This window comes from Pezoporus occidentalis, unplaced genomic scaffold (assembly GCF_034315485.1).
Source record: "Pezoporus occidentalis ecotype Australia unplaced genomic scaffold, CSIRO_AGI_Poc_V1 ctg226, whole genome shotgun sequence".
Lineage (NCBI taxonomy): Eukaryota > Metazoa > Chordata > Aves > Psittaciformes > Psittacidae > Pezoporus > Pezoporus occidentalis.
The window spans coordinates 1166494-1310672 of record NW_026914138.1 but is presented as its reverse complement, the minus strand read 5'-3'; the positions used below and the strand labels follow the sequence as shown (position 1 = coordinate 1310672).

Below are 144179 nucleotides of genomic sequence, written 5' to 3'. Positions count from 1 at the left end.
GCTGGGTTTTCCAGCTCTTTCCAAGGAGCTCTGCAGGGATTTGGTGGTGGAGCAGGCAGGGTGGGAGGATGCTGATGGTGGGAACTGGGAAGAGCCTGGGCTGCCGGATGCCGCTGAGGTTCCTCTGGTTTGGGGAAGAAACGCTGCTTTTAGCAAGGCTCCTCTGGAGAGGAAAAAGGTCAGGTTTGGGGCAGGGGGTTGAGTGATGGCCTGTGAGCAGGGACAGGGGGCACAGGGAAGGTGGTTTGTCCCACTGCCAGAGTCAACCTGCATTGGTGACTGAAGCCCTGCAGCGCTGCCATCAATCACAGCCCGCACTGACAGCCCGTGTGGCAACCGGCCCCGCTTCAAACCAAGTTCAAAAGCAAAGGGCAGCTCCCTGGGACACTGACCCCCAACTGAGCACCCCGGGGCAAGGGGACACCCGTCCCTCCAGCCAGTGAGGGTCCCTCCGTGGGGATAAGCCCTGGGGTGAGCAGGATCTGCCATGGGAATGATTGATTTCCCAACTGCGAGCGGCTGCTCAGTGAAACGCTGTGATTTCTTTTTGCCTTTCTTTTATGCTCCCCCCCCCCCCCGTGTGAGTGAAATAATGCACACATTCAAGGGGAAAAGGAAAAACCTAAAACTTCTTCTCCATGTGACGTGTCTAAAATGTGCATTTCACACACACACACACACACAGTTTTTGGTTACAGAAACTGTTTGATTCTCCCCTGGCCTTGCTTTTATGCAACCCTGAAACACATCAAAGCCAAGCGTTGCTGGAGAGCAGCACTTCCTTTGCCTTCTCATCAAAATGCCACTATTGATGTCACTGCAAGAGGAGAACCTCGGGAAGGGGGACTGAGAAGGGCCTTTAGGACCAGGGGGTTCCTCTGCCTCCCACCACTGCTGTGAGCCCAACACTTGTGCACATACTCGCGATGCTTTTTAGCCCATTCTCCTTGCTCAGGAGGAGCAAAAAGGAACGGGAAGCTGCAGGAGTGGAACAAACGCACCCCAAACCCCACGGAAGGCAAATCCCTCGGGAAAGGCTCCCCTGCCAGGCTGCGGCTTTGCGGCAGCTCGAGAAGAAAGGGAGGGCAAAGCATGGCCGGGGCCAAGCAGCTCCGGCTGCCCCGAGCTGCTCACTGCAGCCTTTGTTTTAAGGAGTGAAAGGGGCGGTCATGGGACAGCAGTCAGCCGGGGGAGGCGAGGGGAAAGCTGTAATTAGGGTAACTTGAAGGCAGGCTTTAACCAACAGCCGCGGGAGGCCCGGTTTGATCTCCTTGTGGGATAGAGCCTGTGATTCATCGTGGTCCTGTCGAGGGGGACGGACACCTGCCCGTCACATGCTTTGATTCCCTGCTCGGGCTTTGATCTGGATGGGCTCTGTGGGAGGGTGCTGGAGCACAGGTCACTTTAATGCTGCCCACAGGGGGTCATGCAGGAAGGGGCTGAGAGGAGTTCGTCCGAAGGGGAAAAGTTCATCCCTGATGCAGGGGTTAAGGGGGGGCACCGGGGGGTTGCTGTGGTCCTGGGGGGAGAAGTGCCCATGAGAGCGGTGGGGATGCTCGGCACTGCCACTGCGGTGGAGGAGTGGGGCTGGCTCCAAAGGAGGTCACTTTGTCCCCCCTTAGACCTGCTCCAGTGCAGCCCAAAGGGCTGTTGGTGGGGTTGCACCTTGGGATGAGACAAGGGGGAGCCCTTGGGGGGGGGTGTGTGTGTCCCCACCTTTCCCTGCTCCCTGCATCCCACCATGAGCCTGCACTGGTGGCACAACCGGAGGAGAGCAGACACCCAGGGTGCAGCAGCATTGCAAAGCATCCTCCATGGGGACAAGGTCCCTGGTCACCAGCCCTTCCCAGCAGGGCTTCCAACCCAAAGCCACCATACAACAGGGAATCAGGCCCCAATGTGCCCCTGTTGGGAACCCTCGGGCATCACCCTGTGGACACCACAGGTTCTGGTTGTTCCCTGCCACACTGACTGGCACAGGGCCCCATCCCCGGTTTATTCTCAGCCCTGACATTTGTGCCAAGCAGGCAGGGCAGGAGGGGTTCCTGCACAGTGGGAAAGAGGATCCTGACATCTCCGCTTTCAGCCTGACCTTGAAACTGGAGCAGGGAGGTGACACTTCCCCCCCCCCCCCGGATCACACTGCTGGTGTGGGGGGGATGCAGTGGGAAAACCTGGCACATCCAGGGCAGGAAGAAGCAGTGTTGGGATCTGCAGTGAGAGCAGGGACAGTCAGGAGGATGCTGGGCACAGGGTACCAGCTGCAGGGCTGCCCATGGGATGGGGGGTAAAGGGGGATACACCCCTGGTGGCTTCAGGGGCTTTGGGCACCTCTCTAGGTGGTATTTCCTTGACTAGAAATACAGGGGTTTCTACCTCAGTAGATGGTTGGAGCCATAGAAGCAGGAGGTGGTTTTGGGGAGAGAAAAGGTCTAATGTGCTAAAGCCAAGTATGGGGAAGCCTTTCCCTTTACGGCACTGCTCTATAACACAAACCAACCTCCAAAAGCCCCCGGACCAGCGCAGTAAGTCTGTAATGGGGTGTCCTGTTTCCTAATCTCCTCAGTGAGGAAGCAACATGTTGAATTTAAAATCTCCCTCTGGTGAACGCTAACTATTTAAAGAGCGCGAGGGTCTTGGAAATGCAAAACAAAGATCTGTTGATTAAAAACACATGGTTTGCTCCGGAGGCACGAGTAGCCAGGCAAATCAGTTCTGACAGGATTTTGGCTTTTTCAATCCCACAAGACACGATGGTGATTTATTATAGTGATGTCAGCTGTGGTTGAAAAAAAGTTCCCTCTGTTGTCTTAATAAAAGAGCTTTACCTTGGAATCATTAAACTCACAGCCTGTTTATCTGAAGCGATGACTGGGAATGTGAATGGTCCCCTCTAAATCACCCGGCCCTGTGCTGGAACATATGCCCGCACATGAGGTGCGGTGACAGCCTGGAGCTTGCCTTGCTAATGCGAGGCGGGTGATGGATATGATTTAGTGGGGCTTTGAAACCTGGAGGGGAGATAAGCACAGAGGTGAGGAGGGGAGCCCCCACGTTACAAAGGGGATTAGAAAGACAACAGGGTCTATCTGTCTTCTTCTGCCATCCATGCAGATGTGCAGAGCTGGTCTCTGTAAGGATGTGCTCACTGCTCCCTGTGCAAAGATCACACATTACCCCCCTCTGCTCCCTGCGAAGATCACAGAACCCTAGGATGGTTTGGGTTGGAAGGGACCTTAAAGCTCATCTTAAGAATCAAGCTGTGGCTGCCCCATCCCTGGCAGTGCTCAAGGCCAGGTTGGATGGGGCTTGGAGCAAGCTGCTCTAGTGGAAGGTGTCCCTGGGTTGGAACTGGATGAGCTTTAAGCTCCCTTCAACCCAAAGCAGTGTGGGATTCCATGCTTAACGTGCTGGGCTTTGTCCTAAGGAGCAGGGTGCAGCAGCAGCAGCAGCAGCAGTGCTATGATCCCGGGGTGTTAAACTGCAGACACACCAGAATAAAAGGCCCGGCTGGGTATCAGCTCCAGTGTCAGCTGCAAGGTGTCAGTGGGAAAGAGGAAACCTTTCCCTTACCACGCTTAATTTCACTGTCAAGACACATAAGTGCCACATGAGGTGGACACGGTACAGAGCGATGGGAGTGTAACAGGAATAACGTGGAGGCTCAGCCTGCCATCCCTCATCCAGCTTATCGAGTTAGCTGAGCTCAGCAAATCACACCAGGCGACAGGGATGGGCGTCCCTGCTCTGCCAGGCTCTGCAGCCCTTCCTCCTGCAGAGAACCAGGATCATCCCTATGGCAAAGCACCATTCCCGGCGGAGCGGCGGGATCGCCTGCGGTCCAGCCCTGTTCCCTGGGATCTGGCAGCAGTTAAGCACTGAGCAATATTTACTTCTTGGGTAAACAGTCGTAATCTCCCTAACCAGAGTTTATCACAGAGCAGCGACTTGAATTCCTCTTGGATAAGCCCTGCGTGTTGTGGTTTTCCGAGCAAGAGGTTTTCCACTGCCATTCAATGCAAAGGGGAAGCTCCAGGCCTCAGAGGGATGAAGGCTGGAGCTGACCCGAGGGGGGCAGGTCCCCCTGCTCCAGAACCCCCTCGAACCGGGGCTGAGCCCCGGTGATGGAGGAAGCAGGATCAAAGCCCCTTTGTTCAGTCTTCATCACAACAGAGCCCTCAAAGCGGGAATTCCATCAGAAATAATAGACATTGAACAAAAAAAGACCCCATTTCTGTGGGATGTTTATGCTACAATCCCAGAACATGGAGGCTCAGACTGTGAGCCCAGTGAAGGACATGGGAATGCTACCAGAGACGAGATGCTTGGCAGGTACTCCCATCTCACCTATGATCCGCCTTAGCTTTCCCATCAGCGGGCCTGTTTTTATGTGGCTCCGAAGCTGAGCACGGCTCCCACCCTGCCTGTGGGACAGTTAACCAAGCTGCTGCATGGCTCGCTCCTGCAGCTCTGCAGCCACAAGAACACACGTTATTGAGCGGCTCTCCGTGGAAGCACATCTCTAAATACAACTTGTGGGATGTGAGGAATAGCCCAGGATGATCCCAATGTGGTTGTTAATGTGCTGGGAGAGGTGAGGTTTCAGACACCAACCAGAGATTCAGGTGGTCAGGGCGATGAGGTGAGGGTTTTACTGCTTCCACAGTGATTGCTTTATCCCATGGGAATGCCACTGTGGAGAACGGTGACTTCTCTAGGAGCAGGACGACGACAGGGGCTCATCCAAGTCCTCCCTGTGCTTGGAAGCCTCCACCTGGGTCTGCAGTCAGGGGTTTGGGCTTGGGGCTGATGGGCAGGAGCCGAATGGGAGAGCTCCAAGCCCCGAGCACCCCACGCTCCCGGCTCTCCTGCAGGATTTGATCCGGGAGCAGCGAGCGGCTGCTTTGGGAAGCGGCAGCTGTCCTCGCCTGCTCCACCGTGAGTTATGGGGCTGGGCCATCCCCACCGTGCCCTTTCCTCCCCGCAGCTGCTCCTGGTCTGCAAACAGTCCCTGCTCCAGGAATGGTCCTGAGGGATGGGCAGCGGGCGCTTGGCCAGGGCTGAGGCTGAGGCGTTCAGGGGCTGAGGTCAGCAGAGCATCATCATCATCCGTGGGGTCTCTGTGTTGGCAGCAGCCCTGGGGGAGAAGCACGGGTACGGGAGCGAGCCCTGGGTGATGTGACCTGCGTGCAATGACTCCACCAACCCTGCTGCCTTGACAACAAAGCCACCGTGCTCCTGCACATGGAAACTGGTGCTGCTCCATGTGCTCATCTCTGCTGCACCCTGCACAGCCTTAAGTCCACTGGTAGAAGCAATGTTTGGCTTTCATAGCATCCGTATGTGACTGATGGCCAGAAAGCGGGGGTCCATAAACACCCTGTCCCCATGTGGATCCCTCTGTGCCGGGACCCCAGTGCTGACTGGCCTTCAGGGCTGGCCCCAATCCATACCACTGCCTGTGCCATCAGGGCCCCCAGGACTCGGAGGTGCTGGTTGTGATTAAAGCTCACAAGATGAGGACCTGCAGGAGGCCTGGCCAGCACTCGAAGCAGGATCTAAACGTGCTTTGGCAGGCTACAGACCCACACATGGGTCTGCCCAGCGCTGTGCTGTGCTGAAGGGCAGCTCTGCTTTATGTGCAGAGCTCAGGAGTGAGCCCACATGGGGTCAAGGCACTGGCAGCCCTTCCCTCTGTCCTCTGTGCAGAGCCAGCACATCCTCACTGGTGAGGCAGCAATACTACAGGCTGGGGAGGATGCAGAGAGCCTCTCAGCAGATGGGATTGGAGTGGAAAGAGCTAAGACTCCACTCTCCTCTGTAATGAAAGGAGATGGGCAAGTCATAGCCAAACTGGCTGCCATAAATCAGCTCGGAGGTGTTGTTCAGTCCTTAGGTACACCTGAAGACACGCTCCGTGCTGCAGGCATGGCTATGGGAGCTCTGTGTGGCTTTCAAATCAATCTCCTTCCAACAGGCAGCCTGAACTGGCTGCTCCCGCCTGTGCCTCAGACAGGAGGGCCAATAAAGAGGAAAGTCAGCACCTCCTTCCCTTGGTGTGCTTGGATGCTTTTCCAACCTCCTCTTCAAGCCCCTTTTGGAACTGCTCAACCATGGGGTCAGAGTCCCTGGATCCGAGGCAGGGGAATGGGATGGGGTTTGTGCCTCCTTCCCTGCAGGGAACCCCACTCTCTGCTCCCAAAGCCATTCCCTGGCTGTGGGATTTTGCAGCCTCCTATGGAAACGACCCACAAACTGGGGAGGAAGTTGGGCAGAGCCCTTCGGAAGCTTTGGGTTTGCAGCTGGGAGACAAGGCTGGGGTGTCCCTGGGTCTTGGTGCATGCTGAGAACCAGCAGCAGAGAGAGAACACCAGCAAGGAAAGGAGGTTGGTGACGCACTGCTCTGGGCTCAGGCTGGGGAGGAGCTTTCATCCCCAGGGTTTCAGGGCTGGATCCAGCAGGTTGGCACCAAACCCATGGCCTCACGAGCATCCACAGCAGCACCTCCGCCGCTGCCACAACGAGGTACCCATCCGCGGGGCACAGGGGAGCAGGAGGGTCGCTGCCTCCCGTGCGTGTCTACGAGCAAATTAGGAATGAAATAAATAAATGTGCTAGTTTACAAATAGAACTGTTACTTGTTACTCACAGTATTAACAGGCGCCTTTTATATTCTCTCCACCCCCCCCCCCCCTTTTTTTTCTTTCCAAGGCTGTGAAAGACGTTTGTTTCAGTTGCCAACATCTCCACAGAACTAATGTGGGTGGATTGTGACAGATATAATTTCTCCATCCTACAGTTTCATCAACTTGAGCTCTGTTAAACTCTACCCGCTGGGCTCGGCTCCTTTTAAAGTTTCCGCTTTGACAGGTAGATTTATTAGTCTTGAAATTTGTACAAATCAGATGTCACTCGTGGCAACTTGTCAAGCCGTCAGTCTGCCGAGGGAGGCATGAAAGGCTTTGCTGGAGAGAGACGGCAGGCAGGCTTGAAAGAGCCTGAGCAGAGCACACGAAAGGAGCGGGGTGGGATCGCAGCCTCCTTGATCCAGGGGGGGGTTTGGACTTTATTGCCTATGGAGCGCCGTGATGCTGCTGGATCCTGCCCGCCGAGGCATCGAGGCTGTCAGCATGCACTGACGGCACTGAGAAGCTTGTTATGTGTATTTAGGGCACGGCTGAGGCATGGGGAGAGGGTTTGTAACGCCGGGCCGTTTGAGGTGTTCCATTCGTCCTCTAACTAAGCCAGGAGTGGTACCGCCGACGTGATGCCTTCCAAAGGCTCCAGCCAGGGAGAGGAGCAGGGACCCCACCGCCGGTTACGCCTTGGTCCACATGAGCATCCCTCCCCTTGCCACAGCGTGCATCCTCTGGATAGAGCCCTTTATCCATCTGGAGGCAATGGAAGCGCAGCAGAGGAGTCCACAAGCTGCCTCAGAGCAAGCAACGCTGGTTATCCACTTCCATTTCCTTATGGCATCAGCACCAAGCTGCTGCTCCAGTGTCACTCTGGCCAAGGGGGGATCCTTACAGTTTGCCTTTGGATGTCCTCTATGGGAGGTCGTTGTGGTCAATCACAGCATTCAGCAGCAATCCCATGTGCATGGATACACGTGGATTAACCAGCCCTGGAAAGCTGCAACTGAAGGAACTCACCTTGCCAACCACTTGTGCTCTCACTGACGAAGGCAGGAGCGAACGTGACGCACGCCTGTAAAGGACCGTGTGCTGGAAGGGGTTAAAAGACGGCGCCCATCTCCTTGAACAGACCAACCCACCACGTTATCCCATGGAATAAATTTGGGGCTGGTGAAACGAAAGCTTCAAAGTCTTTCAATAAAAAAAGCCACTTAGAAAACATGATTTTGATTCCAGTTCCAAGGAGAGGGGGAAAAATCTCCACCAAAATCAACATTTTCTTTACATGAAAATTTACACTTTGTTTGAGGAATCTGTTTGGGCTGAGAAGGCTCCTGGGGAAGTTTGATGGGGGACGTTGCTCCCTGGTGATGTGGGCACCTGGCTACTGCCGGCAATGGAGAGGGCAATTCCCCAATGTGCCTGTCCAAAGCCATAACAAGGGGCAGAGGAAGCCAAGTCCTGTCCTGTCCCCCTGGCTCCTCTGGAGCTGATCTCTCAGCCTGGAAAGCTCCCAGTGGAGACAACCTTGCTGCAGGCTGGCAGTGCCTGTGTGGTACCTACACATCCCGGGATTATCCCGCACCTCTCCATCATATCCCATCCATCTCACACAAAGATGCTGCCCCAACCCAGGGCCTGGGGTAAGGAAAGGTTTCTCATCACCAGGATCCAAAAAAAACCTATTTTCCCTACTCGTATCAAGCAGAGCTCAAGCAGCACCATCCTCATGGAATCCCCTCCCTAGTCCAGAGCTGCTCCCAGAGCTTCGTTTCAATCCCAACCTTTACACCTCGCCTTAGTACACACTCCCAATGGAGCTGTGAAAGGAGAAATGATTTAGAACTGAAAATGGGGCCCTGGGTCCCAAAGGGTACCCATTGGTACCTAAATGCCCCCTTCCTCGAGCAGCTTGGAGTGATCTCCTCATAGGAGGAGAAGAAGAAAACCCACTTCACACAGGAGGATTTGCTTTGGAAGAGATCACTTTGTGTCACATCCAGCCTTGGTTTCCTTTTGTGTGGCAGCTTGCTTCCCACAGTAGGGAAGGGATAGGGCACTCAATGGTTCACCCCATGCTTTCGCCACTTCAAGTGGCAAAACCTTGTGCTGGGACAGAGCAGGGCAGGGGTGACCAGCTGGGTTTTTCCATGTGCTGTGGGTGTCTGCAAAGCGATTTCAACACAGGGAAAAGGAGAGGAGAGGGAAAGAAGGGAAGGAGGGGGGGGAAGAATTGCCTGGCATGAGTTCAGAAAGCTCTCCAGCTCACACATCTGGTTCTTATATTTCAAAGTTAATTAGTCATATTGAAGCTGTCTGAAGATAAATTTATCATCCAGAAAAAACACAAACAGTTTGAGAAATGAAAGGAAGGGAGGTGACACGGCCTGACGTTTAAATAAATCATTTTAACATGATTAAAAAACTTGTCCTCCCTGACACCCGGAGCCGGATACTTTGTAAAGACTTTCTGACAAAGACAAGTCCCTGTTTGGTACACAAAGCCCCTGCCGTTCAATTACACAGAGTAATCTTTGGCCAATTACTGCTCCGAGCGACTACCAGAGGATGCGATGCGCGGCACGGGGCTGAAGCAGCCCAAAGAGGGGGGGTCAGGCATGGTCCGTCCTGCGTGCCGGAGCTCGGCTGGGTGGGATGGGGATAGAAAGAGGGGAGAGGCAAAACCAAGGGCACAAGCAGCACCCCAGTGAGCCCCACTGGGCTTGGGATGCATCACTGCCTTTGCCGTGCCCATTCCCCCATCCCTCCGTGGTGACCTGCAAGTTTTCCCCTATGAGCATCCTGGATAATGGGATATCCTCATCTCAACTAATGATGTCCGCAGCTTTGCTGATGGGATAACAAGAGGCACTGGTTCTGCTGCAGAAGTCTCATCACCTCTGTAATTGCCACCCGAGCACGCTAGTGATCTGTCAGTGCGCGTTCCCATTAACACCACGCAAAAGTCTTATTAGATCAGTGGCTTGAGCTCGATGTCCATATTATCAAATTGCCTTCTCACTACCGTGAGTGATGGAAGGTTTGTGATTAAATGAAACACTCGCCCTGAACGTCAACAAGAAAAGCAGCCCCGCGTGTCTGCTTGACAATACGTCTATAAGCTAAACATCAATCAGTATTAGGGCAAATCAGCATATCAGATGACCCAGAGGAAGAGCTCAGATGGCTTTCATTCCAATTCACCTGTTTTGTCAGATGCTTTCAAGGGCTATTTAAGTCTCACCAATCCTGGCTGAATTACTGCTACTTTCCACTGCCGAGGTCCAGCCCCATTCCTAGGGAATCACTCAGGATTTCTTCCTGTGATCAGATCCAGCCCGTTGCCTTCCCGTCATGGCTTTGGGAGGGTTTGCAGAGGTCTCGGAGTTTCTTAGTCCGATAGGAAATGTGCAAAACGGGGATGAGGGCGTGCTCCCTACCCTACGCAGGAGCAGGGATGCGCTGGGGACAGAGCGGGAGACAGCACAGCACCGAAAGCCATCCCGCTGCTTGGAGCCGAGGGAGTTCAAGGAGGTGGGAAGAATCCCATCATGTCACAAGAAAAGAGCTCTCCTGCGCTTGAAGGAAGCCAAGTGACATGAGAAAGCTTGGAATAAAGATAAATAGATGAGAAAGTGATGCTTAATGGAGAAAAATGAATATTCAAGCTGTTCGCAGGGAAGAATCTCTGACTTTGGTGCTAGTTACACTTACAAGGTTTAGACGTTTTCTCCCTGTCAAAGCCTTCACCGTAATTGTCCAAAAGTTCCTTGATTATTTCCAGCAAAACTGTCAGCTGCCTTTGAAGTATCAGAACACTCTCATCACATCTTATTAAATAGTAAACATCATTTGCAAGCGTGCGGGAGATGCAGGCACCGCGGCAAGCGGCTCGTCAAAGTGGGTCGCTGGGGTTTGAACGCGGCTCCATCCTGCACCAGGCAGGGGGATGAGGGATCAGCACCAGTCCTGCGAGCTTGGCTCATCCCTCACAAGGAGCAGAGAGCACAGGCAGAGCCAGGTCCAGCTCCTGCTGCCCATCCAGCAGAGCCAGGGATGCCATGGGATGGGCTCATGCATCCCAAAAGCATGGTTCACACATCCTTCTCTCCAGCTTTCCCCTTTGGAAAGTACCAGAGAGACCATCCCTGTCAGCCCGGAGCATTTTCAAACATATTGGGAAAGAATTACTTAATTTGAAAAGAAAATCGTGCTCTGGATCCAGCCTAATGCTTTCATGCTATTTCTCCAAGCCAGATTTGGAGCGACTTATTTCTCCTGTTGAAGTGCCTTTTGAGAGCTGAATCTTTCATAGAAGAGTAATTGTGCAATTAGCTCGGAATTAGTAAAAATTCATTCTAATTACTTCCAGGTGTGACACATTCGATGCTGAAAACCAAGGATGGGAGCAGCAGCACCCTGTCCGTGTCTGCTGCCAGCGGGGATGGGAACAGAGCTTCAGCTCGCAGCCTGATGCGTGCCCTGCAATGATGCTGTTGAAACCAGAACTGCAGAGTGAGTGCAAACAGACCCCGAGCAAATGCTCTGCTCAAGCAGGGGGCCAGGAGTGGGTGCTCCTAACACCCACAGCGAGCAGCCTGCATCAATCTGCTAATCCATGAGCCCCCAGTAACACCCAGTGCCTTGGACCAGTGAAAGCTGCGGCTCAGACCGACCCGGGATGCATGAGTACGAGCAAGCCTTGGACAGGAACCATGCATGGGGGTGAGGGTCAGACCCTACTCAACGCCACTCACCCATGAGCAGTGGGGTTGGGCTGATTGCCCTCCCCTCAGCTCTCCAAAGGGGCTTCAGGGCCACGATGCTGCAGGGAGTTACAGCCCATCTCACCCTGCAAAGCCACAGCTAAAGCCATAGCCCAGCAGTTCACTGCTGGCTGGAGAGGAAAAGCCAGGTGGATCCCAGTGTGCCTGGTACATCATTAAAAACCCTGGGAATCGCACAATAAAGCCTGCAAGGTTTCTCGCTTTAATTCCAGATCAAAGGCGCTTTGGGAAGGAGCATCCCAGGTTTGAATGCTTATCTCAGCCAGACCCCATGAGCTTTTGAAGTTGCCCCATCAGTCACTAACCAAAGATCTCCTTTTAGATGGGGGAATCAACTCCCTTTCAGCAGAACCCAGTGGTTATCAGTTTCTAAACACCACTTGTCTTTCGAATGACCTTCTTTCTGTGAGCTGACCCTGGAGCCCTCAGCAGAGCAGGCAAACCTTGCAGGAACCGGCCCCTCCGTTTGCAGAGCATTGGCACACACATAGCCCTGCTTTCAGGATGTTCCAATCAGCAAAGAATGCGTGTTTGGAAGTAATAAACCCCTTTAGAGGTAAATAAATACATGCTGTAGTCCCCGTTTAGCACATAGCAATTGCCTCCAACTGCAAGTACTAACAAAGACCTGGCATTTCCAATCAAAAGAGGAATTCACAGAACTATTAGTCTGCTTTTCCTCATCGCATCCAGACAACGCTGGGAAGACAGTAACATTTCAGAGGATCAAGTCCTTAAATACAAAGCTTTTTTTTTTTGGCCAAAGAGCCCCTCTGGTAGCACAAGTAAAGGGTCTTGTCTCAAAGCTATTGGAAGTGATGCATCTGGAGCATAACTTAGGGGTAAACTCCCGACATCTTCCCCTTTTGCCATTGAAACTGGTATAAAACTTGCCTTAGGCTGTTCAAATCCCTGCAGGATCCCAGCACGCAGCAAAGAGCACTCCTTGCGGGTTCATTGTGCCGAGATCAGATGACAGCCTGCTCCTTTCAGCCGCTATCCCCACGGGCATTTACACCTTGAAACTCGATGTGGAACATGAGCGGGGCTGCTGCCCATCTGCAGGCTCTATTTGGAGCTCCCCTGCTTGCCTGCAGCACGGCTGGCACATCAACAGCCCGGGGTCCCCCTGCTGTGATGCCTTCGTGATTCCTGACCCACTATTCTGGTCTTGCTCTCTATTTCTGGAAGCCATCTCCTGGTTCCGTGTCATTCCTTGGAATTGGATTCTTCACATCCCCTGCCTCGATGGCTCAGCACTCACTGTTAACTCTACAGGCTCGCAAGACGGGTGCTTGCCTCCTTTTAGGAAGCACGAAGGGGATGAAAGGAGAATGAATGGACAGCGAGGTCTGTAGATAAGCAAGAACCTAAACAGCACTGATTTCACTGAGTTAGACCTCATTTCTTACACACTTGCAAGAGCAACACTGAATAACTAAAGAGAAACCTCTCTTCTAAACCCCAAACTGTCAGTGTCCCAGGCAGCAACAGCTCTGGCTGGCTGAAGTGCCCCCATGCTGCTGATCCCAACTCCCAAGATCCCATTGAAAGCCCGGAGCGCGAGCACAGGAGACTGGAAGGTGGAGCGCACGGGAATGCCGCTGCCAAGAACTGGGGTATTTTTTAATAAGGGCTCAAGCAAACCCATAAAAAGAACCCCGTCAGCAGGGCAAATTTCATTCCAGCTGGGAGCTGGATTCCCGTTAAAGGGAAAGTGCCAGCAAGCCCTTCAGCTCCAATGGCACCACCAGACATAGCTGTAATTACGAGCTTTCTCTTGCTGCGTGAAAGCTGTTATGAATTTCAGTGGGCAGAGGGGCACAGAGGAACAGTAAATCACCCAAACAAAAGGTATGGGCAGCAGGGAGCAGGCTCCGGTGTTAACCGAGCCCCACTGTAAAGAGCTTAAATGATGAACATGTGCCATAGTTAAAACCGAGGCTGCAAACTGGGAGCTAATTGTCCCCGAAGAGCCCAAGCATCTCTGCAAGCAGGGGATAAATCAGGCCCTGCTCACTGGGAATCCCAGTGCTCCCAGTTCATTTGTAGGAGTGGAAAGAGCTTTGCTGCAACGCCGCTGGGGAGAGCAATGCCCTGGCTCTGTGTGCCCTCGGATGCTTGGAGCCTCCTTCCCTGTTGGGGAAGGGTACAAGGTGCATGAAGAGCAGTTTGTGAGAGCAATGGACATGGGGACATAGAAAGTGTCTTTCTGGCCCAAGTTTCCATGTAGGAAACTCCTCCCTGGGCCACGTTCATTGCCTGGGGGCCCTTCGTTCATCCCCAGAGCTGGCTCCTGGTTTGAGCTTCACAGTTGGCCTCAGATCACAATTAGAGCTGAGCTTCCCTTCCAGCACCCAAGTGATGCCTTTCAGTGCTGCAGCATCCCTCCTCCAAGCCCGGCTGAACACGTCCCTGAAAGCCACTGCTCCAGGCTGGAATTCCTGGTTGTGCCAGCAGGAACAGGAGCGATGGGCACTGCTGGAGGGCTCCAGTACAGAGCTGGGAGCCTGGAAGTGACTCCAGAGGAGACGGACACCCAGACCTTCACCCAGCTCCATTCATCCTCGCCTCCATGCCGCAGCTTTCTGCAAGCAAACTCGGCGAGCACAGCTTCCCATGAGCAGTGCCTTTGGGCAGGACTGTCACCACCCCTCCAAGCACAGCCCCTGAATAATCTGTTGTTGATTTGTACACGGATTTGTACCGGAAAAGAGATTTTTCCCAAGACCCCCAGCTTTACACAGCCTCCTTTATTAGTCCTGGATGGAAGCTTGCAGGAGGCTGAGCCTGGGGCTAAGCTGTGAGTCACAGGACCATTGCTCAATGCCAGGGCCTCACCAGAGGAACCTAAATCAACCTCAGCTAGGACTTCTAAGGGAAACTTAGGCCCCCCTGGCCTGAGTTACAGCCAGCCAAGGAGGTTCTCCCAAGGCAAAGCAGCCTTTATTGGTCAGCTGGATGCCAAACGCAGCCTCTGAGCTGGAAACTTGACATTGGAAGTGGATGATCTTTAAGGTCCCTTCCAACCACCCTATGATTCTATGAACTTCTGGCCAAACACAGCAAAACAGACCAGTTTTGACCATTCCATCCCCTGCAGTGTGCTGTCAGAGATGCCCATCTCTCCTTCAGGCCTCTTACCTTGCTCCTCTCCACTTCACCCTGGGGGCATTCACTGCTTTAACATCCTCACATTGCCCTTTTGCTGGCCTCTGAAGCGTGCCTTCCTCCTCCAGGCACTCAAGAGCATCTGCCTATAGTTCCGGGCAGGATTCTGAGCCATTCCACCCCTTCCCAGCTCATGCATGGAAGGGAAGATGCAAGCAACCCCATGCCTTAGACAGGAATGGAGCCCTCCCAACGTTCCCCTTCCCTCCAGCCCATTCCCTAGGGATTACATTTATTTATCCAGCCACTTCCTCCTCCATTGTCCCCAGGTCACCATCACCCTGCCCAGGGAGACAGAGCAGCTGGAGCAAAAACACCAGCATTGCCTTAACACCACTGGAGGGGGAAGAATCCTGATGCTTGCCAGGGCAGCGTTTCCCCCGCTTCCCCTTGATGGATTTTCCTACTTGGAGAGCTCTGTCTGCAGCACCCAACTCCCCTGCCCCATGAGGAAGTCAGCGCTCGGGCCGAGACAGCCGCAGCATTAATATCCCAAAGTGGGGAGCGAGGAGGGAGAGCGCGGAAGCCAGCCCGCACCAAACCACATCAGTAAAATGAGAAAGCCCGAGATTGCGCCATCAATAAGGCCCAGCTGACACTTCCTAAATTCATAGCTTTAGCACACAGCAAAGTGTCTCCTTTTTATCAGGGATTTGTTGACAAGGGTTGCAAAAAGATCTACAAATAATACTGAGTGGGGCTATGAAAATGTATTTGTGGAACATTTCGGTAGCAGGGATCACCATTATATCGGAAGAATTCATCTTCCTGGAACATTTTATTAGAATCAAGATTTTATAGCTGCTCCCTTTTAATTTTTTTTTAAATTTATTCCTTTTTTCTTTTATCCAACCCCCCATTCCTCCACTAAACGTAGCATTGGCCGAGAAGATGCAGGACCAGCATCTCAGCTCCGCACCGCTTCCCTGCTCCCTGATTTATCCCAGGCTTTCCCAGCCTGGCAATGGCTATAAGAGGGTTGGTTTTCCAGTCTCTTTTCCCCTATGGGTCTCAGGGTCTTGGTGCTGGCCAGCATTCAGAGCACAAGAGGAACCCAGGAAGGTGCCTGCACTGAAGGCAAAGCATGGCCAGGCTCTGCTCGCGTTTCCCTGTGTCTTCCCCCAGTAAGTGCCCATCCTGCCCTCTGCCCTCCACATTCCCTTCCTTTCCCAGCCTCTCCACAGCTCTGCTCGGCAGAGGTGATAATAAATCCCCAGCCATGGCATTACAGACAGTCATAAATAAGGCTTTGCTCTTCGGAGCCGGCACTTTCCATTAGGGCTGTCTGGATGGGGCTGTTGATACCCCCCATCTGCATGGGGCCCGGCTGTAAAACTTATCAGTATGCTTTCCTCACCCCATAAATCATCCCAACGGGAAGCCATATGGCAGATAAGGCCTTAAAAACATAAGGCACAGGGAGAGAGGGGTCACTGGTGCTTTCTGGTGGCACCTTTTGAGCCTTGCAGACCCCAAACCATCACTCCTTAATCAAATCTCCGGTAGGAAAAGCCATGCGGATGGGGAAACCAAAGCCAGCGCGCCTCAGGTCACCCAGCTTTACCTGCTACAGGGCCAATATACACTGTTATATAAGCTAGATATAGTTTTCCACCCAGGCAACAGGTAGATGCACTGAGGAGAGCTCCCAGCACCAGAGAAGACCCCACTTTGTCCCTCCACTGCTCACTTGCAACCCTACTAACACCCCAGCCCTTAAGGAGTTCAAGTGTTGGGCAGTACATACCAGCAGCTCCCAACCAGCTATGAGCATGCTGAATACACCTATTTTGATACAACAAGCCCCAAGTCCACAATGCAAAGTGATTGTTGCATTAAAAGAGCCTCACAACAGAGGAACTCGCGTTTCCTTCTTCTCCCCACTGCTGCAGCAGAACAGGAAGCACAGCGCTCCCAGAGCCAGGTTTTTCCCACCCCTGCCCTGCCCATCCTTATTTATTTCACTGCAGAACGAGGTGTAAATTGATACCAAATCAGCCTGTTTGCATTTCACACCCGCACCGCACTCAAGGAAACGTGTAAGGGGATGAAGAATGAGGCCTATTGTTGTTGGGCTGCGATTAGAGCCTTACAAAGCACAACATCCTGCAGTGAGCTGTTACAGGAGCTGGGTGCTGCGGTACCCCGAGGCTCTGCACACCCGGAGCCGCCCCGGCAGCGCCTTCGCGCTGGCACAGGGATGCAGCAGCTCCCAAACAGGGATGGGCGATGCATGCAAGGGGAAATGCACCCTGAGTTTCTATAGTGCAGGGATTTACCACCCTCTTCCCCTGCTGTGAGTGTCTGGATATAATCAAACACTATAAATGGGGGAAAAAACAGCTGAATCTGTCAATTCAACCCCTTGGCACTGGATAAATGAAAACCAAGTGTTTGGGGCACTATAGGCATGTACCTGCTTGCTTCCTCCCCATTCACCTTCAGCTCCTGCTCTGCTTTACAGCATCTCTTTACCTCGTTCCCACTGCAATCCATTCAACAGCACATTGTGGGGCATCCTCGCCTTCCTGATGGCAGCTTCTATTGGTAGCCAAGAGCAAGGAGCTGCTTCCCCAGGGCGAAGGGGTTAAAACTGCATCTCAGTGAGCAAATGAAGCTTTGGAGACAAGGAGCAATTCCAGGCATTCCTGCTACCTCGATAGAGGCCTGTCTTGTGGAATCTGCCACAGTGAACTCTTGGGAACACATTAAATTAAGTGTCCTAAATTCGCCTAACTATGCATTTAATTTGGCAGTAATAGGACACTCTCTGTGTAATAGCGGAGTTGCTGTATAATAGAGGAGTAGCTGCATATTAATATTTTGATTATTAAGGACATGTGTATTGGAGGCTTGATAACTATGTAATATATTATTGCTTAATTGCTCAGGCTCTTAAGTATGTTTTCATAATTAGCTGCTATTTAGTTAACGTAAATATCCAGCTTATTAAATACAGAAATGCATTTCTGCTCCCAACAGCTTATTTGCATGAGGAGAAACACCATGAGCTGAGCAACCACCGGCATGGGAGGGCAGGGACCTCACGAGTGGCAGCACAAAAAGGGCATTTGGCACCCAAAAGCTCATCACAGGCACTCCAAACCCCACGGTCCTTATTGGATGTGATGGGAAGCCTTTCTGAGTTGAAGCCGTGGCTTGGTCTGGTTGCTCTCAAGCAGAGATAATCCCCTCTACCTGGACCAGATTGATGTGCTTCCTCCTTCCTTAATTTGGTAATAAATCTGCCAAGCTGGGAGGCTTCTGAATGAGGCTTTTGCTCTTGTTTCTGCATGGAGGACCCATAAAAAACACATGGAAACGAAAGGCAGAGATGCATATTTCATACTGTGCCTAAGCTGAGCCCACAGCTTGGGGATCATCAGCATTTAAGTGTTAGAAGCACTGCATTTCCCCAGCCCAGGCACCATCGCAAGTGTGACCAAAAGCAAATGCTTTTGGGACATCACCTTTGGTCTGAGTTTGCTCCCTGCAATGGGTGCCCCTGCTTAGGAGAAATGGGGTTTCAATGGAGAAGCCTACAGCCAAGCCTACAGGCAATGCCTCGTGTGCAGCCCTGCCCCAGGCTTGGACAACCACTGCTTTGGGGTGTTCCAGTTTGCGGGGATGCAGGGAACAGGCCCTGGACCATGGCAGTGGGGAGGCCTTGCCTTTAGACCCCAAAGATGCTCTCTGCCTGGCTCACAGCAGCAGCAAACGGCAAGTTCATCCCAACTGCTTGTGCTGACCTGATGGAGAGCATCGCTCCCACCTCAAGGTCGGAGCCACCATGAGCATCCCAGCCCATTCCTGCACCCAGAGAGGTGGCAGCGCTCAAAACCCCTCCAATCCTGGGACGAAACAGCCCAAAGAAGAGGGGTTGAGCTTGTTTTTTCAGCTCGCAGGTTTCTTGTTTTGGTTCCTAAAGGCTCCATTTCAACGCGTTTATTGTCCCACTCCCTAAGGGGGGAGGAAGGTTGAAGGAGCAAATAACTTCACCGCTGCCAGCATGTTGATTTGAGGGCTTTTTAAAGAGCGTTAGCAAACACAGTTATGTACAAGGGAAAGGGAAAAAAAAGCCCCTTCGTGCCAGCACGTGTAATTCCTCCAGGAGCAAGTGGGAGAGGAACACAAACCCGACGCGCGCTTCCAAACCGTAACCAATATTTGCACATGGCAGTGACTAATCCCCCGCTCTGCGCCGCGGAACAATAGGTGTCATAGCCAAGGAGCAGGAATGCGGCTCTCTGGTGCCTGCTCCTGTGCCACATAAACAGGGAGAGGAGGAGGGTTTTTATCCACCTGGAGAACCATTCGCGGAACAGCGGGTTACAAATGCGCTCGGAAAAATGCTGACCCAGGGCTGCTCCTGCACCTCCTGTGCTGGATTGGCACATGATTTGCAGCACTGCGGGAGTTCTGGAGCTGACCTCATTAGCAGTGCATTTCCTGGCTTGTTAGCATCATATTTGTATAATTTACGGCACCTTCGTTTTTATGGAATGTGTTCCTTGTAGGGTGTAATGGCAGCAATATATTTAACCTCTCCTCTTTAGGAATGCTGCTGCTGAAGGCAGCCTGGAGATATAAAAGGGATGGTTTTTTCACCTCTTCTTTCTCGCATCCTGATGGGTTGCTTTCTTTTTTTTTCCCCTACCCATTTGCTAGATACCCAAATATACGTGCAACCTGCAAAGTGTTCATAAAAGCAACGTGAAGCTGTGCTCGGGAAACCGCAGCTTTTCAGGAGCATCCCCAAGGTCGAGCCCCTAAATCAGCGCAGAGTCATCTTTCCAAAGCCATTACTCAGCTGCTGGAAGAGTAAAAGGCACACCAGCAAAAAGGAAGGACAGCTCAGCGGTGAAGGCACACGGACGGATGTGGGCTCCTGGCTCTCTTGGCCAACCTTGGGCATGTCTCTCTGTGATGGTTTTAAAGATGGGGATGCTCCTTTCCTGCAGGGCTGGTGTGGCCAGGAAGCTCTGCACCAGCATGGAGTAACCTCAAGTAAAGGAGTGAATGGGCTGGGAAGGGGCAGACAGGACACACTGCTCATGGACCGAGGTTTAAGAGGCGGGTTTGAACCCTTCTGCTTGTCTGAGCTGCTCGGAGCAGGCAGCGGGTGACACAGTGGGAGTCTGTGCCTCCCAAATCCCCCCAAAGGAGCATCGTGGTCTGCAGAAGGGAAGCTCTGGCACCATTCTGAGCGCAGAGCCTTTAGGAATATGACCCTATTTCTGTCCCAGTCATCGCAGTTGTTTTGTCGCACTCTGGTAAATTAAAGCATTGATTTTTGTGAGTGGAAGGAGGACAGGAGAAGGTGACGTGCAGAGAACCCCTCCGAGCAACACAGAGCTAAAGAGGACAGGGGCAGCTGTGCCTCCAGCCAGTCCCTTTCCAGAGGGAATGGGAACCAGCCACGTCTGTGCTGCACCCCAGCTGCAAGCACAGAGGACATTGCCCTGGCTTCACATCCCATCCTTACAGCCGTCTCCAAGAACAGGAGCAGACGTGGTCACCTACAGTGCCAACCTACCCTCAGTGCTCGAGGCTCGCTGTGTAACCCACGGAGAACAGCAACACTTGGAGGCTCTGAGCCAGCCCAGCCCCATCAGAGGTGTCTGAAACATGGCAGATAAATCCCTGCAAGCGCCTGCTTCCCTCCATCTCAATGCAGCCCGGGGTGACAGCGCAGATGGAGACGTCTTCTCTTGATGACTGAGGTCCCTACCTGCAGAGATGTTTACTACTGATGGGTGAAGCTGAGCGCAGCGTGGAGCAGGGTTCTCACTGGGGGTGCTGCTCCCGAGGCAGGCTCCGACACGACAACACGGGCGGAGGAATGCAGCACCCAAAACCGCTGGAACGCCCTTTGGGGCATGAGTTAATGCCAGCTTGCTCTCGGGGCTCACCCATCACACCACCAAGCTGGCAGCACTTGAAAGCGAGCGCCTATGACTAACCAGACCCTGTGCTAGATTAAAACTGTGCTTACTTCTGGCTTTGTCTGCTCATTTGAGCGGGCTGAGACGCACAGTCAGCAAAAACGGGGTGCTCCAGTCAGCGGGGACTCCAGGGTGATGTGGGTTGGGGCTGTCCTACATCCCCTGTCCCTCCCATGGAGGCTAATGTGTCCTCCTAAACCACTGGTTCCTCCAGCTTGGAGGAGACATCAGACTAAGACCATTTCTGCTCTTGCTTTGCCAGGCTTCCATCAATTCTGAGCTGGGAAGAGGTTTAAGGAGTCTGTGGATTCATGAAGCAGAACATTCCATCACATACACTGCAGTATCTCCTACAGCAAGCACCTCTCCCAGTGGGAAGTGGGCTGAGAACACACATAAAGCCAAGTCATGTCATGGCTTGTTTGAAGTGAATATGGACCCAGCTCAAGAGAGCTAAAGGTCTCCTCCCTGTTCCTAGTGTTTGAGTTCCTCTGCATCCCCTGGTGCTGTGCTTCCACATCAGTGTCATTCCAGCATCCCTGGGTAACTGCTAACGGGATGGGCACGGTGGCTGCTTCCCTGCTCTGTCCCTGCAGTTGTCAGCTCCACCTCCATTCCCTGGGCTAAACTGCTGCTCTGAAGAGGGTGAAGTGAAAATTAAGCAGCTTTTCCTTCGGAGACGGAGCCCTCCAAGCCGGAACCAACCCATCCCTCCTGGTACAGAAGCTATTCGCAAGGTTAAGAAGGGCCTGGGGCTCTCGCCGCGGCCAAGTGCATCCTCCATCTGCTCCTGCAGAGCCATTCCTGGCCTTTTGCTCGCCCTAAAGTCACAAATTCGCTCCTATCTCTTTATTATGGGATGAGACATCCTAAAGGCACACCATGGACCCTCCTGTGACCTCAGACCAAGGCTCTCCTCAGACAGGACCAAGCATCCAAGTGAGTCCCTCCACCTCACCTGCTGTTTCCTTGCTGAGTTTCCACCTGCTTTTCTCCAGTAAGGATCTAAACCACCAGGATCCCACCTTGGGGGTGAGAGGTGAGGAGCCTGCAGCGTGCAGAGCCTCCTGTCTGCACCTGCTTGCCTTTTGCCTGTGCCTTAAACTGAGATTCACATCCCTTCTAGCTTGATTTAAATGGAACCTGTCTCATTAAGCGGCTTATGTACCCGCTCCCTTGTCTAAACATCCCGTTTTCATGCTGCTCAGGTCGCCTCGCAGTGATGAATTCCATGGGTTAGCAAACAGTTGCACAAAAATACATCTTTTTGTGATGCTTTTCAGCCTGTTTGCACCTGACACGGCTCTCGGGCTGTGACAGCGGTTCCAGATTACTCACCTTCCCCCTTCCATTTCTATTTGCTCCAAGCCATCCTCATTCCATTCAGCCTCAAGCTGAAGAGCCGGTAGGATCAAAAGTGAGTTTCTGATACCAGGAGGGGAAATGTGGCTTTGTCTGCTCCCATTGCTGCTCACAGGCTCATGTGGGGAGGTACCTACAAGTGGTACCTTCATGCTGGGTTTAAAGGGAAGAGACGTCTGAGCTGGTTTCTAGCACCGTGCAGAGCCCCAGCTTGGGCAGGGATGTGCTCCGTGCTCCATGCTCCATGCGCTTGGATGTGGCCCTTGGGCCATGCGATCCCCTCCAGGGCTGCTTCCAGTGAGGAGGAAGCAAGGGGAAGGTGGCATTTCCAGTGTGTGTTACGAACCAGCCTCCTCTGCTGCTGTCTGGGGGGGCTCCCGTCCCTGTGGTTACCTGCTGCAGCACACGTGGATGGGCAGACACCCAAGGGGCTGGTCATGGTGACATTATCACCCCATCATCAGTTCCCACTGGGGGTCAACAAGCGTTCCCACCCAGCCCAAATACCTGCAGAGAGCAAAGGAGAGAGCATTGATCTGATCTGCGTGAGGCAACAGCCCCCAGCAGCACCCCAGAGAGCCACCTCCCTTCCTGCACCCTGGTGCTGCAGTGGGGAGCACCCATCCCCGGGTCTGGAAGCACACAGGGATGGGGTGAGCATCACTCCTGCTGCGGTGCAAGGCTCTGGCTTTGCAGCAGCCCTGGGAATGAGCGGCAGCAGCAGTAATGTCTCCATGGCTTCTTGTTAGCTGCACTCGAAGCAGGGAAGTGACTGGCCCTGACAATATAATTTACATTGCTGTATAAAACTATCTGTGGAAGCCAAGCTAATTTGTGCCAGATTAGGCTATTTGTCTCAGCCACTGTCTAACGGCACAATCTATCAGAGGGCTGTTTTCAAATATCGCTTTTCAAGCGTGCCCTTGAGAGGCGGGAATTGATTGGGATCTTAGAAAGCAAAATTACAGCAATAACTTAAAAGAAACAATAATTACTGAATCATACCAGTGTCAGCACTCTGCAAAACATGAAATAGCCATCAAACCCCAATCCAATATATTCTGCAGCAAATTTATTGAATGGAAAAAGCAGTTGAGTGAGGCTTTTTTCTTCCCCCCCTCCCCTCTCCCTTCGCCCCCTCTCCCTCTCCCCTGTACATATGGTTATCTCAAAACCGCAAGTGAATGAGTCGATAATTCTTGTCATTGACTGCTCCATTTTCAGAGAGTCAAGCAAAGATCCATTAGCTACCTCCCCACTCGGTGTCTTTCCCCTTCCCCTCCAGTCATTTGCTAGTCTGCACTCCTCAGGCAAACAAACATATATAACTAATCATCTGTTAAAACGCCGAGCCCCCTAATAAATCTCTGCAACCGAAATACTTTAATGGGTAATTAATTGATCCTGTTCCAGAGGAGTAATAAGATAATAAATTAGACAATATTTCACTCAGTTGTGTCAGTGTACTGCTAATGGTGCTGTAGGGCTAAGCCGAAGGATAATAAATTAGCCAGAAATTAACTGCTAAGAGCTTTCTGCAGAGAAATGGGCTGACAGGCAAGGCGCCGTGATTTAGCGCCCCGCTGCCACGGTGCTGCTCTCCATGCCACTGATTTATTCCCCGGTGCTTGCAGACGTGGGATGCTGGTTGGGAGCTGGAGGGGTGGGGGGACAGGCGAGGGGTGCAGCACCCTGTGCTGGATCCCGGGAAGCCCAGGCAGGGCCGCAGAGCCGCGGATTGATCGCAGTGTGGATGCGCTGCATGTAGGTAAATTACTTTTGTGCTGACTATAAAGGCTGTCTCTAAGGCGAGTTATTACCCATCCAGCAAACAAAAAGGGAGTATTTCCTAGTGCATCTGTCATACTTCATGGGAAGCTTTGGCAGAGACGTGGGGACGGTCGATGCTGAAGGATCCATCCTCGCCTGGTGCAAAGCAGCACAGCCCCGCTGAAGCCTGGCTGCTGGCTCCAGCTCTGGTAATGAGAACTCGAAGAGGTTTGGAAGCCTGGCCCACACACATGCAGATGTCTGCAGCAGGGGCTGTTGAGTGCTGAGGACTTTGATCGTGGCAGAAGCAGCCGGGCTCCAGCAATGCCAGAGCGAGGTGGGAGGCAAAGGTGGGCTTAGGGGGACCTAAAGGCCTGCTGCAGTGTGTTTGACCAGGGACTGGCAGGGTCGGGCCATCCCAGAGAGACAGAAGACAGAACAAAAGGTGGCTTTAACAAGCCAGAAAACCACTGGCCCTCTCAGAGGCCCTGGATTTATTTCCTACCTACATCTAAGTGGAAGAGGAAAACAACGATCAGCCTGTGGTGGAGGAATCTGGCTTCCTAGAAAGAAGGAAACATTTGAAGCTCTCTGTTTTGCAGAAGAAACAAATACGGCATCTGATTCAAACCTGCCATTCCAGAGGCTTCATGCTACCCTTCGTCCAAGCCTGGAGCGTGTTTGGAACTAAAGGAATTAAACATTCCTGATGAACTCTGAGCTTTGAGCACTGTAGGACACAGCTTTGGGTCCAGGGTGAAGGTCATGCTTCAGGAGTGCTGGGGGAGATGTGGGGATAGGTAAGGAACAGGCTGGTGAAATCCCATGGGAAGCTCTTCCCCAGTGTCCTGCATCCCAACCCAGCTCAGCCCCGCAGCATCCTGCAGCATCCCACCTAGAGCATCTCAGCAGACACCACGGCCAAGCACCACTCCTTGGGTCTGCCCTCTCCCGCTCCCCCTGGTCTCCTTCCTGCTGCCTTTGCTTCCTGAGAGGAGGTGAAGAGAGCGATAATCAGCCGGGGCACCAGGAGAGCTCCTGGATGAGATTAAAAGCAAATCAAAGAAGAAAAATTGTGGCATGGTTTATGTCTTCCTAATTAAAACCCCGGCAGTCTCCCTTCTCTTCCCCCCACCCTTTCCCAGCTAATGTTACACTAACGAGCTGAGTTTAGTGGCATTTATGTAGATAAAAGTCCTGATGATTGATCTCAATGGCTTGTTAAAATTAGTTTCAGTCCACCATATTGATTTAATTCCATTGCTTGAAAGTGCTAATTAATAATGATAATAAAAGTGTCTGGGCTCATTATTATCAGGAGGCAGGTTGGGAAGGGGATGAGGGGCACAGCGGCTTGTGCATCACTCGCTCCACCTAAAAATGGCCTTTGGAAAGCTGGTGGGGAGTGGAAAGCAAACAAGGCAGGAAATGAGGGCAAGGGAGGGGGGATAAGGGGTCTGGGGTTGCCCTTAGTCAGGGTCAGAGTAACTGCAGGGTGGTTTAGCAGAGTGACAGTGACTTGGCAACACTGCAGGAACCAAAGGCATGAGGCTGGGCGCTCCCTGATCCATAGGGATCTGCTCCCAGCACCTCTACCTTGGGGTCACAAGCCCTGGGGAGCTCAGGGGACCACCGGGTATTTTATATCCCCATCTGAACCATCCCCATAGGCTGGGGATTGTTTCAGGGCTGCACTGACCCCAGCGGTCCCATGCTGGGTGGGCACCCATTACTTAGGCTCCTGTTAGATCCCTTTGTGCTTCCTGAAGTGTTTTGCACTGGGATTCATCCCTGGTCCAGACCTCAGCTCTCATTAAGGAACTTGTCGATGATGCACTGCAGAAGGATGCTCCTCCTCTCCTTCACATACCTGCTGTCTCCAGCTACTGCAGGGTCTTTCCTGGGGAAATTAATTAGTGTAATTAATATATTTATGCAATCATCCCAAGTGCTGATTACCCACAACTGCAGAGCAAACTTCTCCCCGTGACAGCACCTCTTCCCTGGGCTCAGCGCTGCAACTGCTCTGCATTTGTTCAGCTCCTTTGGTACCATTCTCCAGCGCCACCCTCACTGCCTCCCAGGCCCCAGCAGCCCAACAGCCACCCCTTATCCTGGAGGCTCCCACTGGAGCCTCCCTGGCTGTAACTAAGCTGGTACCCACTGTGCAGTGAGGGGTAGGAGCAAAGGGAAAAGCAGGTTGGGGCAGGGCCCTTCTCTCCCCCTCCTCTTCCCTTCTTTCTCTCAGTTCTTTCCTTTTTAAAAACTCGCCGTGTCTTTCTCATCCATCATTTTCTCATTCCCTCTCTCCCATACACAGCGAGGCAGCTAATGGAGTCTGCAGTAATTCAGTCCTCGACAGGGGCTGTAATTTCAATAAATAATTACAGGACTTCACTTCATCTCCCTCCTTCCTGAAACGCCACGGCACAAACTCATCGCTGGGATGGTCATCAGAGAAGGGACTTCAGGGTGGGCTTGGGGACTGCAGGGAACAGACCCTGCTTTCCCTCTGGGGTCACTGACTCTGTGTTCTAAATGTGGGGAATCACTGACTCATAGAACGGGTTGGGTTGGGAAGGACCTTCAGATCACCCAGTTCCAACTCCCTGCCATGGGCAGGGACACCTCACACTAGACCATGTCACCCAAGGCTGTGTTCAACCTGGCCTTGAACACTGCCAGGGATGGAGCATTTACATCCTGTAACCAACCCAGCAACACTGACCATGGCAAAGGCAAACCCGAGGTGAATAATTCCCCCTGGGTGCTGCAGGCAGTGAGACCATCGATAGCCATTTCTAGTGCCTTTGGTCGTGGCTGAAAACAAAGTGAAGGTCCCTGAGTTCTCCTATAAATGGTAATGATAACACAATTATCATGCAAAACAAAAATTAAGTTTAATGGTGCAGAGCCAGGGTGTACTGTGGAGGTAATTCATATTAATTATGTTTGGATTAAAAGCTTATTTCTTTTGTTAGCATCTGCAAGTAGGAACTCAGCAGTAAAAAAAGCTGCATATAATTACTGCATCTTATGGAGGAGCAGTGTCGAACTTAATGGAGCATCCCCGTTCTCTCTGGGCACCCGACGAGTGGTAATATTTCACATTTTATGAAATACAGAAGAAATAAATTACAGGTTTAATGATAAGCATTACTTGGGCTCGTAATGCAGTGTGACTGGCTACTTAATGTGCTCAGACCTGCAGACCCGAGTGGCGTGGGGCTGAGGGCAGAGGGTGCCTCTGCTCACGGGTGCCCATGGGGACACTGCACCCCAGAACTCTGCCTCAGCCCCCACCTGAGCTTGTGGGATGGTTCTGCCTGTTGGGATGAGGTTGTGAGCTCAGGCAAGGGGCAGATGGATGCACTGGTCAGGTCTGCAAAGCGTTATTCTTTCCTGAAGTCACACCCTGAGTGCCTCTGTGCTGCAGTCAATGCCACCCATTGCAGTGATCCCCTCATGCCACAATCAGTGCCACCCATTGCAGTGATCCCCCTGTGCTGCAGTCAATGCCACCCATTGCAGTGATCCCCCTGTGCCGCAATCAGTGCCACCCACTGCAGTGATCCCCCTGTGCTGCAATCAATGCCACCCATTGCAGTGATCCCCCTGTGCTGCAGTCAAGGCCATCCATTGCAGTGATCCCCCTGTGCTGCAATCAGTGCCACCCATTGCAGTGATCCCCCTGTGCTGCAGTCAATGCCACCCATTGCAGTGATCCCCTTGTGCTGCAATCAATGCCACTCATTGCAGTGATCCCCTCATGCCACAATCAGTGCCACCCATTGCAGTGATCCCCCTGTGTTGCAGTCAATGCCACCCATTGCAGTGATCCCCCTGTGCCGCAATCAATGCCACCCATTGCAGTGATCCCCCTGTGCTGCAGTCAATGCCACCCATTGCAGTGATCCCCCTGTGCTGCAATCAATGCCACCCATTGCAGTGATCCCCCTGTGCTGCAATCAATGCCACCCATTGCAGTGATCCCCCTGTGCTGCAATCAATGCCACCCATTGCAGTGATCCCCCTGTGCTGCAGTCAATGCCACCCATTGCAGTGATCCCCCTGTGCTGCAGTCAATGCCACCCATTGCAGTGATCCCCCTGTGCTGCAGTCAATGCCACCCGTCGCTGTCCCCGAGTCCCTCCCGGGGAGAGCTGTAGGCACAGCTGAGGGTTTGGTTTCAACCAGGGTTCTGTTTCCATTCTACATCCCCTCCAACTGGGTGCTGGCGCCGCAGGGGCAGGCTGTGCTGACCCGCCTGCAGTAGGGGACGAGGTTAATCCCACTGTCATCACCACCCATAGTCCATTCACCCCCTAGACTCTCTGGGAGAGTCTCCCTGTTCCTTATTAGTCCAGAGCTTGACACAAGCTGTGGGTGCCAGCTGCTATTTTAATACATTTGTGCTGATTCGTGTCTTCCTTTTAAGCATAAACCAGTTTGGGACTGGTCTTGAAGTGCTGCAGGGGCTTCAGCTTTGATTTACAGAAGGGCCACTTTTGAAAGCATTTTATTATTATATTATTATTATTAATAACACTATTACTATTACCATTACTGTAACTACTATTCTTATTTATTCCTGTTAATATTATTATTTAAACCAGAAAAGCCTCCAGCTCTGCCCCCAAGTTCCAGACTCATTGACACAGGCGGCCTGAGCCTGGATACTGCAGACCATGGAGGGTGTTGAAAGAGGCTCAGGGCTTGGGGTGTGTTTCAACCAAAGGCTCAAGCTGGTTCAGTTTCCCCCATTTCCCACACCACAGTTTTTCTTCAGGGCTTTAAGCTGCATCGACACCATCATTAGTATTATCTGGTTATTGATCTAAGAATTAAAAGTGCTATAGCTGGGCCTTAAGGTCTTGCTCTAACAGACCATAATGACACAGAGCAGCTGCCTGCTCAGCAGCCTGGGCTGCGCAGAGCAGGGCAGAACCCTGAGGGATGTGACATGGTCTTTAGTTACCATCCAGGTGACTGAATGCTTCAGTCAATTCCTTCCGGTTGGAATCTGGCTGAGGAGGAAAGGAAGATGCACAGTAAATGGTCCCTGTACAGCCAGGAATTGGCTTTTAAATGATGGGAGCGAGGGATGTGGCAGCAGAGGGGAAAGCAGACTGACTTGTCTTCACAGCAGTCATTCAACAGAACACCTGGAATGAAACTGGGTGATCCCATCCCAGACTGGCAAGCACATGGCCCAGGCCAAACAGCCTGTAGTTCCTATAGCTGGGGATGCAGCTATTATTGGCCAGCACTAAGGTGTCTGCTCATACACAACGTGCCAAGTGTCTTTGAGAGGCAGCCGTAATCCCCAGCAAGCATGGAGTTACCCACACATGGTCAGTCCCCCAGATCTTTCCTGTATTAGGACATCCTTAGTTTGGGAGAAAGATGAGGTCTCTGGCTCCTGGAATAGCAGCAGGACCCTGGCTGCATCCTATGAGCTGGGCAGCAGCAGGATGGGGTGGACCCAGAGGGCTGGCTCCAGTACTTTAAATTTAGGGATATTTCTATCTTTACATCTCCATATGGAAGCACTGCCATATCTGACATGATGAATGCAACACGGACACTAGGGATTCCCCTGGGAAGGGCTTTCTCCGTCTTACACCTCCCATTGCCTATTTTCACCTCCACCTATTTTATCTCTGCCCACTGGGTTGACTGCAGGTACTTGTGGCTCTTGCTCTGTCTCACTAGAAGGAAATCGTTTCACTTCATTACTAACCTGGTCTAAAAGCTCATAGGAGCCTCCTGGGGTTCACTCTACAAAGGTCCCACCTGGAAAGCAGGAACACAGTCCCAATTGGAGCCCTGTTTGGAGCCTTGGGGGTGACATGGGAGGGACAACCTGCTCCAGGGGGGAGAACAAGAGCAGCCAGCAGATGAAGAACCCCAGCTCTTTGGAGAAGAGCCTCTGTCCATCAACCAGAGCAATGATGGGGAGCAGTGGGCAAGGGCACCCAGAACCCAAGGGATCCACGTGCCCATAAATCAAACCCCAGCCTTATCCCCCCACCCTGCTGCAAGAGGGGAAGCAGCGAATGGGCAACGCATACGTGTGCATGTACACACACAAGCATCTCTATACACACACCCACGGAGCAGATTCCATAAATCAGCACCATTCCTGGCTTTCCTTCCCCCCCCCTCCTTTCTTTTGACACAATAAATCTTTTTCTTCCCCTTTTTGTTGTGAAACCAGTGGTGGGGATTGCATCATCTCCCTTTCGCTTCCTTCCCCACCCGCCCCTAGAACAGCACAGATTAAGATAAAGTGATAGTGCTGTGTCAAAGAGTGCTTTACTGCCTCACTTGGGATAGAAGAGGAGAGGTTAATTTATCATCACTGGGGAGAACTGACAGAAGAGAGATATACTACCGAAGGGGGATTTAGCACAGGGCCAAGAAACTTCACACTATTTTTACCATCTGTCACATGCTCTAATAAAGCAGGACAAAATATGAAGAAAGGAAAAATGAACTATCAAACACTGATGTAATGCAGCCCATAAATCTAATTTAATTACTTTGCATGGAGACAGGTCCTCGAGTCCGTGTGAATATACTGGATTTTCTTGGCAACTTAACAACTAAGTGTTTTAATAACATCACACTATAATTTATTCCGCTCGAAACACAAAACCTCTTTTGTGCGAGTTTTTTCCCCTCCTCTTCCCTTTCTGTGTGTGAGAACTGTTAATTTTGCCTGCTAATGTCAAAACTGGCATAAATTCACATGTGAACTTGAAGCCTGACTGCGAAAGAAGGCGGAGGTTAGCGAAAGCCTTTTGATTGTTCCTTGCTGGCTGCGTGCGCTTGTGTGTGCGTGTGCGCGCACACGGGGCTGTGCACCGTGGAGGAGTAATGGGGCCTGGTGATGACTTGGGTGAAGAGAGCTGTCTGGGTAACTGGCTTTTAATCCCGTGGTAAGAAAAGGGCAGGGAGAAGTGGGGATTGACCAAAACCACCCCAAAAGTAGAGGGACCAAAAGGAGCCTGTTTTGGTTAAGAGGCAGGCGAGGAGGAGGAGGATGGAGCTGCCCGGGTGAAGGCTCTGCAGGGGCAGGGACCCAGGGGGACCAGGAGCAAATCAAACCCAGTAGAATTATTATTCAATATGTGTTCCTGTGAATCCGGATGCAGTTACAGAAATTATTGCTAATAATGAAAGCTATATATCAAAGGTTATAAAATCCCTGTGTGCTGGGACACAATTTTTCTAGGCTTTGTTCTGAACCATTAAAGATGACATATTGAGTTTGTGTGCCTCTGTGTTTAGTAAGAGACATTTAAATCTGATTTTAACCTAAACTGGCAATTCTGACATTTGTCTCTGGTCTTTAAAGTAGGAGCTATGATGCCACAGAGCGGGGGGCTGTGGGCTGCCCCCCCTCCACAAGCCTCCATGACCTCACGCAGCAGGGAAGAAGTGAGCAGGTAATTAATTTGTTAGATCATCAGTGATTCATGTAAAATGAAACCATCACTCTCTGCAGAACTCCCCCTGGGAGCAGGGAAAGAGGGAGGAAAAGGAATGTCTCGTGTGGAAGAGGCCAGCACTTAAAACAAGAAGGAGCATGGGATGGGGGTGCAAAGACCCTGCCCATGATCCGAGGATGCCAAGGGGTGAGGCCCCTGCTTGATGGGCACCCGCAGCCCCATTGGGAAGCTGGTGGCGCGCGTGGTCCTTATGGCAGCATCCTTATGGAAGCGGGATTGTTCCCTTGGGGAGGTTCAGCCACTTGTAGAGGATCAGGGAATGGAATCACTCCTGCCCCAGGGCTCTCTTTGCTGCCTCTGCAAAGTTTATTGAACACTAAAACTCTGGGGGCTGCTCAGAGCCAGGGCTTAGGGTCTGCAGAAGGCAGAGCCCAGCGCACGTCCCCTGCTTGCTGCCCTTCAGGCCCTTTCCTCTCCCATCTCCCTGCTGCACTGCCCTTTGGAGAAGAGGGAAAAGCCAAATCCAGGGTGCATTTTCAAGCGCAATTTGAATTTCTCCTTCTCCCCCTCCCCTTGCAAAAAGGCCATTTAAGGGGAGGGGAGGCAAAAGCAGGACGATGTCCCCAAGTGAGGACCCATCCTCATGGCTCCCAGGGGATGCTGCGGGGTTCACCAGCCCCATGTCGTGATGTAACAGCCAGAGCTGCTGCTCAGAGCTGTTTCATCACCCACACAGTCAAAATGTCAGATGATTTATGTGACCGAGGCTGGATTTAATAGGAGAGCGCAGCCTTGCCATGAACAGAGCTGCTGCTGTCCCGTCCCCATCCCTGTCCCCAGCCTGGGCTCACGTGCAGGAGCCAAGCGCACACAAAAGGTGATGGAGTTTGCAGAATTGGGGTTTTCACCCCAAAACCTCACCCAAAACTTGCTAGATCTCTTTCAACACTGGTTTCCCCATACAGAGCTCCTGCTGCAGCAAATCCATTTGACTTTGGGGTAGCACCTCAAGGGAGGGAAGTGATGGTTTCAAACGGGACGAGGGCAGCAGGAGATGCTGCCCTGGGTGGAATGGGAAGGTTCCACTTGTGCACTATTTGCTCAAGGATCAAAGTTTGGGAATCTGCAGGCACTGTGACCTCTGCACGAGGGAGCCAGCCCCGGCCACAGGCGCTGCATAAATGCACAGCAAACCACAAATCCTTTAAGCCCAAATAATCTTCTCCAAACCCAGCATCCCACCAGCTCTATGGAAAGGGAAAACTGTGGCTGAAAGCTCGATATGACTAACCCGGGGGGTTGCTGGGAAGTGTTTGCTTGGCACATGGGGTATTAAGCGGGTCCCTGGGGCCCCACTGCCCCATAGGAGCCCACTGAGGCTTTGCATGTGAGGGCTGGGGGGTGCTTAAACTGGCACAGGAGCAGGGGTAGGATGTGGGGTGTGTGTGGGGTTTGTGGGACACAGCTCCAGGCTGGGAAACCCGATGCTCCGGTGCCACTTGTGCTGGAGCAGATCCATTGCAGGTTATTTTTGCTGGGCATTGCTCCGCTGCTGGCACTTGCAAAGCAGATGACAGGCGGGAATGCTGGGGCTGCAGGGGGTGCGTGGCACCAAGGCACTGTTTTGGGGTACCCTTTTCAGTGGGAACCCCAACAGTGGGAACTGAAGCTCAGCTCAGCTCAGCCTGCAGACACTGAGCCGAAGCAGTGGCCTGATCCCATGGGAAGAGGGCTGAGCTGGGACAAGGCTTCCCCCTCACTGCCCAGAGCATCGCATCCCAGAGCTGTACCCGCAAGCACTGCACAGCAACTATGATTGATTGCACAAGGGCATTTGCACCCATGTACTGGGGGGGTCTGCTCTTACAGCACCAGAGGTCCAGATAACCCAACCCAGGAATCATTTCTTTCTTTTTCTAATTGAAATTTTAGGAGAGAATGTGGCCATTCCCAAATTCACTGCAATGGAGCTACAAGGTGCATTCCCAAATGCATTGGGTGCATTTGGTGCTGCTCCTTCCCCTCCCCTCTACTCCAGTCCCCACCCCTATGCTTCAGGTCTGTTTCCTGGTAGGGAGAGCTCTGTCTGTGTGTATATCTCCCCAGCAGAACAGGATCTAAGTCTCTTCAGGGGGTTTTTACAAGGCAATGCAGTGCAAATCTTATGAAGTAGTTCCAGACTACTCAAATGCATCACAAGACAGTGGGAAGGATCACGAAACTGCAGTCAAAGGGACTCTGCAACCTCCTGTGCACATATATTCCTACCGCAGAAGAAGATTTTGTGTAATACACTAGCATTATATGGTTGCAGAAATACACACCTTCAAATATATTGTTCAAGAGATGGGAATTTATGTCCCTCTATTTCCAGTGTCCCTCTCCCCCTCTTTCTTTTTCCTGTGTTGGAGATAATGAAAACCCTGGTATTTAAATTCAGTTGCAGCTCTGAGCTGCACAGATTGATTGCTTAGAAAAAAACCATATATATATAAAAAACCCCTCAGAGCATGTATGCATAAACTAGATGGTAGATTAGGTTACTGGGAGAGGAAACGTACAAACGTACCGGGAATGCACCTTTTGCAGGAAGATTAACTGATGGAGGCGGCAACTTGCTGATGAAGGCAGTTTGTGTAAGAGCAGACCCTGACTACAGAGACTCATCAGTCACCGCTGTCAGCATCCGCTGCCTTCCCCGGTGCACGGAGCAGCTCGTGCTGCAGTGGGCACGGGGGGGATGCTCCCGTTGGACGGCTCCATCGGAGGGGTTTGGCTTTCAGGCTGGCGAGGGTGAAGCCCAGGGATGTGCTGAAGGCTGCTGTGATGCCAACCTGGCATAGGAAAGATCCAGACTAAGGAAGGAATACATCCCAGCTTCCCATCACATTTTGCAGTGACCAGGACCCACGGTGTGAATTTCCCCCCCAGCTGCTGTTTGGGAATATGGGAAGAGCTACAAATGGAGCCCTTAAAACGTGGCTTTGAAAACTCTCCTCCTTCTCTTGGGGCTCCAGAGCCTGGCCAGCACTGGGGAAGCTGCCTTGGAACCAGCTGCTTCTCCTCTGGCACTGGGAATGCCGGCACTGCCACTGGGAACAGGAGGTGTCGGGTCAAAGAGGTGCACAAGGACAATGCAGGCTGTCCCCCTCTGAACTTTGGATTGCGCTCATCCTCGCATCCTTCCCTCATACCTGCGACTGCTGTTTCTTGAGACCTGCAACATGGGATGGGTCCAGGTGCTCTAGGAGCCAGAGGAAAGAAAATCAATGGAGAGAGATGGAAAATGCCCCCGGGCAGGGATGGAAAATGCCTCTTAGCTCACGCTTGAGCTGAGGCTGACTTGTTGCTGCTGTAACAGCACTGGCACCCTGAGCTGCAGCCTCTGAAGCAAAGGCACCCCAAGCCGTTGACAGAAAAGAGGAGGGATTTCCACCGGGAGCTCCTGCAGCCGATGGGATAAAGCAGGGAGAGCCCGAGGCATGGGCCAAACCAGAGCTGACACCTCTGGCAGGGACAAGGCAAACGCGGCCAAGGTGATGCAAGAGGGAGCAAACCACAAGCGGGACGGAGCTAGGAGCTGTTTAGAAAGGGGCTGGCAGCAGGAAACTGGTTGTGGAGATCCATGGGGAAAGATCCCTCCTCCAGCAGCTCCCCGGTGCCGGGGACACGCATGGAGCTGGAAACCCATGGAGCTGCCCGGACGTTCCTGTGCCTGGGATTCCCTGTACATGGTTTATTACAGGGTCCAGCTGCTCCCAAAGCACCGGCTGCGAGGCCAGGCTGGCCAGTGAGAGCAGGACGGGTCCTCATGCCCCTCCTTCCCCTCCAGGCCTGCTCCAGTGCAAACCAGCAGCAAGGACTCACTGCAGCCTGGTTGGGGCCAGTTTGCGCTTGTGCTTTCACTACCGCCTGTTCCTGAAACAGGTTTTGCTACACACACACACACACACACAAGTTTTTCCATGAGTTTCCTGAGTTCATGGATAAAGTCCAGAGCTGCCAAGCTCCCAGTACTTTGCCATGTCACACTAATAGCTTCCAGATCCCATCACATATTAAATTCATGCGGTTTCAGCGAAGCCATCTATTTAATGCAATTCGCTAAATGCCTGCGTAGCTCCAGTGACAGTGACATATTAGGTTTGCAGTCTTTTGCAATCTGATATCTCTGAATTTGCCACTGTACTAAAGATTTGATTAATGTGGTTCCATTTCAGTGCAGTAATTGGCTGCGACTGTTGTAGAAAATAATCAGGCTTTCATTCCTTACAACTGCATGGACATGCTAATGAGAGAGTGGGTTAATTAAGCCCCAGGCAGAAAGCGACAGTTACTGATGACTGTTATGACAAACCACCGACTCGGCATTTGGGAGCAGGACAGCAAATTTGCACTTTATGAAATTACAGGAAAACTGGGACATAAGGAATAAATAGTTACATCTGTTTGGTGAAAGGCAAAGAGGAAGGGAAGAGCGAGCAAGATGGTGTCGCCTGCTCAAATCAGGGCACGAACACGCGGGAGAAAAAGTTGGGAGCCCAGAAGTGTGGGGAAGGGAACAAACTTTTACTGCTCTTCGCAGCTTCCCAGTGGGTTGAATCCATTGGCAGGGTGTGAAACACGGGACAGCCAGCGAAAGGATCTGCATGGCTGCGAGACGGCTCCGGGGGCAGGCGGAGGCTGCGGGATGGCCTGGAATAAAGCACATTGGGAGAGACATCAACCAGGGCCCACCCTTCCCTGCAGCTCCAGTGCTCCTTGGGGGGCAGTTTGGCCCCCCAGCTCCACTGCAAGCGATTGGGGTGGGTTTGCAGCAGGGACGAGCTGAGACTTTGGGCTTCCTTAAAATGTCTGGGAGGAGGAGGAGGCTCCCGGAGGAGCAGGAGGGATAGAGCCAGAGCTGTGCCATGACATCAGCGCTGATGCAAGGCCTTGGAAGAACATCAATGCCTTCAAAGAGCTCAACAAATCAAAGCCAACCCCCAAGAGCTCCTCACTGAGCTGGGCATGAAGTGACCAAAGAGCCAGGCCTTTACCTGGAGGCTCCCCCAACCCCAGCTTTGCTGTAGGAATAAGTCATTTATAAGGAGTAACTGGCAATCTTTTCAACCTTCCTTTTCGTGCCAGGGCTATTTTGCAACATAAGCACTGCCACCATATAACCAATGATTTAGCTGAGGGGTTTTATAGTCTGAAATGGCTTTAAAATTTGTTTGGAATTACCTTGAGTACATTTTAAACACTTAAATTGTCATCTTTGCATGTTGGACTATTCACGGTGTGCTACAGGGTAGGGGTTTTTTAACTCCATTAGATTGCAGAGCAATTCTGCCATTGTTTTACCAAGCTCTCCTGAAAACAAGCTGACAGCGTATCCACTGCATCCTGCACTGCATGAGACAAGGAAAGGCTGCATTGGGCACTGTGGGAAACCCCAGTGCACCCTCCCCGTGGCTGCTGGGGTGTGCGCATCCTCCATGCGCATCCTCCATCCCACTGCCACTGTCAGCAACAGAGATATAGGAGTGAGTATCCTCCATCCCATTGCCATGGTCAGTAACACAGATACAGGACTGAGCATCCTCCATCCCATTGCCATGGTCAGTAACACAGATACAGGACTGAGCATCCTCCATCCCACTGCCATGATCAGCAACACAGATACAGGACTGAGCATCCTCCATCCCACTGCCATGGTCAGTAACAGATACAGGACTGAGCATTCTCCATCCCACTGCCATGGTCAGCAACGGAGATACAGGACTGAGCATCCTCCATCCCATTGCCATGGTCAGTAACACAGATACAGGACTGAGCATCCTCCATCCCACTGCCATGGTCAGTAACACAGATACAGGACTGAGCATCCTCCATCCCATTGCCATGGTCAGTAACAGAGATACAGGACTGAGCATCCTCCATCCCATTGCCATGGTCAGTAACACAGATACAGGACTGAGCATCCTCCATCCCATTGCCATGGTCAGTAACGGAGATACAGGACTGAGCATCCTCCATCCCCCTGCCATGGTCAGCAACAGAGATACAGGACTGAGCATCCTCCATCCCACTGCCATGATCAGTAACACAGATACAGGACTGAGCATCCTCCATCCCACTGCCATGGTCAGCAACAGAGATACAGGACTGAGCATCCTCCATCCCATTGTCATGGTCAGTAACAGAGACAGGCTGAGCATCTCCCATCCCAGTGCAACCTTATGAGTGTCTTTAGATGTCCAAACAAACGGGGCTTTTACAAACACATTCACAGGTGGGATTTCGGACCCATCCCAGGAAGGCAAACACAACCAGGGTTTATTAATGGATCCCATGAAGGTTTGAGGACTGTTCTGTGTTCCCTGCTGCCTTCCAAAGCTGTGAGGTTTTCCTGGGGGATCTGACTCCTATCTTTGCACCTCACCTGAGCCTTCCTCCCTCTGCCTCCTGCCTGTTCTGGGGAGGGGATCTTGAGGGTTTCCACATTGCCCAGGCAGCTGTCGGGGGTCCTGGGTGCTTTTATACAGGTCCTGGCAAAGGAGCCCCTGGAGGAGAAGCCATAAAAATGTTTTATGTTGGAATTGGTTGGTTTCTGTGCAATAAAACCCGGAGCCATTGAAAAGCAAGCTCCTGTGTAATTACAAAGACAGAGGAGATCGCTTCCATATGTCTGAGTGGGTGTGAGGGGCCCCGAGCCCGCATCTGCTCTCTTTGTTCTGGTGGGGTTGGGGCAGGGGGGGAAAGGGAGAGAAAGAAGGAGAAAACAGAAGACAGCAAAGGGAACTTGGGGGTCTGCTGGAGAAAATGACCTCGTCCTAAACCCTGGCCAGGCCTTTGAGGATGGAGGCACAGCAACATCTGGCCCGTCCGAAAGCACACTTGATCAATAAATTGTGCTACCAGGCACAGACCCAGGGAGATGGGAGCGCCATTCATTAAGCAGCTCGTGAAGTGATTGATACGCTTAATTTTCCTGTCAAATGCGGACGTCCCTTGTAAACATGTCAATTGGGAAAAGTTCAAGCTGGTCACTCGGATTTATGGCTGGAATAACATGGAGGTGGAAAAGAGCGACGCGTCCCCTGTGGCCCCTGTTGTTTCCTATTACACGGAGAGCCAACGGACCCAGGTGCTGCAGCGTCCTTCTTCTGCCCTCGTCCTCCTCCTCCTCCTCCTCTCCTCCCTGCCCACAGCTGAGATAACAAAACCAGACCATCAGGCTGGAAACAGCCCAGAACTTGGCCCCAGCCACAATCAGCTGCCTAATTTGTTCACCTTGATAAAGTGGAAGCCTTTAGCTGGAGGTGCCTTTGATGGGCTGGGCTGGAAACCCAAATCCTACCTTGTTTTCCCTGCCTTAAAGAGCCGCGTGTTTAACTTAGCGCCGTAGCCACGATGAGCTGCCTCGAGCCAGGATATTTCACTTAATAGCAGACCTGTGATTAGACATTTTGCTCAAAATATTTGGTTTTAGGCAAAACATGGGAAGTGCTTTGGCTTGTTCGCATTGTGCAAATGGGTTTGGGGTTGTGTTTGCCAAGAGACACAGAGGTGGAGGGGGGATGTGTGGAGACGGATGAGACCTGAAGTAGCAGCTCTTCCCTGTGAGGGTGTTGAGGCATCCTCAGGGCGCACAGAGAAGCTGTGGCTGCCCCATCCCTGGCAATGTTCAAGGCCAGGTTGGACACAGGGGCTTGGAGCAAGCTGCTCTAGTGGAAGGGGTCCCTGCCCATGGCAGGAGATTGGAACTGGATGAGCTTTAAGGTCGTTTCCAACACAAACCACTCTGGGATTCTATGAAATCCAGGGAATGCCACCCAGTTTTTGCTCTGGGGGCACTTTCAGGGTGCAGCACTGAGGAGCACAGGACATCACCCCCACCCTGTCATCTGTGCTTAGAACCACAGAATCATAGAATAGTTAGGGTTGGAAAGTACCTTAAGATCATCCAGTTCCAACCCCCCTGCCATGGGCAGGGACACCTCACACTAAACCATGGCACCCAAGGCCTCGTCCAGCCTGGCCTTGAACACTGCCAGGGATGGAGCATTCACAGCCTCCCTGGGCAACCCATTCCAGTGCCTCACCACCCTTACAGTGAAGAACTTCTTCCTTAGATCCAATCCAAACTTCCCCTGTTTCAGTTTGAACCCGTTACCCCTTGTCCTGTCACTGCAGTCCCTAATGAAGAGTCCCTCCCCAGCATCCCTATAGGCCCCCTTCAGATACTGGAAGCTGCTCTGAGGTCTCCACGCAGCTTCTCTTCTCCAGGCTGAACAGCCCCAACTTTCTCAGCCTATCAACAGCTTGCACAAACCCTGTCCCGGGAGCCAGAAAATCAGCTCAGAGCAACCTCAAATGACTTTATCCCCCAGCCCTGCTCCCCCCTCTCTGCACTGAGCCCCTCCTCTGCCCACAGGGGGTTCTGGGGGTGGTGGGACCATGTGATGCTGTTCCTCTGGCAAAGCTGCTGCCGGGAAGGCGATGCCGGTGCCGGGGCGTGCAGCGAGCTCCATCACCCTGCCTTTCCCAGGGATCCCCTTCTGGGCCGGGCACAGCTATAAATAAGCAGTTTTGTGTCTGATTCATTTTTATTTCTGCTAACTTTTATCACGAAATAGCAGTCATCGAATCAACACCTCGGCTCCCTTGAGCATATTCCCTCTGGTGTCATTTTTTGATAAATGCCAAGAACAGCCTAGCAGCAGGAGACCATTATCCTGTGACATGCTCCACTCTGCTCACATTATCTCTAAAATAACACGGATGCTCACACAAATCCCTGCAGCAGTGGTGACAGGGACCAGAGACAGACCCAGCCTTGGCTGGACCGCGGCCGCAGCAAAGCAGCCGGCGCAGCTCGGCACCTCTTGCTTTTCCCAGCCAGGAGTTGTCTTGAAGCTGCTGGGTACCAGTGAGCTGTGGTGGGTGATGGTGGAGATGCAAAGTGGTAACTCCTGCCTATAGAGGGGGAAAAAAGTTTTTACAGTTCATACTGTCCCCTTTATAACTTATTTTAGGTAGATTCCCACCTCCTCGGGAGACTGGAAGAGCCTGAAGCATCACGGGATAAGATCAGCATCTCACTGCCAAAAGCAGGACTTAAACTCCCAGATTTTGGAGTAACTCCTCCTTCCCTTTTCCTTTGTTTTTACACAGGTACCAACCTCACAGAGCCCATCAACTTAGGAACAAAGAGCAAAAGGAGGGAGGGGAGCACCAACACCAAAGCTAGCATCATTCAGGCTTCACCTAACCCCCCAAATTTAGATTTCATTGTGTTTCTTAAGGCAAATCAGGAAAACCTGAAATTTAATTTGTTGTGGAAATGGAATATTCTGGGGGTGATGCAGGGATATGTTTTTTCATCACAAAGCTTGTTAAAGCCAGCTGGAGAGAAGGCATTTGGGGTGAGTGTCTGGAAGGGAAAAGCTCATGGATCCTTTTATCCTGGCTGAGGGTTTACAGGACCTGAGGGCTGTGCAGAGGGGAAGGAGCTGCAGTGAGGACCCAGCAGCGCAGCCAGCACCCAGCTTTAGAGACAGCAAAAGGAACCCAGGGATTCCCCTTCCAGCTCTTCTCCACTGTCCCATTAAACACCCTTGTCTTGAAGCCTGCAGGAGTCTGAGCACTTTGGGCAACAGGAATCCCATCCTGTTCCCGGGGATTTGGCATCGTTTTGCGTCAGCCTTGCCCTGTTATCAGTATTTATTTTTGCTAATACGACACAATTAAAGGGTAATCGTATCTATACCTTTCAGATCATGTCAGGCAAAATGAATGCTGTTACAGGATGATCCTAACGTGACACGATAGGACATAGTTAATGCCATGAAACGTTCAGATCATGTTAATGGAAGGGAAGGGAGGGAGAGCTTTGGTGCCTCTCCTTTGGGCAGCTCGCTGCAGTGCTTGGGCTCATCCCTGGAGGCTTCACTGCTTCCAGCTGGAGCTCGTGCCCCTCTGCAAAGCACAGTGGGTGGCTGGGGTGGACATGTCCAGGGCTGCGACAGTCACGGGTGACAGAAGAGGGAAAAAGCCTCATAAACCACAACTCCTACACCCGCATCCCTCTGGGTGATGGCTCTGGCTGCTTCCCTTGCCTTGCCCAGCCTGGGCTCTCAGCATCTCTGCCACTTTGCACCCTCACAAACTCTTCCCAGCTGAAACTTGGAGGCATGGTGGCAAAACTTGGAGGAAATAATTAACAATTATTCCACAGGAGAAGGTTCCAGCTGGAGCAGTATCTGGTGGTTGAACATATATCTAACAAAGGCTTGTTATTTAAGCAATAACCCTTGAGAAATTGGTCGTTACCAGCATTAAACGACTCAGCCCATTGCCAAGGATGGTTAACGCTCTAATAAACTGGTCATTAACTGCAGTAACAATGAATTTCGAGGGGATTATTGCTATTATAAACCTTAATCAATGGTTTATAACAGCAATAATGTGGTCCTTTCTTTTAATGGTAAGTAGTGCGGCATGAGCAGCCTGCTTGGAAATAGTTTCAGTCTGGCTGATAAGACAAAATCAGGTGTTAAAGGCCCTCCAACTCCAAACACTTTTGGGGAGGGAAAAAGGCCTGGAGAGGTCTGCAGTGAGAGGTGGTGGGGTGGCTGTGGCCACAGAATGGGTGCTTCTGCCATGAGGAGCACCAGGCCTGGCTGTGGGTACCCGAGCTGGCCACCCAACATGCTTCGGCCAACTTAAACCCACTGGGCAGGATCTGAATTCACTGCATGGGTCCTCTGGTGTGGAGTGGGCAGAGATGTGGAGAGAGGTGGCAGGGGGAAGAGGACAGGAAGGAGGACTGGATCCAGGCATCCAGCCATGGATCTGCTGCATCTCCATGCATAAGGATTCGTGGACATGGGGACCCTAAGCACAGGCAGCTGATGTCTTGAAGATCCACCCCTAGCTCCTCACAAGGAACCACGTTATTATGGGTCACACGAGACGAGGATGAAGCCAGTGATGCTGGTGACTCATGCCAAAAGCCCCAGACCTGGTGGGTCTTCTGGAGGAGGGCTTGGGAGCCCTTTGCTCTGGGGGCCAGGGGAGCGTGGGCACCCAGGGACAAGGTGCCTTGGTGTTTGGCTCACCCCTCTGCAAAGGGATGTGAAAGCAGCTCTGGCACCCTCTTAGCTTGTTTTGTGCTCTGTATCCCTTAAAAAATAACATATGATAATAAAATAAGGTAACAACCTGATAATGGTGTAATTCCAGAAGGTTTTAAGAAGCACCCCCTTTTCTTGAGCTAGACTGAAGGATGCTGGGTCAGTAACAGCCCAGTCTGTGCTTCCTTCCCCAGGCAGGCCCCAAGAAACCCCTTGCTGGGCTGAAACTCACCTTGTCAGCCCTATGCAGGGAATTATCTGTGTTGAGCAGCCGGGGGCTCAGGCACCTTCACTCTTGGCAGATGCAGGGAGCTCGCAGAGAAAGGCAAGATGATCCCCAGTGACTGGGGCTGCAAAGCCCCCAGCCAATGAGTGAGTTCTAATTGTGCTCTGATTTGAATGGAGATCTCCTTCTCCATCCACAAGGGCTTGTGATTTTTACAGCTGGTTCTCAAGCCCTGCTCTTACCTCTGCGCTCCTGCAGCTGGGCTGGTCATGGCTGCAGGAGCAAAGCATCATCCTGTATTATCCAGGGTGAATTCACAAGCAGGCTGGGAGCTTGGGCTGGTTTTGGCCAGTCTTCTGACGTTGTTTCTGACATGGTCCTGCTCATCCCTCCTTTGGCTTGCTTGTCAGCATCCCTCTGAGTGGAGAGGACTCTTCTCTCCGTGCTTTTTTTTCCTTCAGAAGAAGGCTGCAATGGAATAAATTGGAAAGTTTACTTCATGCAGCATGGAAATAAAAAAGCTCATTCAGAAAGTTAATGATTTATTTTATAGTTTCATTATCAGGGTCACATTACTCAATAGCATTTCAAACATGTCATTTGTACAAACTATGGTAATTAAAATTTATAACGTACTTCATCAGCGGCATATGAATCTTTTAGCCAGCACTCTGCTGTCATATAAACAGTGTAATTTCAGCTGCAATTCACCCTTTATTGGCTCTCATTTGTGATTTAACAGCCATCAATGACTGTGCTATAAAGAATAAATTAACCATCCGTAAACCTTATGATGACAGGGACAGTCAAACAGACTTAAACTGCCTCCACCAGACTCTGGTGAGCCAACAGGGATCAGACCCGGGAGGTGCTGGTGCGAAGGCGCGATCGCTCCGTCACCAGGGTGCTGGGCACGATGCACACGCTGCCAGGTCCACCATTCCCAACTGAATCATGGAATCATGGGGTGGTTTGGGTGGAAAGGACCTTAAAGCTCACCCAGTTCCAACCCCTGCCACGGGCAGGGACCTCTTCCACTAGAGCAGCTTGCTCCAAGCCCCTGTGTCCAACCTGGCCTTGAGCACTGCCAGGGATGGGGCAGCCACAGCTTCTCTGTGCACCCTGTGCCAGCGCCTCAGCACCCTCACAGTAAAGGATTTCTTCCCAATATCTAATATGCAAATGGAGCTTTCTGTCAGCACTACCCAGAGGGCTCAGCTGAAGGATCCCTCCCCTCCTGCAAGTAGTTTCCCTCCTCCAAGGAGGAGTTTCAGCCACTAACAACTTTCAAATCCCTTCTCTGTCCTCCTCATTGCAGTATCAATCCAAGATGCATCCACAAGATCCCTGCATCGCTGCATCCCTGCAACCTCCCACTGCAACTCCATGGCCCCTGCATCTTCCCCAGCCCTGAGGGCCACCAGATTCTTGTCCAGCACCGGTGGAACCTGGGGAAAGGATGGAATTCAGCAGGGAACTCCCTGGAGTGCATCACCTCTGTCCCCATGGCCAAACCCTGCCTGCTGCTGCTCCTGGTGAGCTGCAGGGAGGAAAAGGGGCAGGCAGCACAAACCCAAACCCTGGTGCTTCCATCCAGGGCAAGCTTTATGGACCTGAGAGCAAAGCTGCAACGAGCCATTTCTTAATCAGGGGCTCCTTGCAGCCAACAATTATCCACCAGCTTAGTTGTGCCCATCTTCTGCAGAGGGAGCAGTATGTTTTAATGGGATCCCTCCTATGCTTCAAGCTGACACTGTACAAAGCTAATAAATGATATGGATTGGATTTGTTACTGAGACATCTCCAAGGAGCCTGGGTCATACAGGCCAATAAAATTGGCCTCATAAATTTACCCTGACACACAGGATTACTCCAGCATTGCTGAGGTCACCTTCTCACGCTGATTTATTGCCAGCCCATGGGTTAATAATACTGTTTACGGGGTTGTTGTTTTCCCCTACACGTAGCAGATATTCATCAGCATGTCTGTGCCTTCTCGGCGCGGGGGAGACGCGGGATGGGGACGTGGTGGGGAGGGGGAGCCTGATTTATGTTCTAGCCAAGAGTTTTTGTGTTTAAAGGAGCTTGTGACAGACCTCAGCAGGAGGAGGGAAACTTTTCCTTCCCCGAATCCCAATGGAGAGGGGGTGGCACTGGAACTGTCTGCGTGTGACAGGGCTAAACTTGTGTATTCCATGAAGAAAGCATGGAAAAACACAGCCTGGAGAGCTGCCTTCTCTGCAGCCCAGTTCTCTCTGTTGGCAGTTCTGATCAGTGTTTGCTGGTGCTTAAAACCCTGCAGCTAGAATGACCTGCGTGCAGTAAGAAGGTGGGACAGGGCTGTGTGTCTGGTGTGTCCCTCGGTCCCTGCTCCAGCTCCAAGAACAGCCCCATGTGCTCACCATCCCTCCTCCAGACCCGGGGCAGCCAGCCCCACTCCTCCTGCTGCTTCGTGTTATTTCCATCCTGCCGTAATCGGAGGGGACAGGTGAGATGTGCTTCAAAACACTGTAATCATATTTTAAATGGAAATGAAATGTGTGAATTAAATGTAAATTACAGCAGAATGGAAGGACAATCACTATTAGTTAAGGTCTGACACCTATTTTTGCAGACCTTTCCTAAATGCCACAACTTGTTTCTCCGCACTTGTGACGAGGACTTGTAATTCCATGGCAGCTGCTCGTGCAGTCGGGCGGATGGTGGAGACCGAGGGGGGCCCGTGTCTTTCAAATAGCAATGGACTGCTTGTTGGTTCTGGGGAATTACGAAGCACCAGTGATGTTTTTATTCGGGAGCCATGAAAATAAACCTTGGTGTTTCCCCCCCTTGAAAAGGTGAGGCCGTAATACAAAAGGACGTTTTTATAGAGCCAATTTATTTAAGGGTTCCCCCATTTGCTTTTATATTGGAAAAATATGTGCCCTGCCAATGAGCTGGAATTTCTTCTTTATCTTTAATCCCTCCTGTGCCTCCTCCGAGGCACCGGCTGCTCCTGTGGCCTCGCAGGACCTCAAAGCCTCCCACTAAAGTCTCACTTCACGCTTCACCTTAGGAAGCATCCACAGCCCCTCCGCGGTCCCTGGTGTGTTAAACATGGTCCGTGCAGACAGGCACAGACAGTCCCTGCCCTGCGGATGCTGGGTTATTACTGGGGTAGGGAAGGTGAGTCCCAGAGAGATAAGAAGTGACACTTTGGCTCTATGGCACAGTGGAGGGACAAGCTCCTTGCCTGGGAGAAGTGAACTGCAGTAATGAGACAACTTACGTGCAGTGAGCAGGGGACCTTGTGGGCAAAACCCAGCGCTGAGCAGAGACTGGTGCCTGGGTGACATCTTTGTGATTCAGAGATTTCCTCCTGCGCCCCTTGTTCTGCCTGTCTCCCTGTAAGGACAAAACATTTACTGCTCTCATTACTTTTCAGCTGGGGGAAAAAGAGGATCCTTGTCCTGAGGAAGCTGGGAGCTAAGCGCTGATTTCATCTGTTCTTAATACCTGGGGTTACACGGCAAATGGTTTATTTTCAAGGTACTGGACAGTAAATAGTCAAATGCAAACTGGCAGACCCTCAACATATCATCACGTCGCTCTGATGCATATGAGCTTAGGTGCCGAAACACTTCACACAGGGAAGTGGCACTGCCTGAAGTGCCCCGACTCCTCGGAGCAGCCCCAGTGCGGATGCGGCCATGGACAGCAGCAGGGCTTGGGAAAGAATTCCTCATGTTTCCCTTCCCTGTTTCAAAGCAGGATATTTGGGCTTAATCTCTTGCAATATTGCACTATGGGAAATGTGTCATCAAAGGCCAGGCTGGATGGGGCTTGGAGCAAGCTGCTCTAGTGGAAGGGGTCCCTGCCCGTGGCAGGGGGTTGGAGCTGGATGAGATTTACGGTCCCTTCCAAGCCAAACCAGTCTGGGGTTCTACGGGATAATCCCAACATTTAGTTCTGGTTTCAATAGTTCTTACAGATATATAGAGAGAGTACACCGAAACAAAATGCTTTATGAAATGGAAAAAAACCCTATGCCATTTAATTCCTCAAAGGTCAAACTGAAATGCTTTGGCCTTATCGAAATGATTTTCTCCTTTGATTTTTCTTTCCAAATGCAATTTCATCAAAATCAGTGCTTTTCCGCAAATGTTTCACCTTTGGTGAAATGGCATCTTCTGACAGAGGAGTGTTTTAGGGGGAGATTTCTGACCAGCTCTTTCTGGGAATGATCCACCAGCCATGGCTGGAAGGACAGAGAGAGGGATCCCATGAGCTCCTGCTCCGGGCTGGACTTTCCAAACTGAGTTGTTCTGTCTGGAGATCAGATACCAGGAGAGCATCCTGAGGCCTCTCCTGCTGCTGTCCCCACTGCTCAAAAGCTCAGCCTGTGCTTGAGCAAGGAGCTGGATGCCGTGGTCCGTGGCACGGCACCGTGAGAACAGCCAGCTGACTTCCCCTCGCACCATCCCTGACAGCGATGGGATGGAGGATGGGATGAAGGGGGAAATGTCTCTCATTCCTATCAGGTGATTCACTCCCTGGCTCGGTGCTGAATCCTCCCTCCTCCCGGAGTGAGAGCGCTGGGAGGCTCCAGAGCCTTCCTTCCTATTTTTGCAGCATTGTCAGGAAGGAAAGGGTACCATCTGGTTAGCCCTTGTTTACTGCACACCCTGCCAGTTTGAGCTTATTAATCATATTTACCCAAGTATCTTAATTACTCCCTGTCTAGCGACTTGCCTTGCACTCAGCTGTTGACCCGCTCCCCCCCCCCCCCCTTTCTTTTTAATTCCTTTCTATCATTAATCACAGGAGCAGCGTGGGCAGAGGAATCCACGCCTCGGCTCTCACTGGTGCTGCTGCTCTCACAGCTGATGGGCTGGAGCTCCTCCTGCCCACCTTCACAACGCACGCACTGGGGTCAGAGCAGGCAGCACAAGGATCAGTCCTGCCCTGCTGTGGGGTGCCGGGGTCCGTGGCTGGAGCGTGCACGAGGAGGCACCATTAAAGATGGTAATTTGTTGATCCAAGGCTCTCCTGGCGCTCCTGTGCGAGAGTGGCACCGTTTGCTTTACGACCTCATAAAGTCACAGCCGAGAGGCCGATTTGGAAAACAAACTGCCTCAGGTTGACAGATAATTAGATACAGGGGACATATTATACGCCTTTGCGTATAAATGCGCTCCGAAGCACGTGGGTTCATCAGAAGTTTAGGCTATGGGAGAAGCAGGTACTGTCAGCACATCAGGATATATGTGCTGGTGCAGCCTTCAGATGACGGCTCCGTTTTACGGCCCTTTCAGCTCCTGGTGGCTGGGGTGCCGTGAGGATGGCTGCACTCCAGAGGCAAAGCTGCCTTGGTTTGGTTGGGTTGGGTTTGGTTTGGGTGGGGTTGGTTTGGATTTGGTTTGGGGGGGGGGGGTTGGTTCGGTTTGGCAGATGTGGTTGGTTTGGATTTGGTTTGCTTTGGTTGGGTTTGGTTTGGTAGATTTGGTTGGGTTGGATTTGGTTTGGTTGGGTTTGGTTTGGTTGGTTTGGGCTTTGTAGGGTTTGGTTTGGTTGGGTTGGATTTGGTTTGGTTGGGTTTGGTTTGGTTGGTTTGGGCTTTGTAGGGTTTGGTTTGGTTGGGTTGGATTTGGTTGGTTTGGACTTGGTTTGGTTTCATAGGTTTGGGTTTGGTAGGGTTTGGTTTGGTTGGGTTGGATTTGGTTGGTTGGGTTTGGTTTGGTTTCATTGGTTTGGGTTTGGTAGGGTTTGGTTTGGTTAGATTTGGTTGGTTGGGTTTGGTTTGGTTCCATTGGTTTCGGTTTGGTACGGTTTAGTTTGGTTGGGTTGGATTTGGTTTGGGTTTGGTTTGGGTTTGGTTTGGTAGATTTGGTTGGTTTCATTTGGTTTGGTTGGGTTTGGTTTGGTTGGTTTGGGTTTGCTTTGGTAGATTTGGTTGGTTTGCATTTGGTTTGGTTGGGATTGGTTTAGTTGGGATTGGTTTGGTTTCATTGGTTTGGGTTTGGTAGAGTTTGGTTTGGTTGGGTTGGATTTGGTTGGTTGGGTTAGGTTTGGTGATTTCTACCCCAGCAACCTCCTGAGCTTCCTTCTTCCCACAAGACAGGGCTTGTGTTTCGCATCTTGGATGTCACACTCCCGTGCTTGCAGCAGGGAGGAGTGGCTGAATGGGGCTTCATTCCTATTATTGCTATTTTTGTGTCCCTATATCACGGCCAAGCCTCACTCTTCCTGAGAGTGAGCCCACTGAGAACAGCAGAGCAATTCTGCAATGACACAGGCCTTGTATTTATAGGGCAATTCAGCATCCTGCTCTCCCAGCCCCTGAACCACAAAGTTTCAGATATTAAAACCAAACCAAACCAGTTGGGTTTCTTTTATGCACTTCAGGATTTAAGGTGTCATCCAGCCATCTCGTCAAGCTCTCAGGGTCTGCTTTTCCAAAGGAAAGCTGAGATCCCTGTATGACCACGGCTCCTGCTGGGGGTGTTTTCAGAGCATAACCCCAATTCTGCATGCATAGCTGCATACCCCTCTGCTCACCTCTCAGTGAATCAGACCCACACCTCACTAAGACAACCCCTCTTTCCCACATATCCCTTTATCTTGGGAGTAAGGCGGAAATTGTCACTTGAATGACCATATTCCCAAGGAAAGCACCACCATCATTCCTTCTCCCTCAGAAAGGGAAAATAAAAGTGAGTGTGGGAAAGACAAAGCTGTCAGAAAGGAAAGAGAAAAAAATCCCCAACCCTAAACCCCCAGCAGCCCCCATGGAAGGAGGTGATATAGAGATGTTGTCACTTTGATGAATTAGATCTTTTGTTAATGAAGATGCATTGATTTAAGGGTTGTCCCACCACATAGACCTCTCTTTCTTTCCCCTTCCCTGGCAAAATACAGCCCAGGGTGGTAGCAGCACATCTGCCCCCATGCCCTTCATCGCCTCCTTCTTCACTGACCATGTTTCCACTTCTAGATTGAAAAGGAACCTGGGCAGTGCTGTGTAAGCAGCACACGGGCCAGCAAGGTTTCTCCAGGCTGTTGTGCATGCCTTGTCCCATCCAAACCCACAGCCCTGGGTGCTGGTACTGGTTTGCGAGCCCCATTCCACCTTGCAACTGCCCCAGCAGGGAGGATTCTTTCCTGCTTCACATCTCCCTTTGCAGACTGGTGCCTCTGTTACTCTTGTGCCCTCAGCACTGGACACGGCTTTATCCTATTTCCACTGGCGACTGCCGCTGCTCCATCCCGCACTTCCCAAGGGAGACTTCCAGGCTTTGCAGGTTTCCTCGCTGCCTCTTGTCATCACTTGAGCACCAGCGAGTCAGAAGGAGAGAGAGAGAGAGAGAGAGGGAGAGAGAGAAGGGAGAAAAAGTGCTGTGCTGTGTGGATTATTGTGTGTTTGTCATCTGGAATGGTGTAAGCTGTAGGTACAGCATCTCCCAGCGGTGATTTATGGCCGCTGTCAGGCAGCACCAGAGCTTTGTCTGCTGTAGCGTGGAGGATGAATGCGGGGCTGTCAGCCCGGGCAGGGCAGGCTCCCTCGCGCTCGGCTCCGCGCACTCGCTCCCCATTTCACGCCACTGAACATAAACAATCTTTTGTCAACCTGACAGTCACACTTGCTCCGTTGGAAACATAAAGCAGGGATGTATGGCTCGGCTTTCATTACCCCATTTTCCTCGGCTGTGCCGACAGCGCTCCAGGAAAACGGGGAAGGCGACAGCCCAAAGGGATCCCAAAAAAGATGGGAGGGAAGCGACGCATCTCCCCAGCACACGTGTGCCAACGCCGGTCGTGACCACGCGTGCTCACCCACGCACGCTGCATCGTGATTCACACACGGGTCTCCCACTGCAGTTTTGACATGCCAACGTGCCCTTCGGTTAGAGCATCAGCGTGCTCCTGGAGCAGTGCATGTTTCTGACATAGAATCAAGCAGGCAATCACATGGAACACACTGGGACCACGGCACACCTGGTCACGGGCGAGCCCCTGCTCGCCAGAGGCAATGGGAAGTCTTACAGAAAACTAATGCACTTTGATTAACACGATTAATTGTGATTGTAATAGCCCTGTACGTGCAAAGTGCCCAAAGCTCTGTTCAAACCCAGCCTTTCCCAAAGCTAGAAGAGGGTGTTAAGAAACTAGGGTGAGAAGTGGGCAGAAAGGCAGAGGAAGAGCCAGCACCTCCAGCATGATGATCCAAGCACCAGGCTCCTGCCTGCACTTTAACCCAGCGAGGACCAGGGCTACTGCTGATGCAGGAAGGGTGGTTGCCCTGTGCCTGGTGCAAGCTGCTCTTAACTAACAACACAGGTACAAGAAACTCTGGGCAAAGGAGCACTTAGAGCAGGGACAGATGGAGCATCCTGTCTGAAGTGCTAATGGGACATACGTACTCACTCAGCTCAGCCCCACTGTTATGGGTACTGGTGAGATTTAGTGTAAAGCACCATGAATTTAAAACCTGCCAAGGGGCAGAATAAGTGCTGCTGATCTTGTGGATGCTCTAAGAGGTGCAAGGAGCAAATTCCATCTTGGTCCTAGAGCCATTTACAGCTGTGACTTTGGGTGAGAGCAGCAGGCAAGGCCAGGCCAGTTTGCCCCTTTGACAGGGGGAACACCACGGTGCACATTGGTCACTGCACTCTGAAGGGACATGAGAGGGGACAGGCCCTTCTCACAATCAGCCCTCTGGAAGGGGGCTCCTGGCTATTGCTGGAGGCTGGAACTGGCTGCAGGAGCTGAAGCCCAGACTCCTCTTGGATGATCTCATAGCAGCCTTCCAGTATCTGAAGGGGGCCTATAGGGATGCTGGGGAGGGACTCTTCATTAGGGACTGTAGTGACAGGACAAGGGGTAACAGGTTCAAACTGAAACAGGGGAAGTTTAGACTGGATATAAGGAGGAAGTTCTTTACTGTTAGGGTGGTGAGGCACTGGAATGGGTTGCCCAGGGAGGTTGTGAATGCTCCATCCCTGGCAGTGTTCAAGGCCAGGCTGGACGAAGCCTTGGGTGCCATGGTTTAGTGTGAGGTGTCCCTGCCCATGGCAGGGGGTTGGAACTGGATGATCTTAAGGTCCTTTCCAACCCTGACTATTCTATGATTCTATGATCCGTCCTCAGGTTCCCCCCCCCCCTCCACTTCCTCTCATGTTTCTGGATACTGAAGGAAGAAAAACGCATGACTACGTTTTGGCTCCCCGGCCCAGCAGCATGAAAGGGCTGCAAACAGCAAGTGGGAAACCATAGACTGCAGCACCGCAGGACCTGCCAGAGGGCAACCACATCTCAGCTACAACATTCCTGACGTTAGGAACAACATACGCCTTTCCCTGCAGCTACCGCCTCCTCCTTACGGTGTGAGGATAAAAAGCAAAGTGTGAGATGCTCCAGCCCCTTCGTGTCCCCAGCGCTCGCTCTTCAGCATCCCACCAGCTCCTTCTGGAGGCGCTCAGCCCTGGGGCTGCCGGAGCCGTGCCGGGTGCTTTGCCATAGAGCAAGAACAGGAACAGCTGCAGCCTTCCTGGGAACATTCCTGTCCTGACGCGCTCCTTCCGTTCCCGGCTCTGGCGCTCTGTCCTCTCCAACCCTTCCCTGTGACTTTGAGATCACCGGCCGAGGCGGTGTGGGGGGGGAGGCAGTGGAGGAGGGAAATAGCTTCCAAATAGTTTGGTGTTTTCTTTTCCAGATGGTTTGTGTTGGAAGCTCCTCCGTGGAAGCCTGAGCGCTGAGTCCTGAACATCTGCTGAGGAGCAGCGTGCTCTGGGTCAGTGCGAAGAGGCTGCTGGAAGGGCACGTTTGGGGAGGGTCCTGGTGGCAACGGCTGTCCCTGCATCCCGAGCTGCACGTCGGGTATGATTTGTGATGTGCTTTAGTGTGCGTCAAGGACACCTAGAGCTTAGGGACACGCAGCCTTTAAAAGGATTTACATACGTCTGATGCACCAAGGGCATCTGCTCTGGAGCCAGGCTGAGAGAGCTCGGCTGGTTCAGCCTGGAGAAGAGAAGGCTCCACAGGGACCTTAGAGCAGCTCCCAGTGCCTAAAGGTATTGCCAGAGAAGCTGTGGCTGCCCCATCCTGGCAGTGTTCAAGGCCAGGCTGGACACAGGGGCTTGGAGCAAGCTGCTCTAGTGGAAGGTGTCCCTGCCCACGGCAGAGGGTTGGAACTGGATGAGCTTTAAGGTCCCTTCTGACCCAAAGCAGTCTCTGATTCTATGATCTGAAGAAGTAAACAAGGTGGTGTCTTATCCTATGGCCTTTCCAATGGCTTTAACCACAATGATTTATACTGGTGAGCACGATCAAACAGGTATTGTAGTGACAGCGCTGCCTTCCTGCACTTGGCTGCTGAGAGTGGCCTTTTAAAGGCTGCGATGGTTGGAGCTGCCTTGAACCACAGAAACTCTGAGTAACCAGTTCAAGGGATCAGTGAGAGGAAAGGAAACTTTCCTGGCAGGTTGCTGTTTCACTCTGTCCGTTCAGAGGTGACTCGTTGTTGCCACGACCTCATGGAGAGTCTCCGTATTTGTGGAAGTGCTGCTGGGTTTGCTGGGGAGGGACCAAACCGGGCAGATCCGAGCCAGAAGTGACACCGAATCAGTCACTCACAAGGAAGAGTAATTGCGACAGCAGACGATACCTTAACAAAAGGCTGGTGAAGCCTGAGGGATGCTCTGAGTGGTGCCTGGCTCCTGGGTTAGCGCTGGGTGAGTCACCAGCAGCTCCTGGGTTGATGCTCCCCTCCTGTATCCCTGTATGAGCCTTCAGTGCTGAGCTGTGCCCCACTGCAAAACCCTGAGACCCAAAACATGCTTTAGTATTGCTCTGATACTCCCTCTGTGCATTCTTCCCTCAAAAGGCCACGGTATTCCACAGCGACAGACCCAAAACCTCCCAGAAAGCTCCTACCTTCAGCTAATGTGATCCTGCACACATGTATGCATACAAGCATATGTATATGAACATACATGCCTGCTCTGAACATGAAGGAAAAGCAATACTGAGGTCCCGTGTAGAGCTTTGCATGGAGAAACACATAAATGATCAGAGCAGGTTGGACTGTTTCCTTTTCAGCTCTGACCCAAGGATTTGGGTCCTTGAATTCATGGATCCTTTGATCCAAGGATCCCTGGCAGTGCTCAAGGCCAGGCTGGATAGCGCTTGGAGCAAGCTGCTCTAGTGGAAGGTGTCCCTGCCCGTGGCAGGGGGCTGGAACTGGATGAGCTTTAGGGTTCCTTCAACCCAAACCAGTCTGGGATGCTGTGATTTTAATAAGCATTTAATGCTAATGAACCTTCAGTGGTTACAAGGTTACAACTTTAAATTCAGTTAATTGCAACTCCTATTGAGCTTTAATGCTACTTACCTGTGCTGGAGCTGCACCCATCCCAGCTGGCACCATCTCTCCCTATCCCACATGCGAGCACACCCTTATTTCCATGGGGAGAATTATGTTCTCCTGCAGCTGCACTTGCTGTACCCGGGAATTATGGGTCCTTCCACACCTGTGAAAGAAACATTATCCTCAGCCTTCAAGGGTGAAACATCTTATATTTAGTTGGACTAAATAATGATTCTTCTCTATCCTTCATATCAGGATTTAAGAGCACCCTGGAGCTACAAAGTTTATTAGAACCCATAAGAAGAACTGTACCATAAACGGGACAACTGTGGCCATAAACCTGCACCTTGAAGTCGTAACAAATCCTGGGATGTTGAAGTAGGACACAGTCTTGTCTCAGTCAGCAGAAAGGAAAAGAAAAAAAGGGGGAGAAAGAAGAAGAAATGCCAACTTAAGCAGAAAAGAGGCCTGGAAATATAGAGGAGAAGAAAGGGAAAAATAATAATAATAAAGAAAAGCATGGTGCCTGCATAGTCCTCTCAGTAGGAGCCTTGGGATGGGTGCCTACATGATAAAGTGCAAGTCAGATTAATGGGGAGGGAGAGAAAGGGGAGCCTGGAGGAGGAGAGGGAAGGCAAGGTGAAAGGAAGGAGGTGCTGGAGGGATTTATGAGCCGCTGATGCAGGGAGCGTCACTGGCAGCAGCGGTGATGGGTGGCTCAAGTGGCTGGGCAAGGGGAACAACACAAAAGCCACCCCTGTGTTGTCTTGGGTGAGACCCAGTGCCAGGAACAGGGATGAACAGCTCGAGGGGGTGAAATCCCTGAGATCTGGGCCAGAGGCGAGGGGTGCCTCTGAGCAACACTGGCTCTGGGAGGAGGATGCGGTGTGAAATGGGCTCAGGGACCCCTCGTCCCCTCCAACAACACATCCCTCAGTTGCCCCACGTCTCTTTCCTGTTGGGTTCCCTCTCCCTTTTAGCTGCTCTGCTTTGTTTCATTGTCACTTATTTAGCTCCCATTGGTAGCCAAAATCCTTTCAGCATCTCAACCTCCAAGCAATCTCCTTTTCCACGCCAAGGTTGGGGTTTGAAGTGTTTTGGTTTGTACATTTTCTGCCTTCTGCAGCCATCGCAGATGCCTGGTGCTGGGATGCCAAAGGACTTCTGGGATTCCAGGCAATTTGGGCAGGCTCTGAGCCACCCTCCTTCATGCTGTGGAGGCTGCAGAAGCCAGTGAGAGCCCTGTCCCTCCCCTCCAGCCTTCACTCTTTTGTCACGTCAGGTTATTTTTGCTGCTGTTGAATAGATTAAATGACAGAGGTGGTTTTTCTTTTTAAGTAATTGAGTTTTATTTTGGAGAGGGAAAAACAGCGAGCTAAGTGGGAAAAGGAGGGAGATAGGAATAAACCACACATCTTTTTATATAGGATCCACAGTTAATTCTTAATTAGAACTGACAGATGCTTCTCCCATAATCCTATTCCCAACATGTTCTGTTTGCTTTGTTTGGCGCTGCATGATACATGGTGGCATCGTAATGACCTTTCGCAACTCCTCCTGGAAGTGTTATTGGCACTCCAATGATTTATTGCATGTTCCAGTTGATTACTGGGCCATTTGTCAACATTTCCCCCCCCCCCCCTCCATAAACCTGTCTCCTGTGTCACAGACATTCGCTCGCATGAAAATTTAAACAAATACAGTGTGTGGCTTGTAGGCAGCATCCTGACTTTTACTCCAGACTTCCCAAAGCAAATCCATTCCAGCCTCAGTGAGGGTTTCAACCTTGCAGGGCTCAAGGATGAGGTGCTCTGCTTGCAGGAGACGATGGGAGACCTGGGCATCACTTCCAAAGCCTTATTTTAGAAAGCTATCTCCGGGTGATCTGTGCTAGTTGCTCAGTTGTTTATTGGTGTTTTGGTACCACTTATGGGAATGGGGGGAAATCAGTCCTGGAATTAAACACCAAAATAATGATCCTTAAAATGACTGCCTGAGGACAGCCTGTGTTCTCTTCTCCTATTGCTGCTGCAGGCAGAGAGGCGCAGGGAAGAGGAGCAGGACAAGGGCTAGGGCTGCGGATGCAGGAGACCGGGGGCACATTTGGAATCACAGACCAGGATGGAGCCTGGGAACACAATGGGCCTCATGAAGGAAGGGCCTTTTGGGGCAGTTACAAAGCAGACACCACTCAATTCACTAACACTTTCCTGAGCAGACACTGGGACTGGGGCGGGGGGGGGAAGTTATTCCTTAGACCAATCCAAATCCTGAGGATAAGACTGCAATTATTCCAATGCCTGAAAAGGATCAGGTCCTTCTCATCCCCGTCCCTCTGGGCACCCAGAGATGGATGCCATGAACAGAAGCACCCAGAATCACCTACCTGATTTAAAAACCTTGGTCCATAAGTAAACTGGATATAGTGGCTGGAGCATCTGCACTGCATTTCGAGGAAGCTTTTCCAGGCACTCGTATAAATCCCGCTCTGCTGCAGGAAAGGAAAGGTATTGTTTCACTGCTGTGACATCAATGCAGGCCACATAAATTACTTTTTATTAAGTGTGCAGTGCCCTGTAAAAACACACACACAACCCAGGGATACTGCAGAGCAAATGCAGCAGCACAGCCAGCCTTCAGCAGGCTTTTCCATCCAGAAGAGGCTGGGATGAGAAAGGAAACTCGCCGGGGTGGGGAGAAGGGTGGCTGGGGCTTTTTCCAGTTCCAGCTCGGATCGGCATGTAATGTATGGCTTAATTTCCTCTCAAATTAGACACTTGATAAAAAAAGTTATTATATCTGTCAAGTTGCCAGTGCTTTTTATGAGCGTGATAAACTAAGAACCACTGCTTTACAAACCTTGATAGGATGTTTCAGTACCTGGAAAACAATTTTATTGCAGCCTGGACTACTAACAAATTGCAAATACTGATTAAGCCATAAAGTTACAACAACATTAAAAAATAATGAGAGGTTATTGCACAAGGGGAAGGCTCTTAAGCAGCGGATGCAGCCGCCAGGTTTCCATTGTGCAGGGTAACAGCCCGACCTGCAAAGTGCCTTTCACCAGGAGAGCTCACACGTGGAGGGTGCTGGGGAAGCCAGACTGGGTGCAGGGACCCCTGTTATGCACCTTAATATCTGTGCTCTGTGGTTTTCCAACCAGGGAGATCTGAATCATAGAATCCCAGCCTGGTTTGTGCTGGAAGGGAGCTTAAAGCTCATCCAGTTCCAACTCCCTGCCATGGGCAGGGACACCTTCCACTAGAGCAGCTTGCTCCAAGCCCTGTCTAAATCTCAGTCTCCCCTCTGGCAGGTTAAAACCATTCCCCATGTCCTGTCCCTATAGGCCCTTGTCCAAAGCCCCTCTCCAGGTTTCTTGCAGCCCCTTTAGGCACTGGGAGCTGCTCTAAGGTCTGCCTGGGGCTGTGAAGGCCCAGGAGAGCATCCCTGAGCATACCAGCACCCACAGGTACCAGCACTAAGACACTCCTCTCAATACAAATCAGCTTCGAGCAGGACTGGAGTGCATGAATATCAAAAGACCTGGCTCCTAGATCTCCCACACCTCAGCTTCCACACTCTAACATTAACATCACAGCACTACGTCACAGTGAGGACAGGCAGAGGCAGTGCCAAGGGCTTGGGGTCTATGAGACCCTGCTCGGTCTGTGCTGTCAGATGGATGGAATGACTTTCCCAATTGGAACTGAAATACCAGGGCATGGTGTGACGTAAGTTACTGAGTGCACCCACGAGCTCCCATTGCTCACCAGCACTCCGGTGAGGAGGGACCCCCTGATATCAGACCCTCCCTAGCACATCCCACCCCATCTCCTGCTGCCTCTGACCCCCCCCATTGCTCAAGTCTGCAAACACAAGCATGTCTGAACACAGCTTTAGTAATGACTGCTTGGACACTGCCAAAACCTCCTGGGGAGCCCGAGAGAAATTCCTTCTGGGAAGCACCATTGCATTCAGCCCTGTGCAGGGCTGGCAGGGTTTAGCAAGCAAAGCACAGCCTGGGGTTGGCTCGGGCTATCAAAGGCCATCAAACCTGAGGGAGGTTCCAATGGCAGGATTTAATCTGACTTCCTTTTGCCCCATGCAGTTTTAACGACGGCAGATTGTGCTGGTGGCTTTCCCCATCCCTGCCATGGCTGAGGCTGGGACATGAATCTCCTCACACTATGGCTCTCATGTTAAAACCCTGGGCACAAGCTCCCTGTGTCCTTGCAGTAATTAAAGAGCCCAGGCTGCAGATGGAACTTCAAAGATAAAAGTCAGTGAAGTATCTGCCCATGAAGTTTGTGAAGCACTTTGGGGCCTCTGTGGATGCCCCACATGGGGGAGGTTCTATTGGCACTTCTTTAGCCTAGCAGTGAGCTGGCCCAACCCTTCAGTGATGATTAATTTAACCCTCTGCTTTTCTCCTTGTCAACCGTATTGAGTTAACCTTTGAAGGTCCATTGATCTCAGTGATTTATTGGGCATGATAAAGAGCCTTTCAAGCGATCCTGTTTCTCAGCCCATGGGTTCCCCAGGAACACGGGCCTTCACTGCTGTCCCTCCACCTTCATATTACATTTCAAGCGTGTCACCGGTGATTTTAATCACATGAAATCGCTTTTGATCTCGGATTAATGACATGATGAAATCCTGGGCAGAAGGGACAGCACGAGGACAACACCGATCACCCCTCAGCTCTCGTACTTTATCCACCCTCCTAAAGCAGAACTTCCAAAACAAGGTATTTCCATGCTGGGCAGCGCAAGCCCACAGCTCTCCCATACCCAATCCTTGTTCCAAGGCACACCATCCACTCACCAGCACTTGTGCAAGGATGACACAAGCCACTTCACAAGTACCTGAAGAAAGGCAGCATGAAAGGGGTTGTGAATGCAGCAGCATCAGAAACCCACTCGAAACTCAAGCTAACATTCACCTTTCTCCTCTTCCCCACCATCTGCTGAGCTGTCTGTGCTATGCAGGTGCTTTCGGAGTCCCAAAGTCTTCCAGTCTGCAAGACCAGCTCAGCTGGGACTTCACACCTGGCAGATCCTCTTAATGACATTTCTGCCCTGGAGCAGCCCAAGGGCCTCGGGGTCCTTGTCCTTGCTTTCTGCTCCTCAACAGCAAACTTTGGCAGCGGCTCTCCCTCCCTACCCCCTCCGGTTAAGGCTGTGCTTTAACTGCTGCACTACTGCATCCTGAACTAAGGATGCTGCAATTAAAAACATGGAGGGTTATTGCCAAGAACGTGGATGCCTGAAGTTGATTAAAAAACATTTGCTGAGGAACATAGCTTAATGATGGAGGTCACAGGGAGAAAGATGGAAATGAAAGTGAGAAAATATCCCCTGCTCAGGCAAGATGGTCCTGTGGACAGGGTGCAGTGGCCCTGAAAAGGGGCCTACTCCTTCCTCCTTGATCTGAGCTGCGAAAAGAGCCCCTTTATCACTCCACCTGACCCATCCAGAAGGAAAATCAAACTTACTAAACTTACTATAATAAAGCAAAGGCCTTCAGCACTGGAGAGGAAAGGTCTGGGTGGCAGCAGACAGCAGAGATCAGTGTCAGGAGCTGCATGCCCTGGGTGCAGAGCAGAGATACTCGCAATGACCCTGCAAGCAGACTTACTCCATGATGGTGTCCAAGCTAGTAAGTGCCCTCTGCTAACAGAGCCCATTAGCTCAGATGCAGCCCTGCACAGATGCAGCTACGTTGGTGCTGATGCTGCTGTGTCCTGCATGGACAGGCTCCATGCAGGAGCCCGAAGACTGCTGCAACAAGGCACAGAGAGGGTCCTTCGCTGTCCAACCCAGGCGAATGAGGTTGATCCCCTTCGCAGTAAATACCCAGGGCCCTGCAGGGCTCCTCTCCGAGCTCTGTCACCCCCAATGACACACACTGGCTGGCAAGTGGCACCTCGAAACCAGGGAACCATCTGGGAGCTCGGCGCGTCTCCCGCTCCGGCGTCTCGCACGTCCCTGAAAGGTGAGCGCTCCCACGGGAGGATGTGCTGCTTATGAGCCTGAGCTGGAAGCGTTTTCTTATGCACACACAGAAGTGGCATTTTGCTAGATGTAGGGAAGCAGGCAAGACGTATTTGTCTGCGGAGGCTTTGCACCTTCGGCAATTATGTCTGCAGTCTGGAAAACAACAGCAGCAGGGTTGCATCGGGGAGGGGAGGAAATTCTATCATGTCAGAATAATGAGATCTGTGATTTCAGCACTTACTGGGTCAGAGACACACACAGTGTGTTATCTGTAATGCTTTCCTCTGACATTCAGGGGAATTGCGTTTATGCAGAGGACAGGAGGCACTGAAGCACGGTGCTTCAGTGGGATGCTCTGCTTGGGGGCTCACCTGCCCCACGCCCGGGGGGTTCCTGGATTCCCAGGGTGTGAGGAGCAGCCCTTGTGCTCCATCTGCTTCACACCCTCGCTGGGACACAGCCGGCACGTTTTGGATGGATCCCAGGAAAGTGGGGTCTGCCTCTGCCTTCCTCACCCCGTTAGGGTGGCTCAGATGAGTTTCAGATCTAAACCCTTCAGGCCAGGAGCCCCACAGCAGCGACAGGAAGCGATGGATTACCCCCTCATCTCCCATGGGTTTAGGTTTAACCCTGCTGGAAGCGAAGGAGGACATGAGGAACACAGAACAAGGAGGCAGGATGCATCAGGGATGACACTGCCCCAGGTATGGACCTGCTGCCCATCCCAGCTAAGTGGCACATGGCTTGGGAGAGGGTTGATGGTCCAAGGAGCTCATCCCCACTCCTGGCTTCTGACCGCCTCCGACTTTGGCACCATGGTCTTGATCCTCCCTCAAGACAAGAGGCCTGTGTGAGTATAGCAAGGCTAAACACACACAAAGGAGTATAAAGTGGGGCAGGTTGACCTGGGGCAGGTTTCTCAAGGAGACAAACCAGAGTTTTCTCACAATCTGGAAAACGCTCCATAGGCATTTTTGAAGCTTTAGAGAAACATCTTAAAACCAGAGGAATTCCTTTCCCTCCCTCTCCCTTCAGGAACCCAGAGTAGGGAAACTCAAAACATGCTGCTTTCCCAATTAAAATCCATGGCTTTTCCTCCAAACCAGCTTATTTTCCAGCAGAAATAGAGTTTTCTGACAAAAAAAAACCCTATTTTCTTATAGAAGACAACTGACCTACACCAGAACCGAACCCACTGGCTGCTTGGAGGGAGCCCTGCCCTGGCTGTGCTGTGCAACATCACAGGAGGGTTTTCAGACCCCAGGACTGCTCCCACAGCCCCAGCATTGGCCAAAACATCAATCAGAGAGTCTTTATCAATAAACCCCATCATTTCCCACTAATGATGCGAGGCCTTGGACTAGAAGCTGAAGAATAATCAACAGTGGAACTGGTGTTTTGCTCCTCATGACTTTCTCCTTCCTAATTCTCCTCATCCAGGGGTTTTATTACAGCTTTTGCCTCTTGTTCCTCCCCCTCTTTTTCCAGAGGAGGATGAAAGCCATGTCTAGATTACAAAGATGCTGTTTTCCAGCTGTTTAAGACAGGCTGAAGCACAGGCCTGAGCCAATACCCAGGATCAAACCTCCCACTGTGGGAGAGGGAGTTCCAGCCCAAGGCCAGCTCTGAATTTTGCCAATAGCTCCTATATTTACAGTTTTCCTTGAGGGCTTTCATTACAGGCCACAGAGCTTTCACAGTCAGGATCTGGAGTTTGTCTTGGAGCTGATGTGCAGAAGCTGCCTCCAGGCCAACGTTTCTGGACAGTTCTTGTAAGACACATGGAGAAAGGAAGAGGAAGGAGGAAGAAAACTGCTCTGAAGTGAACCCTCACAAGGGACTGCCACAGAGTTATGCCCCATGATGGTGGAGCCACCTCTCAGCCCTGCCCAGCGACTGGTGGATCTCCAAAGCTGAGGTCAGGCCCTTGCTGCATCTAAAGGATGGTTGCCCAGAGAAGCTGTGGCTGCCCCATCCCTGGCAGTGTTCAAGGCCAGGTTGGATGGGGCTTGGAGCAAGCTGCTCCAGTGGAAGGTGTCCCTGCCCATGGCAGGGGTTGGGGCTGGATGAGCCTTAAGGTCCCTTCCAACCTAAAACCATTCCAGGACTTCATGAAATCCCCAACAATACAAACACCCCCCATGGCAAGATGTTTCACTGCACTGAAAAGGCCTCAAAGGAAGGGGGATGACTTTCCTGCCTCCCTGGCGCTGTGGGGCACATCAACCCTGCCCCAGCCTCACTGATACCCACAGAAGAGCAGGCCAGTGGCTCTGCACCCTCCAGGTGGGTGCTAGGAGCTGCACAGACAGCGCTTTGTGGCCATAGCCAAGAGCAGGTCCCTGCTTTTTGTCTATGATAGGCTCAACTAATGATGGTGTGAAACGCTCTCGCTCGTCCGGCTGCTGATCTTTTGGGCAATTATTTGGAAGTAATGAAAGTGAATGCATGACATTTAAAAGAGAAACTCCGCTGTCAGCAGGAAAGCTGCCACATTCCTCCTGCACCTCCGAGAATACACTTAGCTTGAAATAATGTTCATTTTAGCCCAGTTGTAAATTACAAGTGTGCGAGGGTCTTGGGGGATTTATTACCATTTGGAAAGAGGTTATAGGCCTTGCGCTGGTGCTGCTGCATCTGGTGCATGCTACAGAGCAACCACAGAGCAAAACTTGGAGGCAAAAGAAAGCACCTTTTATAGCTCATCTCTGGTGGCTTGTATTGCTAACATTACACACGCACACACCCCAACCCCAACCCCAGCAGTAAAAGAGGAAGGATTGCAAAATCCCTTTTCCCACTTGCTGGCTGTAATTGATCCAGGGTTGGTAATAACCAAGGACCAAACCTCGCTGGGCTCCGGGCACGGAGCGTGGCCACCGGTCCCTGCGCCAGGGCTGCGGGCGCGGGGCTCCGGCCCCTTTGGGATGCTGCTTTAATTTGCTCAGGTTTATGTTCTCTTTTTTTTTTTCATTGCAGGTGTTTCATAAAAATGCAGCCATGGAGCTGGCAGGAAGCAATAAGCTTCAGCTTCCTCTGCATGAACTAAAGGGATTTCTTCCTCCCTTCTGGCAACGATGGAGTTGTGCTAATGTAAGATTAATGCTCTTCACTCCTGACCCTGCTGTCTGCAGCGTGTAGATGCTGACGGGTCACCTTTAGTCCATGCCATTAGTGATTAATTAATCGCAGTGTCTATTGGATCCATCCCTTTCAGTGAGGATTTCTGCACTAATGCTGTTTTGATTCCTTTTGCTCCCTCCCTCCACATCAAACTGTTCAATGAGTTCCCTTTGATATCCCGAAGGAAGCAGGACTTTGCTCCCGGTTCCCTGCTGCATGCCCCTGAAATGTGCCAGGAACAAGTGAGTACCAGGAACACAACCACAGGTCTGCAGGGACAGCCAGGAGAAAGAGGCAGTGAAGACAAGGAGGCTTTTAAGCCTACATCAGAATATAAGAGACAAGGAAATGGATGTCGTCTTAGCTGGATGCACATATTCCTTGCAAGCTCCTGTGCCAGTTAATGTAAGAGAGATTGATTGTCCAGCTTTTAACCAAACACATTTTTCCCTGAAAAGGTGGGTTGTAAACTGAGCAGTGCTCATGGGAATAAAGCTCTGGAATAAAGTGACTTTAAGGTACGTGTGGGGAGGGGGACAGCATGGACGCTGGGGTCACGATGGGTTAAGCAGCATGGTAGGGTTGCCCTAGAAGAGCAAACCAGAGGGCTGTGGAGCCAGCTCAGCAGCCAGAGAGTGTCTGAGTGCAGTGGCCATGGAGGCTGTGAGATGCTGCAGAACCACAGCAGCAGGATTAGGTACAAACACCCTCCACACTGTACATAACAGGCCCCAACAGCCGTGCTGGCCACAGGGTGGGAGCGGGTGGGAGGCTAAGGCGGGTGGCTTGGCACCCGCGGAGCATCCATCTCCGGCAGAGCATCAGCTCACCAAGAGTTCCCCAGTGCGGGGACGGGATTTTCTTAGATCATGAGCTCTCCCTCCCCATCTGTTTATCTCTGTGAATGCCATTAATCATGTTGTGTGCCTGGACAGTTTATAACACCACATCCATCCTCTAAGAGCTGTTATCGTACACCCTGAAGATCTCGCAGATAAATAGCCAGGTCAGCTGCAGCTGTTCCAATATCCTGAAGAAATCAGATTTATCATTTTAGATTAAAAAAAAAAAGCCCCACACAAGCCCACGGACCAGACCCCCCCCCTGCCAAGCCCACAGCAGGCTGGCTGGGCCGCTGTGTTTCTTGGCCTTCCACAAGTCCTGCTGCTGCTGCCTTCCATCTGCAGCCCAGTGATAAATGGCTGCAGGGTGCCAGGTACAGTTCAATGTTGAAAAATCCCAATATGTGACTTAGGCATCTCATTGCAAGTCATTAATCTAAAAGGAGGTTGGTGCCAGGACAAGGCTCTCACTCACTCCATCGTCATCTGGACCTGCTCGGCACAGCCACTGCCAGAGGCAGGGAAGGAGGGAAGGGAAGGCCCCTGCCATTTTCCACTCACATGAGAAGTGCTCTCCAAGCCATTAACCCTCTCTGCAGCCCTGGCCAGCTCTCACGGGGCTATTCCATCTGAAGGGATGCTTGAGCATCACCTCCAGAGGGGCTATGGATGGTGGACACTGCTCAGCCTCTGCCCCCCACAGCCCTGTTAACCCTTTAATCCGCATGGAAAGGCCACCTTCATGGCACACAGCAAGGCTGCCACTGCTCCTTGGAGCAGCACCTTGTCCCATACTGTGACCTGGGGCCCCTGGGCAGGAGAAGCCGGAGCCCACGTCCTTAAGGATGATGCTCCTGCTGCCTGGTGGCCCCATCCTGCCAAGGTGCCTCTGCTCCCTTCCGCACCAGTCACATCCCGAGCCTTGTGCCTGGTGCCAAATTGAGTTGTAGCCGTGAATTATTTAGAAGCATCAGTGGAATATTGTTGTATCAGTAACGCAGACTATCAGTTTGTGGCCTTGGGGCTGCCTCAGTTACACACTCCATCACTATTTTCTCTCATGAATAATGCAGGAGTGGAATTACTCTGCATGTAGAGAATTCATACCCTGAGAAAACAAGGTTGCTCCAAAATTAATTTTCCGTACTAAAAGAGCGACAGAAAATCAATTAATCGCATATTATTCTATACGGAGACAGAGTAAGGGAAACAGCGAGAATGGCTGTAGCTATACATCAGCAACTGCTGTATTGGCAGAGTGCTTTGCAGGGATGTGAGTTACAGCCAGCTACAAAGAAGGTAAATATATTCTACCCAAGAGAGCCCTGGAACATCAGGCTCTGGAGCTCTCATCACAGCCACATGGGCGCTTCCCGAGGACAAGCAGAGCTCAATGCTTCATTCCGCGCCCAGCTCCCTCCTTTGTCTGCCACAAGCGGGCTCAGGCTCTTCCTGGGGCAGCAGCCAGGTAAAAGCTGGTTTTCCAGAGGTGTCCAGGCCTGAGGATGCAGCCTCTGCAAGCCAGGTCCTGTCGCTGGCTGGATGAGGTCCCCTGGATGTGGTCCTGCTGCAACTCGGGTAGGGATATGGACATTTACCTCTTCAGGAACACAAAGTAGGAGCTTAGAAATCTCATCTGAATAAAGCCCCTGCTTCTAAATCATGGAGCTGGAAACCAGGGGAAGGGAGATGCTCTGTTAAAGAGCCCAGTGTGGTCCCAAGCAGGACATCCCACGGTCAACACTACCCGCCTAGGAGCTCTGCTCCTGCCTCCAGCACCAATTCACCACACAGCTTGTGTCAACACTGCTTCATCTTTATCTGCTGAACACCAACAGTACCCAGCCGTTGTAGAGCAGAGCTGGGAGGCTTAATTAATATTTCAGATTGCTTTGAGCCTCACAGCAGAGCAAAGCATTGTTACTTAAAGTACTTCTCAAGAGGAGTGAATGCTGTAAAGCTGATGCGGGATCAGGCACAGACCTAGAGCTGAGGCAGATCGGCGCAAGCAGCGGGGCAGGAGGCAGAGAAGACAGTGTCTACCCCTTCCAAGACAGTGTCCACCCCTTCTCGTGGCACAGCACCGCATCCCACCACCCCCAGCAGCATCCCACGGGCATTCCAGGGAGTTTGCCCCCACCAGATGAGCGGAAGTTGCTCTGCTGAGTTGGACTTTCTTTGTCGAGACATGGCCATGGGTCAGCCACAGAACCACCTGCAGAAAGGCTGTAACAATACTGTGGCCTGCACCTCTTCCATTCCCTCGTTAGTTTTGATTAATAACACTCATTGATTTAACAAATGGCATCATAATTAAGGGATGAGGAATTAGGAACTGGTCAGACATCGACAGCATCCTCAGGAATAAAACTCAAAAATAAACTAATCTATAATGAAGCCTGGCTCCTCAGTGCAGCTTAATATTTTTCCCTAAGCACTCAGTTCTTCTGCCATCTCCTAGAAGTGGGAAGGTCACACAGTGGAGATCCTTTTTCCAGCAAGGAAAACAGCAGCTTTCAAAGCGCTCACAACAACAACTTCAATGGCATTTACAAGTTGCAGTCTTGGGGTTTATCACTGGGTTATTACCAGTGTGGTTTCTACACTGGATTTACGGGGGTTTTATTTCTCTTAGCACTATTAACGGGAAAAAACATGGAAGAAACAATCCTCTATACCTCTACCCACATGTCCTTTACCAGCTCTAGATGCAGCAGAGGTCATCAGCAAGATGAAGCTGCTGGCGGAAACCTCGCAGAGGCATCACAAGAATCATTCTCCTTTCTCTGAAATGGGACAAAAGGGTTTTCCCTCCATCTCTGCCACTCCAACGCATCAACAAGGATGAAAGGAAACGTGTATTTCGTGTGTCGGCACAGCAACCGCACTCTTTGGCCTCGGTATCCTCTACAACCCACATCTCTGCTCCTCACAGCACTGCATTTTTGCCCACCCCAGGGGACAGAAGAAGCCTTTTTTGCTTTCAAGAGTAGCTGCAGACATGTGAGTGCATGTATGTGTGAGTGCACACGCCTGCGTCCGTGTGTGCTAACAGGAGACAGCAACACGGGAGTTTGCTCCGTGCCTGCATGAGAAAGCAAAGAGGCTTCATGTATGCACGTACAAAGACACAAATCACCCGCTGACAAGCGAAACTGAGCACTTGCAAATGCCTCTCCAGGCCCCTTTCATGCTCACAAGCCAACGGCCCCTTGCTCCCTCCCTGAGTGATTTACCTTCTGCTCTGTAGAGGCAGAAAGTTTCCCCACGCAGGGCCCAGGCAAGCAGAGAAGCATCTCCATGGGTATGGAAGTGTTTAAGGAGTGTCTGCGAGTCCCCCAACCGGAGCAGACATGAAAGGGAAGATGCTGTGCGTGATTTATTGCGTGCTGAGCAATCTGACAGTCGTTCTGTTTGAAACCGCTGTCCTCTGGCTTCATCCCGACGAGGGGAGGGCTCAGATGGATGCTGGGGGAGGAGGAGATGGATGGCGATGGGAATGCCTGGTCCCCTCCCACCCCCCCCCCCGCCAGATGTGGAGAGGGGAGGATCTGCTCCAGAGGGTGCACTTGGATCCCGAGCCCTCTATCCACAGATGTTTATTGACTTATACATCGAGTCTTTCAAGAAGTTCATTAGGAAGCAGACCCATGGAGGTTGCTCTTCCCTCCCCAGCATAGCTGGCCATGCTCCCCAGCATGGGGAAAACAGCTTTTGCCCTGTGATGGTCAAAAGGACATATGGGCTCTCATGGCTTAGCCATGAGCAATGAAGAAGGTACCAGCATTGCTCACTTGCTTTTCCAGCCCTGATTTACCGTAAGGATAAGCCTTCCCTCCCTGTGAGTCCCAGCAGCAGCACAGCAGAGGGGAAGTGAGGGGCATCAGCTCCCTTTGCCCAGTGCATCATCCCTTGTCCCCCCAACTGGGCAGTGCCTTAAAACCATAGGAAACAAGAAGAGTCCTGCTGCTGCTGCTTTCTTTGGCTTTTGGGACTCGTAACTTCCCTTCAAGTGTGAAGGATGGAAACTTCCTCGCACGCAGAGAAAAGAGGTCAGGTTTTCAGGCAACAGCAGGACTCCGGGAGCTGAGATTTTCAATGATGACAATTGGCTTGAAATCTGGTTTGTGGGAACTGTTCTCCTTGTGCCCAGCAGCACCCACCACCAGCAGCATCCCACCACCTCACCAGAGCTCCGTGCTGTGCCCTAGTCCAGCAGGGGCCTTTGCTGGAGAGCCAAAATCACGCTTTGTCACCGTTCTTCAAGTATTGATATAGACACTTCAAACACTGCCTTATTCTGTCCACCCCTTTAGACTAAATCTGCCTTGGAAAACAAATGACCCTATTGGGCTCAAAATGCTCCCGCAGCTGACTCCATAATGAGCTGTTTATTATAGTTCCCATAAGTGAAATCCATTAAGTCTGACAGAAATGCAGCTACAGTTTACATTCAGCATCCATGTGAGGGGAGTTTTGGGTCTGAATTAAGTTTGCCCCTTCCCTCCTCCACCCCAGCAAAGCCGTACATGATACTGAAATGAATTTTCCATCATTATTTTCCAGAAGGATAAAGGCTGAGCTTTCCTGGGCCTGGATGATTTGGCAAGTTGTCCAGCCTGTCTGCTATGAGTCTACATTTTCTCCCTTCCAGTATCAGCTTTCAGTCTTGAGCACTTGAAAGGAAGGAAGGTGGTTTAGGGATGACACTGTTCTTTAAATCTTCAATGAGAGTTTTTTCTAGCCTCCTTTCAAGATTAATACTGGTGTTACTATTGTAGCTGGCTGAAAACTGAAGTTTCCATGGGATGAGAAGTTCTGAGGTTTCAAAGAGGAGTAACTGTCCCAAATGGAGACAGAAAGCCAGGGTCTGTTACTATATCAGAACCAAAACAATTAATCCTTTCCTTGTGTCTCAATTACAATATGACCTTCATACAGAACGGTAAAGTCAACATGAAAGATTTGGGGACTGTAGAAGCAAAATGTTTTCACAGTTCTCCAGAACACGTCAAACAAACCCCATGTGTTAGCACAGAACATTTTTATGCCATTGAATCATCAGTTTTCAATGGAAAAGCATTCCAGGTACATCCATCTAAGCAGGTTTCATCACTGTTTGCAAGCACTGTCTAACAAAGCACGGGGCTGTTGGTGTTTTCCAGTTCTCTTGACAGGAGTGAGGAAATGGGAGCTGTGTGGGAACAGAAAAAGGTGTGAACAGGGGCAGCAGAGAACAGACAGGACACAATGGGCAATAGAGAAGTGAGAGAAAAATCCTGGACCAACAGCAAAGCTGCTCTCACCGGTGCCATCCTCACCAGGATGTTCACTGATGCTCATCAGTGGTACCCTGGTCCTTGAGGGGTTCCCAGAGAGCCCCAGAGCTCCCCAGCATCTGCAGGAGAAGCAGCTGCCACTTCCCTTCCCCTCTGCAGAAAAGGTCTGGGTGTGATGAGAGCATCCCCTCGCTTCCCGCAGGAAAAGGAGATGAGTCTTTTCTACCCTGATGGCTCCGCAGGCTGATTATACAAACTCTGCCATGAGTGGCTGATTGACCTTGGGAAAAGCACTTCATACCTCTGCAGATTGTAATCAGGTAATATCTGTGAAGTGCTCCCAAGTCTTTGGACAGAGAATGTTGTAAGATGATCCCAAAGGCAATAAAAAAGGGGGAGAAATGCTGCCCAGGCATACAGAGAACTGGATCCTTGAAATTACATTTCCTTCCTCCCCTCTCCTCCTCCTCCTCCTCCAAACGTGGCACCGATCTGTCAAGTCCGGACAGACGCCGCAGAGGTGTGCGCGTCTGGTTTATCACAGGAACGTCTGTATCGCACGAGCACATGCACAGATCTTGATTAATGGAGATGAATCCAACGGATGTTTGATGGCCCCATTTTGTAGCAAGAAAAGAGGTATTCTATAGAGCTGTGTGTGGTGTGTGTGCAAGCAGGAGAGGCCGCCTGCATTAGCATATAAATGTATTTAAAGTGAGACAAATACTGGTGGCTTTGGCAAGCTGGATACCTCTGGAATCAGAAATGTAAACTGTTTAGAAAGGGAAACATTCCTGTTTAACTGTAAGGAAAAGGCGGCTGTGGAAGGTAAACATCCTCCCAGAGAAGGAATCGCTGTTGGAACTCGTCCTGTGCGCTGGGAAAGGTGGATGTGGGTGTTTGAGAGCTGGTACCACGGGGAGCTGGTGAGCCAACCCTCCTCGGGGCAGGCTGCAGCATGGGTGGGAGACACACGTGGAGTGGTGGCTGGCAGTTCCTAGAGAGATGGGCACAAAGAGCAGTGATGTCCATGGAAGGATGCGTGCATCACTGCTCCAAGGTGTGTAAGCTGAGGGTGGACTCATCACTATAAACTCTCCTTTCAGCTAAGTGACTGTACACTCATCAAGGGCTGGGCCACTTTGACATGTGCTTGTACAATACCTGCTGCCAAAGGCCTGCCAACTCCAAGTACACCAAAGATGACAATAGTGAGAAGGAGTCTTCATTAGTGAGAGTCTTCATTGATTTCCCTCTCAGCCTGGAAACGTTTAAGGTAGGATAAGGCTTACTGTGCAAAACAAGTCACCTCTTTAAAACCATATTCTGCTTGGCTTCCCAACATGCTTGTGTGGGGGAAAAACCCCAAAGAATGATGGCACAGCCCCACTGAGGCCCCAGGCCTGCACGTGAGCGGTGCAGAGCCAGTCACAGTAGAAGCCCAACAGACCCAGAGCATCCACTCACACGCACCACCCCGGTGCAATAACAGCAAGTTTGTCCAAAGAGTGAGGATTTGGTCTGTTCCTCACTCTCGGTTTGTTTTGGAAACAGCTGTTAGCCTGTGCGGTAAAACAGAAGATGGAAAGTGTCACAGGAATGTGCTTGTCATGTGAAACCTTTCCGAGGAATGGCAGGGAGATTTATGTGGAGCATTTGGTTTTAATTCGATGCATATGGCTCTAGATGCCTGAGATTGGGGAATGGCACTCTCGGCCAGGACGCATTTTTCAGGGGATGGCTTGTGGCCTAATGCAAGAGGAGAGCACATTGCAACCACTGGGCCGAGCTCGTCTTCCTCTGGGCCAGCTCCTGGCATCATAATGCTTCCCACAGAACCATGGAATGGTTTGCGTTGGAAGGAACCTTAAAGCTCATCCAGCTCCAGCCCCCTGCCATGGGCAGGGACACCTTCCACTAGAGCAGGGTGCTCCAAGCCCCATCCGACCTGGCCAATCCGGGACTCTAGGACATACAACATCCAGTAAAGGATGCCCTCCTCTCTCAGGCTCTCATAAGACAGGTAAAGCATCTCCATTCTTCCATACCTCTCTGCCCACAGTGGTTATTGCTCTTTTACCAGCATTGTTAAACTGTTTTCTACCTATTTCATGAGCAGGGGTGCAATCAGCATTCAGGCTATGTAGAATTATGAGCTTAAATGCTTTTGCCTCCCTCCCTGCTTTTCTTTGGGGGAAAAACCAAGCAAACCAAACACAAACAAAAGCAAACCAGATGTGGCCTGTGCTCTGGCAAGGGAGAGCGCATTGCTCTGCGGGAATCTCACAAGTGGCTGTGGAGATAAACAAGGCTGGGCTTGTGAAAGGGAGGCTGGGGGTGTGTGGGGAAGGGAAGAGGGGTGAGGAGAGCATCTCGTTGTCAAAGAATGAGAAAAATGTGATGCACTCCCTTGAAAAGACAGGGAGAAAGAGGGAGAGCAGTGCAGGGACGGCCACAAAAGTCATGCAGGCAAGAGCCTGCAGCTGGCTGCATCTGAAAACAAATGATTTTAATCAGCTCCTATTCAACTACTGTCAGCTCTGATTTACCGTGTTCAGCCAATTAAGGTTTTGGGGGGTTCAAAGGTTAGGAGGTGAGAAACAAAAGCATGTTGGTGGAGGGGAGGAAGACTGGAGCAAGGATAGGAATGGGGCTCTCCAAGCTCTTCCCTGAGATAAACCATTGGGGTCGAATTGGACTCAGCCTGGGCAAGGGCTCTCATGGGCTTGGGTGATCCTTGCACAAGCCTCAGCCCCTTACCCAGGGTTGCTCTGCACAGGCCCATCATGGGCAAGTTGGCAGCTCCTGGGGGAGCAGTGGGGTGGCTGCAGCTCAAGCCTGGATGTCCCAGATGCTCGGGACTTGTACAAAACACAGCGGAAAAGCTTGGGGAAAGAAGCAGAGGAGTTTAAAATCTGCTGTGATTAAATGGGATGTGGTCTCCAACGACGATGGAAGAAGCACAGCAAGTGCAATGCTCACAATGCACCTGCAAGTTCCCTTTCGGAACAAGGCTGCTGCAGCACCAGCACTGGTGCCCAGCAGGCAGAGTGGTTCCCCTGGGAAAGGCGGCTTTAGACTCCATCGCTCTCGCACAAAGCAAGTTGCTCCCATCATCTACAGATGACAGAATAAGTCGAGGTTTCTCTCCCCCCCCGAGATCATCACTAATATATTCAATGCAAACAGTTCCAGCAGGGCCGTGATATGAGCTTTCCACAATTAATTAGCCCAGCTTAGTACTGAGCAATAAAGAATATTAAAGAGAAAAACTATCTTCCCGAGTGCAGAGCTAGCTGGGTATTTGCACAACTCCCACCTTAGTGGCAGATAATAGTCTGGAGTCTTTGATCCTATAATAACTCTTAGAACTATTAGGAGTGCTAAAATGCTCCCAGGCTTTGGCTTACGGCGATGCCTACTCCTAGGACACGGCATGGAGGAGAAATGCCTCCCCGTGTCCCACACATCACGGTCGGGAGGTCCTGTTTACCCTGAGGTCTCTCGTTTTACTCATCCCAGCCTCGTGTCACTGGGCTGTCTTTGTTCCTCCTATTTAGCACTTTGATTTGTGCAGCTCTGCTAAGAATCCCCCTTGCAGCTTGTTGACTTATCACTCATCCCCGTGAGTTGCCGTTCCCTCTTCTCCTGACAGCTTTGCCTAATGTACTTATTCATTCCATTTAAATAAATCGAACACGGGCCTATGACAGCCGATAAGTGAGTCACACAAGAACAAACAGAAAGGAAGCACTGCAAATAGTCAAATGTCAAGCAGGAATGGAAAACTGTCCCTATAGCTCCAGCGAACCTTAGATGTCTAATATTTATGGCCAACTGATGTCATTAGAAAGTAAATAAGCCCTCTTATGCTGCATTACAAAAGATTAACTGCAAGCAATGGAGTTTAAATAGCACAGATAAGTGCAGATGGAAATAAACCTGTTTAAAGCTGGAAATATTTGCTGAACCTCCTTGCTGCTTTTAAGATAACTGATCTCTGTATATCTGTATTGAATCTCACCATAAAAGCTTTGAAACGTCTTCTGGCAAAGCCGAGCTCACTCGTGACTCAACCTCTCCTTATCTCTCCAGATTGCCCGGGGTTTTTTCATTCCTCAGCATGCAGGGTGGGGAGCACACGGTGGTGTCAGCATTCTCCATGCCGAGATGCTCTGGGCCAGGGTCATTCACCCTCACTTGGAAAACTGGCATCAGCTCCAGCCTTTGCCCAGCCCCATTTGGACCTCTGGAGCGAGCATGAATGCCTCTAACTCACTGCAATTCACCCAGCTTCAAAGGATGTCAGAAAAACAAATAGTCTTTTAGGTTATTGAAGTGTGCTCCAGCTGAGGAGCTTTGGAAAGAGCCCTGCATGATAGATATTAATGAGTTACATTTTGCTGATAAGGAAAGTAAGCAAGAGAGAAAGGAACAAGTGATTCACTTCAGTGCTTTGCTTTCTCGTGCCCACACTAATCTCTGGAGCACGCTCCCATGCAGGGCGATGCTTGCTGTGATGGTGAAACACGCTCCAGCCCTTGAGCCCTGCCCTCTGCTTGGGCAGCACAGGCTCACCCGTGTTGAAATGCATCCCTCAGCGAGTGGGCATGGGATAGGGTCAGGTCTGCACGTCGCCATGTGGAGGCCGAGGGATGCTGCACGTGATGTGTCTGTGCGAGCCTTTGAGTGGGTTGAGGAAGGGAGGACACGTGGCCAGGACAATAAGTCAAGCATTGAAGAGGCAGCGAGCCCCTACCCTGGGGTCCCCGTGGCCCCTCGCTGCCCGCTGGGCACCATCTGTGGCTGGCCTCTGTGCCAAGCCGGTGCCGCACCGCTTCTCCACTGCAGAAACATTTATTTGATCCTACAACATTGCTTTCAAGATGATTAATCTTCGCCTGGCTGTGTGTTTAGGCTCTCCATAAAGGCAGGTGCATGTGTTCATGTGCTGCTGCTGTCAGGGCTGTTAATGTAAGCGTCTGTTTTACAGCCCAATTGACAGCCGTATTGTTCTGGCAGGGTTACAGCTCTGACATGTGGAATCAATCTTTTTAACCTGTCAATTAATCAGTGGGCAGCTGTCAGCCCAGCTGAAAGGCCTGAAGGACAGTGCCCTTTCAATGGATTATACTGGATGCTCAGTGGAGTAAAATTGAAAGCTTCAGTCTCGAGAAACTCTCCCTGCATTCAGAGCAATGCTCAATCTCACTTTTACTGCGGGAAGCAAGCGCCGGGCCCTTCCTGCCTGCAGCCATGCAGAGGAGGAAGGCACCCGGGCTCTGGTTCATCTCCAAGACACAACCACAGGGCATGCCTCAACGCATCCCCGCCTCCCCTCCTTAGAGGAGGCTGGAAGGTTTGTAAGACATGGAACCACTATTGAGGGGTGGCGTGGTGAGAGGACTGATGCTGGTCCTCGCTTGCAGCCCCTGGTGCCTCTCAAGCCCCAGCCAAGTCCCTTGGGGCTGGGCTACGTGCTGGACCCCACCACCACCATCCTGCAACGAGCTTCCCAGCTTCCCATGCCATGCTGTTAACCCAGAACAATGGGAGCTACTCCAGGTAATTTCCTCCTGCAGTTCCTGTCGGCAATTTCCTTCAGGGTTTAAGTCTCCCCCACCGTTTCCTTGCTATTTCCAAAGATGTTTCCCAAACCAATGAATAGTAAGGGCACCTGAGGGAGCTGACACTGGTCTGTAACGCTATCTCCCTTTTCCTAGAGCAAATTGGGATTCTCTTTATCACCCCTGGAGCAGATGATGAAAAGGGAACAGAAAATACCCCCGAAGTATCTCGGAGCGGTCAGGGTCCCCTGGCAGCAAGCAGCTCTGAGAGGCAACAAAAGCATAACCTTGAAAAGAGCTGCATTTCCCCAGTCCCTTCAGCCTAATGTACTGTGGTGCTAGTTGAGTGGCCACTAATTTGATTCATATGAGAAGCATGACCTTATTCCACCAAGTGTTTTCCAGCCTGGATTTCTCTAACTGCTTGTTTATAGAGAGTATATGGAGCATTTAATGTTTTTTCAGCTGTTTAGGAACTTGCTTTTTTGAAGGCAGTCCCAAGAGAGCTGGGTACAAGTCACAGCCTCCCCCTTCCCTTCCCAGCCATTCGGTGCCCAAAGCCACCTTCCCTTCTCTGGTGCTGGGAAGGGAGCAAGGATAATTTATTTGGTGGCTGCATCATTACATGGAGGTGACTCCAAATGCTATTATCTTTGCTTAGCAGAAGCAGGGAGCAGTCAGTGCTCTCTGGGTAATTTATCTTAGGATCAAAAAGCTATGGAGACACAGAACAACTCTGCTCAAGCTTTCATCTCTCAGAACCCTCCTTTTCTCAGCTGAGGATGGGCAGGGACCTGGGTGCCAATTCCTTCGTGATGATTTTAGATGACTGATCTTTCTAAACTGCTTTATTCCTTGCTTACCACACAGACGTGGATAGATGAAGCACTTATAGATTATCCCTGTGTCAGATCGCTTTGGACAATTAGTCACAAGCTAAGGAGTACCCTCACGGTTTCCAGCAAGGGGAAAGCATTAAGGGGATGAGGAGTCTGCAGGTCTGGGTGTCAATCACGCAACAGTGGATGGCAAATTGCACAGTGGATGACAAGTGCTGGCCATTTGCATAAGACACCCCTGGTTATTTGCTGCAGGGTCCTGGGGAAGCCAGTGTGAGGTTGGCAGGACCTGGACAAAAGCACATAGCACCTTTGGAGGAAGGCTGGGTGCCAATGAGCAGCATGGAGCAGGAAAACAGGCTGCGTAGGGCAGGAGATGTGCAAGGAGAGCAGGTCTAGAGACAAACCTCAGGAGGGCATTGGCTCCCAGACCTCTGTGAACAGCCTCCTGCTTCCACTTGATTTATTCTCACATTGCACTGCAGGAAATAGAGAAATATTATCTCCTGTTTACCACTGCGAGCTGAGATTAAACACCCTGTCCAAGGTCACCGAGGGAGGCTCTGGCACAAGGAACTGAACAGGAGTTGCCTGAGCCCCGCTCTCACTGCCAGGCTGGAAGTGCCTCCTGTGCTCGGAGCTGCCCCATGCCAAACAGGGACTGGCACGGCAGGGAGCTGTGCTGGGACAGGTCCTGAGGGTCCCTTGCTGAAAGACACTGAAGAAGAGTGAAGAGTAATTGAAATGTTTTCATTTAGGGCCCTGTTATAAAAAGCAGCACGACTTAAACACCAAATGCCTCCTAATTTGCACCTGACTCTTTTAATCAAATCGAGCTTTCAGCCCTAATCCTAAACCAGGCTTTACAGAAAGGATTGCAAAGAGCTTATTCATCAGGAGGAGTAGAAGCTCAGAGAAGTCATTAACACCTCTTCTTCTGCTAGAGGAAAAAAGGGGTGACCTGTGTACAGCTCAGTTCACACCTGCTTCTCTCCCAGACTCCTTTTTCCTCAGCCAAGCTGAGCTTTAAGGTCCCTTCCAAGCCAAACCATTCTGTGATTCCTTCTAGCCTGAGATGCATCCCCCAAAGCAAAATCCTAAGTGACAACTATTACGCATCTGACTCGGATGCAGCTGTACCTACTGATGATTTAGATGCCAAACATCCTCCTGAAGCCACAGAAACAGGAGGGTTTTCAGGTGAAACCGTCAGCTCCAAGTGACTTTACAGACTCCTTTAAACAAATTTTTACCATAATCATTTCTCTGTGCAGTGTCTGCTATAAAAAGACAATAGATTAGATAGCCACAGAGCGAGCCCGTGCTTGTAAATCAGGCGCAGGGCCTCGGCGCTGCCTCGCAAGCATCCTGCACTCTGCCTCCCAATGGTTTATGGTGTCATCCCAGTCCCACAATCCCCCGAGTGAATTACAGCCTTGCAGGCAGCGGGTGGCCATCTATTATCCTACATGTAAACAGGTATTCAAATAGCAGCTTCAGAGCCTTCTCCTTGGCATTTAATCATGCCTGTAATCTAACCCCAGTCCTTACCAAGGTCACAGCTCTGATTGCTCTTTCTCTAGCACTGCAGGTTTCAGGCAGCAGCAGTGACAGCCTCAGACAAGCTGATTGTCCCCCAAATTAACTCTGATGTTCTGTGTGGAATAATTCAGTAGCAACATGGTCTAATCACCAATGTGGAACCTGTCTCCATCCCCACAGCAGAAGGGGAGCCTTGCAGGAGAGCCATGGTTGCTCAGTGATGTTCAGCCTCTGTGGCTGGGGGAGGACATCCTCCAGATCTGCTGCAGGCTTTGATAGGCTGGTGGGGATGGTCCAAAGGTCCCCACCAGACCAGCAAAGCCCACAGTTCCCAGCCATGGAGATTAAGCAATGCCACCCCTGCCAGGAACAGGCTGCGACCCTGGGCACATCCTGCCTTTATCCCTCACACCTCAACTTCTCTCCTAGGACATGCAGGGAGGATGACATGGTTCATAGGTACAGGGAGATGCAGTCTCCACAAAGCATAATTCACAGAGCATCACACACGCACGGCAGAACAGCCCAGACACAGACACATCCAGACCCTGTCCTGTGCTGACCTGAAGTCAATGAGATTTGAAGGTGCTCAGCAAAACCTTTCAAAGGATCAGGTCCTTGAAGTGTAATCGATAACCAGTTCATCATCCTCCCCGTGATGCCTTTCTATACAGCAGCTGAGAAATTCCTCAGTCGCCGGCCAACTAAGCAGGAAAGCTGCAGAATATCAAGATGATTTTCATTTCCATTGGGCTCCTCTATTTTTCTCTCCCCATTTTTCCGGGGAGCTCGATTCATGGCTTCTCCTTTGGCCTTCCAAGAAAAGAATAATAATTTGTTATTTAAAAGGTAGAGAGCAAAGCCCCGAGCACGGGGGCCCCTCTGTATTGTGTTTCAAATGGTTCCCAGCTTCATTACTAGCTCTAAGCAAGTTCTGTATACATCACCTGGTTTAATTCAGCAATATCATCAGTGTCAATGGGGATCCAGCGGCTGCCGGCTATTGGTCATCTGGACCTGACACAAACTCAATAAATACTCCATAACCCCTGACAGCCGGGAGCAGATTAGCCCGAAATGAACGATTGCCCAACCAACGCCTGCTGAACCAAATCACCGCCGTGACGGATGGGCCTGCGCTGAGCTCTGACCGCAAGTGAGATCAGGGGAAGAATGATTTTATACTTTAAGGAAAGAATTAGAGGTGGTGGCTGGAGTGATTGGAAAACCTTCACGAGGCTTCTCACTCCTTCCTGCCTCCCCCCTGCCATGCCCAAAGCCATCCGCGCTGCGCGCTGACCGCACGCTTCCAACAACGGCAGCGGCTTTTATTATTCCATGCATTATTTATGCTCCCATCAGCAGCTTTAGTTCATGTCCTAGCCTATTATTGCCGTAAATTATTATTTTAAACTCTTTGGTGAGACTTTAACCACTGCTTAAAAATAAGCGCTTATTTAAAGGTAACATTTTGCAAATGGCTCTGAGAGCGACGGGTGCTCTGCTCCTGATTTCAGACTGATGGAAGCGCAGACCACAGCTCTCGGAGCCAGCCTTGCTTCCCTTCCAGACAGGGATTCCTGGCTCCTGACCATGCTGCCCCACAAGCTAACCTAAAGGCTTGGCTCCATTGGAGCCCCTTCTCTGAGGCTCTCCTATCAGTGTGGGGGGGGGTTTTAGAGGGATCAAAGACCTAAGCCAGGCTTTAGACAAGGTCTTGGAATAGAAGAGGAGCTGAAGCTCCTGTACCCGCTGCAGTCCTGAACCGCTGCTTGCCTTGGGCAAGTTCCTCTCAAGAAAGCCACATCTGTATGCCAAATAGATGGAGCTAAATCAGGATGGCCAGGCAGAGCTACAGGTTGGGCAGAGAAGAGATTCAGAGCAGCCCAAGGAGAAGGACTTGGGGGTGTTGGTCGATGAGAAAATGAACATGAGCCGGCTTCAGTGTGCACTTGCAGCCCAGAAACCAACGTATCCTGGGCTGCATCAAAAGGAGCGTGACCAGCAGGTTGAAGGAGGTGATCCTGCCCCTCTACTCTGCTCTCGTGAGACCTCACTTGGAGTATTGTGTGCAGTTCTGGTGTCCTCAACATAAAAAGGACATGGAACTGTTGGAACAAGTCCAGAGGAGGCCACGAGGATGATCAGGGGCTGGAGCACCTCCTGTATGAAGACAGGCTGAGGAAGTTGGGGCTGTTCAGCCTGGAGAAGAGAAGCTGCGTGGAGACCTCAGAGCAGCTTCCAGTGTTTGAAGGGGGCCTATAGGGATGCTGGAGAGGGACTCTTCATTAGCGACTGTAGTGATAGGACAAGGGGTAACGGGTTCAAACTGAAACAGGGGAAGTTTAGATTGGATCTAAGGAAGAAGTTCTTCACTGTTAGGGTGGTGAGGCACTGGAATGGGTTGCCCAGGGAGGTTGTGAATGCTCCATCCCTGGCAGTGTTCAAGGCCAGGTTGGACGAAGCCTTGGGTGAGATGGTTTAGTGTGAGGTGTCCCTGCCCACAGCAGGGGGGGTTGGAACTCGATGATCTTAAGGTCCTTTCCAACCCTAACTATTCTATGATTCTATGATTCCAAGTTCAGCTTTGAGCACATGGGTTTTACTCTTCCAGTGCCTCACATTTCTCATAGGCTGGTCTCTGGTTAGGGGCTTTTTGATCTCATTCCCCAGAACAAGATGTCTTTGGCCTGACTGCTTTCCCTCTGTCACCTCAGCAATCATTTGGCACCAGCAGAACCAACCCGGTGCAGAACTTGGACTGACCCAAGCATTGCAGTGGTGGAGCAGGTACTTCTGCCTTGCCCCAGCCCTGCAGGGCACTCGTCTGGTGAGATACCGAGATCCACGCTCCCTTCAGGACTGGCCCTTGGTGTGTAATTCCCAGCACTGACCCAAGGCAGGACCTGTGCATGCTGTGGCAATGCAGATGGAAGGATAATAGCCCTGCTTGGTTTATCATGTTCGTTTCTGTCTGCTCAGAATCTGTCATCGTTTTCACTACCCGGAATAGCTGTCACTCCAGTTTTGGCTCTAGGATCCTGTTTTGATTCCAGCCCTTATCGAGTTTATCTAGAATCCTTCTGCTCGTTTAAAAGCAAAAAAAAAAAAGAGAAAAAAACCAAAACCCACCCCAAAAATCTCATTGTGAAAGTGCTTTCAGGAGGGGTTTGTCTGAGTCAAATCCCAAAAGCCCTGCACGGGTTTGATGCACTCCAGCCCAATTGTGGCCCTGCTTTTGAAGAGCTGTCTTGATTAGGGGCCCGCCAAAGTCTTTGAGAGTAATGTGATTTGCTGGAGAGCCACAGGATAGCTTTGCAGCAATGCTGATGCTCCCGCTGCCAGCTTAAATCAGATACCAGCCTGACCTCAGAAAGCAGTGTCTCTTCCTATAAATTTTGGCATCACATTGAGTTGCATCATTCGTGCTGCATTATGTGCCGTTACAGACAAGGAGTCACACAAGTTAATGTGGCATCTGGCTGGAATTTAAAGGCAAATGCACAGGGCTTGGAAAATCCAAACCCACCTTTGCCCTCGGACACTTGTGGCTGCTCTGCTGGCCTTGCTCACGGCCTGGGCAGCTCTGCTCAAACAGGGTAGGGATGTGTTTCCTTGCAGGTAGAACTCCCCGTAGCTACTTCTGAAAGGGTTTTCCTCCCCTCTTCCCTTTGTTTTTGGCAGTGAAGATGAACAGCAATTGTTCATCTTCTGGAGCACAAGCTTTGCTGACTCGAGCTCCATATGGGGATGGTACCAAGCTCAAGCAAGCATGGGCACACTTGGGGAAGAGGTGGGTGAGGTGGGGATGCCCCACTCTTGTCATCCCCATGCCCTTTGCCTTGGCTGTGCTTCTCTGGGCACCCTGTGCCAGCGCCTCAGCACCCTCACAGGGACAACTTCTGCCTAAGAGCTCATCTCAGTCTCCCCCCTGGCAGGTTAAAGCCATTCCCTTGTCCTATCCCCACCCTCACATGGCGGGACACGTGGCGGGTCATCACTCCTCCATGGGGACACATGCTCTCACATGCTGGGCTGTCCTTGCCGGACCCAGATTAATCACTGCGCTCCAGCTTGCCATTGAAGCAAAGAGATTTCCCAGCCTGTCAGCACGCTCAAGACCCCCTTAGCCCCCCCAAATATACTCATCACGAGCCACAGCCCCCTCGGTCCAGGCGCAGGATGAGCCCCCAGTGTAGGCAAGAAACCATTCTCCTCTCCATTTGCTTTCCAGCCCATGACGTTAGTGACTGGCAGCCCCTCAGCGAGAGCAATCACTACTCACAAATGGGCACTTCTCTCATTCCTACTTCATTTGCTCCCAGCTGCTTTACAGCCCCCCCCTCACCAATTAACCGATTAGTAGCTAATTTAATTTGCTCTATCAGGACTGCAGCCCACCGAGTGTCATGGTGGATGGACACAGTAAGTGCTGGCTCCGCTCGCCAACCGCCCGCTGCAAGAAAGTGGGTCACGTTCAAAGTGACATAAGCCAAGTTCCAAGCACCTGCCCTGAAAGGCCGGACAAACACTGCTTAGGTCCCAAAGAATCCCTGACCACCTGCACCCCACAGCCAGCACTTCCAGCTGCCCTTGCCTTGTGTTGAGGGGAGATGCTGCAAGGACAGGCACTGATGTCCATTAAGCAGCAAAACCTGGTCCCGTGTCCTGGTTTCAGGCCCTGAACAGGGCTGGAGGAAGGTTATTTTGGACTTAGTTTCTTTGGAGGAGAGCTGGAAGTGGCCTCATCGCAGTTTTTAATTTAATCTTGCGCAGGACAGAATATTTCATATAGTTATGATGAAACTTTGAGTCATTTCCCTCCATTCATTTCCAGTTTTTAGGCTATGTTAAATTATTGATTTCATTTTATACAAGTTCTAGCTGCTGTCCGTTTTAATATAGGGGGGAAGAAAGAAGCATTTTGGGTGTTCCTTTCTGAGCACTACAGGGTAAGACAGGCAGAGAGACGGATGCACAGACCTGTGTGCAATTAATCCACTGCAGGAATCTCCCAGAGAAGAAAACCTGGTTTCTGTTGTGCTCGGAATCTGACTGATGGTACCAAACACCTCTGTTCTCCAGCAGTGAAGCCCCATTGTGCAAGCACCAGTAACCAGACAAGGCACCAGTGAGCAGCCAGGAGGTTCCAGCCTCCTCCACTCCGCCTCCTGCCAGGAAACACCAACAGCTTGGAGACAGAGTGGGACAGGGAAGAGCTGATGGGTGGGAAGGAAACAGACCATAGGATTATGAAGCACCTGGTGAAAAGCTACAAATGGATGGCTGTCTACTGGGCTCTGCCTTAAGAGAGTTTTTCACTCTAATTGTAATTGATGTTTTCCTTCGTCCTTGTAAAATGGTTTAGTGTTTTGGAAATGATTTACAAGAGGAATAAATATGCAAAACCGGGGCAGGTTTGGGTCAGGCTGCAGCTCCTTCCTCTGCAGATGGGCTGCAAGGCCCCGTGCTCAGGTCGATACCTCAAAGGAACAAATACTTCTGCCTTGCTTGCCTGACGTCCCCAGAAGGTTTCTGATCTAACACTAACCTGGCCAAAGCATATGAAGTGTTGAGAGTGTTTTGTTAGATCAATTCTAGGCCAGTGCTGCTGGAAACTCATAGAGGGGAGGGTGGGATTCTGTCTGCTGGCTTTGAGAACAAAGCTGTCTTCGTTTTCTCTGCTGTTTTGCAGTTAGTAGAGACTGCTAATGAATGTGTAACTGCTCACATCCACTCCACTCCCAGGTATCACCTACATGCTTTAAAAGCTAGCTAAAACATCCCACCCTCCTTGCTGAGCCAAGGGAAGGATCCTGGAGGAAGAGAGGAGAAGAATCTAACTGTTCTCCTGGAGGAGGATGTAACTATGGGGACTCCAGTTTACAGGGGATAAGGGAAACTGTGTAAGGAACAGTTCACCCATGCAGAGCACGCTGCCCCTGCCTGGGAATGCGCGTGGGATACAGCACCTTTGAGCGCGATGACTTCCCCCCAAACCCCACAGATATTCCCAAGACGCCGCTGCTGTTGTTGTTATTGTTGTCGTTATTGTTATTATTCCTTTAAAAAGTGCCTTCTGAAGGCTGCTGTGCTGCTGACATTCCCTTCAAACCGCAATAACTAACCTGTCAGAGCCTACAAACGCTGACAATACGGCACCGTGTGGGGCTGACTTAATAAACCTCATTTACATTCATTCTGATTCGCTCAGGCATTGAAAAACATTTCACAGGGAAAAAGAAATAAGTAGGAACCTCTCCAAGCTGACATGATGTTTGCTGATATGATACGAATGGACTTAATAGCAGCACGTATGAGAACATGCATTCCTTCCAGTATTTGCAAATGGGCTTCCTTTTATTTACTTGCAGGTTTTTCTCTCCCCCCTCCTCTTCTGTGCTGGAGCACAGCCATGACCATGTCTCTGTGCCATCAACACACCCAAGCGCTCCTGTCCTCCCTGTGCTGGCATGGCCCATGGTGGGGGGGTCACTGTACAGCACATGGGGGATTTGTGCTGGGGTTTTAATGGTGGTGCTCCATAACCTGAGGCTCTACTCCCCAGTTTCCCTTCTTAGAGCTGCCTGTTGGCTGCTCTTCCTACACTAGGCCAGCCAGCACTACCAGATGTGAGGCAAGAGCTCACCTGCACTGCGCTGAGCAGCAGAGCCCATAGGTTTGGCCAACAGCCACCCCTCCATGTCAAAGTGTCCTCACAGGCTGCCTTGGATGAGACATATTCAGCAACTCTGAGCCACAAGTTTGGAATCTCCCCAAAATGCTTTGTATATCCCTTTCCTGAAGTTCCCTGTATGCTTTGCATCCCTTTGCTCCCAACCTGCATCACAGCACCCAGCTGCACACACCAGACCCTGCTGCAAATGCGTTACTGGGAGTTGCACTACAGCCTGCGTAATGCTGGAGGAATCACAATCAGGCCAAGAACTTATCTTACCTTGAAGAGTGATAAACACACGAGGCATGGTGCTTTTGTTGTTTCTGCTGAGCTTTTCCCTGCTGACATTGGTTTAAAGTAAGTTCCTCTTGATTTACGTCTGTCGAAGATCAGAATGGAACAGGACGAGCTTCAGCAGAATAGGATTGTGCAGATGAACACATGGGGCTCATTTAGTTTCTCTTATCTGATTTGCATCACAGGGAGAGACAGTTTAATTTCAAGCACTGGCCCTGAGCAATTGAGAACAGGGGAAAAAAAAAAGGAAAATCCCAGACCCTGGAAAAGTATCATAATGAAGCAAGACGCAGAGGTATGTGGGGTTGGGAAGCTATCCGGAAAGGGGAAAACTACCACAGATGAGAAACAATGCCAAGTGGCAAGGTTTAGAGAAGAAGATTCTTTGCAGTTCATGCAATTCAATGGAACTTAAGGGAAAGCTCAGCCCATGGAGCATGGACCAGCCTCGTACCCGCCCGAGCCTGCTCTGCTCCTGCCCGTCCCCATCCGCAGCCTGCGGTTGGGTTGTGGCTGGCTCAGCCTCTGAGATGTTTTCAGTCAAACACTCGGATATGTTGTTCCCTCTTCTCCCCCTCTCCCCTTGCTCCTGCAACCATCACCTTGTCCAGACTTGGGCAAATTGACAAAGCAACGGGATAGGGAAAATTGAGTTGTATCATATCCCCTTGGGGAGTCTCACTTTCCTGCCTCTATTTGAAAGCGCTCATTTCCTACATCTCCTGATGAGAGTTCCCATCGACCAGTGACCCCTAAATGCCTATGCCAATCAATAGTCCCCAGTATCTTATTGACAGGTCTATTGACAGCTCTCCCAGTGCAGGAGAGCCCAGGCAGCAGCCAGCCAGGAGCTGGCAAGGGCTGCTTCAGGAATAGGGAGAACTGGGCTAGTATTGACACCGTAAGGAGACAGTTCACTGTGCATGCAGGGAAGATGCATCTGTTAAGGCAGCCAATAGATTTCCCTATTGTTTAACAGCAGCTGCCTTATGGAGAGAGGGGAGCTCCTTTGCATGGTGGCAGTGCTACCCCATAATACACACAGAGCTGCACCCCAGGCCCTGGGCTCAGTGCTTTGATCAACAGCAGCTCCATGGCTCAGGTGAGTGGAGATGGGTGATCCCTTCCCACTCTGTCCATGGGTGTCTGCAACACGGTCCTGAAAGCAGCTATTAACAACCCACCAAGAACTCCTTCCTTCTGTCCCTGGCTCATTGTGCTCTGGCCAAGCCACCTCTCCTCCACTCCCAAGTGCCTGCAAGCCCTTGGTTACCCATGCAACAAGAGGAGAGATGCTGCCCACAAAGCAGGAGGAAACCTTGAGAGCCCAAATTCACACCATCTCCCACAGCATCATTCTCCTAGGCTCCTTCTCCACCAGCAGACAGTCACCAGCAGCCTTAGGGGGGCTTGGGGACCCCAAGCTCCCCCTCTCTCTGCTCTTGCATATCTCAGAGCAGGCCCAGGAGCAGGAGCTCCATGTGGATGGGCACGCAGTGTGCTTACAGGAAATGCTCCAGCCCAGGCCTTCAGAGCCCACCGCTCATCCAGGCGAGGGGAAAAAATGAGAGAATATTGAACTCCTAATGCACTGTAATTACCAAATGATCCTATCTCAGAAGCAATGGCACCCCATGGGATTTATTGCTGTATTAACAGTGGTTTGCCATTGCATTACTTAATGAATAATGTCTAAGCTAATAGCACACCAAAAAAAAATAGAAAAAAAAAAGAGAGAACACAACTCCAGTGTAATTATTATTTCTTCTAATGCAGCCACTTCTTACATAAATACCCATCTCTCTTTATTGGGTTGGTGTTTAAAAAATGTTTCCTATTAAATTGCCATTGGTGCAAGGCATCTATTATGGTTGTTACTGGTACTTTGGCCATACACAGCTGTTTTGATGCTCTCGCACAGCCAAGTGACCACTGGCTTCCCAGCCCTGGTGCCACCCTCGGCTTGGCTACCTGCATTCCCAAAGAGCTGCAAAGATCTCAGCTGTGCAAACAGCCCAGCCTCTGTTTATTTTGGTAGCCTCACAAAATATTTATGGAGAGTTATTCGAGCAGAAAGGCTGAATGGAGATCATTGCAATGTGTCAAATTAAAGAGTGCTTAATGCTGCCTAATCTCCTGGTAATTACTGTTGTGGCAGTGGATGGCATTAGAGCTGGGTAAGAAAGCTAATGACAGAGAGGAGCCTGGCTGGGTGTCAGGGTGGGGAGGGAAGTGGGCTTCTGCCATCAGCCAGAGCCAACAAGTAGGTCTTCTCTCTCTCTCTATCTACTACAGGACCCAGTCAGTGTATCAGCAGCATCCTCACTCATGAGTACAATTAGTTACTTGTACAGCAGCAATACACCAAGCCCCGAAACGCTGGGCTCTGTTTGTGCCTTCAGAGGGAGGCAGCCTATGCCCCACGGAGCTCAGCATCAATTAAATCAAAGCAGACAAGGAAGCCTTATTATCTCCACTGTAGAGCTGGAGAATTCAAGTACCCAGAGACTAAGAAACCCAGCAAATACTAATAAATGCTCCTTGGAACTGCTGATGCTTATCTGAACTTTGCAGAGTTTGTGGCACACTAATTACGGGGGTTGCGTCTGATTAGCTCTGCACTCACCAGAGGATGATGGTGCCTATCTGGGCATCCCACACATGGATCACTGCTGTGGTTTGAGTGTCAAAACCAAGCCCATCTGTGAGGCAAGTGGGACTTCAACCCCCACAGTGTGCCTAGTTTGTGTCCTTGATTAGGTCAGAAGTGAGTGGAACAGAAGGGCGACAACCGGCTTGATGGGTTTCAGAGGCGCGGCTGGACTGCTCTGTTTAGAGGTATGTGTTTAGAAGTACCAAGGAGTTACTGGACACATTTCCAAGTGAACACTAATTTTGCTCCTTAATGACTCTTCTTTCTCTGCTTAATCATAACCCTGGTTTTGCAACAGCAAACCCACTGCCCTGGCAACAAGCTGTGATGTCAGAAATGGTGGTTCTGACATCTTCAGGGGAATAAGCAGGAGCGGCTGATGAATGCTGGAGCAAGAAAGATCCATATATTGATGCCAACTACCTACTGGAAAAAGAGCTCTCTGAGCTCTCTCAGATGCACAGCCCCAGACAGGGCACAGTTTCTGGGCAGAATAATGTGATTCAGCATCTTCCCCACCATCAGCAGCTCTACAGTGGCACAAGGACCATCACAAGTCGACCCCTTTGTACTTATGCAGATGTCTTCCCTGCTACCACCGACTGCATCTTGTGTAACCATGGACATGCCAGGAGCTCACCGAGAGCCTCAGGACTCTGTGTCTCCCACCAGCTATAGGCCAGGACTGGGGAGAAGCCATGCAGTCCAGTGCAGAAGGCGGCAGGGATGGAGGGATACGGGAAAGAGCTCGGCAAGGGGAGGGAGGGATGAACCGGTCTGTTCCAGTTAGGGAGCTCAGCAAGTGAGAGGTTCATCATTAACTGTCAAACAGGGGTTTTAATCAGCCCTGCTCCTTGGCGGAAGATAGATTTAATATCAAGGCACATTTTCAGAGCCATTAGTTTAATTATGACAGGTGTCTGCAAACTGGATGGCTCCGCTTTCAAGCTCTGAATGACAGCGTTTAATTCTCTGGGCCCACAGGGGCCACTGGGGTACTTTACAAAAATGAGCTTCCATTAAAGCATAAGTGTTTCTTTCTTCCTCCCTTTTTTTTTTTTTAATACATATATAAATATATATTTCTGTCCTTTTGTTCTCTCCTCTGCTGACAAAATGAGAGAGATCAGAAATTGCCCTTTAGTGGAAGGCAAAATAATTTTCCTTGCCCATTAGGATTTATATCACAGGTTAGGAAGGCTGCGCCCTGTGTTCTCTGACCAGGCAGCAACACAGCAATTTGCTGCTTAACCTTTGCATTATCCATCTGTCTGCAGTGTTTTCCCAATAAATAGATAAATAAACAATAATAAGAAGTCATGGAAGCTCTGGGTGCTTATAGGATGCTGCTCACCTCAAGCAGAGATGGAAGCCAGATCTGAGCCCACCACTGGTGGTGGAAGCTTCAGTATCCAGCTTGTGCTGAGATGGGCGCTGCCCATCTCCCACCTCTGCCACCAGATGGGGAAGGTACACGCAGGCTTCCCAGATCAGAGTCCTTTATTTGCATCAGTTTTAGGCACCAAAAAGCCTTCCCATCGCCCTTGTTCCCTAAAATAGTGGAGCTTTAACATGGCTGCACTTGGGGCAGGGAAGGGTAAAACCTGCCGGGACTTGTACAACTTCTGGGAAGTTTGGGTTCACTCTGGTAATGGATATGTAGGGGGTCAGCAGAGCTACAGCCTCCAAGACCATTAAGTGTTAAGAAAGTAACAGATGAGGAGAAGACAGACAAGGTATGAAGGACTGCCAGAAAGGGTAGCAGTATGAGCCTGTCCATTATAGACACCAAGGGCTCAGTACCAAAGGACCCAGTCAGGGCAAAAGGTTCAGAGGAAGCTTGTAAAACCTCCCCAAACCCCCCTAATCAACGGGAAAACCAACATGACAATTTATCTTCAGTTCTGTTACCCAGAGAACCAGTTGCTTTGGCCCATTCTTCACACAGCAGCAGCAGCAAAGGTTTCCTCTGCCCTTCCTGTGGTTATCAGATGGCCTTTGCTGTGGTCCCTCACACTGGAGCTGCTCCAGAGATACAGCATTAGTCTCCCAGAGGATCCAGGACTCTCAACATGTCCCGGCCAGCCAGCAGCACTCACTCTCTCAGACATACCCTCCAGGCTGAGCTCGTTTTCAGGCCTGGGTTATTTCATAACCCAAGCTCCAACTGACCCTATTATTTAGCACTCAGCTTTGGAAGTGTTTCTTAAAATGAGGACTCCAGGGTGGCTGCACTAAAGTGAGGCAGAGAAGTAACTCACCCAGTCACACCGCCGGGGCTCCAGGATGATGGGCTCCTGATGGGGAGAATGGGGGCTGGACCGAGCCTTGTCCATTGCCCAGGGAATGGGAGCACCCGGAGCAGTGTGCTGCCCTGCACGTGCTGCTATCCTGGCTGTATGGTGACCTCTGCTGCAGAGCAAAGCAGCTGCCAGCTACACACAGCAGAAAGAGAGCTGACATGAATCTCTGGAGGAAGGGAGCAGCTCCCACTCTGGACATCACCTCAACCTCCTGCAACAGTCAACACTCGAAGCTCCTGCTGTGCCTGCCTGTAACCTCCATCACTTGTTCTCGGGTCCTGCAAGAGCAGACCCATCATATGTTTGACAGGACAAGGAGGAATGGCTTTAACCTGCCAGAGGGGAGACTGAGCTGAGCTCTTAGGGAGAAGCTCTTCCCTGTGAGGGTGCTGGGACACTGGAATGGGTTGAACGGAGAAGCTGTGGCTGCCCCATCCCTGGCAGTGTTCAAGGCCAGGTTGGACACAGGGGCTTGGAGCAGGCTGCTCTAATGGAACATGTCCCTGCCTATGGCAGGGGATTGGATAAGCTTTAAGGTCCCTTCCAACCCAAACCAGTCTGGGATTCTGTGTCAGCATCCCAATTCCTGCTGGGAACCCCAGAGAGCAGAAAAGGAAGTTAAAGGGTACAGTGCTCAGACTGCCTGGGTTGTGCTGCAAACAGTTCCTCAGCAAGAGAAATATTTCTCCACATCTCCCAATACAAAATTCACCCAGACCAGGTCACCTCAGAGTTTTGCCCCAGCATCCCAGCCTTGCCCTGCTGCTCTGCCACCCGTTAGCATCACTGCCTTCACTGTGCAGCTCTGCAGTCGAGCTAGCTTCAAACTTTCCCAGGCAACGCTCCTGTGTAGGAAAATGCCAGGCTGGCACAGTGCAGTGCTCCTGGGGCCCGGCTGGTTTCACACAAGTGCTGACACAGCAGCAGGCAGGGACTGAGCAGAGCCTGCCAGCTCTCCAGCCTGGCTTGGCTGCCCAGGAGCCCCGGCTGCCTGGCTCCAAGGTCTCTTGGCAAGAGGACAGCCCTAGACCAGGGTCTGTCAGCACACGGAGCCCCCAAGGCCCTGATTCCAGCCCCTGTGCAGGCTGGAGTCTTTCAGAGTCTTTCTAAAGGTCAAAAGGAAATTATCACTTCTACTTTTCCCCAAGTCTGATTTCGAAACATTTAAGTCTCCAGCCAGCCCTAAATGCTGTTATTTCTCACTCCTAATTCACAGGGTCCCTTGTTATCTCCACATGTCCATGACCTTTCTGTCATGTGTTTAGGAGCTGATGAATGGTAGTTAAGACATGCCAAACTCATTCCATTCCTGAGACAAACCACACCAGTCTCAAAGGGCATCAGGGAAATCACTTCTCATCCAGCCCTTCCAGCCCCTGCTCTAAGCACAAGAGACAACAGCTCAGGTCTCCCCTGGTATAAACCAGCAGAGCTCCAGGTAGAGATGACTGCACTGTGCAGTTAAGCAGAGCCTCCCAGGGACCTGCCCTGAGCACCGACAGAATGTTAAAGTCGTTTGGGACTTCTTTTTCTTTGCATCCATTTATACAATGAACTTGTTTAAATGATGTTGCCAAACTCACACATGCAAAACCGGTCCAGATAGACCCTGACATTCAATACTTAAAGAGGCTTACAGACCTGTAAGGGGGGTTTAAAAAAGCATCTAGGTGATGGAGACACCAGCATGAACTGTTTTTAAATGGAAATCAGATGCATAATGTATTTTGGAGAGTCTATACAGCCCTACAGCATCCAGTCACCTCTTGCATCTACAGCTGCTCTGTAAAGATGGAGTGTGGGTGCTGAACTCCAGAAAGCCACTGGGATTTCATGGGAAAGGGATCCTGTCAAGATCCACGACCAAAGCTGACAGCAAAGTTGCTTCCATTTCTCCATGACTTTCCAGTTCCTTACAAATGAACACTGCGTTCCAGAACACAATCCTCCCCTCCCTCTTCCTCCTGTCTGGAAGTGCCCCTGCCTTTTTGTTCCTCCCCAGAAGGGGTCTGGCAGGTTCTAGCACAGGAGGAACCTGGGAGGAAGAGCCCAAGTTACTGAAGCCCAAACACATAAAACTGCACATATTCCAAACAAAGAGCATGGGAACTTGGCAGGAGGAGAGGGTGTCTAAGTTTCCAAAGCAGCCATAACTCAGGGGCTGACAAATGATGTGGGTTTGAAATGAGTATTTATTCTGGTATTTAATAATACAAATCCAGAGCGTGGAAACTCCATCACATTGCCTTTAGTGCCTCCAAGTCACTGAGGGCTGTAAGGACCAAGCACTGCTGCGGTTTATATAACTCAGTGCCTCTCTTGCAATGTTTTACTGCAGAAAAGAACCACATAATCAGCAGGGAAAGGGATTCCCTTGCTAGTTTCTAGGCTAGCATTGTTTCTGGAGCTTTGGAGCTCAGAGAGGCATTGAATAGTGCAGGGGAACAGGCCTACCAGCTCCCAATCAATCTTGCTATCTCCTGTTGAAAGATATGTCTCCAAAACATCTCTGCTTCAGAGCAGATCTGACTCAAGTTAGCAACACCAACTATTTTCTCACCATGCGGCAGCATCTCACCAGCAATCCAGCTGCGCAGAACCACAAACAGCACATGGGCTGGCACGGGATGGAGGAGGGGATGCTCTGTTATGCAAGTTCCTTACTGCATCCCACTGAGGAAGAGAGTAACAAACACTGCGCTGCCACTGCAAAGCCTAAAAACTGCTGGTCAGCAGCTCAGCAGGAAGAGATCTCTGGGTTTCTTTTTCCTATTCTCATAGCAATGAGCTGTGGAGTTTGGGTCTAGATTCAGGCCAATTTTAGGGTTTCTTGGCCCTTCATGGGTCTCAAACACACAGGGAGCTGCAGTTCAGTTAGACTGCCCAAGGATGCTAGATGCTCTCCCTACTGAGCTCATCCTTCAACCATCTTTTAATTCAAAGGATGCAGCAGTGATCTTCAGGAAGGTTTGGATCCTTGAGGTATTCTGGCCTGATTTTGTAGAACTAAGAAGCAGGGGCTTAAAGTTTAAGGTCAAATCATCATATCAGGCGTTTACTGCAGTCTCTGCTACCCCACGAAGTTTGCTGAGAGCATGTTCTGCCCCAGACCCAGGCAGAGGTGAGATTTCAGGTCACCCTGGGACTAGGCAAAGGTAAAAACAACAGCCCATGTTCATGCCTTGAAGGGTTGCTGCCTTGGCTTTCCCCCCACGTTCACTAGGCTTTTTGTGTTTTATTTTAAACGCAAACCCAAATGAGAGTGGCATATTCCTGTTTTTCTAGGGAATACTGCTGGAATGACTAATTGCTACAGCAGTTCACCTCTTAGGCTAATAAACCCGGCCCAAGTGAATGCAGAAAGGAATCTATTGTTTTCAATGCGTAATAATGGGGAAAAGAGGTTTTTATGACTCTCCCTGACCTTTAGAAGGAAGCACAGAAAGTGGCTGGACAAAGCAAACAGGATTCTTAGGAAGAAGCTGTCAGCAGTGGGTGCCTTTCCTATGGGATGGATGTTTTAAAACTCAGGTGGAGATTCTCATGTCCACTCCGTGTGAACCAGCCCAGTGTACCAGCCCTTGCAAAGGGGTGCTTACCGGTTGCTGTAGGGGGAGCTTCAGTTCAACTACAAATGAAATATACAGTGAACAACCCCAAATCAATGGGATCTGACTTTATTTTGGAAGAACCCATTGGTTCCAGTTTCCCATCCTCAACACTCACAGTACTGCCAATAGGAAACAGCCCAACAGACACCCCCCTCCCAATCAGTATTGATCCACAGGTGGGTTAATTTGGGACAGTAACAAATAGGGTCAGAACTGACATCTAAAAGGCTTACAAATGGCCAGAGGTTTACAACTTCTTAGCACCCAATAACCCCAGCAGTTCACACCACATCTGAAGAGCAGCCAGACTGCAGCCAGCGCTCAGTTACAACCAATCCCTGACCTGGCTCTGCAAGGAATACCTATGAACATGCCCTTTGCTATGGGGATGAACTTGACCCTCAGCAAGGAGCTCATCCTGCCTGGCAGCCAGCTGGGTACTTATCACAAGTAACCAAAAGTAAATAAACCAAAGCAAAACATGGTTGTCACATTGCAAAGTGGTATTAATCACTTCAGGGTAGAAACCACTACATGACCTGAGAGAAGAAGTCAATGTGGTATTTCACCTCCTTCACCTTGAATGCCATGAGCAGTGGAGTGAGGAACAGCACTCAAACCGTCCAGCCTTCAGATGCATTACCAGAAGAGAAGATCAGCGTTAATACCCACACATTTTCATCACACAGAAATACCCTGTTGCAGTTCCAGGACCTGGGAGATGCTCTGAGCATGCTACTTTTTGGCTGGGGAAGCTGCTTAAGCACACAAAAGGTCTATATTTAACCATTCAGCTTTTCTAAGGCAGCAGCCATTCTTCCCTTCCTCTTCTCCACAGAGAAAGCACATAACAACACAACATAAATTGTCAGCTGAGCCGTGAAAAAGCATCTTTCCATGATTCCACAAGGAGTACAACAAACACGAGGAAACGAAACTACTGGAGGAATACAACTGCATTGAGACCAACAGGTGATGGTATTGATGAGATATAGATGGTCAGACAGAGTGGTGCTACTTGCCACCAGAAGCTCCATTTAGCACTCTGGGAAGCACTTAAACAAAGGGGTTTGTTCTGGCATTGTTTGAGGCTCCTCTGTCCTGGATGCATGGCACCCTAGGAGATGCTCACCACCCAGCTTGGATGGGGACGATGCTTCTTAGGTACATGCTGTTTGTGGGGGGAGAGGTTTTCTTTCTGAGAACCATGCAAGGAAGCTACAGGGGCCTGGGGAGGATCCTTTCTCCCTCCTTTGGCTGCAGGGAGAGGACCAGACACACATAAGGGGCTCTGTGGGCATACAATGGGCCACGGCCAGCATCAATGCACTCAGGTAAAAACACACCAAGGAACGTCACAGAGAAGAATGCAGCAGAGCAAAGCTTGAGAACTCCCTCAAGGCTTCAAGCAACCACAGCCCCCTATTCCTACTGCTGTAGTACCTTATTATTTGAGTCCAAACACATGATTTTCAGAAAGCTGACTCAGGGCTTTAATGCTCAGGGTTGCCAACACTGTGCGCACAAACACTCTGCAGAGGTTCTGCTCACCTGCAATTCACACCAACCTGGGGGGAGCCAGCACTTAGACCAGCAAACCTGTAATTTCGTTTGCAGCTGGTGGTTTAGTTCCTGCTTTCCGTTCTGACCTTGGTATTTCTGTGCTCTCAGACAGATACAGCAAATGGAAAAACCCCACCAGTCTGCCCCCATGCAAAGCTGTTTCATCTCAGATGAGGTGGGGAATTTTTATGCCTGGTGGCAAATCCACAACCCATAATCCCAAGTCAAAAGCATTACCTGTGGCAAACAGGCTTCTGCAGCAGCACAGGGACATGGTCCCTCGGAGAAACCGGCAGGAATGTTCTTAAGGTCAAGTTCTGACTCCGGGAGGGACAATACCAGGTTTCAGAGGCTGGCAAGCAGTCGCCTTGCTGCTATTCAGAGCAGTGGGAGCTTGTTCATTTGTCTTTCACTGTAGCTAAGATAGAAAATAATAAAAGGGGGAAAAAAAACAGACCCATCAACACAAGCACAAAGATCAGCTCTCCAGAAAGCAGGCTACAATATATAGGTTACAGTTTCCTGCTAACACAAACCAGTATGATTTCATAGGCCAAGCTAATTATTGTTAGGGCAAGCATAATCAAACCCAGGTGATTTGCCTTTAGCCATTTCTTCTTATCTTCACACAGCTCCGGATCATTTCCCCACATGGCAAGCAATTCCAGCAGCCCCACGTTGGGAACAGGCAGCTTTTGTCCGAGCCCGCAAGATTACACAGAGGTTAATGTGCTTCTGCACTACAGAACTCGGGGCATTGTCTCGTGCGTTGTAAGACGTGCTCGTGACATGCTGAATTCAGCTGATTTACAAGAGCAGCAAACCAGAAGGTTTTCCCCCTGGGAGCCTTCTCCTAACTATTTCCTCATCAGGATGCTGGTGTGCAGGAGTCGGAGTCGCCAGCAGACTCCATGACCCCCCTTGGGCAGCCTGTTCCAGTGTGCTGCCACCCTCAATGCAAAGCTCTTCCTCACGAGGAAGAACCTCTTATGGTTTAGGTTAAGGCCACTGCTCCTTGTCCTGTCTCTGGGCACCACTGAAGAGAGTCTGGCACCATCCTCCTGGCACCCACCTTTGAGATACGTGTATGCATTGATTACATCCCCTCTCAGCCCAGCTCCCACAATCGCTCCTCCTAACAGAGATGCTCAGACCCCATTCTCCCTCTTTTGCTCCACCTTTGCTCCAAAGCTTCTGGTGCACGTCCCAGAGCCTGCCTTAGGTCCCAGTCCCTGAGAGTGAACTAACTGCAAGCGGGACACTGTGTGAAGGGGGAAACATGGGAAAGGAGGAATTCATTTATTCTGCAGTGCAGGGCACTTTTGTGGCTGCTTTTATTCAATTGTGTCTCTCTGCAGGGTATTAAATGTAACACACGTTTAAGCTAACTCTGGGGTGCCTAAGGAGGAGAGACAGGGATCTTTCCTCGGCATTTATTTATATCAAAACACATATTTGTATTGATGAAGTATTGGCTGTCAGGCTACCAACACAAACTCACTCTTGATGCAATAAAACTCACAGCCTGGTCAGCCCTGCTAACAGTAACCTTACCCCAGCATTTAATTCCCATTTCCAGGCTGAGAAAACCAACTTGGCTTGATAGGAAGGGAAAAGAGCCACCAGCACCCCAGGATCCCGCAGCACAGGGATGGCACTCGGGCCCACCACGTCCCTGAACAAGCCATTTCCAGGAGAAGCCTGCTGTATGGCATAGGAAAACCATGACAAAAGATCTTCAGGAGGGTTGGCAGCACGGGAATTTCTGGCTCTGTCGTCTCCCTGTTTCTGCGAGCAGCAAAAGATCCATAATTCTCACACTTAATGTAATTCCAAGGCATCTAAAGTGATTTACAGTCAGTTTACTCAATACTTTCAGCTTTATTTAATGTAACAGTTATGGCACATAAAAAGTTTATTGAAAATCCTTTGGGAGTATGATTGAGTAAGAAACAGTCATTGCTAATACCATTACAAGAGCTGAAGAGAAGGATCCCAGCATGTTCCTTCAGTGACCTTTCTGGCTCTGTGATCCAGGGTTACACCAGGAAATCCTCCCCTGCTCTCCAAGGGGAACGGTGCCACGTTGTGGGGAGCAAAGAGCTTGGGAGGTGCTTATCTGACATGGTGAGCCCTGGGTCTGCTCTGCCAGCGGGATGGGAAGGAAAGGAAGTTCTGGGAAGCTGAGGGGGGAGGAATTCCCCTCCTGCCAAACTCATTTATGCAGCTATTTATTTTCCTATTTGCCGTTTGCAAGCAGGGCTCAATCCCTCCTCTGCAGAGCAGAGGAGTTGCTCTGGGTGGGGTTGGGATGAAACCAGGGCTGCAGCGGAGTGAACTGCATGGATCCTTCCCAGCTCGGCTCCCCGCGGGGCTGCTGACTCTTCCAGCATCACCAGTCTGTGAAGCTTCTCCCCAGATGAGGAATTGCAAAAGATGTTCATTTGCCTTAGCAATTAACAAATGCTGCTTTTACTATCATTATGGCAATAACTGTAATTTAATAATTGCCAACACTCCTGGTGATAACATCCACAGTGGTAAGCATATCTCAACATCAGCTTGTGTTGGATATCCTCGCAGCGCTGGCAGCCCACCAAGCTTGCGTGAGACAGCAGAAGATTCACATTTATCTTAAAGGGGCAGAAGAGGAGCAGGGTAATTATTGCTGCACCTAGAAGCTCTGATCACAGACCAAACCCAGGCTGGCCATGGGGCACCAATGCAAAACGCCACGATCCCTCCTGAGGATGCTGGAGTGAGTGCTCAGATTCCTCATCCTTGAGCCATGGCTCAATGCAGGCTTCAAAGGAAGCCCTGGTTAGTGCCTACCTCCATGGGCAGCCTCTGATGTTTGGGGAGGTAAGGGCAGAATGTGCAACCTTTCCTTAAAGCTGGGCTACTTCCAAGATGTCTTTTCCCAAACCTGTTTTCACACACAGGCATGGCTTGTTTGCCACCCATGTTTTCCAGGAATCCGAGGTGAAAGGTGTGTCATGGGAAGGTGGGAAGAGCCAGCAACCCCGGTGTGAAATGAAAGCACGCTGAATAAACTGGAACGAAGAGGGAGTAAAAGAAAAACATGTTCCACATGTGCGTGTTCCATAAACAGAAAAAAGGTTACAGTTTTTAGATAAGGCAACTGTGATGGATTGTTTCTCTGTGTTTGTCAATCAAGTATTAAGACTTGCAGAATTAAAATCAGTGCAGTTCAGAGACGGATTCCAAGCTCTCCAAAACATCAGGTTTGGCATTTAGATAGCTATCAAGCTATCATCTCTAGACAGACAAACAGATAGATGGATGGATGATTTGGAGGAAAAGATGGAGACATTCTTTCAAGACTTCTTTTTTTTTGTGTGTTGTTTTCCAAGCGATGATTTGCTTGTGCCAAGAATTCAGCCTGGGGAAAAGTCCAAATGCAGCATTTCCTCCAGCTTAAACTGGGGCTTGGCCCAAACCGAACCTTGGCTCCAGAGACCTGCTCTCAGCAGGGACACGCAGAAGGCGATTTGGTGCCTGTCTTAGCCCACCCTGTGTTAGCAGAGCATCAGCAGAGGAACGGACACCTGCCTCTGCCCCCAGAAACCCCATGTACAGGTGCCCAAATGTTAATGCTGAACAGATGGGGGGAGAAAAGCAGCATTTCATGCTGGGACTGGCAGAGCAGGCTCCAACAAGTCCACTATTGTTAGAGAGAAATTCCTAGAAACAGATGCAGCAAATTCAGTGCTTCGGAGCCAGTTCTGGAGTTTGGGGTCTGCTGGGAGAAGCCTGTGTAGCTTATGGATTAATGTGCTATTATTACATTACTCTTTAAGCTTCAAAGGTCTGCCAGGAAACCTAAGCCTACTATCTATTGAATGACATTTTAAGAACAAATAATACATTAATATATTTAATTTGAGAATAAACACATACATTATAGGAAGGGATTTTGTCTATGCTGATAAGTCAGTGCCTGACCTTTCCGCTGCAATCCCCGGGTGCTCAGCCATAGAGAACCTCTTCCAGAAACCTTTGCTATCAGCTGCGAAGCGAGAGCCCTTCCGCTGGTCCTGCGGGCTCCGGACTGCAGCTGCCACGATGGTTGGAAATGGGAGCTGAGCCCTAATTATCCCTTCGACACTCATCTACAGCTCCACTAAATCTTGTTGCCTCAAATCAGTTAATCAATTAAGTGTCAAACCACAAAATGTTAGTGATTGTGGCCTGAATTTATTGCCTTGGCACATGTTTCCATCTGCTGATGGGAAGATCTGGGGCTGGCGCTTCCCCCATCCCATTAGGAAAGGGTGAATGAGGTCAGGCCCAGAAAGAAATGGGTTGGGAATGCAAAGTCCTGCACCCAGGGAGGAGCAACCCCGTGCACTGGGATATGCTGGGGGCCAACCGGCTGGAAAGCAGCTTTGAGGAAAGGACTTGGGGTCCTGGTAGGCAGCAATGAGCCAGCAACATGCCCTTGTCACAAAGGTGGTTGGTGGTATCCTGCACTGCACCAGGCAAAGCACTGCCAGCAGGATGAGGGGTGTGATCCTTCCCTCTGCTCAGCACTGGTGAGGCCACATCAGGAGTGGGGTGTCCAGTTCTGGGCTCCCCAGTACAAGAGAGATGTGGACATACTGGAAAGAGTCCAACAAAGGACCATGAAGATGATCCAGAAACTGGAGCAGGATGAGGATGAGGATGGGCTGGGACTCTAGCCTGGAGAAGAGAAGGCTCAGGGGAGATCTTATTAATGTGTATAAATACCCGAATGGAGGGTGCACAGAAGATGGAGCCAGGCTCTTTTCACAGGCTTTGAGGTCCAGGACAAGAAGTAACGGGCCCTAAACACAGGAGGCACCACCTGAACATCAGGAAACACTTCTTTCACTGGAAGCAGGACTGAACACTGGCACAGGTTGCCCCCTGAGGTTGGAGTCCTTGGCGATATTCCAAAGCCAATGGGACAGGGCCCGTGCATTGGATGAGGTGACCTCCAGAGATCCCTTCCAACCTCAGCCACTCCGTGGTGCCTGAACCCTGAGTCCTTACATGCTCGATACGGGTTGTTAGGATTACAGTGAGTCAGAAAGTCCTGTTCCTGCCATGGGATAACTTGGGAGGCTTTAGATGCTGATGACTTTTGCTGGGATTCTTTTCAGCTTCCGAGGTGGTTGTTTTTGAAGCATTTCAAAGAAAAGATAAAGCTGATAACTGAAACATGCAGCCTTTTTTTTTTCCCCAAAAGTCGTGAAAATATTCAGCTTTGGAAAACATTTCTGGTCAAAAAATAAAATAGTCTGTTTTCTTGGAAGCAGTTCCCAAAATCCATGTCAGCCTTTTCAGTGTCTATCTGAAAGAGAAAACTTTAAAAAAAGGTGTTTTTTTTTTCTTTAGGTTTGTTTGTGGTTACTGCAAAACAACCAAAAAGACTTTCCAATGGAAATGGCAGCTCTTGGTGGAGAGGTATTTTTCATTCAAATGATGTTTAAAAGAGTAATATTGACCCAGGGCTGATGTCTGCAAGAGCTGCATCGCCACGGGTCATGTTCTCCCTATTTACAACCCCTGGGGCTAATGTAGAAACGAGATGAGTACCCGATTCTTGGGGTGCCCAAGTGAGGTGAGGGATGCTGAGCCACACTGGCAGCAAATGGGAACGTCCTCGTCGGCGCTGTCGTTGTCCTGCTTCTGCTCCTCAGTTACAAATGTAAATCCAAAGGGAAGACTTTGGGCAAAAGCAGCACAGGGCGATGGGGGGAAAAACTGCAAAAAGGAGGTTTATTGATCCCCAGTGGAGATTGATGGCACAATAAGAGCAGGAGGCGAAGAGTGATTTTGCTTTTGAAAACGTTGATGAATAAGCACTCAGGGGCAACAAATAGCTGGACTCAGGGAATGATGGACGGCAGCAGGGGAACAAGATGCATTTTTATAAATGGGTGAAAGGAGAGGAGGACTTATTAAAAACAATGAATGACCACACGTGGCAGGGATCTGCCACTGGGGAGAAGGCAGCCATTGATTTATGTGCACTACTGGCATTTGAAAATTCAATAATAACATTGACAAATGAGAGGCAAAGCTGGCCAGAGGACAGCAGAGAACTTGGAGTGGAGAAAGAAAATGCCAAGGTCAGGATGAAGGAACAGAAAAACATGCTTATGTTGGAAAGGTTCTGAGTTAACTCATCTATATAAAGACATGAAGAAAAATCATGCCGGGATCAGAGCTCACCAGCCTGACTCTGTGGCATGAACTGGGGAGAGGTAAACGGAGGCGTTGTGGCATCCTGTGGATCTCTCTGTGGGGATATCTGCTTCCTGACATGGGGAGCAGGGATCATTTAATCTTCCCCTCCTGCTTCCAATAAGCCGGTGCCTGGTGCTCCCTGGCACCTCGAGAATTAAATACCCTGCGATTTCTAAGGACCCCCCCCTGCACAAGCATTGCACCGCTGAGCACAGGCACATCCCTGCACAGCCTTGCTCTTTGCATCACTAACTGGGACCATCTTGATGCTCCAGCAGACACCCTGGCAGGGGCATCCAGAGCAGGGTGCACAGTGAGATGGGGAAGGAACACCCTGGAGAGCAGGAGCTGCTGGAGATGGTTTTCAATCTGCAGTTAGCCTACGGCTGAGCAGTGAATGAGAGGAATATGCTGCTGGTGGAGCTGCCACATCCCAAGACCCTCATGTACCAAAGAAGCAAAGAGGAGCTGCCAGCATCTTTAGGCTGGGTAAGTCTTTATTAGGACTCAAAAGTGGAGCATTCCTCTTTCCTTTTACCTGCTCAGGGAAGGATGGTAGAAAAGCCTTGTTGCAACAACTTCTCCTGAACTAAAGAGCCCTGGATCTTAGAGGCCCATGGAAAAAAAGCAGTAATTGAACTCATCAAAGCCATCTCTGGCTACCGTTTGAATAATACCTTGTCCTCACCAGCCTGCAGAACGTAGCACGGCACATAATGTTACCTTAACATTTGATCCACTTAATAAGCCCCCCCATTTTTGCTCCTCCTTGTCTTCTGGCTCAGTTACAAACGGCAGTTAAAGAGAACAACCGGCAGGAGAGACCGCCAAGAGAACACGAGTGAGAATGTGGCAGAAATGTGCTTTGCTCTTTCTCACCATGCCTGGCCTCCCTCCGGGCTTGTATTCATCTATGAAGATGTCTTTTCTAAATGCTACAAGGTCAGAGGTGTGGATGGAACATAATTCTGTGCATCAGTGTGCTTGGCTCAGTCGAAGGAGCACTTACTCAGTGGTGGAGAGGTTTCTGCAAGGACAATACGAAGCCCTGGCATGGCTCACTGAGGCCAGGGAAAGGACTGCAGGAGTGTGGGGAAACCACTAGGCTTGGTGCCTGGGAGGAGGTCAAGCCCTTAAACCAGGACTTCTGAGAGTGTCTTTGGGTTCTTGCCTTGATGTTTGCAAAGTAGTTCATTTCCATCTTCAGCAAAGCAGCTGAAACTCCTGCTCTTGGTTCACTTTAGGGAGCTTTCCAGCCTGGTAAATCTCACTGTCAGAGCCAGCTTTAGTTTTAAATATCATCTAATAGCACGTCACTGAATAGCGGATGTGCAGCACTGGCCTGTGTATTTTAGGATGTCCCTAACAAGTTCCAAGCCACCTAATCCTTTGATTCCAGGCAAAGTCACGCCTTGGATGCACTCTCCTCCAGCCAGAGCAACCTCTGGCCAGGTGATTTTGGGAGGATTCCTAAACATAAGGCCAAAATGCTCAGCTATAAGGGAGGTGGATGCAGACAAACCTCATTCTTTTGTGCTACCCTGGCAGAAGTGTCAATAGAAGGATTATACATAATCTCATTAAAATTTACATTGCTGAGAATGGAGTTTGTATTCCTGGTTTATGTTCTCTATATTTAGAGTCCATGTTGCTGTTGCCACTCAGCTCCTCTATAACCAGAATTAGTATCTTTAACAAGGTACACACACACACACACACACACTTTTTGCTCTGAAAACAATCTTAGTGTTTCCCTAATCTAAGGATCTCAAAGCAATAAAGGAAGTACAGGGAATCTGTTGGATTCACTCAGGTTTTATAGTGAGCCTGTGGGTGAAAACAGACCAACGCTCTGCTGCAGAGATGGCTGGAGCCCCTTCCAGTTCCTGGCAGCGTGTCCCTTGCAGATGTAGCTTTACCCCTCCGAAAATCAACCAGTAAAGAGTCCGAAACAAGTAATCAAGGCTGGTAAAGGAGTGCCCAACTCTTTCTGGTTGCTGGGAACCCCTCTGCTCCACTTGGATACAGCCAAAAGAATTAATGAGGGGAAAAGAGTGCACAAGCTGATAACATCTATCTCTGAGAACCCACCCCTCCGCCTGCCCTGGTAACGCTACGCTGATAGCTGTGTCAGCAACAGCATTTTGCAATCCCATTTGAAACAGTGCAGCTGAGGACAGCTTCCATGCAGAGTCTGGAGCCAGTGCTGCAGAAAACCAACAGGCCCAACCCACAGCAAGAGTAAACTGGTGTAATTCTGCTGCTTGTGAAACAACCACTGAGGATCTGGCCATAGCATCTTACCTCTTCTCCATCCCCAAGGGTTGGAGCAGCTCCTCAGTATCACTCTAGAGCCCATTAAAAGAGAAGTAAGATACCTGCCATCACTATTACTCATTTTTATGACCACGTTGTTCACAAATGACTGAATTTGGCTGTCAAACGTCTAGAAAAGAAAAATAAAATCAAAGCATCAGCCATCTGTGCCCCAGAAAATCTTTGTGTTTTCCTGGGTTGTTTATGGCAAGAAGGCCTCAGCTCCTTTGTTCCACATCGTGTTAGTTATTGCATGGGAAATGAGTGGTTCTCACTTCACCATTTATAAGGCTTTTGCATTCTCTCTTTTGTGCACGCTCTGTCTCTCCCTATATGTATTTCTAGTCCATACGTCTTGCATTGACACATGAAATTGTGTTTGTTTTACTGGTTCTGTCTTTCTAATAGTTTTTCATTGCAAAAGGGATCCAAAGTTCCTTATTTACTCTGCTTTCTTACAGTGCCATTACTGCGAGCGCTCGGTTCAATCCATCCCATTGCCTGACGGCTCTGAGCTTCCCTGGCCTATCTGGGTGTGAAGGAAGCAGGAGCAAGGAGAGCTTTGAACCTGCCTGGGTTCATCTCAGAGATGTCTGCAGAGGCTCAGCTCTTTGAAAGCTCACACCTGGATCTGTGCTGTGGGTCAGGTCCTCAGCTGGAACTACCTGGTCTCACTGCATGGAGCAATGCACAGAGTGAAGATTTATCCTGGACCAGGGCTGGGATTTCCAGCACTACTTTGTGACCAGAGGGAGGAATCCACTCTCTGAATCATCTATCTACCTCGAAGGATCGTAGCAGCCATGCAGTTTTCCAGCCACGTTTAGTGACTGTGCTCTTTCAGGCCCTCCCTTAAATGGAGTGCCCCAAATCCAGCAGCCACTTAAAAAAGTCTTGGCCAAAAGGCATCAAGAATGAGGCTCAGTTGTTGCAAGTGAGTTCCACTCCATCAGATCATGTAAACACGTATTTAGCCCTAAGTGGATAAATAATCCCTCTGGAAGGCACCCACATCGAACACTTCTCTAGACCTGGTGCTGTGTATTGGGTGGGAGTCACACTTTTCCTCTTTCAAACTCCCTGAAGGGCAGTGCAAGCACAAGTTGAGATCTCAGTGACTGCCTCCACTTTCATCCCTGGCCTGGTCTCATATTCTCTAACCTTACCTGGGAAAGTGCTGTAAACAGCAGGAGTGTAAATCTGCTGTGGTTACTCGGGCACGGTGATGGACGGCGCACCAGGGAGGCCTCCTGCAAACACCGAGCACCGCTGTGGGCCCCAGGTTATTAGAGAGATGCTGAAGGAGAAGGGAAGGAGAAATAAAGAGCATCCAAGGACCAAACAGCTGCGTGATGGAGCCAGCTTTGGCCTCTGCATCCCTCCAGAATTCCAACACCTCTGAGACAGTGCACAGAGGTTTCAGAGGGGACACATTCAGGTACTCTTACTGACAGGGAGGGGTCTCAGGTGCTCCAATCTCAGATGGTAAGTGGCCCTGTGGCCTGCAATAACCTCTAACGGGGATTTACATGAGCCCACATTTCCCTCCTATCTCATCCATCTGCCAGCCTCCCATTTCAGAGCTGTACATCACACACAGAGCATGGGGATGGCAAAGAGGGCAGTGCAGAACTGCAGTTTGGTGCTGACAGAACATACTTGCTCCCACATTTCAGGCCATCAGAAGGTAACACCATCCTGTCTTGAAGACGTTCTGATAGCCCTAACGAAGTCTTGCCACAAACCAGTCCCAAACCCCTGCCAGACCTGTGCACTGGGATGCTTCCATAAGCGAGGAGAGCATTGCCTGCCCTATAGCAGGACAAGGGAGCGGAGGCTTAGAGGCGGATGATGATCCATCGTCAGCCAGCAAAACCAGGAATGGGGGACGACGGCACATGAGGATGGTGTCACCAGTGACACCGAGGAGACACCAAGGGCTACCCCTGCTCCTACCCTGCGCCAGAGGCAGGTCGGCAGCCTGCAGTAATGCTGACTGAGAAATCCCAAGGCAAGCAAGTGAGGAAATGAATTCCAGGCAAGCGGCTGGGGCAGGGGGAGGGAAGGGGTGGAAGGAGTGTCTCTTTTCCAGGCAGCTGGGCTTATTTTAATGGGCAAGGTCAGCAAAGAAATGACCAGGAAGAGGAATCGCTGCCATTACAAATCAGTCGTGATCCTGTATCAATTATTCCCGCGCAGTTCCCTTGCCTTGGGCTGCAGCAAACGTGGCCTAATCAGTTTTACATCTACATTTAATTTTATTGGAAAGAGGAGCCAGCAATGCATCATGGGGCTGCTGTGTGACATGAAAGGTGACCCCTGCCAACTTAATGACACAATACATAACCCTTAATGAAGTCACTATCTTGTCCTTTTTTTGCTGTCTCAGCCCGATGATTTACGATGGCATCATTTTGCTTTGCCCTCTTTTCATTTCAGCTTGACAAAGTGGATGAAACAATTATCTTCAGTTATCGGCCGGCGCAGGAGAAATGTGATGGTTGAAGATTTCTGCAGGTGGAGGCCTCGGCTATGGATCAAGTGAATGGAAAAATACGCTCAGGAATTTCGGGGCTCCCCCCTCCTTTATCCCTCTTGCTGACTGTGGCCTTCTGAAGATGGATATTGGAACCCAACAAGCCCTGCAAGCCCTATAGCACTGCGGCAAGAAGTAATTTTGAAAGCAAAGAGATCTCTGGAGCAGACAGAAGGAAGCTGGGAGGTGTCAATACGTTTCCTTTACAGCTTTCTTCCCTTTCTCCTCCATTCACACCTGGACTGGTTTGATGTGCGCCCACAAATGCGCCTGACCCGGGTTCTTAGGCATGAATGCAGCTGTATAAAGGTACTGAGGGGTAATAACGGCTGCGTGCGTGTTTGTGCCTCCACACATCCAGATGTATGTGTGTGTTTGTACCTGATTTTATGTATAATTAAAATCAGCATAAGCCTGTATGTAATCCTTCAGAGCTGAATCTACCTCTCCATGGTCACAACGTTTTCTGGCTGCAAGCGCATTATAAACCTGCTGTTACTAATTGCAGCTTGATGCTTTGGCCAACATCACAGCCCAGCCTTTTTACCAATTCCTAGAGAAAATGGGAAGCTTTTTTTCCCTGGGTACCTACAGAGGTTGTCTGATGGAAGCCTCCCTCCACTGACAGAGATGCAGATGGAAGCTGACGGCACAGGATTTCAGTCCTGCTAGGCAGAAATGACAAAGTGCCCTTACTAGCCATATGCTTGATGGCACTTGGAACTGCCACAGCAATATTTTTGGCTGGTGCTGCTCAGGGTCTGATGTGGCTGTTGCTGTTTACTTCGTGTCTCCTCTACACCGAGATGATTCGGGATGACTGTGAGCAGACCTTCGCAGCACTACTGAGGCACATGAACAAACTGCTGCAATTCCTTACTCATTTTAAGAGATAAAAAAAGGCAGACTCAGCTATTCCTATCACGTCCTTTACCTGCATGGGTCCTTCACCTTTCCCAAGTGCCAAGCACAACCATTCCTCTACTCCACAAGCTGATGGAAGCCCTCCTTCCACATCTCACCTAGGAGTTTGCTGCTCTATCTTACACTACTCAGCCACCCCAAGTCCCAGGCTGGGAGCTGGCAGAGAACCCTCTATCAGCAGAGCTGGAATTAAAGCATCATTCCAAAACTCAAACAGCCAACTCAATCGCACTGTCCTGCTCCGCAACATAGATTCACATACTCAAAACACTACCTTTTTTTAGCCATTTTTGATGGTTTTGGAAATAGAAGCCTTCCAGCATTTTACAACCACTGTTCCAGCTTTCTAATGTTCTTACATGCACCCTTGTAGGTCAAGACCTCTGTACAGTGAACCAGTTCGAGTACCTCTAATTAAGTTATTCTGCCTCATTCCTGACTAATATAAAACATGCTTATCAACCCAGAGCCTGCATTAGGGCTCCATCCTCCTCCTCACAAGGAAGGCTTTCTCTCCACACTGTGACCTGAGCAGGCATTCTCGGGGAGGGTGGGGAAGGAATGAGAAGATAAATGTAGTTTGGCAGGACATTAAGGGAAACCACAATATTGCCTTGTAAATGCGGCTCCTATCTGATCAGCAGAGTCAAATGTGGTGCTGGAGTTATGTCTCACAGGAAGTGGAACCAGCCGCCCCTGTCAAGCTGATGGCTGAGATCTTCCCTGAGATACTCCTTGTGTCTGTCAGAGATACCAGCGGCTGAGGAATTCCCAGCATGTGCTGCAAGTGACCCCAATCCAGCTAACAACAACCCTTCTTCTCCCATCCCCAGCTCAGCCTCCTCCCAGGGGCTGCAGCCACGCTGTGGGATGCAGGACAGCATCCTTGGCATGGATGCTGTGGGCTTTAGAAGCACATTAGGGCCTGAGAAAATACGGCCTGGCTTGGCGAGTTGAGGACCTGGGAGTGGGACATGACTACTGCATCCTCTTACAGTGGAGGAAGAAGATGCAGCTCTTGAATTGCTCCTTTAATTTCCTAACACCTTCCTTCTGCCCTCGCAGGAGGAATTTCCTGCTCCTCCTGTCAGTTTGGACAGTGTCCTAGGAATTCATTCCCATGGAAGGTGGGTAATGTAACACAGTGGCATAAAACACAGGCAGCAGGAGCCTCTGGGAGGTTCCGAACAATCGGCACAAATCTAACTGATCAGTTCTCAGAGCAATCCTGTAGATGAGGTATGAATGCCACTGAAGAGGGGAGACCAGCTCACCAAGAGCTCAGCTGGTCTCAGCTCCCAAGGCCCTGCAGCATGGGGGGTGCTGGATGTGGTCCAGCCCAACTGTCCCTCCTTTTAGTGACAGGAACCACAGCACACAGTAGAGAGCTACAAATCCTGCTTAGATTCAAACACATCATCAGAGAGAGAAGAAAAGGCTCTCTGGAGTAACTCCTCTACCGTCAGGATAATTACAGCCAAGATTAGAACTGGAGCAACAGGAACAACTAACTGTAGGGTAGTTTAATCATAATTAATGGGAAGACACCGCTCAATGAGTAGCTGCATGCGGGCCTGGTTGTGGTTGGAGCAGCTGAGTGTGATGTATAGTGCCTGTTTTCTAATCCCCTCTCTTTATATGCCCGTTCTTCCTCCTGCCCTTGCTTTAAGTGCTTTTCCAGGCTTTACATCACGGTCCTTGCTGTGGCATCCAAGGGTATTTAACTGCCACACTGTGATACATAGGCTCTGCACCTGGGAGCAAGCAGCGGCGAGTCCTCCTCAGGCTCCAAGGGTTAAACCCACCCTCCTGCTCTGCTGCCTTCAGCCCCACTGCCAAAACCCAGCTCCTTCATCTGCTGCTTCCTCCGCGTGTCAGCAGAGGAAATCCGTAATCTCCCAGCTCCGGATTTGGGGAACTTTGACATCCCCTAATGAGGTAAACACATTACTGTCATGTACAAACAAACAGCAACAAATTAGCAGCTGACACGTGAGGCAGCCCCGGCGCAGCAACACAAGCTCTGCACAGGCAATTAGAGCTGCCTGAGCCGCCGCTCACGCGCCAGCCGGGTCCCACCGCGCTCCCTGCCCCAGCGCCGCGGCTCTCCTGGCCGCTCTCCATCTGCCTCTTCCTCATGGGGTTTCCTCCTCCTCTGACACCCCAAGGTCCTGTTGGCAGCTGGGTGCGAAACAAGGGTATGGCTGGGTGCAGGTGGAACTGGGAAGGAGCTCAGTGGTGTGGCTGCGGATGCAGGGAGCTGGCAGGGCACGCTGCATGCACTGTAAGGACATCCTGAGCACCCAGGACGGGATGATGGCAGAGACAGGCACCGAGCTGGTGGGACCCTCAGCTCGGGACTACTTCTATTCTCCAAAAGGGAAGGCAGCCTGAGCCTGGGAGGAAGGATTGCAGCAGCCTGGCAGAGCAGTTCACTGCATTAGATGTCTCTCAGAACCAGTTCTCTGCAGTATCACCCATAAAGATCCCAGGGTCTTTACTCCTAGTCTCTTGCTTGAGGCTATCCCAGGAAGAGGGCTCAGTAGCTAAAACAAGAGAGGAAAGGGAGCCCGAGCTGGTATAAAGAGAACAGATATTTGACTTTCATTTTAGCTCAAGCCATCTCTATTAAGGGAGAGCCAGGGCAACAGGCCCATAGTCAAAGGGCTTTATTATTATAATTGCTTTGCAAGGGTGAAAGCCTCTGGATAAGAATCCAAATCAGTCATCACTCAGAATAATAATCATGAAAAGAGATAAATAAATAAAGGTAGGATCCAGCCAAAAAAGGAGCTCACATTATCAGCCATTAAACCAATAATCCATTAGTGACCAAGGTTGCTGAATAATATAGTACTTTCACAGTACCCATAATTTATACTGCAGACTAGAGAATAGACACGATTATTAGAGTGAGGGCTACTAGATGACACATGATGCATGACCGCGCGGCATTGATCTTCACACAACAGGAAGGTGTCTAGACTGGGAGATGTATGGCCCTGCGATTCAGAACAGGGCATATTTCATGCAGGGCCTAATGGAGTGGTGGAGGCCGTGATGGATGACTTGCCTGGCTTCAGTAGCAGCGCAGTTATAGCAGTGCTAATGCGTGACCTCTCCCGCTCCCTGCGTCCTTCATTCAGTCAGGGTGACCTCATTTAAAGGGATGGGGAATGAAAGGCGCAGAGTACGAGGGGGAGGGAAAAGGGGGGGGGGGGGGAGGGGTGGAGAAGAAGAGAGAAGAAGAAAAATAAAAGATAAGGAGAGGGCGTGATGTAAATGAACAATCTCTCACGAGCTCCCACCCTGCGTCAGGCTCCCTCCAGCGCTGCAGCGGCACTGGTGGTTACAGGAGTGATCCTGCTTTGCATCACTCGGGATGCTGCTCCTCTTTGGACAGGGTTCCTCCTGATCTACAGGAGTGCTAAGTGTAAGTACGTAAGTGCTACTGAGAGCACAGCAAGGCCCCTGCAGTGCAACTCTGTGCCTTTCACAGGCTCTTGGAGCTCATGGGGCTGGGCCAGCAGACATCACTGCTTGTGACGTGGTGTTAGGCATGGCTCCAAGTGCTGGCCGTGCAGCACCCATGTACCCCTGGGGTCTGTGGGTTCTGGGGTGCAGTGGTTACTGCTGCAAGGTGCCCATCTGGTCTCTCTGCCATAAACTGTCCCCGGAGCCAGGAAAGGCTGTGGAAGAGCTCCTGGCCATCAGCACTTTTCAATCTAGGGCAAGAAAAGAACCCCAAACTAGCACCACATTTGATCCTGTATCGGGCCTAAGTCCTGGTTGACTGATAACACGTGACAAATAGCTTCAGAGAGTGGGTGTCCACTCATAGGACCACAGAATCATGGAATGGTTTGGGCTGAAAGGACCTTAAAGCTCATCCAGCTCCAACCCCTGCCACGGGCAGGGACCCCTTCCACTAGAGCAGCTTGCTCCAAGCCCCTGTGTCCAACCTGGCCTTGAGCACTGCCAGGGATGGGGCAGCCACAGCTTCTCTGGGCACCCTGTGCCAGCGCTTCAGCACCCTCATAGTAAAGAACTTCTCCCTAATGTCTAATCTAAAGGATACCCAGGCTGGTAGCACAACCAGAGCTCTAAACTGCTGTCACAGGAGGCTGACAGCAGCACCAGCTCTGCCACATGCGGCACAACCTTGGCCTGCAGCTAAACCTGCCGAGAGCAGAGAATACATCAGCCATTCCCCTTCAGCCCTTAGCTGGATGCTCCCGGCTCCTGTGCTCAGTTCTGTGCTTTGGTAATGAATCCTACAGGGTCCCTAAAGGTTAAATAAAACGATCTGCTGAAGTTGAAAACTGCATTGATAAAAGGAACTGTTTGCTTGCTGTCTCCCTACTATTTTGATTCTACTTCCCTTATCTCCCGTTCATTGTTTCAGCGATCCTGGATTAGTGCCCAGGACTGCTGTCAGCCAGCACGGAGAAGAGCCAGTCTCCACCCCAAAGAACTTGCAAGCTCAACAGTGCAGACAGATGGATGAAAGGCAAGATTATTATTGCTGCCCAGCAGTAGGAAGCTCAAGCACACGGAGCACACAGCCCTGCTCGCGCTCACAGGGGAAAGGCCAGAACAGGACCAGGAGCTAAGCCTCAAGCTCTCAGGGTTCTGAACACATGAGCGTGCTCCCTCTTTGGAATAACCGGCGCCTGAACTGGGCCGTGCAGGTAGTTACTGGATGGGCAGATGGGAATGGCTTTTGTTAGGCCCTTGGAGTGTCTTTCAAGTGACTCTTCCTGTGTCTCTCCTCAGACAGACATGAATCCCTACTAGCATCCCTCCCAGCACCACTGCGGCTCCCACAGCACCACCTCACTGCCTGACACATCAGCTGTGCATCTCCCTTCCCGAACCCACGTGTGGATGAATCCACACGCTCCCGGTCCAGGAGGAGGACCTGCTCCGTGTCCTTCCCTGCAGCTCTAACGCCCTGAGCTGCCTGGAAAGAGGAAAGAATGAGAGCCAATGGCCATTTCCCGTGTTCCCTTCTCCATCTGGGCTTATTAAAAACTGCACAGCAAATTAAAAATAGGTGGGAACAAAGCTGGGGGAATGACATAAAGGGCTGCAGAAAATTCTCTGTGTACTTTTAAAAGCTGGAATTGCCATATGGACTGGCAGAGAGACATGTTTTACATTTCCACTGGTACATGACTGACATCATTTAGCATTAACTTCTATTTGAATAAAATGGTAGTAGACATTTAGGTAATATTACAGGGCAATAAATGTTTTAAAGAGCCTTGGGGGGATGCTCTTGAAACACAGTCCAGACTAAAACTCTAAAAATATGTCTTAATATATATTAACCTCTTTTAGGACTTTTGGCTCTCAAAAAAATAATGGAGGATAGAGGAGTTTTTTTTCCTCCCCCCTCCCCTTTTACTTGCTGAATTAAGAGTCCCTGGCTATATTTTTTCCCTTTTTCCTCTTTAGCTGTGCTGGGAAGAACATGAGGGAATGTAGTTAAAATTCAAAAAGGTTCCCCTTTATCATTACCATGAATCAACACAATAAATGAGCCCCTTCAGAGCACGGTAATAAGAATTTGATAAATCATCAGCCAAAAATTAACTAGATGTCAAAACAATCTTTGGGAAGTGTGATGGATTAGGGGCGATAGTGGCAATTAATCTCCCAGCATGAGTTCACAGGAGAGACTGAACGCTGGGAGATGGATAGGGGGGAGACCAAGGCCTCACAAGGTCAGGACACTGCAGAAAGGAGCCAGAGAGGCAGAGAAGAAGAAGAAATATTCCACTGAGTCGGCAGTACCTGGCCCCGCAGCTGAGGTAGAGGTCAGCCACATGCCTTTGAAACCCGTTCCGGCTCCAGCTGCTCTCTGTGATGAGGCAAGCACTTTTCTGCTCCTGCTAATAAACACCACAAGCTGGCTCATGGGGTACAACGCATGGCTGGAGAGAAGCGCAGACCAAGGGAAGGCTTCAGCCGAAGGATGGGCTCCCCTTTGGGTACAGCAGGGTGGCTGGAAGGGGGCAGGATGCCGCAGGGGGAGCAGAGGGAGACAAATCCTTCTCTAATGTGTGAATTCATCCATACAAGGCCTGGCAGTGGGTGCGCGTGGCCTGACTAACTCCGCCTGAGCGCAGGAGGGAAGTGCCGCTGCAGTCATAAATCCCCAGCCAGCTGGCAAAAGCACTTCCTCAGTCTTTCACCTCGCAGGCAGGTCTGCAGCCCTGCAGCACGGGGCTGGAGCAGTGCTCCCTGGGTCCAGCCACGGTGCCCAGTGCCAGGCTGGGGTCCATGGGACCCCTCGGAGCACACCATGGGGAGCTGTGAGCAGGGGAGGGTCTGCAGAGGGACCAGCTGGACCCCTGATGGGCTGCCCAGCAGACCAACGTGCCTCAGTTTCCCTTGCCTTGCAGTGCAGGTGATTATCCCAATGCAGCAGTTTGCCACTGCATGCAGTTCGGTCTCTCAGGGTTGGGAAGCATGCTGGGACACCCAGATTATACACTGGGTTAACAAGATAAGCCTTGCAGAGATGCACTGGGCTCATTGCTCCCCCACAGCCTCCGGGATTACAGGATCCCAGACTGGTTTGGGTTGGAAGAGACCTTAAAGCTCATCCAGTTCCAAGACCCTGTCACAGGCAGGGACACTTTCCACTAGAGCAGCTTGCTCCAAGCCCCATCCAATCCTGTCCACCCCTCCTTTCCACTCTGGTGATCAGCTTTACCTGTGCTGGTACTTCTGCATTTAAACCAGCAGCACAGGCTGCTCAGGTGAAGCATTGTACAAACAAAAATATCTACCATGAGTCAGCCCCTGCTTCCCTGTTTTGCTGCCTATGGCAATTCCTTGCTCCGCCAGCATTGCGTAGCCAACCCAGCGCCGCAGCTACCCCCTGCTCTTTGTTCCCATTACATCCAGCCCTCAGTAATGACCTGGACAGCAGCATCTCTGCTCTGAACATGGCTCTGTGCTGACAGGAGTTTTCGACCAGCATGAGCTGGGCCAGATGCAGCAATTCAGTGACTGAGGGGTGGCAGCACCCACTGCCAGTCCTGCCCGATTCATGTCTCCCTTCTCTGACACAACCTGTCACCCGGCATCCTTTGCAATGCAAGCAGGACGCAAAACGGGTGATGAAAGAGAATCAGAAGTCAGGCACCCGCCTGGCAGGGCTCCTGCTGCCTTCCCACGCTCTGCACTGGGCCTCAGGGCATGGAGCTCCCAGTGACATCTCCCCCCCCCAAAAGCAAACGCAGAGCCTGACACATCCTCAGGCTCCAGCAGCAGCCAGGGTGACACCGGGGGGATGGCCAAGCCTGCAGCTGGCTTTTAGGAGTGACAGTGATCATGAGAAAATAAGTAACCGGCCTAGATCCTCTGCAGCCACAGTGCTGCGGTTCTCTGTTTCATCACTTGGAGGCTTGCAATCCTTGCCTGAGCTGTTTAGCATCTCTCCTCACATTTTCGCTGCTGGAGCACTGTTGGCTTTGATACATACTGTGCTCTTCCCCTCAAGCGACAAGGAACAAATGTTCATGCAACACAGAAAGCGCCCATGGGGTGAGGAAGGAGAGCCTAAGACTTACTGAAAACATCTGCGGCTGCTTGCTTTCACCACTGGCTCTCTTCCCACTCCGAGCAGGGTAAGAGGACAAGGAAGCAGCAGCCAGGGACAATGTCTGGCCTCACCAAAGGCTCCTCTCCTCTACCAACACCCTGGCTCACGCTGACACCAGCTGGGAGAAGGGACAGGCAGAGGTTTTGCTGCTGACAAGCCAAAGGCCTCCAAGGATGATAAGGAAGACAAGACCTGGGAAGAGCATCTGGCAGCAGGGAGGAGCTCTGCATAGTCCTGAGAGCTCTGGTTGTGACCTGAAAACCTCTCAAATGGGATAACAGCACGTGCAATGTTTTGAACCCGAGCTGTAAAACTGGAGCTTGGAAGAAGAGGTGGTTGTGAAGTGAAACCAGAAGTGGGAGCACCAGCGAAGCACAACCTGACAGGCAGTGGGAGCTGTGCTCCAGCAAGCTGTTAGCTCTCCTGTCTCATCTCACCCAAGGTGTGGCTTATGGACTGAGAAGATAAAGACTCACGAGGCAGCTGTGGCAACAGTGCTGTCAAACTTGGCCTGCTTGCATCGACATGGCACACGGGTTCAAGTCTGCTGGAGACTCCACAACCCCACTGCAAGATTCCCTTTTCCTGAAGAAATTAAAGTCCACAGCAGGTTGCAGACCCTGACAATGGCAATTTTTCTTCTTTGGTTAGATGCCTCAGGCCCAAATATTGCTGTCATTACTTCAGGATATAGAGCCAACCCACTACAGTAGAGAGAATCAATGCAGATTTATGCTAGCCTCTTGAAACAGAGGTGGCACAGCAACACGAGGTGGTACAGCAACCCAGCTTAGAGCACTGCTCCTCCTCGCTGCGATGCACAACGTGCTCGGCAGCTGCCTCAGGGATGCTGCAATGAGAAAGTCACTGGCCTCTCCATTGAGATAAAGGAAAATATCTGCTGTGGCCACCTGAATGTGCATGACCAGCTCAGTAACGCCTGCCGCTGGAATCTGATTGTCATGTACCTAGTGATGTGGGGTGAGCTCAGCAGCATTGCCTAGTTCTCCTTTCCCCACCTCATTCTGCTGCTGTGTTAATAGAAACTCAGTTATACAACAGGACTCGCCCATCATTACTTGTTAGAGGCTAAGGATAAGCCTCCATCAGCTCTGATTGCTTCGCTCCTGTGTGTTCATAGCGTTGATAACACCTTTCTTAAATATCTGCATCCTTAAGAAGCAGACTTTTCTTTCTCTGTTTTTTAATCTCATTGCATCTTTTATGCCTCTCCCTGGGTTCCCGAGGCAGTTCTGTGCAAGAGATGAATGCCTGGCACACGTCTGGATGCTGCTGCCTGCTCGGCACAGATCAATGTCAGAAAGATTTGGGGAGAGGGGTGGGGAAGAGAGAAGAACACCTCCCCCCCCCAATCTGGAATGCCTTCCCAGGATGCCTGGCTCTTCTCAAGACAGACAAGGCTTGGATAGAACAGATGTTTCCACCCAAAAGCAGATGTGAAGATGTTACTTTCCCAGGGAGGAAATGTGCTGGGGTTTATTATTAACCAACAGTCCCCATATGACAGCTTCCCTTGACCAACAGTTGGAAAAGCTGGAAAAAACCCATAGCCCTCTCATCCAAGTGGTGGCAGGAAACAGCCAGCCCTGATGGACTGCACTGATTTATTGTTATTAATTACAACCCGGAAATTACCAACAACATCTGGGAGAGCCAAATGTGGACGAAAGGGAAAGCTTGAGCAAAGAAAGGGGCTGAAGTTTTGATTCCATGATGGCCTTAATGTGCTGCTCAACTCCAGGAAAAGCAGCTGCAAAGTCAGCCCGAGCAGAGGAACTGTGAAGAGAGGATTTAAAGCAGCACCTTGGGCGCTCTGACCAGCTCTGAAAAGCTTTGGATTTCTTCAGGCCTTTTGCTCTACACAACTGAGGCACCTCCAGGTTTTAAACCAAACACTGCATCAACCATTACCATTGCTTGTGGAAAATAAGACATTCTCCACTTCTCTGCTGCCAGCCCCACCTCGGGACATCAGGTACCGGGGAGCGCAGGCTCCCCGACACACACACGCCAGCTGTGGTTAACCCACAACCTGAGAGCTTGTGAAACATCTGCTTGTGTTTTCAGAGCAGAATTAACATTGTCAGACCGTGGCAAATCTGCTTAATTTTAATAGACATATGTATAATACACAAGCCAAAATACACTTAAACCGGGACATGGCAGAAAATAAACAACTATTAACTAATGAAAGAGAAAGGAAGTTTGTTCTTGTGCTTTCTCTCTCCCACACACATCCCCTGCAGCCACAGCTCACTCATCTCCTCCTGACTCCTCACTGCAGCCTCACACCCAACGACTTCTACAGAAGAAAGACTCCACTTCCAAGCGATAACAGGGGAGGGAGCACAGGGAGAAGGCAAGACCTCTGCCCACGTTTGGGCTTTGAGCATCAGAGCAGTGCTGCTCCATTAGCCAGGATGTCAGTCCCTTCCTAAGGAAGCTTTATAAAGGCACAACATTGATGTGAAAGAGAAGCCTCACCAAAACGCTTCCAGAACAGTCCTGGCTCAGAGCAACAGAGCAGTGTTGGATGCATGGGCCGGAGGAGGCATCTGGAGGCCTGATTTTCAGTTGTGCTAACAAGGGGACTGGAACTGAGACTCATTTTCCCATGTCAGAATGTGGGAAAGGGGCTCTGCACACCAGGACCAGGACAAACATCTCCTGCCTCTAAACATGCCTGATGTTAAGGATAATTGCATTTGTTCTGGGTGTTTTACAGCTCCTTCTTAAAGGGAAGTAACAACCCCACCCCTGGATTCACCAGACCTTCTCTACCTCCATAGATCTATTTGTACCTGAACGGGTTATTCACCCTTTTGTAAGGTCTATACTGCTGAAACCAACTGCATGGAGGTGCCCCATAATTGAGAATAGCATCCCCAAGGGGCTTTTCCAATGAGGTGCAGATTTCTCTGGCATGCATTTTGAGAGCTGAAGTCAGTATAATGAAGTCCAGAACTTTTAGGTTTCCCCTTTAATACATCCATCATGTCTAGATCCATTATTGACATGTTGACTTTCTTGTTTCTGATTTAAGCTGCCAGACTCAGTAAAATTGCCTTGACAGCTTTAGCATTTGTGGCAGAACACTGACATGATGTTACTTACAGCTAATTAAAGTTGAGAGCATAATAAACAATCTCGGGATCCTAGCAACCTCATTTCCTCAGTATTGAGTTTGCTGGATCTTGACCCGAGTTCTTTGAAGCTCCAGCAAATACTGAGCCTGACCTTGCTGTGCTGTGGATGCTGGCTTTGGAAATCGGGGGGCTTCTGATGCCAGATGGGTAACACCAAGACCACACGAGCCCAGCTCCTCCAGGGAGATGGTGACTGATGGCGAGAAACAGGGCTGGGTAACGGGCAAGGAAATGGGAAACTCTGAGATGCTGGATGCAGGTTTCTAAGGCCACTGAGAAGAAACGAGCCAATAGGTTATAGCTAATTAACAACAGGAAAATTTGGACTGATTACCAGGAAATCTTCCTTCCTGGTGAGCTCTTAGACTGCAAAATACCCTCTCACGGGAAGCAGTGCAAACCACATTGCTCGAGTCAATTAAACCTGGCTGGACAAAGCACTGCAGAGTGCTGGCAAAGGCAGGCTTTTGGGGTGGCAGAGTGGGAACAAGTGACCTCATAGGAGCAGATTTGCTATTCCTAGTCCATAAGGTCTTGGAAACTTCAGCAGCATCAGTTCAGTCCTCCTTTCCTCTCTTGTGCCATCTCAAACCCAGTTGTTTCACACAGCAGTGCCTATTGCAGCAGGAAATCATACACAAAACAAAGATCAGGTCAGGGGCAACATTTCACCTTTGCTTTTGAAGAAGATGCTTGGGTTATTTCTCTTGTTTTAATAACAAAAGACTGAAATTTGCCCTACCCAGATCTGACTCTCAGAGCTGACTCAGCCAGAAAAATCAGCATCTTTTTTTTTCCCTTGTCTGCAGTGAATCAAAACTCACTACTCACTCGTGCAGCATCAACTGAGATTTGAGGTGAATTAAATCCAAACTCTCCCTCTGTTCCAACGAGTGACTGACATGCCTCCTGTATTGCCAGCTTCTTGAGTGCTATTGGACTGATTCCTCCCACTTCCACTGTATCTCCTCGTTCTGCAAAGTAGGGCAACAGCATTTCACATCTCTTTTGCAAAGACTTAAGTGCAAGTGACACCCTCGCTGTGAGTCGAGTCACTGTAAGCCATTAGAGCAAACAAAAGTTAAGTTGAATTAAGTTAAATCTCAATGCAAAATGTTCTAGTTCAAGCACGTTAACCTGCATTTGTGCATGTGAAGAGCAGCAACTGCTGAAGTCACAGTAAGATGCTGATGCATCTGACACGTTAATAGGCAATTTTTAACTCGTAGAGTAAACCAGCACAAAGGCTGTGGTGGTGCTCTGAAAATCCATCCTAGTTCAGCTTAAAATAGCCTGAAAGTGAAGCTCATGTTCACACAATGGTTTACTGCGTTTAGAGTGGTTTCAAGACCCCTGTTCTTAAAAAGACAAATCTTCTGGACACAGGCAAGGCCCTAAAGGTGAATTACACCATGAAAGAGAGGACCTTTGAGCCCAAGCCACTGCTTGCAGGTACTGTAGTGCATGTGCAGTAACTCCAGTGACACCAAGAACTTAATTCATCTCTACAGAACTGCTCCAAAAAGGAGTCCACACTGAGCACCACTGCTGGGTTTCACGGCCATGCAATGGGAAGAAAGCATGGAGTAATTATTGACCCAGCCAAGTGAAAGGCTTGGGGTTAATATGTCTCAAGGCAGAACATCTCCCTGGACCTTTTGTGTAGACCAATGACATCAGCCCCAAACAGTTCTCACTTGCTTGTTGCTTCATTGCTTGGGGGGAGTGGAATTAACAGCATGGGGCTGGACCTCCTGCCTCCTCCTGCCTGGTGCTGGCATGGAGCAGGCAGCAGAGCTGTGCTACCCAGCAGACTTGGCTTGAAGCAGCCACTGCTATGAAAGCACTGCAGGGGGAAGCCTTTCCCAAAGCGACAGGGGTCCTAGGAAAAGGTGCTGCAGGAGGAATGCCTCTGTTCCTGGAAAACACAGATCCAAGCCTCCTACCCCATCCTTTCCCAGGAGCCACCCTGAGCTGGGCCTGAGTCTGAAGATACAGAAGAGAAAACTGCTCCCAGACTTTACTCCCTCCCAAGTTCATTTCCCATTTTAGTCCTCTCTGATTCCTGGTGTTTCCGTCCTTTCAGCAGGCTGGTATAGACACAATGGATGGTGAAGGCACAGCAAAGGAAAAGGAGCTTTCACATTTCCCAAGTCACAGAATCATAGAATCGTTGGTTGAAAAGGACCTTAAGATCATCCAGTTCCAACCCCCCTGCCGTGGGCAGGGACACCTCACACTAAGCCATATCACCCAAGGCCTCATCCAACCTGGCCTTGAACACTGCCAGGGATGGAGCATTCACAACCTCCCTGGGCAACCCATTCCAGTGCCTCACCACCCTAACAGGAAAGAATTTCCTCCTTATATCCAATCTAAACTTCCCCTGTTTCAGTTTTAACCCGTTACCCCTTGTCCTGTCACTACAGTCCCTAACGAAGAGTCCCTCCCCAGCATCCCTATAGGCCCCCTTCAGATACTGGAAGGCTGCTATGACCCCCCTGTGCCAAAATCCTAGATTTCCCAAATCCTCAGAGCCTGCACCCTTCCCTGTGTCCTGAGCACTTAATGCAGCAACCCCACTGGATTCAGGGAGAGAAAAAAACCCAACCAAGAAAACCAACTCCTGGATGAAGGACGCCTGCAAAAGCAGCATTTCCTCCCTTTTGTCTTGGCAGGGGCTGTTCTCAGTTCCCGATTGTTCAGGCTCTTTATTCCTCACTTTCAGACTCTTGTTCACTTCCAGCTGGGCTGTATGTGTGCTTCAGAGATCCAGTGGGAAAGGTGCTGCGCAGTGACCCCCAGTCATTAATCAAGCTGCCTAAGCCGGGGCCTTTTCACAGCCAGAGCCTGATTATTGGCTCTTGGGAGCTGCGTAATAAAATGACAAGGGGAGTGAGTCTATTTCCTGCCGCCAAACTGCTGACATTAATTCACACTGGGGAGCTTGGGAAGGCAGCGGGAGGGGGAGAGCCGGGAAAGGGAATGTGTCTGTGCAAGGGGACGCTGCAGGATGCGTGTGCCGCTGCCCAGCTGCTCTGGGTGTGCGTGTGAACAGACAAGGAACGGCACGGATGTGTTCACGCGTGCGCTGTCCTATGGAGCACGGAACAGCCCTTTGGAGAGAAGGAGTGTTACAGAATCCTAGGCAAAATACTTGGCCCAAACGCAGGATCCTACTCTTGATCCTCCATTACTTCAGAGGCGCAGATCCCGTCTGCAGCAGCTTGCTTTCTCTAGACTAATACATCACTACACCTAAAAGCCTCAGTTTTGTTCCAGCGGTAGCCCTTCAAACCAGCAAAATCAGGGCAACGCTTATCAAAGTTCAGATTAAACTTTAGCTCAATTCCCACAGTCTAAGAAAGCCCCAGCCAGAGTCACTACCACCACACCAGCCTTCACACTTCACAGGCCTTTACCTCTCACAAGGAACTGTGGCTGCCGGAGCCTGGTTGCCACAGACCTGCCATGTTCCTTGGCATGACAGCAATCCACCCTAACAGCTAGGGAAAACCAAAGCAGAGCCCCCCACGACTACCACAGCATCAACACTGGAAGTGTTTGCAACCGAGATCCTAGAGGCCGCGTGTCTAGGAAATCTGGGTGATTGCATCCTGACGTTCCCACTGCCAAGGAACAAACGGGATGGTAAGTACAACTGGTAACAATTTTCTACAATTGCAGACATTTCTTGCTCTTCTCTTTTTTTCCCTAGTTAATAGTTCTTTTGTCCTGGCTCTAGATATTTTGCTAATCAGTTTATATCATATGGGAGCTATCAGCAGAGACTGTCAAGCCTGGGGATATGCAAAACCTTTCCATTGCCTCAAGAATCCAAGGAGACCTTTGACACTTGCCAAATTCCCTCTCAAGGGAAGGGTAAGGGAATAAAATCAGAGCCAAAATCTGCTACGTCATTTCTTCATCAGCCTTCAAGTATCATCTTAAACTTTCCTCTGCTGATACCATGTTTTCATGGGGCAACAACAACCGAGGAGCTGTTTTGCTAAGACCAGTTCTTTTCATGCTGGTTCTCACTCACAGGTCACCTGTGGTCCAGCCCAGCCATCTGGTCCCTCAGTGTGCTCATGGATGCCTGTTGAAGAGCCAAGTGTGTGGAAATTCCGGATCTGCTCCGAGCAGGCCTCGTGGTGTAGGAATGGCACTGGAACAGCAACACCTCTGGGAGAGCAGGGATGCTCTTCAGGAGCAGTGGTCTCTGAGGCAAGGCTATTTCATCAGAGTACTTCTAGTAGCACTCTGAACCTGACTGGTCTTCGATGTGGTTCCTACAGTCAGTAACAACCCAGCAAAACAGCAGGAAATACCCTCAGTGTAGCGAGGTTGAAAACAGCCCCTACAGGGTCTGCTGGTGTAAATGTTCGCACGATCCATTGGGAAAAAGGCAGAAAGTCTTGCCTGGAACATCCCATTAGGGATCAGAAATGCAAGTCTAACACTGTCCTTGCCACCAAAGGAAAACCAGCCTTCTGGTTTAAGCAGAACATGCACACACGTATTCCTCCATCCTCCAGCCACCAAAACACCCACCTCACTGCACCTGAAGCCATATGAGGGGCTGATGGGAGGTAGCACAGAAGCCTCTGCTCCACAGTCCAACCCATCTTTTTCCTCCTCTATTGAAATAAATGGGACACGGAAATCGGGCAAACTGAACAGAGTCAATTGGAGCACCAGAGCAGAACAAACCACTGTACACTGGCTGAGCTGAAGTGCCTCTGATGGAGTCACACCACCGCAGCAGCACAGAACCTCGAGCATCACTACTGAGCGCACTGGTCCTCAGAGAGCTCCTGCCTGAGCCCAGGGTTCAGTGCCCAGACCTGCAAGGCCGTGGCTGTGCCAGGAACCAGCAGCATCAGGCTCTGAAAGCAGCCACTGAATCAAGGTGTGCAGAGGAAACAGTTATCACTAATTCCCACATGTGCATCTGAGCAAGAAGTGCCTCATAAAAACAGACCCATCTGCCACTGCAACTATATCAAACCTCCTACAAAAAGTCACTTTGAGGTCACTGTTTTTGTCCAGTATTTCAATACATTAAATGCAATTACTTCATTGTTGATTTACCTGTCATTAGAGGCATGTGTTTGAACATGATTTATTGAGTGAGTTTTGTGCCAGTTGACTTGCAATAGATTGCACAATATTCAAAAAGGCTCATTTGCTTGGCATTACATTAGAAGCAGGGTGATTGCAACACAAAGCAATGTAAATGAGTTCTGAGAGGCTCCATCATTCATGTTGTCATGTACTGAATCCTATTATTATTTATTACCATAATTGTACTGTGTTTCCTGGGGCGATAAATTAGGACTGATGGGTCCCGCTGACAGCCAAGGACTGGACTCGCTCTATATAATTTAATAGGGATACTGCTGGATCTCTGCTTGGAGGAGACTTAGGGAGGAATTTAGGAACTAAGCAAAATCTTTCCTTAAAAAAAAAACTAAACTAAAATAAAAGCAGTGAGGGGTTCCCCCCCCCCGCCCTGTTTTCCCTTGGCAGCAATTTAAGTCTTGATAAAAGCTGCAAAGGAAATGGGAGCACTCTGTCTTTCATAATAGGATTGTTAAAAAAAATCACTGCCCTGTGTCACAATCTGTTTTATGCTCCCTGCTGACAGGCAGCCTCGCCACGGCTGGGAACAGAGGGACAGAGGATGACTTAAAGGAATAGCAGTGACAGCTTCTGACCTCCAGCATCCCAGCTCAAATCCAACCCAGGGCTGCAAGTAACAGTTGCTCCTTGCTGATGGCTGTGGGGAATGAGTGAGGTTATCCCTGCCTCTCACACACGAGCAGCCACAAAATGTCATCAAACCCAGCTTCCTGAGGCCTCACTAAAGGGGTTGCTGACCAGGCTGACGGACCTCACTTGGCACCGAGGGCCTCCTTCAAAGCTCAGCGTGCTCTTTTGAAGACCAACACCTCTGACTTGTGCCCCTCTAGCCCTGGTTCCAATGTGCTTTCCAGCAGTCCGACGTGGAGGTTTCCATATCTCAGATCCTGGGGATGTTTTATGCCTAACTTTGATCCCCACCTCCTGCCTGAAGCTTCTCCTTTCTTCTGACCACTTCTCCCCATGCAGGTGAATTCTCAAGCCCTGAGGGGCCAGTGCAGGACTCAACAACAGCTTCCAGAGAGCAAACACAGCACAAAGGTTTGTGCTCCTTCACAGCTTCAAGTGTATTTTGCAGCCACTACCTGTTGAAACCAAGCAGTTTGCTCCTCCTGACTTGAGGGTGAGAAATACCAGGTAAGTCACAAAGCTTACCTCTTACTTTTAATGCAGCCAGCAGAAGTTTTCCAGGTGGGACAACTACAGTGCCAAGAGCAAAGCCAGGACAGGGTTAGTCTGGGTTTGCTGGGTGTTAGTGGAGCCATTCAGCTGTTCTATTCCTGGCCCAGTTGGGACACACCTTCCTGTTACTGAATGAAAAACCAAACACTTCTATATAAACTGCTGATGAATGAGAACTGTGACCTTTCCCTCTTCTATTTGAGCTTGGAATCAGAAAATAACAGTGAAACCAAGGCAAGGGTTTTTTTTCCCCCATCTCATATGCCACAGGACTGGATTTCAAAGCACGCAGGATGCATGGTCATGGCAAGATTCTCACTAGTCCTCAATTCACTGCCAGTTAAGCATGGACAGTGTCTTGTTTGCTCTGTGAACAGGTTAATCTGTAAACCAGAAACTCTTCCTAGGGGTTCTTTGGATTTTTAGTTCTAGTCAGTTAATGACCAAGTTAACACAAAGAGTTAACTCACAAAGTGTCTTTCTGGCACGATAAACCCCTTAGTCATGCTTTGGTCTTAAAGATGGGAAAGATGAGAGCAAAGGATTTCTGGCCTTGAACTGGAGCTTGGAGTGTTGCTTCTGGAAAGGGATCACACCTTTCTGTGCCAGGGTCACTCCTCAGCTACACAAATACTTATTCACATTATAGGATTGTAGTTGATATTCATTAGCCAAATTAGGAAGTGAAGGCCAAAAAGATGAAAGTGCTGTATTAGCATTGCTCTTGTTTCTACTGAATGCATCCTTGCTTAAACCAATGAGAACGAACTGCATAAACCACTGCAGCTATGTTCTACCCTTAGAACTAAGGGACAAAGTCCCAGCTGCTGAAGATACAGCACGAGCAGCTGAGTCATTAGAAGGAAGCCAAAGCTTGCATTTCCAGAACAAAAACCCTGAGAAGCACTGCAAGAGCCCTGGCTGGAAAGCTAGATAAAGGATTGTATGAGCAGGAGAGGGGAAACAGGGAAAGCACATCTCAGGTTCTGCTACCCAGGTTAAGATTCAAGCACAAATTCTTCTTCCCATGCTTTTAAAAACCACGAACACTCTTTGTACTCACCTCTTGCAAAGAGATTCAGAGCTGCAGAACCTCAGGACTGTTGGACTAGAACAGGTTAATGGTCCCTACAGTCCCGTATGCCGTATTTGTGAGCAACCAAGTGTCCATAAATCCTCCAAGTGGACAACTTTATGGAATAATCAACACATCAGGGATATTTCCTTCTAACATACTCTGAGTTCGTGACTGGCTTAAGCCCTGAGGCATGAGAGCTTATTGACTGGATCCATCTCCCGTTCAAGTCAATAGATATCTGTCAATTCAGGTCAATTCAAATGAGATTTTATTGACAGGAGAAGCTACACAAAATGCTGCCAAAGTCTGAGAAAATGACAGCACCCCCCTACCTTCCTGGAGCCATCTGTCAGAGCTAGATACAACCTGCACTGCATTTACACAGAGGCTTACTCCCAGCTCCATCGAATAGGAATTGTCCTTGATTTAGCTTCATTGACTTGATTGAGCTGAGCTATGCCTAGTATAAACAAGATGCATCCTGCTTCTCGATGGACACCATCAGAAGTAGCGTGAGTGCATTACAAGGCTGAGGTTGTAAACCCACAATCGTGTTAAAAACAGGGCAATGCTGCTATCCTGCTGTCACAGAACACCAAGCACTGGCTGCAGAGCAGAGCAATGCAGCAGAGCCTGCACCTACAGCTGCTGGACTATTCCTGTCCCTCTTTCCCCCTCCCTGCCGACTGCTGCTCGCATTCTCTCTACCCCACACAGACATATGAAACTTGTCACTCAGACATCAAAGGCGCTTTTCGCTCACCCTTCCTCAGCAGTGACACATTTTTGGCCCAGCACATCACATTAATAGAACTTGCTGTCAAACAAGGCAGCTTTCAGACAATGGAAGGATTGTGCGCTGCACGGCACGGCTGATGGGCAGATCACCAGGTAATGTGATGCAAGAGCTACAAAATACCTCAAAGACACAAGTGAGAAACACAGACCTCAGTTTCGAAGAGAGACTTGTGGTTTGTGGTGGTTTTTTTGTCGGTATAAATGTTGGAACAGACCCTGGCATGGGCCTTGAGTGGGTTTCTAAACCCAGCCTTAGTTTAACATGCACGTATCCTTGAACGGTGCAGTGTTTCCTTGACGTCTCCAGTGCCTCCTTCCCTAGCGCAAGCTCCCCATCCTTCATTTCCTAACTTGAAATGACTTATGGGCTGAGCTCATCCAGCCTCACAGAATCACTGAAAGCATTTCAAACAGACCATGCTGCACTGCAACTTGTGCAGAAGCCATCTGCAGCTCACGAGCACTTCTTACCATAAACCAGAAAAGCCTCTGCTTTGCATCACACTCTTCCTAGAATCACAGAACAGCTTGGGTTGGAAGGGACCTTCAAAGGTCATCCAGGTCCAACCCCCCTGCAATGAGCAGGGACATCTTCAACTAGATATGTCCTCAACATAAAAAGGACATGGAATTGTTGGAACAAGTCCAGAGGAGGCCACGAGGATGATCAGGGGCTGGAGCAGCTCCCGTATGAAGACAGGCTGAGAAAGTTGGGGCTGTTCAGCCTGGAGAAGAGAAGCTGCGTGGAGACCTCAGAGCAGCTTCCAGTGTCTGAAGGGGGCCTATAGGGATGGTGGGGAGGAACTCTTCATCAGGGACTGTAGTGACAGGACAAGGGGTAACGGGTTAAAACTTAAACAGGGGATGTTTAGATTGGATATTAGGAGGAAACTCCTCCCTGTGAGGGTGGTGAGGCACTGGAATAGGTTGCCCAGGGAGGTTGTGGATGCTCCATCCCTGGCAGTGTTCAAGACCAGGTTGGACGAAGCCTTGGGTGATACGGGTTAGTGTGAGGTGTCCCTGCCCATGGCAGGGGGGTTGGAACTAGGTGATCTTAAAGTCCTTTCCAACCTGAACTATTCTATGATTCTAGATGAGGCTGCCCAGAACCATGCTGTAGCTGAGCCCCAGAAAGAGGAACAGGGACAACTGTGTGCTTTGCAGGGTGACACAGGGCACACATGAATCAGCCATCCATGGGGATGTGCCCCAGGGACCTTTCCCAGTAGAAGTCTTCAGTGCTCTAGGTGATGATTAATGAGAACTTGTGTTTGGAGCTTAGCAATTGTGAAATCCCTGGTAATCTAACCAATGCCAGGAAATAGCAAACTTTACTGCCTGGACCTCAGCCCTCATGTCAGGCTGGGATTTGCTGCACACCTTGAAAGGATGAAGCACAACCCATTCCTCCTCCTCCCGCACCAAGGGAGAGCCCTGCACTACTCAGTTTATGTTCTAGTAAAGACGACAGGGGTAGGTCAGAGCAATTGAAACCACCTTTGGGCTTCAGTTGTGCAGGCCACTGAACATCCATTAGCTACTAAAGGGATTCTGGCCCTCGGTGACCTGGCCTGGATTGAAATCAGTGACCTTGCAATCAGGTTGCACACCCCATTAGCCACCTCGGCCGCCTCCTGAAGGGGTGTTCTGTGCAGCTTTGGTAATCTGTGTGTCCTTCCACACATCTCAGGAATGTAACTGGGATACAGAGTACGTCTGACTGGAGAGATGAAGATATTAAGCATGTGTCTTTGTCAGTTATGGCCATTATCATTAGCAGACTAGCTGCTATTCCCTATATATTCCGTTTAGAACCGTTTACAGCTGAAACATTTTTAATGGCTCGATGAATATGAATGCAACATTTATAACCATTTACACGTATGAGACTTTGGGGCACATCCATCTTTCACTGCGGGCACGTAACCTCCCATTACCACACTGTCACGCTGAAGAGTGAGTGGGGAGAAGAGGACCCCACTTCACAGTGAAAGATGAGGACATTATTTCTGCCTGTTTGGTAAAACACATGCTCAGAAATCTCCCTTGTTGTCATCCCAGACTTCTCTCCCCAGTCAAGCACTTATTTAGGCTCTTTATACTTTCATTAACAAGGGGAAAATGCAGGCCGTTACATCTGTTAGCAGACATAATTTTAGACAAATACAACTTCTTATCAAATAAGCCTGCAATAAATGTTTCATGAACAGAACCCTTCAATAGAACTCCCAACACTAATTTAATGAGAAGTATCAAATGAATTTTTTTTTATTCTCATATCTCCCCCGAGACAAATGATACTTTGCAGGCCTATTTTTAACAAATGAATTATTGACTTAAACTGGCACAATTAATCACAATATAATGGGATCAGGGGATGTTAGAGGCTCATTCAGCACGGCAGATGATGAGTACTGACTCTTCCAAGAAATGAGGCTCTTTAATCATTCCCAGATTAACAGCTACATGCTTTCAAATTTCAATCATAGGGAACTGGCAGTGTGGAATGAAAAGGGCCCACTCCAGCAAGACAGAAGCAAGCAGGAGGATTTCTTACCCTCGTTGTCTAAGAAACAGGCACTCACTTCCCTTGGGAAAGGACAGGATCTAAGTCACGCTGCATTTCCAAGAGTTCCTCCTTGCAGTGTTTATCAGGGTACAATTTGCTTTCAGGAGGACAGAGGATGCTCCCAACTCACCGGGCTGTTTGACACCTGCCCCCAAGGGAAAACGTTCAGGACTTAAGACAAAAAGCCTCTTAACTAATCCTCTCTTTATTAGGATAACTTCTCCCATGTTTTTACACCTTCCTGCAAAAGGTGCTAGTACACTGCATGCCATGAATACTAACGGTGTTGGTTTGGAGTTATTCTTTCTTACTTTCTTTGGTCAGCTTCACAGGCTTATAAAGACATTTCTATGAATTACAAGGTGCCCCCCACCACCACAGACAAGTCCAGAACTGGGTTCTTCATGCCTGCGGTCCTGCATCCAAGAGCATCCAAACTCTGCAGCAGATCTGAAACTAAGGATCCATCCCAGCTATTTAATGGAGGCCTCAGGTGCTGAGCTAACACAGTTCTTCGGATGCTAGATTCAGCGCAGAGCCTATCACCTCTAGTGATGCTGAGGACCCTTCTACAATGCAGAGTACTCCTCAAAGGCTAGGGGCCCATTCTTCCCTAGCCCAGAGCATGAAGCTTTCTGTGCTCCTCCCAAGGAAACCCCAAATGAGCACAGAGGAGAGCAGACCCCCTCAGACACCTTTGCAGCTGCTCCCAACACTAGCAATATCCAACCCCAAATGCAGTAAGACCTTGGGGCAAAGAGCTCTTGGAACAGCCTCAGTATTGCCCAACCCAAACGCGTAAGAACAAGCTTGGGTCTGGATCCCCTACAGGGCTTACAACGCCTTGTGGGAAGTGCCAGGTAATCCTATTTAAGCATATGTAGAAGGGGCTTGAGTGTTCTGTGCTCCTGCAACCTGCAAAATGGGGTCTGGGACCCCAGTGGACAACGTGCTGCTGATTTATCACCTTGCCTGGACTCTGAACTCACAACTGCAGACGCAGAGAGCAGTGAGAGCGTTCCTCACAGCAGGGATCTGATCCAATTGTCTTGCCATGATTGGGACTGGAAATTTCTTGAGCTCCCCAGCCCGCGTTTGACTCAATTAAAGAGTAATTCAGAGGCTTTTGTGACAAACGATAACAAAATAATATGAGCACAGATTAACTTTTAAAGTCAGGAATGGCAAAGGAGATGAAACTAAATTAACATCAAGGCAAAGTGAACGCACACCGAAACTACAGGGAAAGTCAAACCCTACATCTGCTTTACTTTGCTCGCCTGGAGTTCAGGGGTCTGCCTTTTCTCAGCAGCACTTAGTGACATCTCAGACACCTCAAGAGGAGCTTTTTCCTTCAGCCTGTGCTGCCTGAGGTGCCTGCAATACCCTGGAATTCTCAATTTGACAAGAGATTTGGCAAGTAAATCCTGGGTGAAGAGATCCCCGGCGGCTGAGCTTCCAAATTCCAATGCATTTTGCACTTTCAAAATCAGCTCCTTTCTGAATGGGAGACAGGAAGCAGTTCCCAGGGTGGACCATGTGCATCATCTGGCCTTATACCCCGCTTTGACAGTGTCCTGCATCGAACACACCTCGGCGAAAGAACTGAAGAAACTCCATAGCAGGACGTCCAGGAAACAAAAGGAACTCCACAGATGTGAGACCCACACAGGCCACATCTCTTCCTGCCTGCTTAAACAAATGCAAACCCCAAAGCGTGTGGTTCAGCACCCCTTCAGCACTCACTTGATTACTGCTTAGGGTTATTCCCCCACACACAATAACATCACCGACAGAAACACATCCTCCCGTAGATTCATGTGTCAAAACCCAAACTGAAATCACTGCCCAGAAGTGGATTCCATTGCCACTGACCCCAACACTGATATCTGTGCTAAGGGCTATCAGAAAGTCTGACTTTGCAGGTTGACATTCAGTGCTGGAGCTGGCAGCAGGAAGAAGCCCTGAAGATGGTTTTCCCTCTCCACAGGAGCCCTTTGCTCCCTCTATAACAAAATACACACAATATTCCAAGGTTGCTTCCTAAGGAGATCTTCTAGCAGTCTTTGCCTACTTGATGTACAATATTAGACTTCCAAACCAACCAAACCAGGACCCAATAATACCAACACCATGATGCATTTTAAACTGTCAATATACTAAAAATTAGCCCTTTTCCTTCAACTTCAGAGTGTTCTCATCTCCACCAGGACTTCAGTGCGCAAGCAGCACCCGGGTTATTCTCTTGATCTATAACCACATCCCCATGTTTTGGCAGGGAGAGAACAGCTTTCTGTCCACTTCAGCCTGTTTCTGGTGGAAGCTGATTTAGAGAGCTCCTCAAAACGGGTTTGCTGTGCTCACCTCGTGGTTTTCACAGCTGCACATCCTCAAGCAATGAGGAAACACTGCAGCTTCCATTACCCCTGAAGTCACACCGAAAGAGGGAACAGCTATTTGCAATGGAAAAGCAATGGGAAAGAGACTGGGGAGGTGGCAGATGGACCAGGCTGTGCCAGACTTTCTCAACATGTCTCACTGTCTGCAAGGCAGAGTGCAGAGATGGGAAGCAGCAAGTGAAACACGTTTGGGCTTCCACACACCTCAGTGTTCGCAGGGCCACTCTGAGGAACAGGGCGAGCTCCTGGGTCTCCAGTGGAGGTCTGGTAGCCAAAACCCATTCTCTACTATAATTTATAAGCCTGTCAGAGAGTTAGAATTGATTGGGAAGAGGACTTGTTTTACCTATGGTGGGAGGAAATCAAGTGATGTTAGCAGCAATGCTGGGCACATTATCATCTGCTGGTTCCATTTAACAACTTCTCACAACATATGCAGTTTACATTATGGTATCCTGCACATGTAGTCTTTGGCTGAAAATATCCTCCAGAGCTCTGAATTTATGGTCATGCAAATACTCTGAGAGGCAAGAAACAGGCATGCCAAAGAATGAAAAAGGAAAGCCTTCTTTGTTCCTGCTTCTAGGCCACGTTAACTCCAACCCTGCCATGCTGCAACGCAACAAGGGATGCTGGTGTTTCAACCACACATCCTCATCTTTTGCTATGGCAACTCCTCAAATACCATCATCCTGCACAGATTTACTTGGCTTCCATGGGCACCTGGAGCTGGGCCTCTGAGAGAAGATCTGCTTTCAGCCAAGCTGTCTTTTTCTCTCTCTGCAGGCCTGGCATGACAAGAGGCCTCATTCTGCCATGATTCCTACCAGCTCTGCATCCCTTGGGGAGTCCCCTGGACACCAGCACAGACCACTGCTGTGGTCAAACCCACACAAGCACAGCCTAAGGAGCTTGCTCCTCATCAGTGCTAGCCTTTCTGCTATGCTTTTTCCCCTGACATAAAAGCTCAGCGTGATGCAAGAAGAGGACTGAACAGAATCAGTTTGTCCATCCTTTCTTTCAGTATAACTAACCTCACTTTGCAGCTGTCAGAGATACCAGCTTCAACCCCACGATCACTACAGACACACGGTGAGGATCCTGAGTTCATCAGCCCTTCCTGCCCAGCTCATTAGCTTGGGCCCAATTAGGCTGATTCTGGACTTGTGGCCCCAACCCAGCTTTGGTGCCTTTGCATGGCACCAGCCAGCGGCTGTGGTGTTTGTCACAGTGGAATTGCAGGCTTAATAAAGGGAAAGAAAAACAAAAGGCCGTTGTTCCAAGACCTCCATTTCACTTTAGGGCACAAACAATATATACCCAAGCAATGCAGCAATCTGTCACCTGTCAGCTCCTGGCAAAAGCTTTGTGGGAAATTCATTTTCAAGTGCAGTTTCAGCAGCCTGCTGCTGTGAGGCTGTGCAACAGTGGGAACGGCTCAAACAGGAAGCGCACCCCTGGGTGTCCTTACTGGGTGCTTGTCACTGCAAGGATGCAGCCCACTGCAAAGGGAAAATGCACCTAAGAAATCTTATCTGCTTTGGAATTTCCTCCTGTGCCAGGCTGTGATTGCCAGTTCATGGAGATGAATCTATCATCTATCTAGGGTCATGGATTTAGGATGAGGAATCTCATTTTGTACCCAAAGATAGCAACCCTCTGCTTTGAGGAGTGGCCACTTGGAACAGAAAGGTTAAAGCAGCAAAAGGCGACCAGGATTTACTAGGGGAACTGTATCAATGGCAGCATTGTCACCAACAGAATGGCTTTCCCTGCAGGTCCACCGTCCCTCCACCTGTGACAGTGGCCATGGAGCCCTCAGCAGGGCTCTGTCCTGCCTGCACCACAGAACAAGCACAGCAAACAGCTATTTCCAGCCCTAACCCACACCATAAATCAGAGCGTCCCTCTTGGCCACACATATGTTAACTACAACTCAGTGTGGTCACAACTACTGTACAGGGCTGTTTTTTGATGGACTCAATTACTCTTAATTTATACAGGGCAGAGCTGCACGCAGTATGAAGTACTTAGCATTGTCATTTTAATGTCATGCTTAATACACATTTTTAGAGCCCTGGTCATTAACTACATGAGAGATTTGAGCTCTGGATTTACTATACAGTGCTCCAAGGCTCCACTTGGCTTTTGGAGGACGTCGCAGCACTCTGCTCAGTGCTGCCTCACGTACAACGTGTACTCTCTGGAGATGGGATTATCCCATTTCTCAGTTCTGAGATCACCAGGGATCAGCAGCACACCTCAAGGGGTGACACAGGGCTTGCTTTGAAAGAGAGATTCTCAGGTTCAAGCGTTCAGTCAATACCCATCAGTGTGCTAAGAAATGCAAGCAGGTTTGTGCTTCTTGGGGAGGGTTATTACTGCAACAGCTCACAAATGAAAGCTCCTGTTTGTGAGAGAAAGATGGTGGAGGTTGCTCCTGCATGGATTAAAATGACCCACATTCCTTCTTCCCCCTTCGTGTTTCACTAAGCGGATTCACCCCCTGCACGCTATCACTGCGTGCTCGTGTCTTCATCAGAAACATTAATAAAATATTCCCTTGTTTGTTTACCAAAATGCCTTTTATGGAGATGAAATATTCCGAGGAGCTGCTCATTTGTGTGTTTCACTGAGCAATAGATTAAAAAACCCCAAACACAATTTGTGCTGCTGAAACCTAAACCATTCTGACAGCAGCAACAACTTGTTCTGTGAAAACTGGTTCTGAGGGGGGAAAAAAAGGCAGCAACTTGTCTAAATTCCACTATTTAATATGTTCTTTATAACAGCCTCATTCTGCATTTGCTCACTGCTGAGCACCATGGCCTTGGTACCATCTGAGCTACGATACCACAGAAGCGTAGATATAAATGAAGATGCTAAATGGTGATTGCCAGTTCCCTGAACCATCATCCTAAACTGGCCATTTAGGACAAACTCCATGCAACCCATCAACACAATTCTTGTCCTTTCAAAGGTCTTGTCTACAGGGTACCTTGAGGGAAGTGGAGACAAATGACACTGGAGTATGCAGTTACTGTGCATACATCAAACTCTGTGCTTAGATGAAAGTGCAGCAAACTCCAGACACGTTATTCTGAAGCACAGCAACAACATGGGGGTTTGGGAGCCTTCGACTTCTGTTTGAGGTGGGGTACAATTAGTTACTCCTCATATAGCCTGCCCTGAGCATACTTTATAGGTTATGGGTTGAGTGACCTGTTGCTACACACCTGAGTCACTGTAACATTGCTCATTTTCTAGGCTTCCTACAAAGTGCATCTTTTCCACCACTCTTTTCTGGTGATACTACATAGGACAGGGAAAGTTTTGCTGCAGGAACTGCAATTACTGGTGCTGTTATTTATCTTCTGATTACCTACGAGAACACAGCAACAGACCAACTGAGCAAACAAAGCCCCTCTTCCTCTGCCCCTTCTCCTCCAAGCAACCCAGTGTAAGCGAGGGGACCGCACTTAACCAGCACAGGCTGGCTTCTACAAACATACATGGAAAAACCTAGGGAGGAATCACACTTCTGATTGACACCTGCCACCGTGATCAATAAGGGCAATGACAGCTGAGATCACTGCTCAAGCTGCTGTTACACGGTTTTGGCAAACAAAGGCAAGTCTCCACTGTCAGTAGTGAGTGACACCAGCATTGTCCCCTGCTCATCACTACCCATGTCCTTCCCAGGCACTGGTTCTTCCTGCAGGGAAGCTGCCTGGGACTGGAAGGGGACAGAGCAGAGTCAGGCATCGGGGACTCGAATCCATGCACAAGCAGGTGTTAAGTGAATTCCTCCAAAAGGACACGAGCCGCTCTTTCACTGGCTTTGGGATGAATTAGCATGAATTCATAATCCATAAATCCTGGTGGCAGCAGAACAGCATCCCTCCTGTTGTTATTTATTTTGAGATTTTCACTGGGGCAATAGCTTTACGTTTGACATTTATATAGGTCACAGTGAGCTAATAGCCATCTGCCATCTGGGGACTTTTATAATGAACATTGCAGAAGACTATGAAACAATCTCTGGCATTTCCGAGTCGAACATAAGCTGAAATAGGGTTGATCTTTACAATATGCTCTGCTGTCTCTCTTCAGGTTTGCATTAGTCATTTGCCTGGCCTTGCTACACACACACACACACTTGCACATATGGGAAGTGGTGGGCTTCAGCATTTAATACTACCAGTTAATCACCACACACATGAAAAACACCCAGTACCTTGCACAGCTATAAAAGACCCCCAATTCACCTGAAAATTCTTCATACATTTAACAAATACTAATGCCTCCCCAGTCCCCCTCCCCTGCAGCACAGGAGACAGCTCTAATGCTGACGGAGCTGCAGTACACAGATGTGAAATGGCTCCTGCAAGGTCACACAGTCTTCCCTTAGCATAACCCCACTGTCCTGATCACCCAAATACATACCAGGCTGAACAAAGGCATCTAGAAACATGCAGAGTCCCCAGCAAAGCTACCACAAGCACTGCTGCACACAGGATAACACCTCTCCATCTCACCCTTGGGCCAGGGCCTGCACCAAGCCTATTTATCAGCACTCAGCCAAGCGCCCCATGATTGAAAGCAGCTGAGCCAGGGGAGGGCTGGGGCAGGTTATGGGTCATGTCCTCACCTCAACAAGCAGCACAGATCCTGGGAGGGACTTTAAATGCCACTGAAATCTCCATAGTGTCACCTCGTGACTGCCTGCACCCACACCAGAAGCGCTGCTGCTGCAGCAGGCTCCCCTCTGGCTGGCTGCAGGGAGGTGATGGAACCCCACTTCTATCCCCCAGTGATGTAATAGTGCCCAAGGGCGTAACCTGCAGCTCCCAGCCTGGAGAGGAGAGCCCCTGCCTCCTCCTCCTGCACTCGGGGATGATCCATACAAGAACATGTCGTCTTTCCTAGCACCTGGGTGCACCATGCTACTCTCATCACCTCTTGCAGATGGGGAATTGATAGAGGCAAGGATGAAGTGACTTTGCTGAGTTGTGTAAGGCACCTACCAGAGCTGTGAGTGAACCCAGGTGTCCCAAGTTTCAGGTCAGCACTTTAACTGCGAGGCTGCCCCTTCTCCCAGCACCTACATGCTGTTTGTTACCATACACACGTGAGAAAGGACTGAATGTGCTCAGACAGATGAGAATATCCCATCTCAATTAGTCACTCTCCAAAAAGCCTCCTAGGGGGCCAGGCCTCCTTAATGCTGCATGTTCCTCCTGAGTTCCCCAAGCCTCAGCAGGCCTCAGGGTAATAAATTACATTTGTCTCTGCCTTAGCAGCCTGGCTGAATCCTCCTTTCCGTGACTCAACTCGTGATGAAATGCCTGTTTCCTGGTGCTGAGATCCGGGCAAATTGGTCTTTTCAGCCTCCCTCCTGAGGGACGTGCCTCAGCCAGGCGGCTGGGGGCATCTGTGAGCTCCTGTCCCGTCCCTCTGCCCCCCGTACAGACGCCTGGTCCTGGGGTGTCACTTGTTTGTATTATGTCTTTGGAGGATGACACACAGAGCACGTTTGAAATCCAATCCCCTCTCGTAGGGCTGGGAAATGGGAGATGCTTGAGCGCTGACCAGGCTTTGACCTGGTCCTGCAAGGACTCGGGTTACACAAAGCGCTGTGCTGGCTCTGAGAAGCAGAAATCTTGTAGGCTTGCACAATTCAGCAGGTGACAACTTCAAGAACTGAATGCTCAGCTGCTGCCTGCTAATGCTGACACACAGAGGGGGCCTGGCAAGTCCACCCTGCCCACTCCCACCACTGCTGTGGTGGTTGTCCGTGCCTTGGCCCTCTGTCCTTCTGTGCACTGTGAGACTTGAGCTGATGACACGGGCGAGAGCATCACCTCCTGAAGTCACACAGCCCCTCCTGGCTGCAGCATCAGCTGAGTTAGGACTTGCCTTTCATTGGCCTCAAACTAATGGAGTTACTTTGCACCGATGCTGCTGCAAACAGATATTAGCTCTGCCCGTGCCACAGACATCACTGCAGACTCTGGTCCACGTGAGAGCAGTTTCATTACAATGGAAGGCATGAAAAGATAAATGCTGTAACAACCTTATCTCTACTCCTTCCACCACATGCACGCTCCCTTCCCCACAACACAGGATGTGCAACAATACACAGTCAAGGCTGTGCTGTTAAACAGTGCTCGTTCTTCTCAGCACCGCTGGTAATACATAACACAGCTCAGCCTGAGGAGTGCTCCTGGTATTGTTATTAATGTCCATGTCATAACTGCTTCCATAGGATTTCCATTACGCCCAGGGATCACAGCGTGCAGAAGGTGCCAGGAGCTCAGCCCCGACTGCTTTCCCCCAGCAGGATGTCAGACCCAGCTCTGCCTTTGAATTACAAAGAGAGCAGAAGTTTCGCATTGTTTCAGTTAAGAGGGGGGGGATCACCAAAGGGTACAGAAGAGAAATGAGAGAGAAGGGATCATTCCTATTGCTGGGAACACACATCTGCACCAGCCACATCAGGTACATTTCCTTCTGCTTTGCTGCTTAGTGCTCTCCTGCATTCGTGTTGTGCTTCAGACCTCACCTGCAGCATCAGTTCAGCCTCTGCCCCGTCCTGCTCAGCTCCTGTGGCAGCCCCTCAGGTCCTGCCATGTCCCACCTCTGTGCTCTGCACTCCCACCAACCCCCAGCCCCTGCAAGCTGATGTCAATCACAGCTCTTTTAATGTGCTAACTTTCTAAATCCACACTTGTGCTTACTTAACAACAGGCTGCTTTGATCAGTGGAACGCAAGCAGAACTAACAAACCTGAGCCCCTCTCCTGACGCACCCCTCGCCAGGCCTCAGGCTTGTAAAACCAAAGCAATTGCAAGGCTTAATTTTATTTCCTTTACTTTCAGGCTACAAGGTGCTGGTTCTGATTAGGAATATTCTGAGCAGGAATAAAGCTCTTTTAAATAAAAACCATGTTGAGCTTTAAGGGGAAAATTGCACAACCCTATCAATTTAGACGAAATGTCTTTTCAACCAGCGGTGTGGACAGGGCTCTGTTAAGCCAGGCGATGTGGGAAGCAACTCTCCTTGTTAGTCACATTGCTTTTATGGTTTAGAGATCAGAGGAACATCATTTGTAGGCAGAGAAAATGGACTTTAGCTCGGGATTCCAGAGGACCAGAGCTCCGAGTACTTTGAGGAAATGCACTTTCAGGAGCACATCCAGAGGTAACTTCGGAGCCTCACAAAAGCAAAATGAGATTTCACATAGACTTCACTTGGGTAAATATGAAGTCACGAGCTTGATTTCAATAGAGTGCAACTGAGTATGTACTTCATAGCTTGGTAAAGCTGAAGCTGCTGCACTGGGACAGCTCTAGAGCTGCCTCAGTCACAGAGGCTGATACAGTTATGTTAATCTGTGGTGCTGAACAAACAGGCTGGTGTTTGCAGTAGAGCTGCTTTGGACTGCTGCTGCTGGAAATGAAATCAAGTATGGCCCAGTGGCTGGATTTACACAGACCTAGCTAAAAACATCCTCATGTCTTCCGAGCATGGCCCTGGCAAAGCTGATCCCACCAGCACAGCGCCCTGACCACTGGAAACAGACTCCATCAGAGCAGTGTCACTTCTAAACAAGCTGCTGAGGTGTAATACATGGGGAACACATCCTGCCTACACGTGGCTTTATGATACTGCACAGATTTTATGCTAGGGTCAAGGGAGAACTCAGGACCAACCATTTAATCCTATTCCTTTTAGGCATGAAACCTGCCAGCCCCAGCATCCTGATCGCCCTTTCCCCTTCAAAGCTGCTCCTGCCTATTCTGGGTAGCAGAACCTTATCTTTGTTTTCATCTGCCTGTCATTCTTGATTCTTACCCCTTTGGAGATGTGTGCTCTCCTCCTACCCCCACAGATCCTATGACCTCAAGGTCCTCCCCCATTCAGTGCCAAAGTCATGTCAGAGCTGAGCTTCTGGTCCCCAAGGAGGAGTTGTTGGGACCTTTCACAGGTCAGGGTTCGGATTAAGTTAAAGCAGCAAGGAGGTAAAAGCTGGAGGAGGCTCCTGCAGAAGAGTTCATGGATGGCTGCTGTACTGCAATATGAGGGGCTTGACTTGAGTGTGCTGAAGCCAGCAGGAGGTGTTCTGAATGCACCAAATGCTTTATGTGGTTTGGTTTTTATCCATTATTTCTACCCTGGTTAGAAGTGAAATGGCTGTCTTAGGACTAAGGCTAACTGCTCAACGATACGACTATATACACCTTAAAGTGTGCTTTTCAAGACTGACAAGAGTGATGACAGTAAAAAGCTTTATAACCAGATTTAGGATGAAGAGTACACTTACCCCAGCACAGGAATTCATCCCTTCTAAGTGACTACCTCTGCTCTGGTAACAGCTATTATTATGTTATTATTAGAGTGGGAAGAAGCTCATTCACAGACCAGGGCTCCACTGCACTAACAGCTCACTAGGAAGAAGGGGCTGCTATCCCAAAGGGCTGGCAATCCATATGTGGTTCTGAACCCTGCTGCTGGCCATGGCCTTAAAAACCTGCCTCTGGCACAACCAGTTTCAAAGCCTTCTCCTCTCACATGAAACTCGGCAGTCTAACACGATTTCATTAAGCAGATGCTAGAGAGATAATGTGCCATCTTCACGAGAGGGGTGTTTGCTGCATGACTCTGATGGCAACACAGAAACTTTGGCAGACATCAGAGGACTCTGCATCAAACCCTTTCCTTTCCCTAAGCCATGCTTCTGTTGTAATTACTGTTTTCCCTAGTCATTCTGTGATAGGTACAGGCAGCCTGGCAACACCTTCAGGGAAGCTTTGTGGGACTGAAATACACCATCACACGTGCTGAGTGTTAAGTCCGCCTGGACCTGGACCTCATTACTCCAAGTGCTGATCAAGCGCTGGCAAATCAAGCTGCCCCTGAGTGCTGAACACAAAGTGCACCAGACCAGTGCAGTTGCACGCACTTCAAAATGCTGATCTATTTTCCCAAGATGTGAGCTAGTTTTATGCTATCAGCATTTTGTAGCTCAAAAGCTGTGGGTTTCTTTCCGGTACAGGGAAGGTCAGCATGCTCTGCAGTGACTGTGGGCTCCTCTGGCTGGCAAGCCAAGCCAGGGCCCCAGATAGCCAAAGGCAGGTGCTCAGCTTTCAGCAGAGACCTGGCCCCTTTCCAGTGCTTCCAGGTGGCCAGCCCCCAAAGTGAAGGCATCTTGAGACACGTCACTTTGAAAGCCGGTCACCAGGACTGGCAAATCCCCTCTAAATCTGCCTTTGCCTTTGCTGCTGAGTACACGTGGGGTATCTGCAGAACCAGCCAATGCACTCCATGCTGAGGGCACATGGGCCCCGCGCTGCCACGACTGCGACTGTGCCTCCCCTGGCAGTTGCTGCATTACTATGACAGCTGCAAACCCCGATGAGTGAATAACCTAATCGAGCCATTAAAAGAAACAGAAGCCCTCTGCCCTGTTTGATTTCTCTCTATAATGATGTAAAGTGCACTTTAATGGAGTCAAAGTGGTCCTGGGCCATTCTTGTTAAGGCCATTTGATGCAGTGCTATTGAGTCCCACTGCTAGCGTTCATTACCTCCCTTCAGCTCTCTCCCCTGCTGCATTGTAGTTCAGACTCCCCAGCACAGTTTCGCTGCTGCCACAGCCCCTTGCCTGCATTTTGTCTACATAAATTAGACCTTGTGCAGCATATTGGCCTGTCAGGGGACTAGGAAGAAACTGTATATTGTTTCTGGCATTCCCGGGCCCTTCTGCCCCTGACATCTGCTGTGTTTGTGACAGGGAATACATTCCTGACTCATTATCCAGGCAAGCGGAATCCCTCCCTGACAGCACCATTAATCAGAATCAAGCAGTCCAGCAAAGGCAAAAAAAAAAAAAAGAAGGGAGAGAGAAGAAGAAGAAGAAGAAAAAGCAAGCGAAGAAAAAAGACAGTTCCTAACTTTCACTTCGGTGTCACTCCAGTGTCTGGACAAGTAGCAATCTATCTTTCTGAGTGACAGCTCTGATGGATGGCATTATTTATGCTTTTGTGTATTAAAAGACAGTTCTGGCACTGGCTTGTCACTCAGCAGAGCCTTGAAAAAAGTTGGAATTCAATTTGAAGGAAAAGAGGCCAAAGATCAGATGGTTCTGGCTAGGAAGTGGTGCCTGGAAGGGCCCAAGATTACAGTGCGAGGGAGGAACTGGAAGAGGTGTAGAAATGATGCACAAATGAGTAACTGCCCTTGCAGGTACAGAGCTTTTCCCTGTGTATCTGTATTAGTATCTGCCTGGGCTGGAGAGGTCTGTTTGTTGACACAAACAGGTTTGATGTTCCTTGGAGGGATGCATCATTTGAGGGTGAGACAGGCATATGCTTAATTTTCTGTACATAATTTGTGCGTGTTTGTGTATACAAACATTTTTATGTATGCACATACATATGTGACTGAACGTGGGTGTTTCACAGCGTGTCTTTACATGCACATGTGTATTTACATCATTAATTTTAAATATAGGCTTTTTGTTCTAGCACACACATCTTCCAGATACGAAACACAGACCTAAATACCCATACACACACGAAGACAATCACACAGATACACCCCGAGATGAACAATACATCCATGTTCTGAATTCAGTCCTTTTAAAACATGTTTCCTTACCACACTGTGAGTGATTTTAAGTACAAACACAGGACAATATTCTTTAAACTGGAAGTGCCTTAATTGTCTCAAGTTTTTGAGAAGAAACTGCATTTCACTTCATGTGGGAAGTGCAGTCTGACTGTTGGTCTGGTTTTACGTCTTTTTCTTTACCCACACACAAGCTGAATGCAGAAACCCTGGTATGAAGATTTAGATGCTCCCACTTCGTAACATTTCCTACCTGTAGAAAAGGCTGGTAACTGCATGTGAAATGCCAGGCTGAGGAGCTGTCACATACTGACCCATTTATAAAGTCAGAATTCCAAGGAGTGTAAATCTGCATCTTTGTTTAACTGTGCTGATGTATGTGCTGGCAATGGAACCCAAAGGTGCTGATACAGCCTATACCACATCGTATATAAATACTAGAACACGGTCAAAGTATCTTTCTGTGGGGATATTTATGTATAATATCTACATTCTGTATAACACAGTGGTGTAAGAGGAAGCAAGCAGGCCACATCCACTTCAAGAGCAAACAGATATATCTCTCTTAAAACTGTGAGTATTTGTATTTATGTCAGCAGAGAATTTGGCTCTACATACATTTCTGTTTCTGCAGGCCTGATGACAGGAAGAGCCTCTCAGGACCTGCTGCTCCATGCTCTGAGTGAGCAGTGAAGACTTACCTGATCTGAAACCATAGTTAAATTATTAAAGCACAGTATATGAATAAGGCATCCCAAGCTTAGGTGTCAACTTAAATGAAAAGCAGAACTCCTACCTGGAAAGACGGAATGTGTTCAGAGGGCTTGGCTCACAGATGGATGCACATCTCTTTCTTCATCTTCTTCTGATGTATCCTGGGATTGAATGGGGGGAACTGCCTTTATGCTGCTGTGCTGACTCCAGCGAGGATGGAGATGCACAGAGGTACCAGCACCACTCGCGCAGGAGCATCTGCAGGAGTATCAAATCAAAGAGGGTGGGTTTGGTCATAGGTGGAACAAGGCTGCCAGCCTCTGTCTGCAGAAACATTCCCTTCGTGTAGTGTCTGTTCAGCAGGCTGTGGCTGCCCATGGAATGCCATGCACAAGTTTCTAACCAACAGTGGTTTGGGTTTATGGGTCAGCTATTCAGAATTGATGCACATAGCTCCCTAGAGCCATGCAAGATGTTTCACTCTGTATTTCCAACAATGAACAACACATGGTTTGGACCTGAGAAAAGATGAAACAACAAGAAATATAGTTCCCATTATTTATAACTTTTGCTTGCAGATGACCCATGCCTTGGCTATTTTGACAAACATCTGCTTTGGAACCCATTAGACAACACAGAGCATTTGCTTTTAACTACTACAGATCTGTTTCTTTCCCAAGCCCCAGCAGGTTTCAGTTCCCCTCTCCTGGACTATTGGCATCAGCAGCAGTCACCCTACCACACCTAGCAAGTCTTGACAGCAACCGCTCTTGAGACTATAAATCCAGGGCAAAATCCCAAGGACTTCAGAAACTGCTGGAGTTCTTGGCTAAACCCAGGAATGGTGTTGACTTGCAGGCCCAGCTGGATTGTTACTATCATCCTCTTGGATTCTTCTTTAGCTTCCTGAGGATAGTGGATCTCCTCTTCCCATCCACAGGGAGTTTTTAGCTCGGCCTCCTTACAAGACTTAGAAGTAACATCAGATTTCCAGTATACTGACTGAGCACTACACATGGACAGACAGGGAACTGCTGTTACTCACAAGCACTTGAAAACCCACCAGCCCAGGTTCACCCCACTGGTGCTCTGATGGAGATGCAGGTCGCAGGCAGGCCTAGGACTGCACTGACTTCATCTGGAGCAGCTCTCTAAAGGGATGACATCACAGCAATGCCAGGCAACGAGCTGCCCCCTCAGGGTGTGAAGTTCTGGAATCGACCTATTCTTTCAAGATCCACAGCTTAAATTTCAAAGTGAGATGTGTGTGCAATTCCCTCAGGCTCCTTTGAAATCCCAGCCCGTGTTTGGAGAAGGAACTGGTCATTTTTCTACTCCCAGGCTCACTGTGGCAGAGGCTGTGGATTGCCTTTTTGAATGCTGATACCCTTAAACTGAAACTGGCTGGGATGGAGGGAGGCTGCAACAGCGGAGAAATATGCAGAGGGCTTTCTCTTTGCTGGCTTTCAGATGCGTAAGGTGGTCAGTAACTGCTCCAGAAGGAAACAGTAATAATCACTCCTAATGGCCAGGCATAGAAGAAAAGGAGAGTTTATCTTATTTGTCAATCCCACTGTATCCATCTTCCTGGAATTACACAGTGAAATAAAGACATCCAAGACTACACCTCAGCTGGGGTAAATGGTGTACACTTTCATAGCTCCTGTGAAGGCAATTTATACCTGCTAAAGATCTGCCCCTTGATCTCCAAAGCCAAAGGAACATAAGCTTTTGTGTTTTAAGCGTGGTGGTTGGAATGCTGGATTCTACTCTGTCGTCTGTCAGAACAGCAGGCAGAGGGGAGGAATGTGCTGGTGTCATATGGAAACCGCGGTTTGATGACGGACAAAATTAAATCCTTGCATTTGGACATAAACCATGGTAACACAAAATATGCAGCAAGTCAGGCTTGGTTTTCAGTACTGAAAACACAAGGCCCCACTTGGCAGGCTGAGGAGGGGATATTAGTCAGATTTAGACATGGTTTTCTTTGTTTTATTGAAGGATAAATAATTACGTGCTGAGATATTCCAGACACATGTTAGCAGAGCTCTGTGTGAACCACAGCGGAGGATGCTGTGAGAATAGGAAGGACTGAAGGTCCTTTAACCTAAAAAGGACCTGGGAATCCTGGAAAAGTTTGGGGGTTTACTCCTGGAAAACAGTCCCTAAGTTTCCTCACATGCTAATCTCCATCCACTGAACCTTCCAAGTGCTTGCTTTCTTGACATCCTTAGGTTAACACTGATTCAGTATATACCACATCTCCCCAAAGCGTCTGCTCAGCATTCCAGCTAAAGCTTTAGCTGGGGATGCACTGGGAGCAGTTGGGTGAGCACAGCCCAGGGGATCTGGGAACAGAGGCACTCCATGCTTGCACTGTAACAGCACCTCTTCTTCCCTTCTAATGCTTTTCCCAAGTTGGAAGTCCAAAGAACGCCACATGGACAAGTAAGAAACAGAGGGTCCGCTCCTCTCAGGCATGTGGCAGTGGCCAGTTCCGAGTCACACAAAGACCTTACGGGGAAGTTTCATTATGACTGGGTAGCATTTCTTATTTAATGGAAACAAATGTCTATGGAAGTGCAGCAGATAAAAACAACACTTTTCTAAGTGCAAGAATTCTGACACCAATTTATTGGATATACCCAAATCTGCTGAATAGCTCAAAGTGATACTCAGCAAATGGATGTTCTGCTTCCCACTCACTGTTTGTTCCACAGTCTCCCAAGGGGTCCTGCTATT

At 50.1% G+C, this 144179-nt stretch overlaps 1 long non-coding RNA gene across 1 annotated transcript; it reads right to left on the bottom strand.

Moving 5' to 3' along the window:
• Window positions 1–45615: 45615 nt before the first annotated feature.
• Window positions 45616–141766, bottom strand: LOC134164825 (uncharacterized). Its single transcript, XR_009965279.1, has 4 exons — window positions 141517–141766; window positions 94358–94538; window positions 53848–53986; window positions 45616–45863 (listed from the first exon to the last, which is right to left on the bottom strand). It is a non-coding gene; the product is annotated as an uncharacterized LOC134164825 (long non-coding RNA).
• Window positions 141767–144179: the final 2413 nt, after the last annotated feature.